Source organism: Hevea brasiliensis, chromosome 4, assembly GCF_030052815.1.
Source record: "Hevea brasiliensis isolate MT/VB/25A 57/8 chromosome 4, ASM3005281v1, whole genome shotgun sequence".
NCBI lineage: Eukaryota > Viridiplantae > Streptophyta > Magnoliopsida > Malpighiales > Euphorbiaceae > Hevea > Hevea brasiliensis.
Genome location: NC_079496.1, coordinates 11,873,276 through 12,015,724, shown reverse-complemented (window position 1 = coordinate 12,015,724; position 142,449 = coordinate 11,873,276). Strand labels below are relative to the sequence as shown.

The 142,449-nt window shown below is 32.1% G+C and overlaps 15 protein-coding genes, 3 non-coding genes and 2 pseudogenes across 29 annotated transcripts; 11 read left to right on the top strand and 9 right to left on the bottom strand.

Moving 5' to 3' along the window:
* Positions 1 to 11,918: 11,918 nt before the first annotated feature.
* LOC110670025 (uncharacterized) lies at positions 11,919 to 17,272 on the bottom strand. 5 transcript variants are annotated; one of them, XM_021831948.2, is made up of 4 exons: positions 16,878 to 17,272; positions 15,346 to 15,503; positions 14,076 to 14,888; positions 11,919 to 13,614 (listed from the first exon to the last, which is right to left on the bottom strand). In XM_021831948.2, exons 1-4 carry the CDS (start codon positions 17,140 to 17,142, stop codon positions 12,055 to 12,057), a joined length of 2,796 nt encoding a protein of 931 aa, XP_021687640.2. In that variant the 5' UTR covers positions 17,143 to 17,272; the 3' UTR covers positions 11,919 to 12,054. The 5 variants fall into 5 exon arrangements, with proteins under 5 accessions (XP_021687640.2, XP_021687641.1, XP_021687646.1 ...); XM_021831949.2 differs by having other exon boundaries at positions 15,681 to 17,245; XM_021831954.2 differs by lacking the exon at positions 16,878 to 17,272 and adding an exon at positions 15,115 to 15,201 and having other exon boundaries at positions 15,346 to 15,404.
* A 4,969-nt stretch (positions 17,273 to 22,241) lies between these two features.
* Positions 22,242 to 22,941, top strand: LOC110669954 (stigma-specific STIG1-like protein 1). The gene has a single exon (XM_021831836.2). The coding sequence runs from the start codon at positions 22,316 to 22,318 to the stop codon at positions 22,805 to 22,807; it is 492 nt and encodes a 163-aa protein (XP_021687528.2). The 5' UTR covers positions 22,242 to 22,315; the 3' UTR covers positions 22,808 to 22,941.
* A 2,876-nt stretch (positions 22,942 to 25,817) lies between these two features.
* Positions 25,818 to 26,279, bottom strand: LOC110669988 (stigma-specific STIG1-like protein 1). The gene has a single exon (XM_021831892.2). It carries the CDS (start codon positions 26,277 to 26,279, stop codon positions 25,818 to 25,820), a length of 462 nt encoding a protein of 153 aa, XP_021687584.2.
* A 1,776-nt stretch (positions 26,280 to 28,055) lies between these two features.
* On the bottom strand, positions 28,056 to 28,451 carry LOC110669990 (stigma-specific STIG1-like protein 1). The gene has a single exon (XM_021831895.2). The coding sequence runs from the start codon at positions 28,449 to 28,451 to the stop codon at positions 28,056 to 28,058; it is 396 nt and encodes a 131-aa protein (XP_021687587.2).
* A 1,845-nt stretch (positions 28,452 to 30,296) lies between these two features.
* Positions 30,297 to 34,717, top strand: LOC110670021 (uncharacterized). 2 transcript variants are annotated; one of them, XM_021831944.2, is made up of 7 exons: positions 30,297 to 30,607; positions 30,703 to 30,769; positions 31,687 to 31,733; positions 32,709 to 32,796; positions 33,405 to 33,505; positions 33,834 to 33,932; positions 34,438 to 34,717. In XM_021831944.2, the coding sequence occupies exons 1-7, from the start codon at positions 30,386 to 30,388 to the stop codon at positions 34,516 to 34,518; spliced, it is 705 nt and encodes a 234-aa protein (XP_021687636.2). In that variant the 5' UTR covers positions 30,297 to 30,385; the 3' UTR covers positions 34,519 to 34,717. The 2 variants fall into 2 exon arrangements, with proteins under 2 accessions (XP_021687636.2, XP_021687635.2); XM_021831943.2 differs by having other exon boundaries at positions 30,301 to 30,607; positions 33,372 to 33,505.
* A 1,909-nt stretch (positions 34,718 to 36,626) lies between these two features.
* On the top strand, positions 36,627 to 46,572 carry LOC110670003 (1,4-alpha-glucan-branching enzyme 3, chloroplastic/amyloplastic). 3 transcript variants are annotated; one of them, XM_021831915.2, is made up of 21 exons: positions 36,627 to 36,986; positions 37,173 to 37,244; positions 37,484 to 37,548; positions 37,827 to 38,510; positions 38,666 to 38,838; positions 38,940 to 39,029; positions 39,642 to 39,717; positions 39,913 to 40,020; positions 40,286 to 40,376; positions 40,557 to 40,658; positions 41,491 to 41,593; positions 43,012 to 43,149; positions 43,304 to 43,375; positions 43,506 to 43,619; positions 43,941 to 44,018; positions 44,158 to 44,268; positions 44,635 to 44,715; positions 45,152 to 45,256; positions 45,613 to 45,698; positions 45,794 to 45,848; positions 46,126 to 46,572. In XM_021831915.2, the coding sequence occupies exons 1-21, from the start codon at positions 36,697 to 36,699 to the stop codon at positions 46,156 to 46,158; spliced, it is 2,727 nt and encodes a 908-aa protein (XP_021687607.2). In that variant the 5' UTR covers positions 36,627 to 36,696; the 3' UTR covers positions 46,159 to 46,572. The 3 variants fall into 3 exon arrangements, with proteins under 3 accessions (XP_021687607.2, XP_021687609.2, XP_021687610.2); XM_021831917.2 differs by lacking the exon at positions 36,627 to 36,986 and having other exon boundaries at positions 37,171 to 37,301; XM_021831918.2 differs by lacking the exon at positions 36,627 to 36,986 and having other exon boundaries at positions 37,178 to 37,267.
* A 1,072-nt stretch (positions 46,573 to 47,644) lies between these two features.
* Positions 47,645 to 53,180, top strand: LOC110670014 (uncharacterized). 2 transcript variants are annotated; one of them, XM_058145344.1, is made up of 9 exons: positions 47,645 to 47,929; positions 49,693 to 49,764; positions 50,372 to 50,461; positions 50,716 to 50,758; positions 50,953 to 51,059; positions 51,363 to 51,458; positions 52,302 to 52,492; positions 52,621 to 52,690; positions 52,798 to 53,180. In XM_058145344.1, the coding sequence occupies exons 1-9, from the start codon at positions 47,750 to 47,752 to the stop codon at positions 52,906 to 52,908; spliced, it is 960 nt and encodes a 319-aa protein (XP_058001327.1). In that variant the 5' UTR covers positions 47,645 to 47,749; the 3' UTR covers positions 52,909 to 53,180. The 2 variants fall into 2 exon arrangements, with proteins under 2 accessions (XP_058001327.1, XP_058001325.1); XM_058145342.1 differs by lacking the exon at positions 49,693 to 49,764 and adding an exon at positions 49,809 to 49,880 and having other exon boundaries at positions 47,646 to 47,929.
* A 15,659-nt stretch (positions 53,181 to 68,839) lies between these two features.
* Positions 68,840 to 74,095, bottom strand: LOC110669991 (condensin complex subunit 2-like; annotated as a pseudogene).
* A 227-nt stretch (positions 74,096 to 74,322) lies between these two features.
* Positions 74,323 to 80,348, bottom strand: LOC110669974 (uncharacterized). 2 transcript variants are annotated; one of them, XM_021831872.2, is made up of 5 exons: positions 79,984 to 80,348; positions 76,833 to 76,989; positions 76,493 to 76,543; positions 75,274 to 75,366; positions 74,323 to 74,668 (listed from the first exon to the last, which is right to left on the bottom strand). In XM_021831872.2, exons 1-5 carry the CDS (start codon positions 80,127 to 80,129, stop codon positions 74,609 to 74,611), a joined length of 507 nt encoding a protein of 168 aa, XP_021687564.2. In that variant the 5' UTR covers positions 80,130 to 80,348; the 3' UTR covers positions 74,323 to 74,608. The 2 variants fall into 2 exon arrangements, with proteins under 2 accessions (XP_021687564.2, XP_058001324.1); XM_058145341.1 differs by having other exon boundaries at positions 76,833 to 76,997; positions 79,984 to 80,127.
* A 7,579-nt stretch (positions 80,349 to 87,927) lies between these two features.
* On the top strand, positions 87,928 to 91,159 carry LOC110669975 (GDP-L-galactose phosphorylase 2). Its single transcript, XM_021831873.2, has 7 exons — positions 87,928 to 88,895; positions 88,977 to 89,098; positions 89,210 to 89,269; positions 89,402 to 89,644; positions 89,749 to 89,934; positions 90,140 to 90,388; positions 90,487 to 91,159. The coding sequence occupies exons 1-7, from the start codon at positions 88,760 to 88,762 to the stop codon at positions 90,850 to 90,852; spliced, it is 1,362 nt and encodes a 453-aa protein (XP_021687565.2). The 5' UTR covers positions 87,928 to 88,759; the 3' UTR covers positions 90,853 to 91,159.
* A 9,561-nt stretch (positions 91,160 to 100,720) lies between these two features.
* Positions 100,721 to 109,039, bottom strand: LOC110670001 (adenylyltransferase and sulfurtransferase MOCS3). 3 transcript variants are annotated; one of them, XM_021831910.2, is made up of 11 exons: positions 108,663 to 109,037; positions 108,420 to 108,512; positions 107,770 to 107,825; positions 106,722 to 106,786; positions 106,423 to 106,497; positions 106,239 to 106,317; positions 105,799 to 105,858; positions 105,562 to 105,670; positions 101,858 to 101,976; positions 101,589 to 101,705; positions 100,721 to 101,319 (listed from the first exon to the last, which is right to left on the bottom strand). In XM_021831910.2, exons 1-11 carry the CDS (start codon positions 109,003 to 109,005, stop codon positions 100,927 to 100,929), a joined length of 1,509 nt encoding a protein of 502 aa, XP_021687602.2. In that variant the 5' UTR covers positions 109,006 to 109,037; the 3' UTR covers positions 100,721 to 100,926. The 3 variants fall into 3 exon arrangements, with proteins under 3 accessions (XP_021687602.2, XP_021687603.2, XP_021687604.2); XM_021831911.2 differs by having other exon boundaries at positions 105,799 to 105,837; positions 108,663 to 109,036; XM_021831912.2 differs by lacking the exon at positions 101,589 to 101,705 and having other exon boundaries at positions 108,663 to 109,039.
* A 1,195-nt stretch (positions 109,040 to 110,234) lies between these two features.
* Positions 110,235 to 111,063, top strand: LOC110669958 (uncharacterized). Its single transcript, XM_021831842.2, has 2 exons — positions 110,235 to 110,533; positions 110,604 to 111,063. The coding sequence occupies exons 1-2, from the start codon at positions 110,444 to 110,446 to the stop codon at positions 110,868 to 110,870; spliced, it is 357 nt and encodes a 118-aa protein (XP_021687534.2). The 5' UTR covers positions 110,235 to 110,443; the 3' UTR covers positions 110,871 to 111,063.
* A 2,307-nt stretch (positions 111,064 to 113,370) lies between these two features.
* Positions 113,371 to 114,647, bottom strand: LOC110669969 (putative F-box protein At5g55150). Its single transcript, XM_058146214.1, has 2 exons — positions 114,501 to 114,647; positions 113,371 to 114,432 (listed from the first exon to the last, which is right to left on the bottom strand). Exons 1-2 carry the CDS (start codon positions 114,645 to 114,647, stop codon positions 113,545 to 113,547), a joined length of 1,035 nt encoding a protein of 344 aa, XP_058002197.1. The 3' UTR covers positions 113,371 to 113,544.
* A 696-nt stretch (positions 114,648 to 115,343) lies between these two features.
* On the bottom strand, positions 115,344 to 118,030 carry LOC110669970 (small ubiquitin-related modifier 1). Its single transcript, XM_021831868.2, has 3 exons — positions 117,864 to 118,030; positions 115,740 to 115,889; positions 115,344 to 115,641 (listed from the first exon to the last, which is right to left on the bottom strand). The coding sequence occupies exons 1-3, from the start codon at positions 117,942 to 117,944 to the stop codon at positions 115,576 to 115,578; spliced, it is 297 nt and encodes a 98-aa protein (XP_021687560.1). The 5' UTR covers positions 117,945 to 118,030; the 3' UTR covers positions 115,344 to 115,575.
* Positions 118,031 to 120,771: 2,741 nt separating this feature from the next.
* LOC110669971 (small ubiquitin-related modifier 1) lies at positions 120,772 to 123,734 on the bottom strand. Its single transcript, XM_021831869.2, has 3 exons — positions 123,540 to 123,734; positions 121,135 to 121,284; positions 120,772 to 121,050 (listed from the first exon to the last, which is right to left on the bottom strand). The coding sequence occupies exons 1-3, from the start codon at positions 123,618 to 123,620 to the stop codon at positions 120,985 to 120,987; spliced, it is 297 nt and encodes a 98-aa protein (XP_021687561.1). The 5' UTR covers positions 123,621 to 123,734; the 3' UTR covers positions 120,772 to 120,984.
* Positions 123,735 to 125,607: 1,873 nt separating this feature from the next.
* TRNAL-CAA (transfer RNA leucine (anticodon CAA)) lies at positions 125,608 to 125,691 on the top strand. The gene has a single exon. It is a non-coding gene; the product is annotated as a tRNA-Leu (tRNA).
* Positions 125,692 to 131,499: 5,808 nt separating this feature from the next.
* Positions 131,500 to 132,609, top strand: LOC110669972 (ethylene-responsive transcription factor 3). Its single transcript, XM_021831870.2, has one exon. The coding sequence runs from the start codon at positions 131,842 to 131,844 to the stop codon at positions 132,562 to 132,564; it is 723 nt and encodes a 240-aa protein (XP_021687562.2). The 5' UTR covers positions 131,500 to 131,841; the 3' UTR covers positions 132,565 to 132,609.
* A 1,910-nt stretch (positions 132,610 to 134,519) lies between these two features.
* Positions 134,520 to 134,592, top strand: TRNAF-GAA (transfer RNA phenylalanine (anticodon GAA)). Its single transcript has one exon. It is a non-coding gene; the product is annotated as a tRNA-Phe (tRNA).
* Positions 134,593 to 135,188: 596 nt separating this feature from the next.
* Positions 135,189 to 140,566, top strand: LOC110669973 (EH domain-containing protein 1-like; annotated as a pseudogene).
* Positions 140,567 to 141,870: 1,304 nt separating this feature from the next.
* Positions 141,871 to 141,952, top strand: TRNAS-GCU (transfer RNA serine (anticodon GCU)). Its single transcript has one exon. It is a non-coding gene; the product is annotated as a tRNA-Ser (tRNA).
* Positions 141,953 to 142,449: the final 497 nt, after the last annotated feature.

The following is a 142,449-nucleotide window of genomic DNA, read 5'->3' as shown; positions in this document are numbered from 1 at the left end:
TTCCTTTTCGGTGATCAAATCTTGACCTTCAATCTTAGTGTACCCATCCCCTATAAATACCCCAAGCGTCACTATTGCAAGGGATCCTTTTTTTTTTTGCTGAGGAGAGCATAGTGCAATATTGAGAACAAGAGGCTTTAGAAACATCAGTTTTCTAGAGAATCTGTTATTGTGATCACGTCCAAAATCTAGTTTTTTTTTTCCTTTGTTCTAATATTTTCTTTTCATTGTTCTGTCGTTCCCATCCTCATCACATCACAGCCATTTTGTTGTTCATAAAGCTCCGGGTACACTGCTCCTTACTAGGATTGCTGCAGGTAAAATTTTCAAAAAATGCCTACTCCATGATTTGATCATATTATGATTCCACACGCACACAAAATCACCCTTTAGTTTTCGTTGTACAGTACATAGGGAAACAATGGGTTTGGAACATTAGATGCTTAGGATAAATGGGATTAGTGTTTGGAAAAATCGCATGCTATTATGAGGAATTTTCTTTTTATCATTCATCAATTTATTTAGTTTTGAAATAAAAATCACAAACCATGAGTTCGGAATCATCTAGAGATCAGACTCAAGATCCAAAGCTTGGGCAAATATAGGGTTCAGTCTCGGAATCATCAAGAATTCGGAGCTCGGGAGTAGGGCTCGGCCCTGGAATCACCTAGTGTTCGGAGCTTAGGAATTTGAGGCTCTGAGCTACATAGAGTTCAGATATAGAAGAGTAAAAATAAAGAGCACTATTCCGAGCAAAAGGGAACATATTGGTTCATAGACAGTAAAGCGAGCTCGGAATAGGAATAGAATAATGAATTTCAGGATGTATTTAAATGTTTCTTGAAATGATGGCCATTTTTAAGAATAATGGAATCCCATTTACAAAATCATTGTTCATTTTGGTAAAGGTCCTGGAGAGGGTCTTTCTTGTGGCCTTTTCCTAAATTGCATCAATGAAAATCGTATTTTTCTTGAATCGGAAAGGAAAGCTTCTCCCGTGAGATGTTCTGAACGTGCATCATAATTTTCTTGAAAAAAAATTAAAATTACTTTATAATGTTATACAAAAGTTTTTAGCCAATAGGAGAGTCCTCCTTTGGTATTCAAAATTTCTTTTTGCACTTAAAATTAAAAAGGAGAGTTCTCCTTTAAACAATAACCCCTTTTTTAAATTAAATACACGTTTATATTCAAGAGAGGGTTCTTTCTTGAAATTCTTCTTAGGGAAAGTCTTCCCTTAATATTATTGATATCTAAAATTTATTATTAGTTTGTGAATATTTTAACAAAATGTATACTCTGGCCACTAGGGGAGTTTATACCAAATAATTCATTAAGCCAATATTTAAGAATATGGAAATGAATATTGATTAAACCACCAAAAGGAATTTTATTCAAATGAGAGTTCTCAATATAGATCGAATTCTTCAGGTGATGATTGATATATAACTATGAAATAAGGCCTTGACAAAATAAAGAGAAAAATCATTCAGGTGATGATTGATATATAACCATGAAATAAGGCCTTGACAAAATAAAGAGAAAAATCCAAACATATCTTTAATTACATAAAACATTTATAATTTTTCATGTTACTCGAATACCGATGATGAGATTGATGGTTAGTAAACTGAGGATTCTCATTACCTACTGTAAATCCCCAGGATTCGAATAATGCCCTTTTTAAGGTTAGAGTCCTAATTTTGAAAGGGGGAAAGACATAATAAAATGGAGTCAAAATTCACCATTATGGTAATACCACTTATTATGTATAATTGGTCTACCTTAGCCGTGAGATATAAAATGGTTTCAAATAATATGCGAGAAACCAATATCCAAAACAAAACCTCATAACAATTAGATTAGCATGAACACATCTTTAAATTCACCTTCCCTTTTGGGGACGATGTGAGGTGCTTAACACCTTTTCCCACCGGTGCTCGGACCCTGAACCCTGAATCTCGATATAAGAAGTGGAATAAATAATTTTAAAAATAAACACTTCAGATTTCAATAAGTAAAAGGGTTTCTTTAATTTACCCAAAAAAAATTAAAGTGGCGACTCCTCACTTTCGACTTCGATGAAAATCGTCTGACGACCGTAAAACGTATGCGACAATATAAAAATTTTTTTTTAAAACATATAAAATAAAATAATAAAATATTATTAACAATTTTAAATATAATATTAATATATTATAATTAGAATAAAAAAAATCTAATACCCTAAAACTATTTAAAAAAATATATTATTAATGCAATCAAATTTTAAAAGTAAATAAACTTTTGAATGCATAACATACTTTTTTATTTCAATTAATTTTGAATTTTACAAAAAAAAATCAATAATTAAATTTATGAAGGGTGTGTATATATATAAAAAGAACATTTAACAAAAAAGAGGGGTCAAACGACCTCCCATTTATCCCTTTGGATCTATCACTTATAAGAATAACAAGTATACAATGAGAAAAAATTTCTTGTTTAAATCTAATTTATCATAAATTTAAAATATAAATATGTAAGATTTATATATTTAATAGATAAGTCTCATTATATATTTTATATTTTAAATTCACACTGAATCAAGTTTAGAAAAAAAAAAAATTAATTAGAGTAGAGAGAAAGGAAAGTAGTGATAAACTATACATGTGCGTCATTACTCATAAATTTATAATGATAATACCTTTTAAAAAAAAATTATTTAAATTTAATTTATTATAGATTAAGAGGTGGAACTGATAGGCAGACTTCATACCAGTTCTAACGCAAGTTGTGTCTGATAATTTCCCGGGTAGGGTTGGTGAAGGAAAAGGAGGTTTGACTGGTTGAACGACATGAGCTGTCCCGATTGGCTCGGCGGATTACACGTGAGGGGTAAACGGCACACATAGTCAACCGAGACACAGACGGCCGATGCTCACTGATGACTACATTTGGGCCCCAGTCTTCATTTTACTCTTAACGTTTTGGATCATTTACGTGTCATACTTACTGCACTCTCGTACACTGATACGCATAGTAGCATACCATTACCAACATCATTCAATATTTAAATTACAATTTTCTTTTTCTCTTATTTATTAAAAAATTATTTAATTTAATTTAGTCTAAATTGATTCGTAATTCGTATTAATTCGTATAAATTTAAAATTATTCAAATTAAAATTATATATAAAATTGAACTAATTTTGTTAAATTTTTTCGTAATTTTTTTAATATATTTGAATTTAAAAAAATTGAATTCATTTTACTCAAACAATTTGCCATCTTGAATGGTTGTTCTATATATATATATATATATATATATATATATATATATATATATATATATATATATAATTTTCCTAATTTGCCAATAAAATAATATGCTGCTATACGTAAAAGTGAATGGGGTCAATTATTGAGATTATAATGCTTAAGTGTAAGTGATTAATTAAGGCCACTGTAACAAAGTGGAAGACTTAAGTTTTATTTGCTTTATGAAAAATGATTTATATATAAAAAATATTTTTTATAAAATTTATATTTTAAAAAAATATTTTTTTAATAATATTTTTTTATTTAATTATAATATTAAATTAATAATATATATTTATTTTATATATATATAAATATTTTTATATTTTAATAAAATTATTAAAATTAAAAAATAAAAAAATAATTTTCTCTTTAAAAAAAATTACCTTATTTAAAAATAATTTAATTTTTCCTTTAATTTAAAAAATATTTTATATTCACTAATTTTTTTAAGCATTCTAAATACTAAAAAATATGAAAAATATTTTTAAAATATTTTCCTTTAATCGAACAGAACCTTAATTAAGATTCAACTTATATCTCTATACCCTAATATAATGTTCTTTTTTAATCGTTAAAAAAAAAAAAAATCTACACTACACTTCTATAAGCTAGAACTTCATCAATCAAACTTAGGGGCTGCCAAGTCTACGACGAGAATAAAGTGTGGGGCTATACAAATTGACTATTTATTTATTTTCATATTCCTCAAAGAAGATGGAAATTAATATGGCTGGTTATATATATATGAATCTTATCCATGAAGATTAAATTGATGAGAATATTTTGGTATTATATATTTATTTACTATTTTAATCAATTATGATAATATTTGATAATTCCCCTCTAATTAATAGCACAATTTGTTGTTTTGTCTAATTTTTTTAATGATAATTTTAAATATTATTCATTAAATAGTTACCTTATAATTAATAACATCACATAATTCATAAATATTGCCTACAACTAAAAATAAAATTTCATTAAATAATAATAATTATTTTAAATTTAAATACATAAAATAAAAATATATATAGTATCAATCGTCAATAATAGAAAGACAATTTTTCAAAATGAACAATAGAAAGATTGGGTAGTTGAGTGATTGAATGGCTACCTCATAGAGCAGGAAATTGTGATTCAAACCTTAACAATCCTCATTTCTTTGCAAAATTTTAGGTGTCCTGAAAAAATATATAGCAATGAAAAGATATTGAGGTAGTGTATACAAAGTTATTTATATTTTCAAACAAACTAATTAATTATATAATGATATACATGTATATTAAGTATTAACTAAAATTTTTTATTTATTACCACAAAAAACTAAATTAATTTTAATTTTCAAGCTTATAAAAAAATTTTCAATAATAATTAAAAATATTCATCAACAAAAAAAAAATATATATATATATATATATATATATAGAGAGAGAGAGAGAGAGAGAGAGAGAGAGAGAGAGAGAGAGAGATGACTCCCTTATACTGTAATTTTGTTAACCTTCTCATAGTATTTTCATTATAAATAGCTTGTATGTTAGGTAGTAAAAAAATAAAGAATCCCCACATTATTAAAATGCAATAAAGGAAAGAAGTGAAAGAAAGTGAAATATATAAAATTATATATGTTTAAATAAATATATTTTATTATATGATGATATTTGGTACATATATGTGTAAAATAAAATAATTATTTTATTTTAATTTTATAATTAAATTACTAACAAATGTGTTCGTTAACAAGTAGATGTGATGTGTCTATTAAAAAAAAATCTATTATATACAAATAGTTACATTTATCAGAAGAGGTATCAATTTAAAATAAATAGTAGTGTATATTGGAAATAGATAGATGTGTCTGTATAGAAAGATGTCATGACTTTTCATTATCTATAAATATGGATGAGTTATTCAATTCAAAAATACTTCTATTTCTTCTTATTCTTCTATTCTTGTCTCTCTAAATTCAGTTCATAAAAAATTCTTAAGGGAAATCTTTAGAAATTATTGTCTGCAAATTTCTGACTTTGCTATATCTTGGAGGTATATTACTATAATATTACAGCAATTTAGTGGGGCCAATTAATGCCTTCAAGATAGTGATTTATTATGACTCAAAATATATTCTACACTCATTGTCATAACAATTTTAAGGTGTTAATCACAATGGAGTCGAAAGCTATTTCTATGATGAATTAAGAATTCATAAAACTGGATCGTTTTAATGAAACAAATTATGTTATCTGGAAAGCCAAGATGCTACCTTTACTTCTTGCATTGAAGATTTCTAACATACTTGATTTAAGTTTGCCTGCCATTTCGCCATCAATATCAGAAGATTTTGAACAAGTGAAAGCAGATTAAAAAAAACGTAAAAAAGATGAATTGCTGTATAGAGCTCATATTCTGAATAACTTGTCAGATATGATGTATAATCTGTTTATCTCTGTTTAGTCTCCAAAGGAAATCTGAAATTCATTGAAGTTCAAATATAACACAAAAAAACAAGATGTGAATAAATTTCTAATTATGAAATATTTTGAATTCCAAATACTTGATAATGTGCATGTTATGGATCAAGTTATGAGTTACATATATTTGTTTCAAAACTTAAGGATTTGAAAATGGTGGTTCTTGAATTATTGCAAGTAGGAGGAATAATAGCAAATTTTACTTTGGAATAATTTTAGAAAGAAATTACTGCATACCACATAAAACTTTTCTCTTGAACAAATTTAGATGCAACTGCATATTAAAGAAGATTTTGATGTGATAATTTATTTTTATGTCAATGAAATACTTATAATTGAAACAAATATGGAATGTGTGAATAATATAAAATTTTAAAATGAAAGATTTAAAAGAGGTATATACAATCTTAGATATCAAAGTAAAAAAATATAGTGGGAGTTTTGCTCTTTGTCAATCTCATTATATTGAGAGAAGCAAATACTCCATATAATATTTCTTGCAAATTAATATGTGAGACAATTAGTCTCTGATAGTATTATTACCATTATTTATATTAAATCCTGTAATAATCTAGCAAATCTTTTAATAAAAAAGCTCTCGAGATATATGATCAAAAGTACATGTACTGAATAAGGATTAAGAATATTCTATTAAATTTATTAGTAATGAGAACCACCCTACTATACGGTATTATTACTAAATAAAGTTTAAAGGATAATAACAAGTCATTAAATAAATGTTATAATTAAGTACTTAGCGTACTAAGTTAATAGAATGAGAATGAGTCTTTATATTCTTAGTGAAGTTTAATATCGTTACAAATGAAACTTCACTTATATGAATATAGAAAGTAGTGCCACTTCAACAAAAAGTTAAAATAACATTTGTAAACGTTCATAAAAATAGGAGGTAGCACAATATCAATTTAGTGCTGAAATTTTGATAAACTTTTGATTCAAACTAATTGGATCATATGTGTAGTATTTTATGTTCTATTTAATAAGAATATAGGTTTAAGTTAAGGTTACTGTGATTTTTTATAACTTTGAGATACTTACACTAAAAAAAAGTTTAAATCGAAAGATCTTTTTCATTATACATAAAATAATGAGATCTAATATTACAAGCTAAATGGAGGATTGTTATAAAACAATGAGATATAATATTACAAGCTAAATGGAGGATTGTTATAAATAGTTTGTACGTTAGATAGTAGAAAAAAAAAAAAAAGAATTCTCATATTTTTAAAATATAAGAAAGGAAAGAAGTGAAAAAAAAAAAGTGAAATATATAAAATTATATTTGTTTAAATAAATATATATTATTCTATGATGATACTTGGTACATATGCATGTGAAATAAAATAATTATTTTATTTTAATTTAATAATTAAATTACTAACAGATGTATTTATTAACAAATAGATGTGTCTGTTAATAAACAGACATGTCAATTATATATAAATAGTCATAATTATTTGAAAAGGTACCATAACAAATATGTTTGTTATAAAAAAACATATCTATTATACATAAACAATCACATTTGTTAGAAAATATGCTTATTAAAATAAACAATCGTGTCTGTCAGAAATAAACAGATGTGTCTATCTAAGAATGTGCTATGACTTTTTATTATCTATAAATATGGATGAATTATTCAATTCAAATATAATTTTATTTCTTAACCATAAAACAATTTAGTAAAAGCAATTAATACCTTAAAAATAATAATTTATCACGATTCAAAAATTATTCTACACCCACTGTCATAACAGTTTCGTTAAATCCTCCAACTAGGTTAAATGGGTGAAAGCGTGATGATTGGGAAAATATTATTTATCTAATTTTATTAGCATTTGATATAATTAAAATTATTAATATAATATTAAAATAATAAAATACTACAAATATTTCTTAATAAATAACTAATTGTGTAAATAAATTTAATTAATAAATAATTGAATATAAATATAATTAAATAAAAGAAATTAGAAACAGAAATAATTAAATATGACCATATATAAATTATCATTAATAATAAATATAATTTAATAATTTACAATTACATAAATCAATATAAAATATAATTAAATAATCTATAAATATATTCAATAATTTAATTTATATTTATTTTTATATTATTATATATATATATATATATATATATATTTATGTAATATTCTATTTATAATATACACATTAAATAACTAATATTTTGGAATTTGGGAAAATATTTGAGCATGCGAGATTACTTTAATTTATTACTACTTTGTACGCGTTTTTAGTTCTGTAAGAAGAATTGCTTGCTTGCTTGCTTTTATATTGCTATTAAAAATAATATATATGTTGAATTGAATATAATATCAACCACCGACTTTATTCTATGTAATTAATCTAAAATTATTTTGAAATTTTATTTTAGTTTTGTCTGTCTGTATGTGATTTTGTTATATTTTTTTTTTGAATATATTTTTTATACTATTATTATAAATATGAATTACTTTTTATATATTATTTATCAAAATATAATGTTTTTATTATATATATCAAACTGTTAAATAATATTATTTATTCTCATTAATAATCTAATGAAAAGATGTTATATTTAGAATTAAAATAATTTAAATATTAAAATTAATAATATTTTAAAAGTCTTAATAAGTTTATGTTATATAATTTTAAAAAACATATAATTTTACAAATTAATTTTACGATTCTGTTTTATATACCATTTATTAATTTTAGATTAAAAAATAAATTTAATTATCTTAATTGAATTTAATCACCAAATCCATAACCTTTTTTATAAAAAAAAATATTAAATAATTAAAATCCAGAGAAAATTCAACACAGAAACATCCCATATAGACCTGATCATCCCGATACATCTCATATCATGTCATGACTTAGACTAGGTCACCAGATGTGCGTTTTCACACACCAATAATTAAATCAAGGATAAATTTTATAGTTTGTATCTGAATTTCGCCTCATATTTTAATTTTTTCTTTTTATTTTAATTTATTATTAAAAATTATATTTAAATTTTAAATTTATTTTATAAATAGTCTCTCTAATATGCAATAATAGATTTTCAGATTAAAAATTTCCTTTAATCTATAGTATAACGTTTACGAATATAATTTCAATACTTTCAATGAAAGGTAAATCGTCTATCTTTTCAAGAAGTAAATTATTGTAATAGCATTAATATTTTTGTATTAAGTTTAAATAGTTGTTGAAATGATTAGTATATTTTGAATGACAGATAAAAAGAAATTAAAACTTAAAAAGTAATTTGATTATTTTTTTAGTTTGCAAAGAGATTTTTGTAAAATAAAAATAAAATTTAGAGATTTTTTTTATAATAAATTAAAATTAAAAGATAAAAATAAAAAATAAAATTTCAGGAGGATTATAAAAATTATATATATTTATATATAAAAAGACTCAAATCTTAAAGCTAAATAATTTATTGACAGTTGCACACATAGAATTATGAGATTGTGTTGACAAAATGTGGCCATTTTTGTGACAACTCAAAATGTAGAAAATTAGTGCCAAAGTCTAAATAGAAATGTGGGTGGGTTGAATTAAGAAAGGTGGTGGACTTTGAAAAGTGGCAATCTGTGTACAAATTGTAAGATCTTTTTTTTTTTTTAATTATTATGGGAAATTAAAATCTAGTTGAAATTGGATAAGACAAAACTTGTTCTGAATCATCAAGAAAAAGAAAGATAATAACTTTGAAAGTGAAATGTTAATGGGGTGGCTTAATTAGGGCTTTTTCATCAAGGTTTTGGCTCTGAATTATTGGACATAGTCTGTATAAGGAGAAATTATATGGTAATACCGACATTTTATTTAAGATGAATAAATAAAATGATAAAATAATAATAATTATTTAATATATAAATAAATACAGTTATTAAAAAAATAATTGCTTGGCAATTTTTTATTTATTTTGGGGTTTATATTATAAGAAATATACTTTTTTTCATATGATAAATTGTAAAATATATTTAAATCACTTTGTTTTATTATCTTATTTCTTTTGTTAAAAAAAATTAAATCATTTCCTCTCTTCATTGATTGATCGAATTTTTAAATTTAATTTATTCGATTTTTTTATTTTCAATTTTTCCAAACCTAGCAAAATTGCTCTCTTCAATTCCCACGTTTCTTTCTCAATTATATATCACTTTTCTCTGCTTTCACATTATATAAAATATTAAATTAATGTAGACTATCAATGCATTCACATTTTACAATAGAAAGTTAAAATCAAATCATTTAATGTATAAATATTATGGCCTTTATTAATATAGTTGGAAATTCTGTCCCACTTGTTGAAATCTATATTTTATTTTTGTCCAATTACTCGTTTGGTGAGATATTATAATTGAATAAAATAATTTTTTTTCTATTCAAGATTTCTTAATTAAAAAATTGTCCTGAATGTGTCAATGGAGTCTTAGTGGGTAAGGCAGCTATATGTTTCACGAAACAATGTTTGAACTTTGAGGCTGGTAGAGATTTGGAGAGTTTAAAGGGTTTGAGGAGAATTATTGGGATGGTTTTTGTGAAAAAAATACACTTATAAACTTATATTATATTCAACTAAAACTTTAAGGTGATAATATACGAGCAAGAGAAGAGAAGGCTCTTATAAATTAATTACATGATTTTCTTTTATAAGTATATCAATGTATCATGAAAATATTATTGAAAAAGTAATTTAACAAATTCATTTTATAATAAATGACAAATAAAAACGAAGACTTCAAACATGTTGTAAAAAAGGATGACATCAATGATGCTATGAGCCTATGAATGAGGGAAAAAGATTTATCTTATGTCCCTCTATTTGATTACTTAGCTCGATAATCGATATGGTTGCTTAGGATGTTAAGAATTATATTATTTATTTATTTATAGAATACTCATTAGAGTGAGTAGAATTCGATTTAAATAAAAAAAATTAATTAAATTAATTAATTTTAATTTTTTTTCAATTTAATTTTATAAATAATTGATTTAATTTGATTTTTATTTATAAATTTTTCAGTTATATCAATTTAATTCAGTTTTTAAAGATAAAAACAAACCGAATCTAATTTGCCAAATATATATGTTATGAAACTAAATAGCAGTGTAGAGGTTAGCTTGACGTCTGCTTATACGTTGGTGGTTTAACTCTCATTAACAACTAATATTTTGCTCTCTTTTTTACGGATTTAAACAATCCTGACCGTTCCCTTTCATTATCTCAGCCGTCCATTATGTGTGTGTAACCTCATTTCTTTAGTCTACTCGTTCACACCAAACATTGCCTTCCTTTTGCTTCATTTCATCCCTCTCTCTCTCTCTCAATCTGCTTTAAAATTCAAACAAAATGTGTTCAACTAACTACATAAAGGAAAATCAAGACCTGAAATATTCAGATTCGTTTTAAGTGTTTTGTCTATTTCCGCTCCTATCCTTCCTTCAAGTAACAGTTTTGTTTCAAGTATTTTGTCTCTTCTTCTCCTCCTTTTTACACGAGAATGCGCTGCTGCTTGCATGGCTTTTCTTCTCGATGCTAGCCACAAGTCTGGTTTTTTGCTTTTTTTCGGGAGCCTTGTACAACTTAGTTAACACTTTGTTCACAGGATATTTTTATTGTTTATTGATTGCCATTTGAGAATTATCCCAAATAATTGATTGGATTTAAGAATTGAGAATAATCCCAAATAATTGTCATTTGAGAATTTCAATTTAATTGATTTCTATTTGAGAATTGAGATTAAGATTGAAAATTGAAAATTGAGGAAGAACTGTTTCTTGGACACACGCATGGATTTGATCACTCTAAAGCCGGGCATTATTCAAAATCGAATTATCAAACTAAACTGAACCCAAATAATTTAATTCAATTCAATTCAATTTATAATAAAATCAGTTTCAGTTCAATTTTATATTTTATAAGATTTAGTCTATTCGATTTGGTCAGTTCAATGCGGTCATGAACCGAACTGACCAATTGCTCAACTGTTAGGCTCCAAATTAGGGTGAACGCCAATAAAGTAGCCAGAACTCTTGACCAACGTCGGTTATAGGTTTAATACAGAAACACGAACACAGAATCGTTACTGGCAAAGAAAGTGTTCAGAGAAAATTTTCAACATTACGTTGTTAAACATCATAAATCTGAAACACATTTCTACAAGAATTGACCTGGAGAATTGATAAGGATACAATCGCTGTAAAGCAATAAACTTGAGATATATGTTGTGGCTACTTACAGGGTTGCCATCAACATGGCTCGAATTTTTGCTCTAAGATCATTAGAAACTTCAGTGGACTCAGAATGCTGAGATGAGGCCCTCACCTCTTGGTATGATTTTGATATATCCACAGAAGCTTCCCTACTAGCGCCATCACCACCCTCACTAACTTTCGACTGATCTGATTTTGTAATGATCTCTCCTTCCTCCAAGTCTGTTTCTCTTTCTGTGCGAGAGCTCTTTCTATGTTTTACAGATCTGGATCGACGCTGACTCTCATCATTGGAGGAGCTAGCATGCTTATGCTGATGTCGACAGTTCTGATGCTCATCATCAGAATCATGCCTCTGACCATGTCGGGAGTATGTATACTCATCAGATGAGCTATCGTGCTTGCGCCTGCGTCGAGAGCGTCTGTACTCATCATCAGGGGAGCTGTCATGCCCATGCTTCCTTCTAGAGTGTCTATGCTCATCATCTGAGGAACTGTCATGCCCATGCTTCCTTCTAGAGTGTCTATGCTCATCATCTGATGAGCTATCATGCTTGTGCTTATGTCTAGATCGCCTATACCCATCTTCAGAAGAGCTGTCTTGCTTGTGCTGATGTTCATCCAAGGAGCTACTGCTCTTGTGTTGATGTTGAGATTCTCCATCCTGAGAAGAGGAATGTCTTTTCCTGCGCTTATGTCTGTCCCTGCTGCGATGGGAAGAGCGATGAGAACGCCTCTTTTTCCTTGAATGCTTGTGATCCCTGTTATCCTTCAATTCCTCCTCTTCTTCATCTTCATCTTCAGCCCTTTTAGACCTAGAACGATAGCTCCTCTTTGATCGCCGTTCATTATATTCATCAGCAGATTTCTCAATTCTATTATGAGTATCAATTTCCAATGGAATTTTACTTTCCCTTTCTTGGGCTGTAGGATGTAAAGCATGAGAATCAGAACCTGATAACCCAGATTCAGATGGCTCTACTGATAACCCTCGCAATGGTTCACTTTTTAAAGGTGCAGCACCACCTTTTATCATGGCTGCAAACATCTTTGCTCGTTTCAGTCTCTCAGCCTTCAACTTCTGCTCTCTGGTCAACCTCGCTTCCGAGGAATCAGCCTCACTTGCTGCTGCAACAGCCATTGTCTTTGCAATGGCTTTAGCTACAGGGATAGAAACACCATGCTCCCAAATCTTGTCTGACTTCTGGTTGGAACTTTGAGGACAAGATGAAAGGAGGCTATCTCCAGCTTCACTGCTAGGACCATGACCAATACCACTTATGGTCTTAGATAGCATTTCCAGGTTGGGATTCTTAATGCCTTTTGTGGCAGCCTGAAGAATAGCAGCAGCAGCATCCACACTAACTCCAACTTGTGGCTGGGTGATTTTTGAAGGTGGGTCCTGTCCATCCTTCTTTGACTTTCCAATTACCATTTTAAACTTTTCTTTCCTGTCAGACTCATATGGTATATCAGATGCCAAGGACAGGGCATCACTTTCTTTGGTTCCAGTTTTCCTGTCCATCCCATGCCCTAGTGAATCAAGTTTCTCTGAAATGAAGCTCTTGCCAGCTAACTTCGACTGTAACCAAAGAACCAAAAGTCATCATTAGGAAGCTACTGCATATATATTAACTATGGTATTACAGCATGTGAAAAATTAAATTGTATGACAAATGTTCACAACAAATTTGGTCAGGCCAATACAAGTAATTCTAGATATAAAAACAACATTAACCAATAAAGAAGTTCAAAAGTCTGGTCAACACATAAGATCTGCTCTGTCCATAATGGGGCTGCTAGAGTTTAATTAAAAGTTAGACTAAAAAGAACTTTCCACTCTATAAGATTGCCATGAAAAGATCTAGACTAAAACCGATAATACTTCAAGATGTCATTACAATTATTTAATTTGGGGTAGATTCACAGTACACATGGTTTGTATGGGCAAAAAAAAGTGCAATTTATAATGCTCCCTGTAAACACGAATCTAATGCAAATAACCCAAAATTAGAAAAATAAAAGGATTTTGGAAAGACATACCTCTTGAGCCTTTTGGAGAGCTTTTAGATAATAAGGATGATATTGGTTGGTTGGCAGAAGGAATGGGAATCTCCCATGTTTAGTGTCCTGCTGAACCAGAACAGACTCAAATTCTTTTCCGTTTCGCAGTATGAACTCAACTATCTTATCAACGACTCTCTTCAAATCAGCTGGAGGCTCCAAAATAGAAGGCTCAACCTTGGACAGGCTATGGGAGATGAAAGGCTGCAACTTATCCACAGCAGAGGAAACTGAAGTTGTGGAATCACCATCTCTCTTTACCCCAGTAGTGGTTCCCACCTTGACTGTACTGATGGAACGATTTCTCTTTACGACATGAGACCTTTCTTTCAAAGAAGAAAATGGAGGCTTGGAAACCGAATCATCTTTCCCAGCTGCATTTAAAGAAGGATTGTTTTGTTCTGATCCATGAGAAATGGTTGCATTATCAGCAGCATTAACAGATTCTTCAAAATCATTTTTGGTAAATGCTGGGGCATCTTCATGTGCCCCTTCTTCATCTTCTCCAGACCCATATACAGAACCAAGCAATGACAATGCACCACCCATCTGATCACCACTCTCAATTTTGTTCTCATCTTCTATAGATTTGCCATCAATGTCAGACTTCAGAAGTTCTTGGTGATCAACAAGAAATCTGAAGTAAGGATGAAGATTATGATCAGGCATCAAGAATCCAAATGTCGGGTTGTCCCCCTGCTTAACTCTCAAAATAATTTCCGACTGCCCACCATGTTTGCTAACAAACATGGCAGTCCTTGCAATAATTTGGTGCACCTTCTCTGTTGGAGGCTGAAAAAAAAGGGGGGAAAATCTCTTAACAATGGGAAATTTAAGAAAAGCAGAATGCCAGGAAAAAGACATCTTACTAAATTGTCCCAAGAAAAATCACCGATTTTCATACACATATATTTAGATAACCATTAAGATAAAGAAACTGAACTCTACAAAGATATCTATCCTCCAATCTCCAGAGGATGCCTGATAAAGTATTGAATTTCTATCATCCTAATCCCACCTGTGCGGCCCCTTGTCAAGACATCAAAAGAAGACAAGGTGCCTGTGAATGGCAACCTTGAAGAACTCCCATCCCTGCTCCGAGCATCTGAAACTTAGACATGGTAAGCCTTAGAAAAACACATGCACCTTAGACATCTATCAAGTTGGCTCACTAGATAAGCACCAAACAAACAACATCAGGACAAATACAAAACGCAAAAAGTAAACAGCAAGAAGGGCATCTACCTACCAGGTTTTGCATTAACTGTTCAGGTACTGAGAAGGGTGGCTGAAAACTAGACTCAGTATCTGTATTCTTCTGGTCAGTTGATTCACTAGAGGCTCCATATGAAAAGGCAACCATATGATAGCCATCAGCATCATTCCTTTCCGCTTCATTTCCTAAATCTGAAAAGGACAAAAAATTAAAAAAAAAAATAATAAATTAGAATCAAACAAATATAAGACAATCTGCCAGTGATGATAGTGCCAGTATATAAAAATGGCAGAAGAACATGAACACTGAGAACAGAAGAAGGTAAAAGGGAAAAGGGAAACACAAGAATGAGGAAAGGAAATTCTTACTTGGCACCCTGAAAGATGAAACTTTAGTAAACAAAATCTGATCCTGCAACTTAGAAAAGCAATCCAGAATGTAGAACATTCACACAAACCCCACAAGGAAAAAAAAAATTCCAGCGTTCAGCTGAATACTATCTTTCAGAAAAATCCATTTTAAAAATGTGCATAAACTGGTTAGATGTATGACTGGATTCAATGATAACTGCACATGGTAGTATAGCACCCAACTACAAATTAAATCTCAGATATAGCGGCACAATAATCCATCCATGAGGAAACTATATATGGCATCCACTTAAAACATTTTTCCTTGAATCTTCATACGAGTAGAAGCAATAAAAGTAACTAAATTGCACACTAAAATCCATTTGGATTGAAAGAGAAGTAGAAAGAACAAGCAAATTGGACAGGCAATGAATAATTTCCATTATTTTGGATATTTAAATGAGAAGAGAATGAGAACCATATGTTATCATCCTGATCCTTCTTTTCTCCCAAAGAAAGCAGGATATTTTGAGAAAAATAAAACTGGTAATAACTTACTCATTGTTCGGATATTTACATAAGATGAGAAAATGGAGAAGAAGAGAATAAGAACTATAGGTTGTCATCCCACTATTTCTTTTCTATCAAAAAAGCAGGAGATTGTTTCGAAAGAGGGACCTCTTCTTAAATCCACAACATTTCTAAGCTTATCATTGCTTTTTGATTCTTTCTATGATCCATACTAGCATGGATTGGAGAAATTAAAGCTCTCCTCATTTCCCTCCACTTCCCTTTGAACATACCCTCATGGTTATCTAGTAATTTAAATTTCCAACTCACAAGGAATAGCCATCAGAATAATACATATCCACAGCACACAATATGATGAGAAGAACAAAAACTGAGTAACCGAGTTGAAAGGCACTACAGCTCCCTTAAAACCTAAAAGACCAAAGACACACCAGCAAGACGACAGGTGTAATCTCTAGCTTATCCAGCACAACTTCCACTAAATTAAAGCATTATCCTTTATCCATAAACAAATTTGTTATAAACTAAAGCTATAGCTTAGTATTTGCAATAATGGTCTAATAATTTTAAATTCTCTAATAATAAATCTAATCAAGTGCTTTCAACATATTCATCATTTGTACACAACATAAAAAATAAATACCAAATGCAAATTAATATAATTAAAATGGAAAATTTTATTACCTTGCTTATCGGATGCTGAGGGTAGATCGAGGTAGCGCTCGTAGTCGAGCTCAGATTCGAGAGAATCGTCAAGATTCGGAGACGGAGAACGTTGCTGGCGGCGGCGATTTCGCGGTGGAGGAGGAGAGGGCAGTAGGTGACGCACGTCGTAGCGGTCTATAGAGAGAGAGTTCCAATCTACAAGCGCGGCAGCGGAGTTAACGAAAGCCGCCATGGCGTCGTCGTCGAAGAGCAGTGCGTGGCGGCCCACTACCTCGAGATCCATTTCGGATCTTTGGATGGAGAGGTTAGAGAGAGAGAGGGAGATAGAAAGCGCGAGAGAATGGAAGAAACCCTAGAAATTACGGAGGGAGAAGAAACAGGTGATGTATGCCTAATTGCCCAAGCACGCGGACGTGGTATTTCTATGCGGGTTCCTGTAAAAAATTATTAAACAATTATTTAAAAAGTTTTTAACAGATATTTCGAAATTTTATATTTTTAATTTTATTTGATATTCTAATAAAATTAGGTCTGCTTGTATAAAATATGATATTTTCTAAATAATAATTTTATGAAAAAAAAAACATGTATTAAAAAATTATATAAAAGAAATATATATTTTTATTATTGATATTTTAAAAAACTATATCAAATTTATTTTTAAATAAATTTAAACAATATCATCCTATTTCTATTCAAAATATAAATCCCTCCCAATTATTTTCTTCTCTCAATAAATATATATATATATATATATATATATATATATATATATATATATATATATATATATATATATTCGTCTGCAAGTAGAGCCTAAGGCCAACTAAGTAAAGCCTAAGTCCACACTTCGGCCCATATAAAATTTCAACTGTAAGCAAATCATCCCAAAGAGCACAATGGGAAGTTATTATATTCACATCCAAATTCATGTCATTTCATGAACCAAACAAAACTTATAAGGAGAATCTTAAAAAAATTTATCAATTGGGCAATATATATATATATATAAACAAAAATTTACATTTTTATTTTCTTTGTGTGCTTTGTTTTATTTGTCTAGAAATGTTGTGTTTTGTATCTTTGTATGTGAAAAGATGCCAAGAGATGAGTAAAAGGAGGAGATTTTCTTTTATTTTTTTTTTAAATGCTGACCCATTAAATTTAAATTTTTATTTAAATTACAATTAAAACACACATAAATCATACTAATACTCTTTAAAAAAAAAATTTTGATGTTAATATGTGCCTATAACATGTGCAATCATCGCTTAGTTCAGTCCAAGGAAACTGAAGGAACAATCTAGGCCTAGTTCAGCCGGCCCAATCATTGTTTTGTTGAGCACGTGCGAGTTCTATTTTAATTTTATTTAAAATAATTTCTATTTTTATTAAAAAATATTTATCTACCCTCAGAATAAAAAAATAACGTATAATATTTAAAATATATAAAAATATTTATTTGCTTTCTTTTTATAATAGGATAAAAAATATTTACGCTATTGATATAGCATGGCAAAAAGTCCGAACTAATCTTTAGTGGGTCGGATTCATTTGAACCGGTATACAAGATTAGATTCAACAGGAAAGTCAAAATAACCGATTAAATGAACTATCTTGAATAGTATCACGACCCAACCTATGGGCCGGACCAGCACTAGGGCCTGAGCTAGTCTAAAACCCCCGAGGCCCGTAGTAAGCCTAATTATTCATTAACCTAATTCTAAGGCCCATTTGGGCCAAATTTCAAGAATTCAACTGGACAGATTCTAGCCATAAAATGGACCTTTCAATTGGGAGTTTTTGACTCACCGACCTGTAAACAAAATAAATACTCAATTGGAGAGCTCAGCTCACCCTCCACATACTCATATCAACATAAAAGTAAATGGGAGCTCAGCTCCCTCATTCAGTCCATCAAACATGCATGTGATAATAATTTTACAGGTCTAAAATAACAATTTATATTACAGACCCAAATCAATTAAATATTTCTAACACATGTGGAAATTCTAGAAGTTTACAGAATTACACAAACATGAATAGACGACCTGCGATGAAGAAAAGTAGGTTAACCACAATAAAATCCTCCTGTAGCCTAAAAAAAATATTGAACAGGAGTGAGCGTTCGACTCAGAGAGTAAAATATCAATTTTAACCATAATCTCTATAACTATCTAAAACTAATGCACCTGTAGAGTGAAATACAACATCAACAATATTTTCACATCATAGCAGCAAAAAGGTAATTTGGAGCACTCACACACCCAGTAATATCAATCATAATATATGGGAGCTGATCCCCTATACAGCTCTCTTAAATCCAACCTGTGCCAGCGAAGAACTCAGCTCCTACTTCCACTTAATAACCAAATCGGGGTTCCAGCGAAGAACTCAAGCCGTGTCTACCCCGAAGGACCGGGTCCCAGCGAAGATCTCAAGCTGTGTCTACCCGTCCTATCCATAGTCCACACCACATCACATGCACGCACGCACACTGCTCCAAATTACCACAACAACATACATGGCACTTTCACAGTTATGAATGCAACATAAACCGTGCCTAGAGTTTATCTACATAGATATATGTATATAAGTGATGCATGGACATGCTTAAACATATAATAATATCGAAATTACAATTAAAATTAATATTTTACTCACATACTTGACAACGATCACTGTGATGGCTGGGCGGAGAAAGAAGGCTGTCCCGGCTCACCTGATAATTACATTACAATTATTTAATACAATTGACTCAATACAAATCAAGAAAAGACCAAATACGTCCTAAGTCCTGCCGAAAATCCGGCAGAGTCTCCTCTATACCTAGGACCTACCCAACCTGCAAAATGGCTCAAAATACACTTCTATATTCGCAACTCATATATCCACAATTCAATCACATCGCACAGCCCCTCCTAGGCCCATCCAAACAGTCATTCATCACAATATGTAAAATTTCAATTTAGTCCTTATTATTGATCATTTTTACAAAAACTGTCCAAATAAGCTCTAAAAATTCTAAAACTTTGCCCCGCGGTCCTTAGTAATATTACTAGGCTATTGCAAAAAGAATCATAATTTTCTAAACTACCACAAATATTTTATGGATTTTTAATCCTATTAAGCACTAGAAAATTACAAAAAAGTAAGGTTCGGGTTTACCTTTGCCGAACACTAGGTTGCGTTCCGGCGTTCCAAGAGGCGGCCGGTGGGCTGGGGACTCTGGGGATGGCGGCAAAGTCAGGGTGGCGAGGGCGGAGCAGGGAGGAGGAGAGAGGGAGAGAGAGAGAGAGAGAGGAGAGAGGAGGAGGAGGAGGAGAAAAGAAGAAAAAGAAAAAAAAAAGAAAAAAAAAATGATCGGTCATTTCGATTCCGATTCGACGAGCTTTTAACATATCAAAGGTGGGGTATTTTCAAAAAATCGAATCCGATTTTTAAAATCCGAAAAATCTCAAATAATTTTCTTAAAATTTAAATAAAATTAAAATAACAATATCACTCATAAAATAATAAATTTAAAATTTTTAGGGTGTTACAAATAGAAATCGAAAAGAGCTCAAACTAAAAGCGAGTTCGGTATAAACCACTGAGAATAAGCACAGAAGATCACCACCTATAATCACGCTAATATGATATAATCCCATAACGTACAGCGTAATATAGCTCAGCATTTATCAACAGAATTTTGCGAATCACATCAGGGCATCTCCTGCCATCCTATAAATAGGCTCTAAACACTTATTTAGGTATATTTTTTCATTCTACATCTTTTTTTCATTGTTATATCGAAAATCACAATCACTCTCTAACTTAAGCGTTGGAATGTCCATCATTAAGCTGCCAAATTTTTTTTTTTTTTTTTTTTTTTTTTTTTCATCTATCTAGTTAAGTATTATTAGAGAACAAGACACAAACACAAAAAAAAAAAAAAAAAAAAAAAAAATTATATTTTTTTATTTATATAATTTTAATTAATAGTAAATAGTAAAAAAAGCAATAATAAATAATAAATATAATATATAATATATATAATAATTTATGCTGCATGTGCATGCATGCATTGATTCATTCATTGCTGTTCATTGGCTTGACCTCAAATTTAATATATACAAGTTCTTTTCTATTGTAAGTTATTTACAATGACTTATCATTATGGTGGTTTCAAATGTAAGTCTTAATTAAGACAAGTAATCATTATGGTATCGCTAAGCAATTATTTATTAAATATTAATTTTTCTCTCACTTTTTTTTTAACCGTTTAGTATAACTGACCCAAAATCCTTAATTATGAAAATATTATATTAATATTTGAAAATTATGGTAATATTAAATTAAAAAAACAATAGAGGAAAACAAGGTCAACCTCTCTCCTATATTGACACTTGAAGCTATTCCATTCAATTATTAGTATAATAATATTAATGCGTTACTGATACTCCATATTTTTTCTAAATAAAATTGAAGCAATAAGTTGGGGTATTATTATAGACTAATTTTGGCATATAGGTAAGGTATGTATTGAATATAAGGTTAGATAATTAATTGAATATAAATGTTTATTGTAATATTTGATCATGTCATTAGTAATTAATATTTGATTTAGTTAAAGAAATAATTTTCTTATATTATGATTATAAAATTAAAATATCAATAAACAAAGAAAAAAAAAGATGAAAAACAAAATTATTTATCAACTCCTCAAGGTTATAGGGTTTTTTTTTAAATTATTTTTTAGATATATATAACGAAATCTTGAATGCTACTTTACTTGCATTCCTTTCAGAGGAATGAAATTTAGGGATGATTAATTGCACAAAGACCCAGCTTTGTATTTAAGTAATGGGTTGGCTAAGCAAGATGTTGTGGGGACTGTTTTTGCTCTAATCGTGAGGTTAATTTCTTAATTAATTCCCAAATGACACCTCCACTTTGCTTTCTCCTTACAGCATGCCGGAAGAAATTCTTCAGGTCAGCATTTTGGACAACGTGCGTGGTGCCTTGGAATTTCTTCTGCGATTAGCTTTTAATTAATAAATTATTATATGATTAGACATGATGTCAACTTTGCAAATCAATTTTTTAATTAAAGTAAACATATAGAACGTCCTATTGAAATTTTCTTTAAAGTCCTTTGGTATTAAGGCAGGAATGTCATTTAGTGATCACGGGCAGGCCAAATGTGAATGAGCAAATATTAAAAACGAGTGCAAAAACAAATGTTTGACGACTAAACTACAAAATTAAACCACACTCTTCGTGGCACAAACCCTAAAGAGCACCAACTTGTCCACTTTTCCCGCGTCAACCCTCTCCTACATTCTCAATATAAACCCAAAGTCCCAACATCCCATCTCCCCCAGCACCTTCTCCCAAGCATCCAACATCTCTCTCTCTCTCTCTCTCTCTCTCTCTCTCTCTTATACAAACACAGAGATTCTAAACTCATACCCATGGAACTAACGAAGATAATCTTCTTCATAGCCATAACAATGGCTATATCCATCACTCTCACCGTGAGAAGCATTGGGGAAGTCGAAGAGAAACTACCGTCTCCTCGTAGCATCGATGACGCTTCATCTTCAACCACATTGTCAAAAGGGCTTACAATGGAAGAAGAAAAGCTAATAATGCCTTCTAAAAGACTAAGCCGCTTCCTCGCTGAAGATAAGAGAAACCCTAGAGCAGCTGACCACTGCCACAAAGACAACGAAATATGCAAATTTTTGGGAGGAAAAAACCAGACCTGCTGCAACAACAAGTGCGTGGACTTGTCCGAAGATAAAAATAACTGCGGTGCCTGCAAGAACAAGTGCCATTTCTCACTAACCTGTTGCAGAGGGCAGTGTGTAAACCTAGCTTACGATAAGAGACATTGCGGGAGCTGCAACAACCGGTGCAAGAAAGGAAAATATTGCGTTTATGGCATGTGTCAGTACGCTTAATGATTAAGTCCTTTTAGATGACCATGTATTGATCAGAGGTTCGTCATTTATTAATCTTAATTAATTACAATAAGAAAACCACATTTGATTGGTTTCTCAAATGATCTTAATTACTTAATTATACAATTAATTATTACCCATTTACAGTTAATCCTCGAGGATTTATCTTACATGTATTAATGTTACTACAGAGAAATTTAAGTGTATTATTGTTGTTATATACAAATTTTTTTTAGTTGGAGAGAAATATATATGGATCCACTAAAAAAATGGAAATATATATAATTTTCTTTTTGGTACATATGAAATTCTTATAAGGGAGGGCTATCAAAATTTAAAAATCATATTTTTTTGCACTTAATCAAAGGAAAAAAAGTATTATCAATTATTATGATTAAACTATTATATGTACAATGATTGTAATGAATAAAAATTCCTTCAAAATGAAAAATTACACAATAAAATTGATATATATATATATATATATAATAGTCTCGTTATAATCATTAATTATAATTAATCTCATGTGAATTAGATCATAATTAATTATTATAATTAAATTATTATATATATAACAATTGCAATAAATAAAAATTTCAGAACAATAGATCTATAGTGGACGAAAGAAGAAACTCTCGTTGCATGCAATTTGCAAAACTTAAATCGAAGAATGAAAATAATGCATAGATGGCGCCGCTTTGTGCGTAATATGCATGTGTTGGATCAATGCTTCTCACATCATCACAGACCTGTTCTAAAGCCAACAGCTTTTCACGGGTTTTAATCATTTTGATTTTATTTTATATATATTAGCATTGTTTTAAAGCCAATTAGACTAATTGAACATAATACAATTTTTTTTCAAATATATAATGGGATTTATGTATTAAAATATGAATCTCATATATTTATATCTTGTATTCGTAATAAATTATATTTAAATAAAAATTTCCTTATATATAATACGAACATCTGATATAATATTAATTTTTTATATGGAGTTTTAAATTTAGTTGGAATATAGCTACATCCTTAACCGACACTCTGAAAATAAAAGAAGAAGTTTATTGAAAAATGAAATATTATATTTATCAAATTTATTAGACACTTGGAAATTTTGGTTATATTATTATTTAATAATAAATTTAATTATGTTTTGCAAAAAAAAAATAAATTTAACAATGCTAAGTCAATGTTAAAAATTCAAGTTCATTAAGGACAAAATGTGAAAATAATATATATATATATATATATATATATATATATATATATATATATATTTAATTTTGATTAAAATATTAAATAATATCTTAAAAGTTATAAAAAGTAACGTAATCTATTATCTCAATTTCTAAAAACTTACATTCTCAAGTAACATAAATAAAAGACAAAAATATTCTAATTATAATTAAAATATTTAACATAATTTTAAAAATTGTTGTTAAACAAAATCTATAAATAGATGTTTTCCTTTTATTTTTCTGCGATTTGTGAGAGTTGACCGATTTAGGTGGCAGTGGTACACAGAAATTTGTGATTTTTTTTTCAAAGGATTTATGAAAAAATAATTAATATTTACAATTATTTTTTAATAATAAATTTATTTTAAAGTAGATTTATATCGAACTATTTTAAATTTTTATATTTTGATAATTTTCGAAACAGTCAATTTTTATTGTCATATGATAATATTGTAGTTGAATTATGGACTACACATATAAGCTCAGCTGTGTGTGTCTATATATATATATATATATATATATATATATATACTACTTTTTAACGGATGTAAAGGGGCATAATTAAAAGAAAACAGAATATGATAACAATGCTAATTAAATTAATAATTTAATAATTATAATTATAATTATATAATTGCTAATTAATGATTATTTTAATTGTTAATTATTAAAAAAATATTTAATAATTATGTATAATTTTTTAATTAAAAATTTTTATTATTTTAAGCTAGACACGACCCATTGCCTTATTTAGGCCCAAGCATGACCTGTGCTACGCAGGCCTATTGAAGACATCTTGATTAATTAAATTGAACGAACGTTACATTAGCAAACACAAAAATGTATCTTCCGTCAACAATATTGCATTTTATGGCAAAGCCAATTCTTAGGTTCTTTAAGGCATAAACTATCGAAAACTAAAAAATAAAATAAAAAAATTATATAAAAACATAATGATTATATATTCCAAGTTGATCAATACAACATTGTTTATTAAAGTTTTGTTCATTAAAACTAAACTTATATTATTATCATTTGAGTTCAACTAATTTTAGTTAGGATATGAATACTTTCATGAGTGAGTCCAATTCACACATTCAATTAATTTTCAATAATCCTTTTAATTGATAATAATTTAATATATGCTTCAAATCACATGTCATATAAGTTATATGCCAATCAGGAATAATTTAATTGATTTTTTTAACAAGGTCTCGAGTTCGAATATATTCTTTTACCTATTATAAGATTATTCACCTTTATTATCAGAAAGAGATATGACTATCTTTCTTTTTGTATTTTTTTTTTCGACGAGAGATATATCTCAGCTGTTAGCCAACCAGACTAATTACCCTCTAGGCTCTGTAATAGCCTGGAAACCAAGGAAGCTAGGAAATGAACTGTAAGATCCCAGGTCAAATGGTACACTTACAACCCCCAGGCTTGAACCTAGGATGTCTCATAAGTTTACCTCATCATTAATTATTACGCCAATGAATCATTAGTTCCTTTTTGTACTTGACTCATTGTAAATTGAGGTTTTATATTGGAATTAATTACTTATCAGTAAAGGTAAAAATAGTGTTACACTAAAAAAAATAAATTAACGTTAATATATAGAATGTGTACTCTATTGATACTCAATTCACAAACAAGGATGAAAATGAGACTGAAGTTGCCTAACATTAGTAAATAAAATGGTCATAATAACAAATTCAAATAAGAACAAAGCATTTATTTTCCTCTTTTTTTTACCAACTTCATAATTCCTAAGCATAATTGCAGAGACCAAAAGCACAAAAGCTTCCATTTTTGCACCTATTGTTGCAACCCCCACAGTGTCTCCTATTGAAGGAAGGGTTCACACATTTGCCATTGCAGCATATCTGATTGTATTTGCACTTCTTCCCACAGGCTCCACAGTTAAAGCGATCAGTCAAAACATTAACGCACTTCTTCTTGCAACAATAAGGCCCTGGACTTCCCTTAGCATGGCAAATCCTAGGAAACTTGTTACAAGTCATACGACGAGTTTTTCTTTTCTTTTGAGCAAGAATGCAACCAAATCCATGTTCAGAACTAATATCGGTTGTTTCATCAGATCGTTCGATCAGTTCATAATCCATATCGTCATCTTCTTGTTCTTGCTCTTCTTTGAGTGGCAATGCAGCAATGCTAATAACTAGAGCCATGACAACAACTAGAATCAAGAAAACCTTTGGTAACTTCATTTTGTGTGAGTAATGAGAGGCTGGGAGAGAAACACAGAGAGCTTGAATATTCTTGGTTCTTGGATAGAAATAAGTGAATGAAAGGAAGAGATTATTGTGGGTGATGGCGAGAGGGCAGGGAGGAGTGAAGTCTTTATATAGATAATATTTTGGAGAGGAAAATTAGATAGCTTTACCATGTGTTCTTGCACTAAGTTGTGCAGTCCATATTCAACAGCAAATGAGCAATAAAAAATACAAAAGTAGAAAGATTTTATTCTTTGATTCAATAAAGTAGTGAGAAAGGTGGAATCATAGTAGTGGGGAAAGAGAGAGAATTAATTAGAAAATCAGATACAAATTAAGAGGTCAACAAGTGTAAATGAACTAATTAAAATATATTTCTCATAATTGTTAGTGGGCATGCACTTAATGGATCACTAGCTAGCTAGCTTAAGCTTGTTGCTGCTGGTCCTAACATCCTGCGTCTTGTTCTCTTAAAGTGAAGGATTCTTAGTATAATTAAGAACATGAGTCTATGTTTCTATAATTACAGAATTCATGTGATTAAAATGCGAGTCTTTTCACATTATCTTAATAACAACTAAAATCATAATGCTATTATACATTTGTCCTTTTGATGAAATTATAATATACAAGGCCTTAGTTGAATCTTGCATTATTGTTTGTTAACTATATAGTACAGAATGTGATTGAATTCCACTTGTCATCTTCATGATTGCATCGATTTGTATCTGACCAATTAGAAGGCACCACTTCAACATTTGCCTATGTATTTAGCCCGGTCATATTTGCTAATTGGGTTGAGCACTATGGGAGATTTTTTTTTTTTGGAATAATAATTATTTTAATTAAAAAATATCATAAAAAATTTAACAAAAGTCCAACTAAATAGTAATCGATAGATTAGCTCCATACACCTGTAATATATATATATATATATATAACCTTATTGAGGAACGTCATAATTAAACAAAGAAAGAAGGGAGCTTGAAGGCTCCTTCCAATGAAAAGGACTAACGTATAACAAGGCTATTCAAGAGAGTGAGCAACCATATTAGTCGTCCATGAATTCACTTAGCGGAGAAACTAAGTCTTGAGTGAAAAGAAATTTACAATCTGTAATAATCTAATCAAATTCAGACCGATCTTTAGTGATAGAGGACACAGCTTGAGCTACTTCTAAGGCAATCTGTTTCCACTTCCATATTACTCTAATGGCGCTGCAAGGCCAGGAAAGAGCTTCCCAAATGCCTGTTGCCTCCGCCAGCCTTGTAGGAAGAAGACAGTATTATACGGTGTAAAATAAGGATTAACCCCTCTTCTTATAAAAATATTCTTTGTATATGTATTTATATAGATTTTAATCCCATAAATTTATTTATTAAATTCTATTTTTAATAAAATTAAAATTTAATTGAAATTAAAAAAAAATATTGTGCATTCCAAGTTATCTATTTTTAACATTCTACCGTAGCTTTTATTAAAAATAAATTTTATCAAAGTAAAATAAAATAATTATACCCGCGATAAATTGATAAATAATTATTAATTAAATTTTTAATAATATTTTATTATTTAAATCTTGGCACATATGTACTGCTAAAATGGTTTCATTTTTTATAAATAAATCCAACGATCAATCTGTAAAAATAATAATAAAAATATTAGAAATTCAAATATGAATAAAGAATAAAGAATATTTCTTTCTTCTTTTTACTTGAAAACTCCTACGCATAATTGCAAAGACCAAAAGCACCATTTTTACACATATTGTTACACCACCCCACAGTGTTTCCTATTAAAGGAAGGGTTTACACACTTGCCATTGCAGAATATCTGATTGTACTTGCATTTCTTCCCACAGGCTTCGCAGTTAAATCGATCAGTCAAAACATTTACACACTTCTTCTGACAGCAGTAAGGCCCTGGACTTCCCCTAGAATGGCAAATCCTGGGGAACTTGTTACAGGTCATGCGATGAGCTTTCCTTTTCTTTTGCGCAAGAATGCGACCAAATTCACGTTCAGAACTAAATTCGACTGTTCCGTCAGATTGTTTTGTCAATTCATAATCCTTATCAGCATCTTCTTGTTCTTGTGGAAATGCAGTAATGCTGAGGACTAGAGCCATGACAACATCAAGAATCAAGAAAACCTTTGATAGCTTCATTGGGTGTGAGAGAGAGAAAAAGGAGAGAGCTCGGGGTCTTGGTTCTGGGATGGAAATGAGAGAATAGAAAGGAGGAGCTCAGTTGTTGGCGGAGAAGACAGGCAGAGTGAGGTTTATAGGAATAACTACTTGATAAAATCATGACAATTTTAACAAGATTATTGTTCTCATATAAGTCACATGCATAAACTGTTCACAACAAATATGATATTTGGAAGACATACTCAACTCACGGATTTCAATCAGTTCCACATTAAAATACTCAGCCTAACTTTTTTTTTTTCACTCAAGGCCATACTTTCTTAGTGACGAGAATAAACGTTTGTTAAAACTTTAATAATTTTCATAAGATTCTTATTTCTATATAAGCCGCTCGCTCTTGAACTTAGTTGGGTGGTCCATATTCAACAGCAAATGAACAATAGAAAAATCAGAAGTAGAAAGATTTTCAATAAATAGTGCAAGATGGAATGGGCAAAAGAGAGAGCTAGTAAACAATGTATAAACTAAGGGTTGATGGTGTAACTGAAACAGCTTTATTTAATATCTAATGTTTTTTTAATAGAATTAGACAATGTGATAAACTCTGGACATAATATTAACAAGCACAAGTCAAACTCTGCACCCTTCGGATTCGGACTTGAAAAGTCAATCTTATGTCATTTTTAAAAGAAATTATTGACTTGGCTTACATTGCGGTTTGGTGAAAATAAAAAGTTAAAGAGTTTAAGATTTAAGTGAGGTTGAATTAAAATTAATTTAATCTATAAAATATTAAATAAATATTAATTATATAATAAAATTAATAATATTATAAATAATATATTATTATTATTATTAATTTGATATATTTTATAAATAATTTCTAAAATAATTAAAATTAGTTAAATTTTAATTTGTAAATTTAAAAAAATATATATTTCAAAATTTTTAATTGAAATTTTAGATTTTAAATAATAATATTTTACATATTATAAAAAATTAAAATAAAATGTTCACAATAATAAATTAATTTATTAAATAAATTAATATATTAAAAATTTATAATAAAAAAATAATAAATTTATTTAAGTTAACACACTAACATAATAAATTATTGATATCATTAATCAAAGCGATCACAATTTGATGATCAAAGTGTGTTGTAGTTTTACTGGCAATAAACTTCAAGATGTATCACTAATCAAGTCCAAGGTTTAAGTCCTTTTGCAAGCAAGTTCTCATTTTTTCAGTAAAATGATCCACCTATTTCTTAACTCCGATTAGCTCAACCAATAATTGCAGCTGCGATTCTGAGAGTCCAATCGAAAGCTGAATGCATGCACGTTTAAAAAAATAAAAAAGGGCAATATTCCTATCAAGAAATGAAGGACTAGTAGTAGGCTAGCATTATTCGATTTAATTTAAATAAATTAAATTAAATTATTTTAATTTAATAATTTTATTTTATTTTATATTAAAAAAATTTTAATTATTTTAATTTAATTTAATTTTAAAAGAAAAAAATAATTAAATCAAATTAAATAATTTTATTAATTTTTAATTTAATTTATTTTTATAAAAAATTTATAAATTATATATAATTATATGTATAAATTATTTAATTTAATCGATTAATAGCTATTAAATTTAATTTAAAATTAAAATTAAATTTAATAACTTAAAAATTAAATTTAAATTAAAAAATTAATAAAATCAAAACTAATTGCTTTCAACTAAATCAAAATAGAATTATTCAATTTAATTTTTAAAATTTAATTCGAATTTGTTGGATTCAGTTGGAGCCGCACACCTCCATTTGATATTGTAAAAATTACCGGCTGAGAAAAAAATCAATAAAAACCACAAATATGCTTAAAAAAAAAAAAGGGAAATCAACCATTTTATCAGAACAATAATAATAAGTTGAATTAATAAAAAAGCGTGAAAAAATAATGGCTGCTCCGGCCATTGAGGGCGCAGCCGTCACGGCTCTCCGTTCGGTCATGTTCCGGGTCCGCCAATCTGCGGAGCGAGCTGGAACACGACCAGAACTAGTACGGGTCGTGGCCGTTTCCAAAACCAAACCCGTTTCCCTAATCCGGCAAGTCTACGACGCTGGACACCGTTGCTTCGGCGAAAATTACGTCCAAGAAATCGTCGATAAAGTCCCCCAGGTTTCTCTATACACCCGCATATAAATGTACATATTCCGTATTTATGCATCTCATATTATTTATTTTTATGATTGAATTGCGTGGCGTGTGTGCAGCTGCCAGAGGATATAGAGTGGCATTTTATTGGGCATTTGCAGAGCAACAAAGTTAAAACCCTACTGGGTATTTCTTTATTTTTGTTGGTTTGTTTTGATTCATTTTGTCCAAGAGAAACTGAATGGGCAGGCACGGTAGCTAAGTGGTTGTATGTAATTTTCACTTTCTTTTCAGCTCAATTGTGCACTTTAATTTTCCTGGAACAAGCTTGAATTCCATTTTTCCAGATTGGATTCACTTTTTTATTTGTAATTCATGAAATAGAATTGAATTCTGTGGATTGAAGCAGCAAAATATGGGTTTTTGCATAGGTATGGTGATTATAAGAGTTACTGTGTGCTATTGAATTTGTAATTTCTTGGTTGATGAATTTTAGTATACCAAACACAACCCCCCCCCACACCCCCCCTCCTCCCCTCCCCGCCCCCCACAAAACCCCAACCACCCCGCCCCCCCCTCCCCTCTAGCCCTTGGGTTATAAAAGGTTTGATAATATAACCCGTCACTGAGGCAACTGCTGTTTCTGGCAAAGTTAATCCATAAGCTTAAAAATCCGACTGATGAAAGGCTAATGCCATTTGATGGTGTCCATGGCTCCATGCACCACTTCTTTATATTTTCCCCCTTATTTTCTTTTGCTTGATTTGTTAATTTCCTATACGAACTCTAAAACTCTCCTATGGTTGACCCCATTTGGCTGACAAAGATATGTGCAAATTAACTTAGAAACCTTGTCTATTCATGCACTTTGAATATACTGAAAATTGTTTCAGCCATATGTCAGGGTTAAGAGGAGGGAGAATGTGCACATTTGATTAAATTTATCTGCGTTTCCTCGGAGAGATTTAGATTTTTTTGGTGCTCGTATGATTTTAATTTAACTTCCTAAAAGAGTGATCGTGATGTTAGACATGTATTGTCTTGCTGTAAGATTTCTAGTACATGATACTGCACTATTTTAACAGTTTTATTTCTATATGCAGCTGGGGTTCCAAATCTTGCCATGGTAGAGGGTGTAGATAATGAGAAGGTAAATACTTTATTTGGTAACTGTTTTAATCATGGGAGCAATGCAAGAGCCTTTTAGTTAAATTTGTTAATATGAAGGAAGCTTAGATATTGTTCTGATAGATGAGACACGAGAAGGAGTCAATAGGAAGCTAGAACTTTGGAGAAGTACTCTAGAGTCAAAGGGTTTTAAGTTAAGTAGAATACATGCATTGCAAGTTCGTGATAGGGAATGAGTTAGTTTGAATGGAGTCCAAAGTAATCACTTTAAATATCTAGGCTCACCTTCAAGTAGATGGGGATGTGAGGAGGATGTTAGTCATAGGATTAAAGCCGGATGGTTGAAGTGGAGAGAGTTTTATGTGATCGTAAGATTCCAAATAAATTAAAAGGAAAATTTTACATGCTATATGGTAGTGAGTGTTGGGCCTTTAAAGAGTCCTATCTAAGATAAGAGTTGCAGAGATGAGAATGTTAAGGTGGATGAGTGGCCATACTAGACTAGATAAAGTCCGTAATGAAAGTATTAGAGAAAAGGTAGGAGTGGTGCCAATTGAAGATAAGTTGAGAGAAGGGAGATTGAGGTGGTTTGGTCATGTGAGACAAGTAGAGCACATTAGGCTAGAGGATAGAAAGAAAAAAAGGGGTAGATCTAAATTGACTTGGAGGAGAGTAGTACAGCATGACTTAGAAGCATTACACATTTCTGAGGATTTAACCCAAAATCGTTCAGAGTGGAAAAAGCGAATTCATATAGCCGACCCCAAATTTTTGGGATAAAGGTTTAGTTGAGTTGAGTTGAAGGAAGCTTAGATATGTGCTGCTGAGGAGACCTTTATTTAGTTTAAATTAATTATTCACTTGTGCTTTTTAAGATGTTCTTGTTTAAATTTTATCACATTGTCATTTATGATCTCTTTAAAACAGCTTAAGTTACAATTAATAAAGTTAGTAAACTCACTCTAGAAATATGTTGACATATCTTTGTATTCTACAGGTTGCAAATATTCTTGACCGAGTAGTTTCAAGCCTTGGAAGAAACCCTTTGAATGTCCTTGTCCAAGTGAATACCAGTGGAGAAGCATGTGGGTAAACTAATTAAGCGTTACCTATTCTTGTAATAATTCCATTAGTAGTTTATATACCCATGATGTCAGTAGCATTTGAATTGCTCAAAACATCTTGTTTTCTGTGTTCAACTCTTCTATCACCTTTTGCTCCCAAAATACAGTATTCAGAAGTCAGCAAAATGCTCATCTTCAATGAAACTTTAGGAGTTTCTATTGCAACCATCAAATGACAGCTTAACTATTCTTGTCATCTGTTTGTTGCATTTTAGTCTGTGAAACTTTAACTCTCTATCAGACAACGGCATGTATCAATCCCATTGGTGCAATTTTTTTTTCCCTATTACCAATTTCTCTTGCATCTGCATTTCTTATAATTGAAATTAAGCCATGAAGTCACTAAAACATCAAGCTGTTTGGAATCTGGATTAATGGCACTGTCACAAGTGTAAAATGGCCCCTCCTTTTTTATTTGGTTCAAGTAGTGCTTTTTAGCTTTTCTTTTTTGGAGAAATTTAGAACAGAATGTATTTGTTCCACTTATTTAATTTGCTGGATTGATCTGCTGATTGAATTTTGTGACACTGTTTCAGCAAAGTCTGGAATTGATCCTTCAGGTTGTGCAGCCCTTGCAGAATATGTTAAATTGCACTGCCCAAATTTGGTATTTTCTGGCTTAATGACAATAGGGATGCCGGACTATACATCAACTCCAGAGAACTTTAGGGTGATGCTTTGCCCTTATCACATAAAACATTACACAAATATGACTTCATCATATGGGCTTGAAATAATTCAAAAGTTTGGTGTTATCTCACATCATCTAATCATTTTATCTGCTTCTTTATTGCATATGCTTAATTTAACTTGTTCTGCTTATTAGATGGTCTTTTTGCCTTACAAAATATTTTTTCTGATATCCATGTGATATGGGAAGCCTCTTTGTTATACACAATTAAACAAATAATCGATTTATATGTGGTTCCTCTTTTTTCTGTGTTTTTTGTTGTTAGGGAATATCTGTACATATCATCTTATTAACTTTCATGCAACAGACACTATTGAACTGTAGACTTGAGGTTTGCAAGGCACTTGGAATGGCTGAGGACCAGTGTGAGCTATCAATGGGCATGTCTGGTGATTTTGAGCAAGCGGTAAGATTATTTTCTTGTGGTGAAATAGGACTGAGCTTCCATTGACTCCTGATGCTATGGTGACAGCGTCAAGTATAACTTTCTCACATCTCAAAGTACCACAATTTCACAAAACTGAAATGTGGAACCTTGTTTTGAACTAGATCATAGTTTCTTGAAAGTCGAAAGACTTGGAACCCATGTCTTCCCAAAATAGGGAACATTTTCACTGAGAAATGGTTTTATAAGTTTCGCAAAGAAGTTTCTGGACTTTATGGGGGCGACATTTTAGAAATATTGCGATCGTACCCTGGAACTTTTTAGAACAGTGTCCTTGATCTGTTAGGGAATTCTGCAAGTTTCTAAGGTTCTAATAGTCACGAGTGAATATGAATTCCTTTTACGCATCTCTTGTAAAGATAAATTGAACATCTTCAGGGGTTCCCTTCTTTTCTGATTTACTGAAAATCTCTGATTTGCTGTTTATTCATAGCAGCTAATGAACATCACTTTGTGAACCACGCAGATTGAAATGGGCAGTACTAACGTGAGAGTTGGATCAACCATATTTGGACCCAGGGAATATACAAAGAAGCAACCAAACTAGTAGCTTCAAGGTCTTGGCCTAGTAATCTGTATATTCATGTTATAACAGTAAACATTGATCATACTTGTAATTAGGTATGTATGCATCGATTTGTTTTGTAAAGGATGTCAAATTAGAGAAAATATTGATACCATCTCATTGTAATTGAACTCTATTTAAATTTGAATAACTATGGATGTCACTAACCTCTTTAAGGGATCATAGTGGAGTTCAGAAATTGCATATAAAGAGGGATGGTTGGTAAGACTTGAACTCTCAAACTAATGGAAGCACTAAACGAGTCTTATCAATTAAATCAATCCTAGTACGCACAACACTCAAAGCTTAAGTTTAATTGTGTTGGTCTATTAGATAACATTAAAAATTTTTTACCAGTATAGAAGCGCGTCCGAGGCATGCTGTACGTGTTTATGTCCTAAATTTTTTTTATGTTCACTTGAAATAAATATTAAAGATTGAAAATTGATTAATAAAATTAAAAATACCTATAAATATTCAAATTTTTAGCCATTAAACTTAAAAGCAAATGGAGTTTGACTATTTTTAAAATTTAACTTGTTTATTGGAAAAGTTCTAATACTAAGTTAACTTGTTCTTGAAAATAGAGTTATCCTATTGGGAAAATAGGGCTAGTATTAAAAAAAAAAAACTTAATAAATATATGATAATAATCAAGAATTAGAAAACAAGTGAGTAGTTTTAAACCTTTTTTATTTTAATTGAAAAGTAAACGCTTTTCTACCTAAATAGAAACATAATATAACCAGAGGAGATGTAACTATTGAACTACAAATTGTTTACCAACGATGTAATTTACTGGGCAAATCATAAGTTAATTTATTAATAACCACGTATTAATAAATTTAAATACTTTGATTATAATTAGTTTTTTTTTTATTTTAATGATAAGTATGAGATTATTTATAAATACACGAGTGTCTGAATTTAATTGTTACGAATTCAGTGAAAATAATATTTTAATTAATAATTATATATAATATAATATAATTTAAATTAATTAAGAGAAATGTAAAAAAACGTATAAGATCATGGTATTTTTGAAATTACAATTAATTTTAAAGTCAAAATGATAATAAAGTTAAGTAAATATATTCAATTTTATGAGTATTTTTTTATAAAAGTTATTGAAATTTAATTTTTTCATAAAATTTATTAAATTTTTATTTAATTTAATAAAAATTATTATGATAAAAAATTATTATTAATTATCTTATATTATTAGTTTCTTAAAAAAAAAAAGATGCGTAAAATATATTAAGCTATCCCATCACCATCAAACCTTTCCCATTTTCTGCTTTTTTTTTTCTTTCCCATTTCTGCTTTTTTTTTTCTCTCCCAATAATCACTAGTTAAATAATTTAATTTGTAAAATAATTAATAAATTAACTATTTTAATATAATTTTAGGCACAATAAAATCAAAATAAAATTTAATAATTTTTATAAAAAAAATACTGGTAAAGTTAAATAACCACGTGTAATAATTATCTAATTAAGTTCAACTCTTTATGACATAAATTATACAATTTTCTTAAAAATTATACATGTTTTGGATCGGTATTAAAAAAAAATTAAATTAAAATGTAAAAAAAATTAAATCAAAATAGTGAAGAATTGAATGATAATCGAACTAAACTATATGGTTTAATTTTAATTTTTAGAAAGAAAGAGGAAGGGCCTATTATATGTACAACAAAAATACTCTAATTCGTTTTTTATGATGGACATATAATAATTATATTTTTGCAAAACAGGAGCAATGCTTAACAATGGTTTAAGTATAATTAAAAAAAAACAATGGTTTAAGTGTAATTTGAATATAATGATTGATTTATTAATATAATTAAATTTGAGGAATTGAATTATTCTAAATTATTAAAAAGAATACTTGGCCTATAACTTTAGATAAATTTAAAGGATTACCTTATAATCCACTCCAAGTTATTTGCTATTAAAAAAAATTTATTTTATATAAAAAGAAATTTCACGAAAAAAAAAAGAGCGACTTGGTTTGAGTTGACTCGGGGTGACTCGAACGTCTCCCTTCTCTCCGAGTCGACTCTAAAACCTCAAAAACAACTCGCTACCCGCCTTCTTATCTAAAACCCCCACTCTACAGTCTGCGCTTGCACTCTCCCTCTCTCTCTCTCTCTCAGAGATGATTTCACTTCTCTCAACCAAATCCTCTTTTTCTATCTATCCAAACAGCCCCTCTTTACATTTTCGCTCCCAAACCAAAGCTCAAAGCATCAATTTTTTTCCCTGCAAAATCCGATTAAAAATAACATGCACAGCCACAAACCAACCACCAACACCATCAAAACAACAAAAGCACTCCAATAAGAGCAAGAAAAGTGAAACTGAAGGCGAGAAAGGAATTGACCCCGTCGGGTTCCTCACCAGACTCGGCATTTCCCATAAACAATTCGCTCAGTTTCTCCGTGAAAGGTACAAAATTTGAGGCATTGAGCTTGAAGATTTTCATTTTATGGCTGCTGAGACGCGATAATGATCTGTAAAGTTTGTGTGTGTGTAGAGAATTTCTCTGAAATGTGCTTTTTTTTTTTGAAAAATTATTTTAATGGGTGTTTATAAACAGTGATTTGAATTTTGATTGATTGCTAAATTTTGCAGACATAAAGCGTTGAAGGACCTCAAAGAAGAACTTTTCAACCGAAACCTTATGATCAAGGACATTGCTTATGGGTTCGTTCAATTAAAGCCACTTTGTGCGTGTGTTTAAAGAAGCGAAAATTCCGAGTGGTTAGCTTGAATATTTACTGCCGTAGGGTAGAGTCGTTTCATAAATTATAATCTTCTATATCAATAAATTTGTAAAGTTTTGCTGCTATTGATGATCTAGTTTTATTTTAGCAGTTCTTTACCTGATACTAAGTTGGTGAGACTGATGTTGAGTTTTCATCATTGTTGGTGTTCTTATCTAGGTTTGAGTTGATGGGTCTGCATCGTCATCCAGAGCATCGGATGGATCATATGGAATGGGCACCAGGTATGCTTCTTGGACACAATTTAGGTCTGAATTCAACTTTTTCTCTACAGCAAACTTCTGAACAAATGTTGTTTAGTTGTACCTAATTCTGAAATCAGATATTTCTGAAGCAAATGTTTTGTGCGTTGAACTCTTTGGTAGTAGTTATTAAATTATTCTTCTTTTCAGTAAATGTTACTATGAGTGGCCATTATTATCACTTCTCAACTTTCCCATATGCCGGCTTACTTCATATGTCTATTTTGGTGAATCGCTTATGAATGTTAAGGTGGATACAGGTGCTCGCTATTGTGCTCTAGTTGGTGACTTTAATGGGTGGTCACCAACAGAAAATTTTGCAAGAGAGGGTCACTTAGGCCATGATGACTATGGTTATTGGTTTATCATTCTTGAAGATAAACTAAGGGAGGGAGAAAAACCAGATGAGCTTTATTTCCAACAGTATAACTATGTGGATGACTATGATAAAGGTGACAGCGGTGTTAGCATTGAAGAAATCTTCAACAAAGCAAATGATGAATACTGGGAACCTGGTGAAGATGAGTATATTAAAAACCGGTTTAAAGTTCCAGCAAAGTTGTATGAGCAATGGTTTGGCCCTAATGGACCTGAAACGATAGAAGAATTGGATGCAATACCACTACCAGATGCAGAAACGAGATATAAAGCCTGGAAAGAGCAGCATAAAGATGATCCACCTAGTAACTTACCTCCGTGTGATGTGATTGATAAAGGAAAAGAATATGACATATTTAATGTCATAAGTGATCCTGCATGGCTAGAGAAAATCCGTGCTAAGCAGCCTCCCCTGCCTTATTGGTTTGAGACACGGAAAGGAAGGCAAGCATGGTTGAAAAAGTATACTCCTACTATTCCTCATGAAAGCAAATATAGGGTCTACTTTAACACTCCCAATGGGCCACTGGAACGTGTGCCTGCTTGGGCTACTTATGTACAACCAGGTAAACTGACTTCTGCTGAATGCAATTTGTTGCTTTTCTGGCATTTTTGTTGACCATTATATCCTGCCTGACCACTTTCCCCCTCTAATTATGGTTATTATATTTTTTATTACTATTCATACTTATTTCATCTGAATTTTGATCATCATTGCCAGGCACAGATGGGAAACAACCTTTTGCCATCCACTGGGAACCACCCCCAGATCGTGCTTACAAATGGAAAAACACTCACCCAAAAGTGCCAAAGTCATTGCGTATATATGAGTGCCATGTTGGAATTAGTGGCTCAGAGCCAAAAATATCTTCATTCAATGATTTCACAGAGAAGGTAGCTCTCTGCTTATGGCTTTATTGACCTATTTCTTTACATATTATAACATGTGACCATTTTCTTCCATCCTGCACTACATTTTTTGGTTTTCATAACAGGTCCTTCCACATGTGAAGGAAGCGGGATACAATGCAATCCAGCTGATTGGAGTTGTTGAGCACAAAGATTATTTTACTGTTGGTTATAGGGTGTGTTGAACATTATTCTCCTTTCTGTATCTTATTTAACATTGAATATTCTGATAAATTTAGGGTTCCCTGAATTGCAGAAATCCATAGTTTGCATTGTTGATTTGATGGTGATGACTAGAAATCTTGGTTCTAAGGAATCGCTAGGTTCTAGATTAACAGGAGACTCTACATCTGAAAATTTCTCATTCTACTTGCAATGTTTTATGGCTGATTCTAATCCCTGCTTGGCGTTTAGATTTGAGAGTCAAAGTTGCAGTGGAAAAACTGAAATTGTGATAATAATTAATTGTAGAAGTGATGTTGAAATTTTTTATTTTTAATCAAAGTTGAAACTGATTGTGAGCAAGGGCTGCTCAATATTAATTGATATGGCAAGTTCTAGTTATTTTAATTCTCTTGCTATCACTATTGATATACCTGAAATATGTCCCAGGCACACTATGTTTGATTTATTACTGACCTGCTCATGCTTCGTCTGCCTTTTTTTTTTTTAAACCTAATTCATAACCTTGATTCACATTTCCTTGTTCCTGAAACCAGGTTTTAATTCCATTAGGTGCATTTTTCTTTAACAAGTTAATGTGAGCGAGCATCTCTGTGGCAATGCAGGTTACCAATTTGTATGCTGTTAGCAGCCGATATGGCACTCCTGATGACTTCAAACGCTTGGTTGATGAAGCACATGGTTGTTTTTCATCTAATTGTATTCATTTGGTTCATTAACACGAAAGATTTCATTTATGCTATGGAAGGGGCCAAAGTTATTTAGTCATTTTATATTTCATATATGAGAACTATGTCCACTCACAATTTTGTTTTTTTAAGTATTCATTTGTTGATTTCAATTTATGGAGTCCGAGTTGGATTTCTTATTTTACAGGATTAGAATTACTAGTGTTCTTGGACATTGTCCATTCCTACTCAGCTGCTGATGAGATGGTTGGACTCTCACTTTTCGATGGGTCAAATGATTGCTACTTTCACACTGGTAATTCATTCATACATCAGGAAATTTAACTGAATGTACTTCTCGCTATCTGCTTGCTCCTTAAACAGCTCGTGTGTGATGTAAAGTATGTTTCACTTGTAGGTGTATCATATTCTGATTCCATAATACTTCGGAGTCTTAGAATGCTTACTAAAACACACCCGAAAATTGCATTGCACCATTTGACCTTACAAAGTGCTCAATGAACCATTCTTGTTTATATTAATATTCTACATTCCTTGTCTTTCTTTCCCTGTGTAAATAGGTAAACGTGGGTATCACAAATATTGGGGTACAAGGATGTTCAAGTATGGGGACCATGAAGTACTGCATTATCTACTCTCAAATCTTAACTGGTAATTCTGAAGCATGAACAATGTATCAATTTTCTAAGTCATAATATTACATGTTTTTAACCCAACTGTGAGCCCTACTTTCTTTATGTTATTAGCCATTGGCTGATCTCTTGGGCAATAATATGTGTCCTCTTTGGGTAGATTTTCTTGGCATTGCTTACATAGATGATCTTTGAGCAGGTGGGTTGTGGAGTATCAAATAGACGGTTTCCAATTTCATTCACTCTCATCAATGCTGTACACACACAATGGTTTTGCTTCTTTTACTGGCGACTTGGAAGAGTAAGGCATCTGTTGTGTCATTCTTTATTTCCTACTTTTAATTCCTTGTTCATAGATTTATATGAACTATTCTCATAAATTCTTGGGCTCGAGGAAAGTATTTTAATGTCTCAGTATGACTAAATTAAATGAAATAGCAACCATATGCGCATTTGCACCCTTTGAATAGCTGAGCTAAATACTTGTTTTTCGCGTTGTATGATAAATGCCATCCACACTCAGACGAATGAGGGTAAATGAAAAGCAAAGAGAGAAAGCAAGACTGAATTTTACTCAGTTTGACAAGATGCATATGTTTGTGGAGCCACTTAAAAAAATACAGCTTCAAATTACAAATGATTCTAGAGTCTCTTATACGTCTTTATATGAGTAGTAGAAATCCATAAATATCCAAATTACACCCAGTCATATAAATTTTGACCCCAGGCTCAAAATTGTAGCATATACTATACATACCTGGAGCTTTAAGTATACAGTACATCATTTTCCCATCTCTAAATATGAACCATAATCTCAACATACAACTGAATAGGATGATTGAATAGCACTGTTACATGTTGAAATGCTTAAAACAGTGCAATGGCATGTTGTAATAGGAAACTAATATGACATCTAGGCCTTGTTTTACTGGTATACATGTAAGCTCTTCTAATATTAAAGGAAAAAAATCTTTATGCGAAACTTATCAGAGCAGGCTTTGTTGGGTTATTTGGTGCGCCCTAGCATGTTTTACCTCTGTACTCAACCTCACAATATCCCTCATTTTTGTCACACTACACAATTGATTATGGTTGCAAGAATTTATTTGAAAATAATTTCTATTTGATTTCAGGTACTGCAATCAATATGTTGACAAAGATGCATTATTGTATCTCATATTGGCAAATGAGCTATTACATACTCTTCATCCTAATATAATAACGATTGCTGAAGATGTAAGTAACTATCACTTGTAACTCTCAATATTTTCTTTGGAAATGTACTTCTCATTTAATTCAATAGTCCCTCTTTTCAGTTATGTTATGATTGACTGCATATGAAACATGCTGCATGTAATAACTTGAAGTCAGCTCCTCAATACTGTAGGACGCCATCTTTATGCAGCAAAATTCAGTTTATGATCTCCATACCTGATTGCATCCTTTATTTTTCAATATGTATGGTCTAGAGCATTTGGTGCTTTGACACTGTGGAGAAAAAGGATTTTTTTTTTTTTTTTTTTTTTTTTTTTTTTTTTTTTATCATAGTGATCTATTGACATTTTAGTACCATTTTGACTGATGTCATTAAATTTATATGCCATGTAGCCCTCAGGCCATCTATATAGTCATCGTTGTTGAGTTATGGCTCCCATTAGTTAGAGGGATTTACTATTCATTAAGGCCTCTGGGGAGCTCTGTGATGAGGGAGAATGTTGTGTCTTGATTGTATGGGGCATTTTTTATTATTGGGGGTGTTTATTTAAATCCTATTTGTATTAGCAATCCTGAATGCGCAAGGATTAGGTTATCATAAATAGGCCTGTGGTATTCTCCTTTGAATAATGGAGAAGGCAGGAGGCTGTCCATGGATGTAGGCACACTTGCTGAATCACATAAAATTCTTGTGTTTGCTTTTCTCTCTCTAATTTTCTAATCTCTATGTGTGTGTTTGTGGGTATTTTAGGTAACAATTGTACGGATAATGAACAAGTTTAATTGTAATTTTATGTCACATGGGTGCCATATGAGTATGAATCTAGTGTATTAGCAAAATATGGTGTTCAAGTGTTCATGAATTAAGCATCCTCAAATGAGCAAAATTCCATGCGCAAAAATTCCATGCGTCCCTTATATTTCAAAGCATCAAACCACATGTTTTTTCTCTACTTTTCCTAGTTTTTACTTTACTTTCATTGTCAATCTGAATTCTGATAGAATTCTAGCCGGTATCAATGCAACATTGCACATTCTTTACCCCAATCATTTCTGAATTTATCAAGATTGCTGTTGTACAGATTATTCATGCCTTTTCAGTGCGTGAAGGAGTCTATTTTGCACTGGATAGAGTGAAATGGCCCTAAAGAGTTCTTATAGCTGACCCACTTTGTTAGGTATATAGCTAGTTGAGCTGTGTGCTTGGAGCAATGCAAACTATTGGGTGTTGCATCACTATGCCAATCCTTGTGGCTGCTTTCTTACCAATGTTATGTCCAGCTTAAACTAAATCTTTCATGTTATTTATTCCATACCATTTAGTAATTTTGTCTCTATGCCTTCGTTTTCTTCTAGCAAAATAGTTAGCCTGGTTAACTATACTGGTCCATGGGATAATTATGTGGCTTTTAATAAAGTTTTATTTTTTTATTACTTAGGCAACATTTTATCCTGGACTCTGCGAACCAACTTCACAAGGGGGATTGGGATTTGATTATTATGTCAATATTTCTGCATCAGAGATGTGGTCCTCTTTTCTCAAGGATGTTCCATATGATGAGTGGAGCATGACCAAGGTTGTATTGTCGATTTCACAAACCCCCTCATCATGGGATTTTGTTGTTTCATTATTAATAACTATTTACCAACAAATATTTTATTTTCTCATAAAAATGAAAATTTTTATATAATATTTTTCCTATGGTAACAGTATTTACTTTCATACTGCAGATTGTCAGTACATTAATGGGCAACAAACAATATGCAGGAAAGATGCTTTTATATGCTGAAAATCACAACCAAGTAATTGTCCACTTGAATCTCTTTACGATAAAAAACACTTTGCACTATCATAGAAAAAACTTTTGTTTGAGACTTCATTGTTTACATGTTTACTTATGACTGCATCCTGCCAATACATTTTCCATTCCAGTCTATCTCTGGAGGGCAGTCATTTGCAGAGATAATGTTTGGTGAATATAAGAACCGTTCTCCTGAATCTCCTGCCTCTAAGGAATCACTGCTTATGGGATGTGCCCTACACAAAGTAAGCATTGTTCGCTCTCATTTCTTTTGTCTTTCCCTCGTGTTTTTGATGCATTTCTGAAAATTAAGCTGCTCTTTTATTTCTCTGGCATTGAAAAGTAGAATAACCCAATTTTGCATGTCACTCAGAGGGTTTTCCCTGAATCAACTTCCACTCTCCTTTTGAAATCTTCATGAGCACTTTCTCTTTCTCTCTATCAAGTATACACAAGTTTTTAAGTTAGACTGCGTGAAGAATCTTATTCATCATTCTTTTTTTTTAAAGTCTCCATTGATTTTTTGCATTATTGTTTCTAACTTATGGTCTTTCTTCTTGAGCCAGATGATCAGAATGATTACCTTTACAATTGGTGGTGATGCTTACCTCAATTTCATGGGCAATGAATTTGGGCATCCGAACGTAAGTTTCCCTTTCTTTTCAATTTTCTCCTTTTTTAAATCTTTTCTATGGGTAAGGTAAGGTTACTATAGCTTTCATATCCTTCAGTTTTTTTTTTTTTTTTAATAATTTCTTGTGGCTAATACTCTTCTTATGTTAGAGGGTAGAGTTCCCAATGCCTAGCAACAACTTCTCATATTCGCTTGCTAAACGTAGTTGGGATCTGCTGGCAAATGAAGACGTGCATCGCAATTTGTTCTCCTTTGATAAGGTTGTCACTTAATATCACATTCTTATTGTCAATGCATGTACATGCATTAGGATCTGGATCTAATCCTTCTGGAAGTGATTTGGAAAACTGTCGCACTTCTAGAAAATGCTGGAAATATCTAGTGTTTATGCAATTTGATTATAATAATATAGTTTGCACATAGTTAATGCTGTATATTCACAATCAACGTAGAACTGCTGTAAGCTTGCATTTGGAAGGTTATATTTCCTCATTGTTTTGCACTCTGCATGTTTTAATCTTGATAGTAAACAAGATCATTTTCTTGAATTTCTATAATTGTATTGGCTATTGAACAACAATACTTTGATTTCTTTGGTTGGAAATTAACTTTTTCTAATATTCCAGGATCTGATGAATTTGGATGAAAATCAAAGGGTGCTTTCTCGGGGTTTGCCAAGCATTCACCATGTGAATGATACTTCCATGGTATTGAATACATCCTTTGCATTTAATTACTTTGAAAGACAGATGCTAGTCACTTTAAAAGTACTTGGCGTATTCATTTAGGTTTTAGTTTTCCAAACTTAGCAAAAACACTGATGTGGCCTTTTTTGCTCAGTCAAAATTGATTATGTAAAAATCAATGAAGATAGGCTATATAATTCTTGGAAGATGCATCCTTACATCCTTGCATGTTTTTAATTCTGGGAAAATTTTTAAAAGCTTTTAAAAATGATGTTTTTTCAAATTGGTGCATCCTCTCTCTCTCTCTCTCTTTCTCTCTGAATATGCAACTGCCATTGACGTGGCTGTTATACTCTGTACAGATAATTAGAGGTCACTTTGATTGTTAGAGGTATTCTTCTACATTAGTTTTTCATGGATGGTAATGTCAACAATAAAGATACTTTTTGCTATTCAGGTAATATCTTACACAAGAGGTCCTCTTCTCTTTGTATTCAATTTTCATCCAACCAATGCATATGAAAGATACAGTGTAGGTGTAGAAGAAGCAGGAGAGTATCAAGTAAGTCATAGTTTGATTCCTTGTCTTTTACTGCATTTAATGGTAAGAATATAGTGCCCATTTGGCAGCAAGGTTCACAAAAGCTAAGATATCAAAATGGCACTTCTTAAGAAAGCTTTCAGCTTTTGTGAAAAGTAATCCCACCTTCCTGCCATATGGGTCAATAGAGTTTTTATTTAGTGGCGTAGACTGTTCAAGCTTATGTGATTTAGACTGGTCATGCCATATATATGCAGTTCTCTTTGCATTTTAATTTGATCATCTATGTTTGCGAGGAGATTACTGATCCTAGAAGAGGCTTGTCCTCCTATCTCACATCCTGCAGTTAAATTTAAGCGTTATTTATGATGGCACAGATCATACTAAACACTGATGAGAAGAAGTATGGAGGTCACGGGCTTATAAAGGTTGATCAGTATCTTCAAAGAACCATTAACAAAAGGCAGTATCTTTCCCCACATAGAAACTTGTTTTCTGTATTATATATTTGCTAATTTTCTTTATTGTTATCTGGATCTCACCTATCTGTCTCCGCAGAGTTGATGGCCTCCGAAACTGCTTGGAAGTGTCCCTGCCTTGTAGGACTGCCCAGGTCAGTAATTTAATTTCCAATGTTCTATGCAGTGGGCATCTTTCTAGCTGATTACGTCTTGAGAGCTGTAGTGCTTTTGCATCATTGAATGCTGTTCTCTGGACCCTATGTTTTTGAAGCCTATGTTGTTGGCTTGTTACGTCCTAAGATCATCTAGGACTAGTACCAAAATTCCTCGTCAGCTATCCTCCATTGTAACAAAATTTCCACTTTTGTTTCCTTAATCACAATGTTCATGAAATTTCTATGTTTGACCAAGCTGTTTCATTTTTTTCAGGTTTACAAATTGACACGCATATTACGAATATGAGCCATTTTCATCATTTTGGTTTCTGAAGAAACTTGCAGGCTAGAATTTCAAAAGATCAAAACTAATACTTCTAGGCAAATGTTTTGTTTTGGAGGCAAGTTGCATGGTCTGTGAACAAAATAGATATGAGATGGGAAGAAGCATCCGCCAACTCTCCATAGTCTTATGACTACCTTTGCAAGTGCAGGATAGTTATACGATCTAGGCAGCTTTAATTTCTACATTTTTATGCGCTGCATTCAAACTAGAACCCCATATTTAGCTTGGGGTTTTACTAAGTACAGACTGCACAATCCCAAGTTCCCAACCCTCTATAGTTGTGTATCCCTTGTACTTCACATGATGAAACCCACATATAAGAACTCTCTTTTCATCTCTGTATAATAATAAATAAAATCTTTGCGGATTTCAGCATTTGTCACCCTTAATTTAATTCAACTTTTTCAGCATTATACACAAAACACTAACAGATTTTCTATTTCCCTTTCCAATTAGGTACTCAAGTGAGAAAAAATGCGTGAATTCTATGACATGAGGACAGAGAAGGCCCATTCCATCAATTTTTCATAATCCCTTCAATTCCAGTAACCAGATTCCAAATTTAATTTTCCTGATGAAAACGTTAAACTTCTATTAACTTCGAATCTTTGAAGAGACATGGCATAGGTTAGTTTGCCTGTGGATTAGACTGACGTTAACTAAATGCCCGTCCAACTCCAAAATTCATCTTTTTCTCCTTCTGAATGACAAAAGATCTTATTACAATGAATACCCAAATCCCCCGATTCTGCTGGTAGCCTTCTTGCTATATATCAATAATACAAATTTACAACTATTCATGGCCAAAAACTCCAAACAATTATACTTTCAAGCAAACTAGAAGAAACTGAAGTAGCAAATTGATATAATGAAACAATTATGAATATTTAAATTCATGAAAAATTTTACTTTAATTTTTTTTAGTGAAACTAAAAAATGTATTATCTTGTTTAAAAATCATAAGTAAAAATTGTTTAAAAATCATAAGTAAAAATCAAATATTTACAATTTATAAGTAAAAATTGTTTAAAAATCATGTAGGATTTAAATACAAAAAATTAAAAATAAATATATTTTTTTATAATTTTATTAAGATTAGTGCGCTCCAAATCTACTAAATGCACTCTACTCTATTACTTTTATTTGATTAAATTATCTGTATTTCTTAATAAATCATATTAGTATGTTAATAATTTTACCATTTTATTTATTAAATGGAATGCATATAAGAAATTTAAAATGTGAACAAACACACCCATTAGTTAAATTTATTACATATGCGTATGATTAATTTTATCTTACTTCAATAGTTGTCATTAAAAGTATCATTTTGGAGGGGCCAAGGAATACGGAACGCATTGTCGTTTTGGCTCAGATTAAACCCCCACGAGCATGTTAAGCACGTGTCCAGTGTTTAACAAAATAAACCGAAACTTTGCTGCACAAAAGTCAAATCTCTCTTCCTTGTAAAAAGAAACCGAAAAAAAGACAGAACTGTGAAATAACAAACTGCGAGAAACTGAAGGAAACTCGAGACACTTTCGCTTCGCGTATGGCGAATCTTCCCCAATCGCTCTCCATGAATTCACCTTTTGGTGCCCCCAGCATCTCCTCTCCGACCGTAGCCGGTGCTCCTCCTAACAAGGACCGGAAGATGGCTTCAGCAGAGCACTTGGTGCTTGACCTAAGTAATCCAGATCTTCGTGAAAACGCCCTTCTCGAGCTCTCTAAGGTAAAATTAACCATATCATTTCTTCGATTGTATCGCTTTTTATATTTAGATTCGAATTTTTAGCTTTTAGAATGGAGGATGGATGTGGAGCTGTGAAAATACATTTTAGTTTGTTATGTAACGGAGTAGGGGGAAAAGAATGAAAATTTGTGAGAGGGAAATGAAATGAAAAGAAAAGAAATTGAATTGCTGATTGATTGTGTTTGGATAAATGGAAAGAAAGCTAAAATTTATAGTATTATACCCTTTGAAGGAAGATTATTATCTATATTGATAGAAGGTTAGCTATGGAAGTTGAAAATTTGAAGCATAGAAAATTCTTTTTTCTTCATTTCTCTCCGTTGTGGGAGGAAAGGTTATCTGGGTGATTTTATTTCCCATCCGTTCATTTTATTTCTCCTGTTTTCCCTTCCTCATCTCAACATCATTTCCCTCTATTTCCCTCTATACAAAAAACGCTTTTTTATTTAATTTTCAATGCGCTGTTGGAATTCAGTTTCCAACGTTCATTCATTTATGAATTTGTCATGGTGATACAATGTGATAAATTTTTCTAGTCGCAACTCGCAAGGTGGATTTGTGGATTTGGCTTCTTGTTCTTACAACACCACTGGCTTACTAATTTTCTGGCATATTTTAGTCTTGAAGACCGCTCATGTGTTGGTGTTCTTATTAAGTAGCTTTGTTTTAAGTGGACTGGTTTTAGCATCCAAAATAGGTAGAAGGCGGCAGCTTTGAAGGAAACATCCTTAGTCTCCATGCTTCTCCTGTACGGCACTGCAATAGACAGCAGCGCTTACTGCTTATTCATCTCATCTTAGCCGTTTATGCAATGCATGTGCATGTCCACTGCATGAACGGCTGGGTGGGTCTGCACATGAGTGTCAGTTTCTCCTTTTTGTCCATTCAGCTGCTAAAATTTTGTTTTTGGATGCCTTTGCTCTTTTTTTGGGATTGAGGTGTTCATGCTACATTAAGGAGGGATGTTAAACATAGACAATGCATATCCGGATTGGCAGTATTTAAACCATGTTGCTAGATCAGGTGCTATTCCTTTCAAAAGATTGATCAGTCAGGAAGAAACATGTATGACAAGTTTAGTGTCCTTTTCTGCTAACTTAGGGCTGTGTTGCTTAACAACTTTTTTCTTTTGTTTCCCTGATGTCTCAAGACTTCCAGTGGCGCATAAACCATTTTCATTGTAGAATCCTAATCATGAAACTGTTAAGACCTCCAGAAGTTCAATCAGAACTCAATTTAATCATCTTCGGAGACGTATTTTTTATGATTGCTGGAATATATGGATCAATGAGAGAATAGTTGTAGAGGATTGTAAAGTGAAAACTTTTCACAAGTTAAAACTTGTATACTGGCAAGGCTTAACATTTCTTTTTAGGTTTCTACTATCCAAAGAAGAACCCTATTATTCTTCTTATATTGTAAGTGGATGCAATCATGTATAAATTATGATAACAAGTGGGCATAGGCTGTCCACTAATTTGATTTTTGGTGCCTTTTGTTTTAGCTAGCTATATGCACAAGGGACAAATATGAATTTGATATAAATTTCGTTTCTTTTTCCCCCATTATTCTTAAAAAGAAGTAGAATCATGGTTGAAGTGCTTTACATTTCTTCATAACTACATTAGCAATATTCATGTATGGATTTTAGCAATGTTTTCTCTTTAAATGGATGCAATTTGCTGCTGGACATTGTGTGCTATAATTATAAACTGGTGTCTGCCTTTGCTTTCATTTTTTAGAACAAGGAATTATTTCAAGATTTGGCTCCTTTCGTGTGGAATTCTTTTGGTACTATTGCTGCACTCTTACAGGTATGCCTAATAAACTTGTGTTTGTTTTGGTTTTTATTTTTTAGAAGAGAGAATTATTTCAAGATCTGGCTCCATTGTTGTGGAATTCTTTTGGTACTATTGCTGCACTGTTACAGGTATGCCATTTGAAGTTGTTATTTCATCTTGTTTCTTTGTTTTGCTTACTTTTTTCATTTTCATGTTGGAAATAAAGTCAGCCATCTTGTTATCCAATTTATTGGAGCAGAACTTCCTTGAAACCTTCTAACTTCTCTTCTCAAATTGATATATGGAATTGCTTACTGTGCTGTGAAGACAAAATCATAGATTTGTTGTTATGAAATCCTTAACCACTCAACAGAATGGAAGGAATGTGGTGCTTGGGAGTGCATTTCTTTTGTGGGTTTTTTAAATTAATTTTTCAGAATGTCAGTTGCACATATGATAATGTGTGATTCATAGGTTATATTTAGAGCTTAATAAGCAAATACTGGCACATTTTATGTAGTGAGCTCTTCACATGATACCTTTGTTTGTTAGGAAGTGAATATGGTTTAAACTTTTTAACCATCAGTTTTCTTTGTACCTGGTATTTCCATAATGCTTGAATTTTATTTCTTTCTTGCAGGAGATAGTGTCAATATATCCTGTTTTATCACCACCAAACCTCTCTCCCGCACAATCAAACCGAGTTTGCAATGCTCTTGCTCTTCTACAGGTCAAAAATTTCTTTTTCTATTCTTTTTTATAAATAGCTTTTAAATCGTCAATTTATATGTTATAAATTGAAGCTGTAGTTTGCTTTAGTTGGAAGTTTGTTCTATCCCTTTATTGTAATGCTTGTTTTCATTTTATAGCCAGCTGCTTGTTCACTTCTCTTGCTTTGAAAATCACCCGCTCATATATTATGGGCTGAAACTTTAGTCTTCTGAGTTGCGTATAGTTCTGTGATCTTTTTTTGTTTTCTCACAGTGTGTAGCGTCTCATCCAGACACGCGGATGTTGTTCCTGAATGGTAATGTTCTTGATCTCATTCTCTCACTAGGCTTACCAGCATAGCATTTTCTTATTCTTATTTGCATCTTTTCCATTTGGAGTGAACAAATTTCATTGATGGGAAGGATAGTTTTTCCACCAGCTCCATGGAGATGATATAGTCCAAATACTAAGATATTAATAATTATTCAACTGATGCTTTTCCCTTTTCAGCTCATATACCTTTGTATCTTTACCCATTCCTTAATACAACTAGCAAGTCAAGGCCTTTTGAGTACTTGAGACTTACCAGCTTAGGTGTCATTGGTGCCCTGGTGAAGGTACATCCTTGCTGATGTTCTGTTGCTCAAGATCATTTTTATTCATTTATCTATCTATCTATCTATGCGTTTAAATTAGATAGTGCAATATCTACACACATTATGTTTTTATCCGTCATACCTTGACAAGATGTTTGTGTTTGGGACACATTCTCTCACATTCAAACTTATCCACTTGAAAGAATGTTGCATATTCACTATCCAGCTTAATTAGCGCATTAATCTCTATCCTATGGTTGACATGTTTTATTAGTTCATTTCTGATCTTAGATATTTTGTAATTTTGATCATATTTCTCAACAGGTTGATGACACCGAAGTCATTAGTTTCCTTCTCTCAACTGAAATAATTCCTTTGTGTCTGCGTACCATGGAGATGGGCAGCGAATTATCAAAAACAGTTGGGTGTTGATTTACATAATTTGTTTTTCCAATTAGCTAGAAACTACTGCTAACTCTGTTGCACCATTTATTCCTTTTGAATTGGAAAATGTATTATTCTTTACCTAATTAAATTCATGCACATGCTCATAATGAATTTTGTTCAATTTGGTTCCTTCAAGTAATTTTTTTCAGTCATTAGAAGAATGCCTTTAAATTTCTCAGTTCAATTTCTTAAAATCTTACGTTCTTAGTGTAGAGAATGTTGTGATTCACTTTTTATGATGTTTAAGTTTGTTTCCTTGTATTCCTATTCCAACCTGAGTTATTGAAATCAGTACTTTACTTGGATGATACTTTTGTTTCTTGGATTGCAATGGCTTTTTATTAGAGGCCAGTTGTAGCAGAGGGTATCACTTAACTATTGTCTGCTAATATATGTTGTCTTTGACAATGTAGATCTCAAGGGGGCGAACCTTACAAAATTTTGCTTAATATTTCTACATATTAGATGACTGTCATCTTCAGATGTCCTTTTTGAATGAAAAATACGGAATTCCTATTGTTTTTGCAAATGCATTGTCGCTTCTAGTAATAATGATGTGATTACTAATTCAAATCTCTTGAGAAGTTTTCTGTTGTATCTTTGTTTCTTACCAATTATTTTATCTAAGCTGGGCTAATAATAAAATGTTTTCCTATTAAAATTGCATAAGTTGATTGTTTAAGAATCCTGAAACAACAATGGGAAGCAATTTCTGAAAATGCAAAGTTGGAGACATGTAAACAGTTCTTGTTTTGGTATTTACAGCTGCTAGCTTACTCCAATAAATGCTTTAGAAAATTATTTTTTCCATGGCAGGTTGCTACATTTATAGTGCAGAAGATTTTGTTGGATGATGTGGGCTTGGATTATATTTGCACTACAGCAGAACGATTTTTTGCAGTTGGCCGAGTTTTGGGGAACATGGTTGCAGCACTTGCTGAACAACCCTCATCTCGGTTGTTAAAACACATTATTCGATGTTACCTTCGACTGTCAGATAATCCAAGGTAGTAATGGCAAATCAATTGTGATCCCAAGAAATCTGCTGTCACACTTTTTTTCTTTATCAGCTGTTATCAGACATTCATTTCAATTTATGTTTACATTTTTCTATACTCATGTTCTTGAAAATTAGGGCATGTGATGCATTAAGAAGTTGCCTGCCGGACATGCTTAGAGATGCTACCTTCAGTAGTTGCCTTCGTGTAAGTGCGAAATTTGCTATGGTGAAACATAGAACTTCCTAATTTTTGACTAACTTAGTGTCTTTTAAGGTTCATACTTATATTTGTGGTCTTTCTAATGCTTCCAGGAAGATCCAACAACAAGACGGTGGCTGCAGCAGTTGCTTCACAACGTTGGAGTGAATCGGGTTCCAGGGCTGCAGCCTGGTGGAGGCTTTGACCATATGCTGGTGAACTAAATTAAATTTCGCAGCCTTCTTCTGATGCTGTGTTTTTTGCAATCTGATTTCAAAAGCAGATGGCTCGTCATCTTTTAATTTTTTTAAGTGAATTAGCATCATTAGATTAATGTAATTAACGGTTTGTGTTAAAAGAGAGGCATGAAAAAAGGAAAAATGAGAAAAGGCAAAGTCGAATTGTGGCTTGTCTCTATGCCAATTGCTGTCTGTAATGGAAAGAATGCTGTTGTTCATGTTTATTCAGCGGTGCCTCCAACTCTCAGTTTCTTGTCTCTCCTTTTGTTTTTTTAATTTATATCTAACGGCCGATAGCTATTAAAACAGTCAATGTCATTTAATATTTCAATGTACGGCATATGAAGAAAGTAATTTCAGAAGATGTTGTATAAGTATTTACTAATTAACTACTAAATCAATGCATTATTAATTTATATTTTATGATTCAAACTCACATTAATAAGTTATGTTTATGTTGTGCTATTATTATTTTCATGGGAAAATTTTTGCTAGCACTTGGTGTATTATATCAAGTTAATGGCCGAAGGGTCCAAAAACCCACCCTTAATGTTTAGGCCGATAGTTATGTTGGCTTTTAATATTTAAGTTGAGTGAATCGAAACTCTAAAGTTTTAATTTTCATTCAAATTGTATGTCTCGTTCGTATGATATCCATTAAAGACAAAGCATTAAAAACTTCAAATTTAATTATATAATCAATTTATCTCTTAATATTCAATTCGGAGCAATTTGTGAGCCTAACAACGCCAATTTTTAACATAATTGTATTATTTTTAACAACGCCAATTTTTAGAAATTAATAGAAAAACAATAAAATTAATAATTCTATGGCATATAAAATAGATTTGCAATCTGGAATAGGGGGGAGAGAGAGAGAGAGAGAGAGAGAGAGAGAGTTCATTTACTGTGGAGGTGTGCAGTTAGTGGACCAGTAGACTTGGATCAAGATTTGGTGGCCTTGGCCCACGATCTATTGCTTCAAAACTATAATATCCACAATGCGTTAAAAAATCCATGTACCCAATTCAGCTATCAGCTCAACCAAATCAACCAGACAATGAATTCTTATTAGCAAGTATAAAATTCTTATTTATTAGGAATTGATGCTTGAGATATGTTGTGGGGTTGAAACCATTCAAGCATGTGCAAGAATCTGAGAAAGGAAGATAGCAAATCCTATTACACTAATAATTAGGTAAATGTGGGTCCATTATAAATGCTCACCGTGTATTGTAAAAGAGCAGAAGATCCAGAAAAAAAAAATTCAAATCAAATCATTGCATGCATATACTCTCAACTTTACAGCAAGAGGAAAAACCAGGTATAATACAAAACGAATATATATATATATAGTCAATCATTTTCTTACTTAAATTTAATTTATTATAGTTATAAGATGTAAAATATATGATAAAATCCTTTTATTAAATATAATTTTATATATTTATAGCTTGAGTACATACTGAAATTGAAGGGAATCAGGATATATGCAAGCAGCCTCACCAAAATGGACCATTCCCTCTTTGGTCACAGAGAAATGGAATTTCATTAGAGTTTAAAGGAAAAGAAAAGAAAAGAATGTCCTCTTATTGTTGTTATTATTTCTCAACTCACCATCACAGAGTGAGAGATATAATGTGAAATAGGGAAAAGGAATTAAACTTTCTAACAAAAGGAGAGAAACAAAGAAAAAGTTGATATCCCTTCGAAAACAAACACTTTAAGAACATTCCTGGAAACTTACCTCACGCAGCTGCTAATTGGAAAATCCTTCTTTAGAGAAAGATCATCCTACCTCACCTTACTTCACATTACTTTACTTTACTACATGTTAGGTGGTGACCTTTCATTTTCCTTTTATGAGAAATTAAAACTATCCAAAATATTTAACCAAAATTTATGCAATGTTTAGTGTATTATTGAAGGGAAATTTCAGCTGTGTCGAGGACGTAAATTTAGCATAAAACACATTTATTTACTTTAAAAAAGTGAATTGTGATACTATCTTAAATTGTGTGGGATCGCCCTTGGGAGATGCAAGATCATTACCAGCAGACAAGTTAGCTAATATGACTGTGGATTCGGACTTGAGAAGACAAGGTCTGCATAATCCTCATGGATCTCTTGAATGCTTACTTGCAAGGGGTTGTTTATATTCAAATAATGCCTTTTCAAAAATTAAAGTTTCATTGAGTAGTTTCGCATGCATCAGTGTGTATACATATTTCTTGAAGTAAAGAAATCAATTTACATATACATGTTATATGTTCTATGATCAATATATAAGAGAGACTTAAGCACCTTTACAGTTTTGAAATAATATCACAATCATCAATTTGAAAATTTTTTTTTTTCTAATAAATTAAAGAAATACAATAAAACCAGAAATAACACCATACTAGCTTACATCTAATAATATTAATGAAGTATACAAGCCAATTTGCATTCAATATTCATGACATCCAATACATCAAATATTGTTCAAGTGTCATGAGTATTACAGACTATTGATTAGTCTCCTCTCTCTCTCTCTCTCTCTCTCTCTCTCTCTCTCTCTCTATATATATATATATATAAGAACAGGATTGGTGTATATGATTATAGCAACAGCAACTGTATACAGTAGAAAACTAAAATATGTACAAAACCCAACAGAAAGATGAACTACGAATGAAATGCTGGGATTGCCCTCTCTCTGCCTAACCATGATTAACACCCACAAAATCAATGATTATAGAAATATAAATATAGAACGATTAATCCTTAAAAGGCTTTCTGATAAAACCCATGAATCCTCTTCCAAGACTCTTCCCTTTGCATCTTCAACTGCTTGTAGAAGTTGCCAATGAATGTTTCTGCTTTAGTGAACAGTTCTTGCCCACTAAGCCCACCAACTTCCTCTTCTTTTTCTTCTTCTTGTTCTTCATTAGCTACATCTTCTACTTCTGTCTCTCCACCTCCTATGAAGAAAAGGCTTGGAGAGGATGGGCATTCCTTCACTTTCTCCACCTTCGCAGAGCTAACAATCTTCTCAGACGCTGATTTTTCAACAACCGTAGCTTTCTTCTCACTGCATGCAGGACCACCTTCTTTTGCCCCAGGAGAGGAGGAGGCTTCCGACGCTGTTACCTGAGGTTTTATTGAAACAGGAACAGCATGCTTTTTGTCCTCTAAAGGGTTGGAGAATACTGCAGAGAGAAGGCCAGCTTCGGCTCCAAGAGCTATAATAAGAAGATTAATGATAAAGTAAAGGTATTTAGGCCTTAATGAAGAAGATAAAAGGGGTGTTACAAAGAGAAGTGCAACTAAGAGCGAAAGCATTACAATTTGAGACTTCTTGAACTTGCTCATAGCTTTTGTTTTCCAGGTAAACAAGATTTTGAAGAGATAGTGGAGTTGATACGGAAGGATAAGAGCAGAGGAGGAGCTTGTGGTAGTAGAGTCCAGGTACGGGCTTAACGACATATATATAGAAGCAGGCAAGACTACACAGAGATAATGGATGGAACTTGTCTTTTGGCAAAGATAGACAAGACATATATGTTCATTATTAATTATCAGTCCAAAAAAGAAGTGCAAAAAGAAATCTATGAAATGGAAGCACTGCATCTAATTTAAATATAATGAGAGAAAGAGGGGGGAGAACTTAAGTGTCCATTTGACATTTAGTTGAAGGACTAAAATTATTGTTTTAAGAAAAAAATTAGATATTATTAATAATTAGTTGCTATAATTTTAATCAATTTTCTATAGTTTTAATTAATGACTAATTAATAATTGACAATGACATTTTCAATATAGTGGGTTTCATTTTCAATCAAATCCTAAATTAGGTAAGCCTATTTTAAATATAGGGTTTAGATTTCTGTATTCATTCTATAAATGATCATTTTCTTATTATTCCCTTGAATCCAAAACAGTGGATTAGCATTGAGTAGGAATAGCTCCGTAGGTCAGTATTTTGTTCAAATCTTTTTGATCCATGGGGCTTAGATTACTATGCTATAAGGGCTGAAGTTGTTCTTCTGCAAACAACTTAAGCTTTTGGTACGGTAGTAAGTGTCCGATCATACAATTAGTATCAAAGCCGAGGTCATAGATTTAAATTCGTGGCAGGTGTTGGGGGATTGTTGACATTGAGTAGGCCAATATTCTACTTAGATTCTTTTAGCTTATGACACTTGAGTTATTTACGTTATAAGGAATTGAAATAAAAAGACTAAATTATTAGTGATAACTACTCAATTCTACAAATTGGTAACCCAGGGCAAATGGTTACCAATTTACGAAGAGCCTTATATGGTTAAGAAGGCATTTTCCGGCGGTGTACTAATTTTAACTCACATGGATGGGGAGGAATCACCAAGGCCAGTAAATGCAAACGCTATGAAAAGATATTACGCATGAAAAAAAAAGTGTAGGAGTGAAAACTCGAAAGGCCGCTCCTAGCAAAATGTGAGAAAGAATATGAAAACCCGTAAGGGCACTTTCTGCAAAATAAGCGAAGGGTGAAAACCCGGAAGGCATCTTGAAATAGGGAGCTAAAAAAAAAAGAAAAAAAAATCTATGAGTGAAAACCTGAAATGGCGCTTCTAGTTGGAGATAACGAAGAAATAAGATAGCTCAAAAAGTCAAGGGGGCAATAAGTTACCATAGCACAAAAACTCTTCAGAGGGTTATTTGAAACGCTGGCAAGTAAGAGACTTCAAAATTACCTAAGAGGAATTTGTAAGATTTATTCATGTACTATTTTCTTTTAAAATTGTATATTTATTCCTTTGTTCACTAAATCATAGTACAAATATCTCCCTATTCCATACACAATTCATTTCTAGTCCGTTTACTTTGGTTTATGCGTTAAAGAAGACCTGAGATCAAAGTTAAGGTCATTAATTAGGAGCAATAAAGTTTTTCAACCTTAAAAATCATCCAAAGAATTTCTAAAAAATAAAATAAAAATTTAGGTGTGATAATATATATAATTGACTTCTACAAACCATTTTACTACCAATGTGCTAATATACGTGCGTAATGAATGTTTACATCAAAATATTAAATTTAAAAATTATTTAAATAAATTTTATTTTATTAATTTGATTAATTAATTACTTAAAATAATTATTAAATAAACGTTTGAAAAGTTATCTTATGATTAATTAAGATAAAGGGGTGGAATAATAACTATTAACAACTGCAGAATGTAAAGGTGAATTTTTTCGAATCTTCAAGTAACTGCAAAGAGAACTATAAATATAAGATGTGCAGCACCGTAAATTTGCCCTTTACATTTATTATCAATATCAATTTTAAATAATTTTTAATTTCTAAACAGTTGTATTTTACTTTTTAAGAGTTTTACAATTTTTTTCAACAATTAATATAGTTTTATTTTTTAATTCTAATTATCATTCACATTCACATTATATTTAAAGATAAAATTACATTCAGTTTAATTGATTCTCATAATAGCTTAATTTAGAAATTAAAAAGCGCAAACTCACGATATAACCAAAATTTGTACTCTCGTATTTAAGTTATTTATCCGCTAATTTTTTTTATAGTAACTAATTATTATAATACTTATCAGTTTTAGATGTGATTAAATATTTAAATTTCAAATATTAAAAATTCCCATATCATTATTTTAGCAGTTGCAGGTAGGAAAAGCATATTCGGGCAGCGAGCAAGAAGGCTAGGGACAACAGAACATGCAGAGGGAGGACAGTGGAACGTAATTGGACAAGGGCTGATAAGGTCGGTGAAAACATATTCCTAAGCCCTACCTTTCTTTCCCTCACTTTTCTTTTGCCGTTTTGTTTAATCTGTGAACAAAGACCCACGACAGCTACTGGTCTATTCCCACAAACTTGAGGTGCTTGGCTCCCAGGAGTGGGTCCCATATCATGACATCTGGTGTGCGTCCTACGACTTGTGAATCTCATTTCTAAAACCCTCAAGAATATTCTCCCCAGCGGAACCCAACCCCAGTGACCCCTTGCAGTGGTGCGAAAGTGGTCCATTTCGAGGGCCTCTGCCTCTCTAAGAGGCTCATATGGGTCAGAATATCTGATCTTCTGCCTCAATATGGCCCAAAATGTCAAGGGGCATAACTCAATTTTCTGTGGAATAATTTGCAACCAAACGAACTTATTATTTGATATCTATATTTGACATGCATCTCTTCTAATTTCCCTTTAGATAGGTTCAAGGTTCATAATTGCTGACGTAAGTGATCCACCTCAATTCATAGCTCAATCTCTCTCCCTTGGATTTGGTTCTTCTTTTTCATTACGGGTCGCAATGAAAGTGGGTCAATAAATAAATAAACGTAAGCAAGTTTGTCTTTGCACTTTTTATGCTGCTCTGTGGTCTAGTGTAAGATATGAAAACCCTCTTGTAATTTCAAGTTTATCCATAATGTGTCGCTTTTTCCCTTAGCGTAGTAGATAATCTAATGATCAATCATATCCATTGACAATACCAGCAAAGTCCATCATAGTGTTTATTAGCGACCGACAAATAATGGGGGCCACGTTGGTATTGGTATCTTCTAAAATGGAGGCAAGATCAAGCAGATAATTAAGAACCATAAGCTGAAGGAGCTAGAGATTCCTGTAATCTTTCTTTTGCCTAAGAAAATCTCACCACTCTTTCCCTCTATGAAGGCTAAAGTATTCGCTCTTACCCTTGAAAAATGTTTCAAGTTTTGAAATGGCAATCTCTATCAAAAAAAGCCATCATCTTCATGCAATGCACTAAATATTTTTCCTTTCTTTTGAGCAAATAACTTCAAAAGAAAAAGAAAGTGGTAAAATACATTTGATCTTTATTATCCTGTGAACTAAATTAGGATTTACGTCTGTCTCTAGAAGATAAGTAAACAGTGGATTATGGATGGTAAAAGATTAAGAGAGCTAATATCAGAAAAACTACATTATTTCTCATACTTGAAACTATAATCATCCACACATTAGTACAATATTACTATATTACTACATTTTGTCATGACATCAACACGTTTATGTCAAAATATATTTGTTTCCCCTTTTTCGGTTTTGGGTCATTTTCATTTGAGCAAGTAGATGTAGAGCTCAGTCTCATCCAAGAACCAATTATTCTGATCTACAACGCTAGTGTATGGTAGCTTGCCAAAGACTAGAACAGGGGACACATCACTCAAGTAGATATCAATTGCCCATGGCTGTAACTCACTAAATCACCTTGCCAAGACAATCCTTGGTTTATCCTGCAGACCCCATGCCCTAGTGCTTTTACCACTACGAGACAAACTAGAAAGGTTGCTTGCAGTTCCAGGTAAAGCTTCAAATGGCAAACTTAATCCCTACAATACCTCATTTCACTAATATGTTAAAGAATTTTTAGGGTCTCAATCTGCAACATATAGAGGAGGATTTATTCAATTACATAATTTGAGCTCCTAGAATATGATGCCTTTCAGGTTTTCAATTTGATTGCATTGAAAGACCCAATGAATTGGGATTTTCTGATTAAGGTAAGTTCTTTCAAGGCAAGCAATCATTAATAATGAACAGGATGAACTTCAAGAAAATGATTAGGAGTTCTTGTACAATGGAACTATACAGTACCAAATACGAGATTGATCTTTTCGTGGAGAACATATAAAAAAAATATGCATATCAAAAATAAATATTTTTCAAATTAATTTCAACTATTAAGAGTTTAATATCTAAAAATTTAGTAAAATAAAATTAGTCAATAACCAACATGTAAAAAGAAGAGAAAAAACTATCACATTTAAGCAAGTCATAACAATAAGTAATTTATTTTAATGTAATTAAATTTATGAGAGGCATTTTAAACAGGTATATTATGTGTGGGTTTATGTGAAATATTATAATAAAAAAGGAATCAATTGACCCTTATTTTTTAAAATAAATCTGCCACCGTAGAGAAATATTAAGGGATTCCAATTCAATAATGCTTGACCGCATAAGCATACACACGAATTTTCATTCAATGAATGGAAACTTCTGAACTCTTACCAACAAAAGTTTCAATTCAACAATCAAGATCTTACATCAATCAGGCTTGCTTCCTAAATCATTTCCATCAAGTAAATATCTCAATATAGTTAACTATAACGATGGGTGACACTAATAATTTAAACTTCAGTAATAAAATGTGGAAGGCACTAAGTTCAAGTTTTAACACCCTCTCTATCAATTAAAATTGCATTGATAAAATGGAAAACTAGCTTATAATTTGAACATCAATAATACTACACGTGTTTCCAACATAATTTTTATCAACCAAAAAAGAGCATAACCGAGGACTGAACGAAACACAAATTTAGTTTAACAAGCTATCAAAAGGAAATAATATAGTTCATAACACCAAATTAACGTTAAGACGTCAAATAGAACGCAAACAGATATCACATTGGAATATCCAATTCAGATGATACGAAAATGTTAAGCAGCAATGCCTTTATATACAAAAAACAGTGGAACACAACCCCCTGCCTCCCCTCCACCCAAAAGAAAGTGAATATTTATGTACATATGGTATCCTTACATTTTTCTGGTGTTGAATGGCCCAAAATTATCCAATGAATGAGAAGTGGTATATTCTAACTATACATTTTGGAACTTGGAAGGATATTTGACTATGATGAAAACTGCACCACCCCATCCATATTCTGGCACAAAGGAGGAAGATGTACACTGAGATCATCCAAACTGGGGCAGTCCTTGATGCCTAACGCATATGTTACATGGCAAAATCTCAGAACACCATAACACCAGAATTAGAAGAAGAAGAAAAAGAAGAAGAAGAGAGAGAGAGAGAGAGAGAGAGAGAGAGAGAAAGAGAACAATTAGAGAGAGGAAATAACTGTTGTATTGTTGATTTGATGATTCCTATCAATTACAATGCAAAGAGCTATTTATATCATTCACTAACTACTTAGTCATAACATTCCCCACCTCTTGAAATCATTCTTGTCCTCAAGAATGAAGAAAGGAACTATAATCAGCAAAAACATATTGCAATTATAAACCACCTGCTACAATTTTAAGTTCTCTAATGAATTGTAATGTTCAAAACTAATATACTGAAATTGTACTTTCTTTCCTCATATTTCCTTTTCTTTCTCTGCCTTCTCCATCTTTCAAATTCATCTTCTTTAAGAATTACAAATGCAGCTCCCTTCAAGATTAATTTCTTCTTCAGCCTTCTTGATTTCTCCCATTTATCCTCCATGGAAATTAAGAATACACAAGAATAGAACTTATAATCTTGGTCCTTTTGATTTGGTAAGATCAATTCATCCCCATTGCACCAAGAAATTGCATTTTCCAGCAAAATTTTCGTGTGACAAGCGCAAATTTTCTGAGCTGAAAAAGGCAATTCGATAGCATCCCACTCCATTTCTCGAACTCCAGCAACAAGAACCTCATTTTGGTTGGTTAACACATGCTGAAGGCCATGACGGAAATTTTGGACTTCCTTCACAACACAATGCTCAAGAAATTCTGAATTTCTTTCTTCAAAATTCTATTCATGAACATCTTTAATCCCAAAATCAATGTAAATTGCTTCTTGGATTTGAGAAAACATTCCACAATCATCCTCAAGAAATTCCTCTGTTTCTTTCTCTATTTTTTGCTTAAATTTTCCTTGGTGATCTATCATGTCTTCATCAGCTCCAAGGGTTATGGATTCTGCACTCAAAAATTCTACAACAATAGCAATATTATCAATATTGCTTTGATCGTTCATTTGTGGATTATTGGAAATATTAGCAAACCACTACTTTCGGCTCCCCTAACTCCAATACCCTCAGTAGAGACCTCCTTGCCTTTTTCCCTTACAAATTTACTCACAAAAGATCTCAAATCCTCCCTCAGTGCATTGTTGTCAACATAGACTCGATCCAATTTATCCATGGTAGGGACCTTCTCTTTCTCCTTTATGAATGTAATCATGAAAGATCTCAAATCCTCCCTCAATGCATTGTTATCAACAGAAAATCGGTCCAATTTCCCTTTCAGCACATTAAATCTTTCCTCTATTGAATTAAATTTCCCATCTACATTCTCCTGCATAACCCTAATTCTTTCTTCCAATTCAGCAACCCTAACAACTCGGAACTAACCACCATAGACCCCATATATTAGTCTTTATTGAGACAGTAATGCAGTAAAACCCAAGAACTTCAAGAACGGGGTTTCAGTATGATATGGAGTTTCAAGAATTTCAAGAAAAAAAGAAATCAAGAAAGAACATAGATCTAATTCTCTGAAAGCAGAAATTTTGAGGAAGAAAGAAGATTTCAAGAAATTGAAGAAAATATGAATTCCCACCAAAACCCTAACTTTAGGGTTTGTACCTAGAAAGAGATGAAAAGAGATGATTCTTATTGATTTCAATTAATCTATACATGGGTATATATATACAATTGATTCTTATAATTGTGTTCTACTAATTAGGAAGAAATCCTAAATAGGAATACAGAATATACAGAGAAATAATATAGTGATTGGCTTTCCATAACATAGTGATTGACTTTCCATAACACTCCCCCTCAAGTTGGAGCATAGATGTTAATCATGCCCAACTTGTTACAAATGTAGTCAATCCTAGCTCCATTCAGAGCTTTTGTGAAAATATCTCCTAACTGCTCTCCAGTTTTGATGTGTCCTGTTGAGATGATCTGTTGTTGAATTTTTTCACGAATAAAGTGACAATCAATCTCAATATGTTTGGTCCGCTCATGAAATACCGGATTAGAAGCAATATGAAGAGCAGCTTGATTATCACACCACAATTTCGCAGGCAGAGAGGTCTTAAAACCTGTCTCATCTAGTAATTGAAGTATCCACATTACCTCACATATTAATTGTGCCATGGCTCTGTATTCGGATTCAGCACTAGATCGAGAAACTACACTCTGCTTTTTGCTTCTCCAAGACACCAAATTTCCTCCAATAAAAACGCAATATCCAGTAGTTGACCTCTTGTCAACCTTAGATCCAGCCCAGTCGGCATCTGAAAAACATTCAACATTCAAATGTCCATGATTACCGTATAGCAAACCTCTTCCTGGAGCGCCCTTCAGATAACACAAGATTTGTTCCAAGGCTTCCCAATGAGCAACAGTTGGGGAAGACATAAACTGACTTACCACACTAACGGCATAAGCAATGTCAGGACGAGTGACTGTAAGGTAGTTCAATTTTCCTACTAATCTTCTCAGATTCTCTGGATCTTCAAACAACTCACTATCCCCGCTAATGATTTGTAAAGTTGAAGTCATTGGTGCGCTACAAGGCTTAGCACCTAATTTTCCTGTCTCTGTCAATAGATCGAGGACATATTTTCTTTGAGACAAGAAAATGCCCTTCTTACTTCTCATAACTTTGATACCCAAGAAATACTTTAACAATCCCAAGTCTTTGGTCTGAAACTGAGTTTGGATGAAGGTTTTAAGAGATGAAATACCTGCAGAGTCACTCCCAGTGATGACAATGTCATCCACATAGACTACTAAGAGAATTAGACCAGCCTCAGATTGCCTATAAAATACTGAGTGATCACTTACTCTTTTGCATACCAAATTCCTGTACTGCTTCACTGAATCTCCCAAACCATGCCCTAGGACTTTGTTTCAAGCCATAAAGAGACTTTCGAAGCCTACAAACTTTACCCAACTCCCCCTGAGCAACAAACCCAGGTGGTTACTCCATATACACCTCCTCCTGAAGATCACCATGAAGGAAAGCATTCTTGATATCTAATTGATGCAGGGGCCAATCATATGTAGCTGCTAAAGAGATAAACAAGCGAATAGAAGTAAGTTTAGCTACAGGAGAAAAAGTATCAGAGTAATCAACCCCATATGTCTGAGCATATCCTTTTGCTACAAAGCGTGCTTTTAACCTAACCACAGAACCATCAGGATTTACCTTTACTGTAAATACCCATTTGCAACCAATAGCTTTTTTACCAGTGGGCAAAGGCAATAGTTCCCATGTACCATTAGCATCTAAAGCCTCCATTTCCTCTTTCATAGCATCACACCAGCCAAGATGAGACAGTGCCTCATCAACAGTATTAGGGATAGGAACAGAGTCTAAAGAAGTAACAAAACACCGAGAACAAGAAGACAATTGATTATAAAAAACAAAAGAAGAGATAGGGTAAGTACATGAACGTTTACCTTTACGAAGAGCAATGGGTAAGTCTAGATCAGAATCATGATCAGTATGAGGTACAGGATCTCCCAACGAAGTAGCTGGTGGAGGATCTGAGTCAGGAATCTCCAATCTCCTGGAATAAACATAAACAACGGGAGGTCGAGTAGGTCTAGAGACAAAAGGAATAGGCTGTGGGAGATAACTAGACATTAGTTGGGCAGTATATATTAAGAGATCATCCTCCTCCCCCTGACTCTCATTCACAGATGATGGAGGAAAAAATGGAGTAGACTCAAAAAATGTGACATCGGCAGAAACAAGATAACGATTAAGAGTAGGAGAAAAACAACGGTACCCTTTTTGGAGCCGAGAGTACCCAAGGAAGACACATTTGAGAGATTTTGGATCCAATTTAGTAACCTGTGGACGAACATTACGCACAAAACAGGTACAACAAAAAATACGTGGTTCAATAGGGAATAAAGATTTTGTAGGAAACAAAATAGTATAAGGAATATCCCCATTAAGAACAGAAGACGGCATACGATTGATCAAAAAACATGCCATAGAAACTGCATCCGCCCAAAAGTGTTTAGGTACTTTCATCTGAAAAAGAAGAGCACGAGTTACCTCAAGAAGATGCCGATTTTTTCTTACGGCCACGCCATTTTGGGATGGTGTATCCACACAGGAAGACTGATGAAGAATGCCATTTTGTGTCATATAAGGCTGAAATTGTGCTGAAAAGTATTCTTTGGCATTGTCACTTCTTAATATGCGCACAGAAATATTAAATTGAGTTTTGATTTCATTACAAAAGGCACAAAAAATAGAAAACAACTGAGAACGATTCTTTATTAAATATAACCAGGTAACACGAGAGTAATCATCAACAAAAGTAACAAAATAACGAAATCCAGTTTTAGATGTAACAGAACAAGGACCCCAAACATCAGAATGGACTAACTCAAAAGGAGATGAAGCCCGTTTATTGACTCTAGACATAGAAGGCAAACGATGATGTTTTGCAAACTGACATGACTCACATTCTAGTACTGATAAAGACTGAAATTGAGGACACAGCTTCTTCATGATAGACAAAGAAGGATGACCCAATCTACAATGAGCTTCAAGAGGTGTTAAGGTACTGGAGCAAACAAGTGACCGCGGTACATAATTTTCCAGAATGTAGAGACCACCTGACTCGCGTCCTCTACCAATAATCTGCTTCGTCGTAAGATCCTGAAACAAACACTGGTCAGGAAAAAAGAAAACAGAACAATTTAAGGTACGAGTAAGTTTATAACAGAAAGCAGATTAAAAGAGAAGTTTGGTAGACACAAAACAGAAGACAAAGAAATTGACGAAGTCGGGTTCGCCGTTCCAGAACCCATGACACAAGAAGTAGAACCATCAGCTAAAGTAACAGTAGAAGAAGTGAGATTAGACTGAAAAGCAGATAGAAGACTAGAATTACCTGTCATGTGATCTGTCGCACCAGAATCAATAACCCATTTGGATGAAGAAGACACAAGGCATGTAGTGGATTTACCTGACTCGTGATCGCGAATAGGAACTGGTAGGCTTTAGAGATGCCTGATACCGGGAAAATTGTGCAAAATCCTCTGCAGATACCAAAATAGTTTTCTCAGAGGAAGATACTGTAGAATTTTCTGCTGCCATATTTGCCATCTGTGATCGCTGATTTTTCCTCTGAAGTTGCGGATAATTATATTTTGTATGGCCAGGCTCATGGCAATAATAACAAATGACTCATCTTGAGTCCTGATTAGAACTAGCCTCTCCATTACGCTGATTACTTCTGTTGCCTGTAATTCCTCCTCTACTTCCTCTTCTATTACTCTGTTGTCCATTTGGATTACGGCTAATAAGAGCACTACTGGCAGGCTATGAAGATTGAGTACTCTCTGTACGAAGGACCCGTGTGAACGTTTCATGTAAAGAGGAAATCTCAGAACTGGAGAGAATCTGAGATTTAGCAGTCTCATACTCTGAAGGAAGGCCTGCAAGAAAACTCATAACAGCCGGTTGCTCCCGTTGGGCCTGCTGAACTTTCACATCAGGACTAAAAGGCAACAATACATTAAGTTCCTAATATACCCGTTTAAAATCCATAAAATAAGCCGTGAGAGACTTATCCTCTTTCTCAGCACGATAAAATGCCTTACAAACATCATAAATACGGGAGATATTCCCTTTACCAGAATACAGAAAATCTAAGTAATCCATCAATTCCTTAACAAATTCACAGTGATTAATTAAACTAATTACCTCACTATGAATCGAGTTCCGAAGCTGCAAAAACAACCGAGCATCCTCCCTTAGCCAAGTTTGTCGTGTATCGTCAGTGGGTGGATCTTTAGTAAGGTGATCATCCTTATCAATGCTACACAAATAGACCCTAACAGTCTTACTCCACTCCAAGTAATTCGAACCATTAAGTTTGTGTTCCGTGATCTTAGTCATCACCGGAATCACATCAGAAATAACATTCTTATTGTCTGCCATTTGTTGAGACAAAGAAAACTAACCGAAACGCTAATACAAAGTGCTTATAGCAGCAAAATAACCCAAAATCACAAATCAAGCAAATACCAAAATAGGATCTGAGAGCCAAACCTCATAAGTCCTTTAATGGTATACTGGATCAGGCAACAGCACACAGTGGCGGAATGAGGGGGTTGAGGCAACGCCGGTGATGTTGATCGGGGTCGAAACGGCCGGTCGGCGGCCAAGGTCTCTCCTGAGCTGGGTAGTGAGAACAAATAGTCACCCTAGATTGATGACCTACTCTGATACCATGTAGAAAGAGATGAAAAGAGATGATTCTCATTGATTTCAATTAATCTGTACATGGGTATATATATACAATTGATTCCTATAATTGTGTTCTACTAATTAGGAAGAAATCCTAAATAAGAAATCCTAAATAGGAATACAGAATACAGAATATACAGAGAAATAATATAGTGATTGGCTTTCCATAACATAGTGATTGACTTTCCATAACAAAAAGAACTGACAAGAAGAATAAAGAAGGAAGAAGAAATAAAGGGAAGAAAGGGAAGAAATTTTAGGGAAGAAGGAAGAAGAAATAGAGGAAGAAGAAGAAGAAGAAGAAGAAGAATATAGAGAAGACAAAGATCTCAGAGAAGAAGGAGAATTGGAGGAAAGAAGAGAGGAAGAGAGAAGAATAGAAGGAACCTGGTATTTGGGAAGAGTAATTTGCCATAAATGTTGTTCATTGATCTAACAGCTCTGATACCAGTTTGTTACATAGCAACAAACTAGTTTGTACCTTAAAGAAAAGAACTGACAGGAAGAATAAAGAAGGAAAAAGAAATAAGGGGAAGAAAGGGAAGAAATTTTAGGGAAGAAGGAAGAAGAAATAGAGGAAGAAGAAGAAGAATAGAGAGAAGACAAAGATCTTAGAGAAGAAGGAGAATTGGAGGAAAGAAGAGAGGAAGAGAGAAGAATAGAAGGAACCTGGTATTTGGGAAGAGTAATCTGCCATAAATGTTGTCCATTGATCTAACAGCTCTGATACCAGTTTGTTACATAGCAAAATCTCAGAACACCATAACACCAGAATTAGAAGAAGAAGAAGAGAGAGAGAGAGAGAGAGAGAGAGAGAGAGAACAATTAGAGAGAGGAAATAACTGTTGTATTGTTGATTTGATGATTCCTATCAATTACAATGCAAAGAGATTCACTAACTACTTAGTCATAACACCATACTCATTAGCTAAATGTAAAAGGTAGATGAAGCACAAGCAGGGTGAAATATCCTTTACAGCTGCAGCTTGATAATCAATAGGAAACGACCAAGATATGTCTAAAAGACACTACATCTTTGCAAACCTTATATGAAGGGGAAAAATATATTCATATACATTCTCAATATGTATTCATAGAGTTTGAAATTTCATAGTACAAAAATATTTAACATGTCAATTTGTAATGTCAAAAGAGGAAGAAAGTGAGAACCTTAAATATATGAATTAACTAATTAATAATTAAAACAGAAGCAACATGAGAATTCTAATTGTACAAGATAGGATAGGATTTAAAAGTGTCCATTCCATGAGCTATAAACCAGGGCTGCGACTATGATCTGCATCAAGTTTAATATAGCTTATCTAAAATTTCAAACTGAGATATGCAGCAAGTAGACTTAAAATAATAATGATCACATTGTCATTATGCAACATCAAACATGTATCAATCTTGATCCAGCAACTAAAGGAATGTTCATTTATAAAAAAACTATGGTAGTTCTTTTAATAAAGTATTCCAAGAAAATTGGAAAACAAAATTTCCTATTCGCATGTGCCAAATTTCCAAATGAAAAACTAAAAAACTAGCTATTCACTTTTCAAAATTAACTAAGATTTGGAAAATAACCTTCCATTGTTTTCCTTTATAATAAAAGTTTTGTTTTCTAACTATTTTCTCAATCGAAAACAATGACTTTTTGTAACCAAAATTATAATATAATTTTTCCATAACTAAAATTGAATAATTATTTAGAAAAATATATATTTATAATACAACTCAACTCAACTCAACTAAGCCTTTATCCTAAAAATTTGGGATCGGCTATATGGATTCGCTTTCTCCACTCTAAATGATTTTGGGTTAAATCTTCATAAATGTGTAATGCTTCTAGGTCATATTGTACTATTCTCCTCCAAGTCAATTTAGGTCTACCCTTTTTTTTCTTTCTATCCTCTAACCTAATGTGCTCAACCTAATGTGCTCTGCTTGTCTAACTGGAGCCTCCATATGTCTACACTTCATATGACCAAACCACCTCAATCTCCCTTCTCTCAATTTATCATCAATTGGCACCACTCCTACTTTTTCTCTAATACTCTCATTATGGACTTTATCTAGTCTAGTATGGCCACTCATCCACCTTAACATTCTCATCTCTGCAACTCTTATCTTAGACGCATACGACTCCTTCAGTGCCCAACACTCACTACCATATAACATAGCCGATGGTATGGCTGTATGGTAAAATTTTTCTTTCAACTTATTGAGAATCTTGCGATCACATGAAAGTCCCATGGCACGTCTACACTTCAACCATCCGATTTTAATCCTATGACTAACAATCTCCTCACATCCCCCATCTACTTGAAGGACTGATCAAATAACATTTGGAAGTGTTAGAATCTTCCACAGTAAAAGAAGTGAATTTACTAAATTGATTATAAGATCAAGGACCTTAGCTGTGCATTCATTAATTTATAGGAGTAATCCATCCAAATTAAAGCAGTTATAAAAGACTGAAATTATGAGGTAGCAACACCACATTTTATTTTGTGTGGTTTAGGTCACTTGCACTCCATGTCACCATAACTGATATGGTACAATAAAATTTACCATCAAATATTTAAAGTCAACTAATGTTGGAGTTTTTGCTAACTCAGTACTGTGAATGCTGGACTGAATGCTACAGATTGAGATCAAGATGACCTAGACAGCCTATTGACCAAATTTTTAGCTTCTCATATTTTTGGCAAGACATAATAAATTTAAAAGCTATTATGTAGAACCTTATATTACTGTAACATTAGGAAGAAGAAACAACTTCACAAGATTCTCAGGTTGATATTGGCAATCTTCTGGAAGTGTGCTGCTACATGGTGCTTGTTTTGCAGGTAGTAGTAAAGACTTCAGACTTTTAGGCGGAGCAAAGATATCAACTCTTTTCCTGTTCAATGATTTAATGAAATCAATGTCATCCTCTGCTTGATATTTGCTCTTGTGTCTCTTAGTTGTGCAAGATTCCTAATAAGTTGAAAGGAAAATTTTACCGTACAACCATACGACCGGCTATGTTATATAGTAGTGAGTGTTGGGCACTGAAGGAGTCGTATGCGTCTAAGATAAGAGTTACAGAGATGAGAATGTTAAGGTGGATGAGTGGCCATACTAGATTAGATAAAGTCCGTAATGAGAGTATTAGAGAAAAGGTAGGAGTGGTGCCAATTGAGGATAAGTTGAGAGAAGGGAGATTGAGATGGTTTGGTCATGTGAAGTGTAGACATACGGAGGCTCAAGTTAGACAAGTAGAGCATATTAGGTTAGAGGATAGAAAAAAAAAAAAGGGGTAGACCTAAATTGACTTGGAGAAGAGTAGTACAACATGACCTAGAAGCATTACATATTTCTGAGGATTTAACCCAAAATCGTTTAGAGTGGAGAAAGCGAATCCATATAGCCGACCCCAAATTTTTGGGATAAAGGCTTAGTTGAGTTGAGTCTCTTAGTTGTGCAACCACTTTCAGCAAAAGAAACATTCTCTTGACCTACAAAAAGGATACCAGATTAAGTAGCAGGAAAAAATGGATATGCAAGACACAAAATGCAAGCCAAGACAGCTTTTCCTTTGTCCTTGCTGATACTTACACCTATACTTCTGAAATTTCCAGTGATCAGGACCTGCCCACATATTTCGTCCTGAAGTAATTCCCAACCCTTCAAACAAAAACATGGTAACATTCTCAAAACTTTGATCTACATCAGGTTTGAAAGACATACAGAGATCATTCTCCTACAAAATTACACCAAGTTTGTCTAAGTACCCTTTATTACCTCTTTTCTCTTCAGTAAAGTACAAAACGAAGGATGCATTAGATGAGCAATGAGAAAACTAGGACTTAAACTACAGTAGAAAATAGCATGAAAAAGACACCTGATGATCACTGTGAAGAGCAGAATCATTAGGAAAGCTCTCATTGAAAATGCTAGACTCATTGTCATTATTATAAGCCCAGGGTTCAAAGTTGCCAAATGAATTATTATCCTTATTGACTTCACTAGTGCCAGACACATTAGCTCTCGCATCAAACTTCTGGCCTACACCAAAGGTTTCAGATGATCTTTGATTGTCTTCATCAAAATGACAGATGATGTCCCCAAGAGTAGGAGAAATTTCATTCTTTGCCAGAATGTTCTTCTCCATCTGTTCAATAGATTCTGTAAAGATAACAAGCAAATGAATTTTACAGAAAAAAAGGAACTAGCATTCAGTCATGGATTTTCAGAAAAATAAATGAAACATAACAATGTCCTTGTTAGCAATGTCACACCTTTAGCAAATGAGATATCAATCATATCTAGATTATCATTTTTCTGCAAACATGATTTGCACTTCCCTGGCACTTCAAAAGAATCAAAAAGCACCTGGCATCCTCCATATACTCCAAGATTATTCAATAGGAGACCCTTGGCTCCTCCTTCATCAAATTGTGCAGATGTCTGATGATACAGAGGAAAACCAAGAAATCAAATTACAAGCAAGATAGGGACAAGAAAACAAAAGTCGCAAATGAAATGTAGGATTTGCACTTACCATCAAAACTTTTCACATTTAGGGCTTCAAATGAGGATTCCAATGTTGACAATGGTAAATCTGCATAACTCAATTGCATGACTTTGCTGTATATGTATCTGTGCTTATAATTCACCAAGAGAATATATCATGTTACTGTTTACCTTCTTCCCAGAATTTTTCTTAAAATGACTCCTATCTTGCCACACCTTGACATTATCACTCTTTGTCACAGAAGTCTCCGGCACCAAAACTCAAACAAACCTCTTATTTTTCACCAGGTAAGACAAAACAGAAATAAACATCAGAATAGATTCAATTAATTCACAATTTCAGGGATAAAAGAATAATCTCAACCAAAAAATTCGTTCACAACGTAATGACCAACTTCTAGATACGAGTCATTCCAAGGCACTCCAACACCATGTATACCATAATGAGCATAGCATAAATAAATATATGTTCCTGGAGCATGGTCATCTTAAAGCTCTATATATAAAACCAAGGTCTTCTCACAAATGTACAATAACCCGATAGGAGTCCCACTCGCGGTACTGAAACCCACACAAATGTGAAAGAAAGTAATAACCGAATTCCCGATACCTGGTTCACCTTCTAGACTGGCTCGACCGAGCCCATCAAGAACCTTATATGCCTCAGAGAGCACTGCATCCACCCTCACAGAGTAGATTTTCACTCCTGCTTCCAAAGTGTAACTTGCCTGCCTACTCAACACTAATCAACAAGCTAACACGAAAACATAACAACGCAATTTCTCCAAGCAATTAATTTTTCACATACCTTTTGGAAATCAGTCTCAGTATCAGCTTCAGATGCGACTTTAATAATATCACCAAGATGGTCTATAAGCTTCAGCTCCCAAGTGTTCTTCTGATCTATTTTCTACGTTACGAGGGAAGAAAGAAAGAAAACCACATTCAGGCAATGCACCTCAAAAATTTTTCATTTGTTCAATCGCGAAAGAAAAGCAGTTTTCGACTAACATTATTCTATTTCGAAGCATACACGTTAGAGAGGAGTATATATACTGAAATTTTCGCTAGCGAGCTTGATGCAGTTCTAAAACAACTCGATGATCTGTTGTTTGCTAAGACAAGGATCAGGAGGAGAAGGAGCGGCAAAAGTGGTGGCTTTAAGGCGAGTGGCGGGTACACGTGCAGCTCGTACTTGAGCGCGCTCTAGCTGGTCGTTGTTTGAGGCCAGGAAGAAGGAATTAATCGGTGATTGAAGACGATACGCCATGGTAGTTCTCTGCCTGGGACTCGCTGCTTCGCCCATCGAACCGAGCAGTTTTTCAGAATCTGAGAGGGAAAGGTTTCATCTTCGTTTTGAATTTGGTTATTTACGGCAAATGGGAATTCGAAGCGATTTATGAGCTTACAAGCAAAACGCCGAGTGCAGGTAAAATAAACGACGTCAGATTTCTAGTAGCGCCCTTGCGAATATTTGGTTATTTAGTTAAAAATATTTTTTGAAAAAAAAAAATAATTCTACACCCACTGTAATAGGATTTTTTTTTATATAAAATTCAACATTTTTTTTAAATATTTTATCAAATTTGATTAAATTTATAAATACACCTGCCAAATATAGAATAAGCCTAGCTTTTCCAGAAAAAGTAACGATTGACATGTATTTAAATTTTAAACTAAATATTATAACTTTTGAGTATCTCCATGGAGACGAGAATCATTGTGAATGAGGCAAATAGTTATCCTTATTCCTCGTCCGCTAGGATGAGCTTCTGCAAAACCGAAAAGAAACCCCACCAAACGAGGGAGAAGAAAAGAGGGGTGGACTACATTTCTCTCGTACTCATCAAGACAATAATATGCAACTAAATTTATACACATAGTTGTCTCAAGTTCGAGTTTCAATAAAAAAAAATATATATATATATATACACAAACACACACACACACCCACACGCATCACTCGGTCAAGTTATCGTACATGCCAACAGAAGACCCCCATCCATTAACATTGAGTACGGCCCCACGAAGCAGAAAGTTTTGATTCTTCCATGAGGGAGCAAATATGCTTGCAGAGTGTGAGCCTGTTGAGTGTTCCGTGAATTGGTCAAAGAATCACCATTGGACATAAGAGAGATCATCCGCTAGTTGGAACTTCTCATGAGAAATGCTACAATGCTCCCCAGCACAGCACCAGCAGCAACCTGAGGCAGTATGGCAAATTTAATCAAACAAAATTAATTCAGTTAATAGCTTTACTGGAATTTCCATGCATCTAGATTCAAAACAATTTTTTTTTCTGGAACAGAATAGAATCATGGCAATGCAACTCTGAGAACATTGTTGCATTAGTTCAACTTTAAAAATGCACAATTGGAACTTTTACACTGAACTGTTTAGCATTGTTTCATGGATTTCCTGCTATCTATGTGTACTAAGTGCAATCTCATTAGGTTAAATATTAGACACAATAGGCTAGTTGGATCCGACCAAAATGGCAGTGGTAAAAGTGAATCATTCACGCTAACCTATTCTCAATAGAATAAACATCTAATGCTGCCAATTGAAGAGCCAAGAAGAAGAGAAGTTATTGTTGGTCACTTGCTTGACCTAGGAGTCCATTTGATGTCTATAGACACGGTACAAGAGTTGGCATCTACCACTAAAGATGATCTATTGCTGAGGTATTCATCATCCCACAGAAATAATCCTTTTTTTCTGTAGAATATGCCTTAATCCAGTTAACTGAGGGGGGAAAAGATAATTTAACTTCAGTATATATAAAAATGTAAGTGCAATTGCCACTTACCTGGAGAGGAGTGTGACCTAGCGAATCTCGAAGAGGTCTGACGTTGGAGACAGGGTGGTCAGGAGGTAGCTCACATACAATTTGATTTAGTAACTGCAAAATGCGAAAGGATACAAGTTAGAAAGAAAAATATAAACATGCACAGGTAAAGCATTCTACACTACAACCACAAAGATTGGGTAGGCATAGAGCAAATAGTACCATGATGATGAATGTAATTGTTAGCAGCAAATAAATGTTCAACTTCATGGCAAAGAAAAAATTGCTATAGAATGAACACAACCAAGCAAAAATTCAAGGAAGAATTTATGGTAACCATGAAACCCGTAAGATTTGAAGCACTTACATGCCAGGTATACCCCAATCCCAATGATGATAAAATGCATGTGTTTTCCCTTCCTCAGAATATCATGGAGCAGTTTGCATGTGCAAGTACATTTTTTCATAAATATTTTGTTAAAATAAAAATATTATCAACAATTTAAGCTCTTTATTTACTGTTTGACACCAGTGTTTGCATCCTAAACATAATGTCCTTTGTTTAATGATTGTTCACAGGACAAAGTATGTCCAGTACAAATGGAAAAACCAGAAGAGCTACCAATTCACAAACTAGTTAGATTGACAAAATATAAATCAAACCAAAATCAACAATCGGCAAATTACTGCAGCATAATGTCATCCTACTTGATCTATTTTACTTTAGAAGCTTATCAATTATAAGAACCATATGAATGTTCACAGAAAAACTGCATCCAAAGTCTTGTATGTTGTATTAATTGTTAAACACTAAACAGGTTATATTTCAATAACATTATTATAGCTGCCTTAAAATCAAAGACTGTCAAGATCAATAAAGGTTTCTAACAATCAAATTAACAGAATGACAACATCAAACATCAAAAAAATCTATGAAAATGCATTTTCATCCTATTTAGTATACACAGGATGAAATTTAGGGGGAAGTTATCATTTCACATTTATTTTAAAAAAATATTGAACAGAAGAAAGAAATATTTCAACATTGAGCCACAGATAGTAGACATTGCAAATACAATCTACCAAGCTGACGCTGTTAGTTTAAATTAGATAGGGCCTGGAAAATTTTTCAAATTATCCATGCTTTATTAGAGAACTTCACCAGATTCCACAACGAATTTGATTAATTCAGTTGAACAAATATGCATATGATAAAGTATAATGCAGTAAATGATCTCACTTCAGCTTGGCGACCAGCATGAAGTCTGACACCAGTAGCATCATACATAACCTGCAAAAAGTCACACGTTATATGAGAAGCTTTAACTGCGAATGAATTGTGGAGATCTCTAATTATCTAAATGAGTATGGAAGTTGGCAAAATAACTAATGCACCATAAATCACAATATGACTATGCAGCAGCATAACTATGGGGGGAAAAGCAATATTTTTCTGCAAGAATAGATCATTTGAGAGAACAGGATATGAAGGTGGGAGCAGAGGAAAAAATCTGTTCTCTTCAGCATAATCAAGCATGTCAACACAAAAAATGAACAACACCTGGTTAACAAATACATACAACACATGCCAAAACCAGTGCAATAGCAAATGTTGGAGCTCCAGTTCCTTCTTGTAGACCAATGGCTACTGCAAGAGCAGTCACAGTTGCTGTATGTGATGAGGGCATTCCACCAGATCCAAGCATCCTTCTAGAATCCCATCTCTTCTCTTTGAACCTGCACATCTAGGATGATATATTGGAAAAAAAACCAAGGGAAATAGGGGCATAAGGAAATGGTTATTAAACAAGATTTTCCTTTCACTAAATTTCGTGTTACTCTAATCATACAAATGAGTGAAAATACAGGCCAGGTTACTTTGAATCAATAACATCAGCTATTATTCTTAAACAAACAAACTCATTGTAAAATAGTCCACAGGTCCCCACACACATATAATTATGATTTACTAGTACTCCAAAGCAAGAAGAATAAAAAAATGTTATGAGTAAGGAGTAGAGTAATAGGGGGTTAGTCCAATAGTTAAATTAGGAGATTCTATTGTACTAGTCTATTATAATTACTATCCAGTTAGTTGTAACTGTAGAGAGTAGTTATAGGATGCAAAGAAATATAAATAGGAGCTTACTTCTAAAGAGGAGACTATCCAAGATCATTAATAATCAAAGATATCTCTCATGTCTGAAATATTCTCTTTCTCTTCTCATCCAATCTATTTCTCTTCTCATCTACTCTCTCTTCTCTTTTCTCGTCTACTCTCTCTTCTCTTTTCTCGTCTACTTTTATTCTTTTCTCGTCTATTTCTATCTCTTTCTCTCCCTATTCCTCTATTTTAGTAAGTGTGCAAGCTGATATGCAACAAATTGGTATCAGAGCTTGGTTCTGAGGTGGGATTGCTTCCAAACTTTCTTACTGAAGTTGCAATTATTTGCACTCCTCAATTACAGGTTTTTCCCTCTATTCTTTCTTTCTATCTTGAAATTCTTGTATCAAATTTCTTTGTTCTTCTGCTGATTTCCGGTTTGTTCTTCTATTTTTCTTCTTTAATTTTTCACTTCCCACATTTCAAGAAACTTGTTCATGGAACTTCCTGAAATTCTCCTTTCTTCTATTTTCTCTTTCCTTTCCTCTATTCAGTTTTCTTTTCTGTTCTTCTTCCTTTTCCAATATCCCACTCAGCCTCTACAAGAGGATCACAAAAGATCAATCTTGGGAACAAAAGTTAGGTAATAGGATTATGGAAATTGTCGACATAGTATTAAAAAGGCAGGAAGAATTGCTGTTACAAAAATTAGAGAAATATGAGGTCATTTCAAGAGAGAATGGAGAAGTAGGTTGAAGCAATTCAAGTGGCAAAGGAGAATGTTGTAGTCTTTAATAATGAGGATCCAATTCTTGAAAAGTCAAGTGAAGAAGAAGTTGTCCTTGATGAAACTTCCAATAAGTAAGATAAGTGCCCTGATATTGAGAAGGAGCAGGATTTTGTTTCTAATTTGTCTAGTGCAAGAAAGGAATATGAGGAAGAGGAAGATGAAGATGGTGATGATAGGAAATTAGAATTTGCTATGGGAAATGCAGAAGCTAAAACTGAAATTCTTGCCGCAGAAACTTTTGGGGATGTTCTTGAAAACAGGAAAGATAAAGAAGCTACAAAAAGTGTGGGGTACTATAAGCAAGTGGCAGAATTGTAGGCGCCAAGATGGTAAGTTCAGTTGTTGTAATCCTATAAGTCTCATGAAAGATGAATGGGAAATATCAAGAAGGAAAAGGAAGAAAGTTAAGCCATCAAATGGCATTGTAACCTTGAAGGAACAAGCACAGGAAATTTGGAGAAAAAAAAAAAAAAGAAAAAATAATAATTCTTTGTTCATTAATGGTTCATACTATTACCTGCAACTTTTAGCCAAATTTATGGGACATTTCAACTAAACATATGATGAAGTTAATATTTGGAATTCCAAAATTCAGAGAATTAACTGCCCCGCAGAAGATGCTATGGGAGATTCCCACATTATGTCAGCTGATGAGAAGGCAACACATGAAATTCATTTCATTTCCAGCATTTTCTTCATTCTTGAGAACAAGAATGATTTTAAGGAATGGGGAATGTTATGAGTAAGGAGTAAAGCAATAAGAGGTTAGTAAAGCAGTTAAATAGGGAGATTCTAATGTACTAGTCTATTGTAATTACTCTCCAATCAGTTGTAATTGTAGAGAGCGGTTATAGGATCCAAAAAAGTATAAATAGGAGCTTACTTGTAAAGTGGTTACAATCCAAGATCATTAATAATCAAAGATATCTCTCATCTTTGAAATATTCTCTCTCTTCTCATCCAATCTATTTCTCTTCTCATCTACTCTCTCTTCTATTTTCTCATCTACTTCTATCTTTTCTCATCTATTTCTATGTCTTTCTCTCCCTATTCCTCTATTTTAGTAAGTGCGCAAGCTGATATATAACGAAAAATTAGATACATACAATGTTCAGTATTCCACTTTCCCAACATTGCTCAACCTCTTCTAAGTGATGGAAACCTAAGCACCATCTTGCTTCTTTACTAAAGCTCTTTACTTTATTAATGCAAAGGGCTCAGAAAAACTCATATAATCTTTAATCCCATAGTAACTGAGGTCATCTACGTGAATTCTTTCCCTCCCTTCAGCTCTCTTGAGTCATACTTTGAGAGATGTTATTGAGAAATCAAATACTTGCTTATAACTTTTATCCCTGGTCTTCTACGGCGAATTTTTTCCCCTTTCTATCGTCTCTACTTGTATGCAGCGCTCTTTATCACTGGCACACCTAAATGTGTGGTTTAATTTGAAGTGCAACAAAATAAAAATAGCAACAATTTGTAACTACTTGCAGAAATATAATTAACATTTTAACTTAGGTTTTTTATATAGACAACATGCACAAGCTTTCAAACTTCAAATTCATTGACTTTCTTGGCCCATTAATGCTATTCAAGAAGAACATTATATCCTTATAATAGCTAAAACATAGAATGGGCACAGAATTTCCTAACATTGCTCACACGGGGAGTAAGGGCATACATAAATAAGAGCAACACCCATTAAATCAACCCAAAAATAAAGACCCAATAGCATTATTTTATCAAGTACACCACTAATCGAAGAATCCAGTAAAACCAAGCAAACGAAAATTTTACAGGACAATAAATATAAAGGACAGAAAAAGAGAGGTACCAGGTGGTGAAGAGCTTAAGAAACTGAGCGAGAGCGAAGGCAAGGAAAGCAGAGAGGAGAGGGGTGTTGGAGGGAAAAACGGAGGGCTGAGATGATGTTGATCGAAAGCTTGATGATGCGTCAGAGCCCGTCATGACCTCGTCCATCGAAAGCAAATGCGTAGGGAGAGAGAAGAAGAAGAAGAAGCTTTAGAGGCTTACCCTTATGCAAGAAGAGGAAGGTATTGGAGAAGATAGTTGCGTCACGAGCAGGGAAATTGGGTGCGTATGGGAATTCGTATTCTGATTCTGTACAGGAGGAGGAGGTTTTTCTCAGCCATTGCCATCCCACTGATGACTCCACATTCAACGGTCGCAATTATCGACGGTATTGCAAGCTATTTTATCTACTGGGTAGACCCGGCACTGAAATCGAACCGGTCTAGTTTGAAACTAACCTCACGGGTAACCATAGAATCTTCCTTTTATTAACCATCCCTAACTTTTGAGATTAACACCTTAATGCCCATATTTGCAAGTAAATTTATTAATTTTTTTAGTATTTTAATTTTAAATATAAAATATTAATAAAATAATTATTTAGTATAAAATTTATATTAATATTTTAAATAATTATAAAAAATATATAAATAAAAAGTAAAATAAAATAAAAAAATACTTTAATTTGAAAAATTAAAATCTTTTCATTTTAAATATGATACTATCAATTAATACATTTCATTATTTTTTATTTACATATTTAAAGTTAATTTTAAAAATTTTTAGAGTTAAATAAGTAATTAAATAATTTTTTTAGTGAAATAATATGAAATTATTTAAATAATATTATATTAAATAAGATTAATAAAGGATATTTAAGAAAATAATATTTAATAATTATGCAAAATTCTCTTCCAAATTTAATGCATTTTTGTAATGATATATATATATATATATATAAATTGAAGATGTGTCTTTATAATGTATATTAATATAAAAGTTATCAAAATAAATAAATTAAAGTAAATTAAAATTTGTTAATGCATAAAAAAGAGAAAGTGAGCAAACATTTTTAAATACTCTATATGTCACCCTCTTTAAATGCCATATTGCCTAGAAATCTCTACACAATTCACAACAGATTAATTAAATTTTATTTAATGGTAATAAATAATATATAAATAATAATTTATTAATAAATAAAATAAAATAATTAATTTAATTATAAAAGTTAAAGAGCAAAAAAGCAGTGAAGAGGATTAAATTATCATTTTATTTCTAAAACAGATAGATAAAAAGAAAATAACTTCATATTTTTAACTTATTGCAGGTTAGGTTAGGGAGATTTTTATGAAATAAATTAAAATTTTAAAAAAATTTTTATAATAAATTAAGAACAAGGGATGAAAGTGAAATAAATTTTAAAATTAAGAGAATCAATAAAAATTACCTCTAAAATTAAGTAAAAATAAAATAATTATAATATGCTTTGAAGTAAAACGAAATTAATAGGTTTAATTTTTAATTAAAATTTATTTTTATTTTTTGAAAATTTATTTAAAAAAAAAAAAGATAAACCTTCAATTAGGTTTGAAGGAATTGATGCGGATGCAGACTTGTGCATCATTTTGGGCTGAAGGGCCCAATGGCACCATGGCTTGGTGTGGGCCGCTTTCAAGAAGCCAGCTCAACTTCTTTAAAACTAAATTTCATTATCTCTTTTAATTTAAATAAAATTTTTAATTTGACTTTTATATCCAAAGTCCAAATCCAATAGTCCATTGACACGAAAACAAATGTGTTGATGCCGTAATCCCTACAGTTATGGCACTGCTGGAACACATTATACACGCATTTAGGCTTGAAAGCATGTTACCAGTTAGGCCACTCCTCTCGGTATCATTTACCTATAATAATAACCTTTGAAAATTTGTGGCTGGTGACGTCTCAATTACTACTTTTCTGATTGGGATATTACGCTCCAAAATTCCCAATTTCTTTTTATTAAAACGAGATAAGGATAATTGCATTAATAGAGTAAATGATACAAAACCCTTAAAGCCCATAACATTGAAACTTACAACAAGCATAAGAAAACAGTTTAGCATGATATGAGCTTCTCAATCTCGCATGACTCCTCAAGCAAGATGATCCCATATTGTTGGTGAATATTTGGACAAATAGTACTAGTTGTCCCCATCCTGAAAGACGTAGAGTGATTGTTTTATCTTGAAATGTAAGCTTTCCATCAGGAAATTTCCTCTGCCTCTTCGTGTCTTCTTTCATTGTGCCAGTGTGAACGCTAGAAATTGGAGTATTCATTCGTAACTTGTTTATTTTTATTTTATTTTTAAAAAAATGGAATCACGACTTCCACTCGCAACACGAATCTCTTACGCGCGTGGGAGTGGGAGTAGTCTTTTGAGCAATGGAAAGAAGGAAAGGTGTTGATGATTGAGGAACTAAATCAATCAGCGGAAACAGGACACCCACCATGCGCACATTTTAGAGAAGTATGCGCATGAGATATACAGAATGATCCCCTCTACTTTACTGATGCAGAATCTGAACGGGTTTGACGCAATTTTGCCTGATGAGTCGTTGAAATAAACCGTAGATGATAAGGTAAGCGTCTGGCAGAGTGCAGGGTGGAAGGAATCTAGAGTTTAATTATCAAAACAGCCCACGTGATTGCTTTGCAGGCATCGAGTATCATCTTTACCAACCTCAGTTCCAACATGTCAACGTGGTTGTACGAACGTGGCTATCGGATTCATAAGAAATTTTATCATCTTTCATTCTTTGCTAAAATAGAAGGGAAGTGAAATTTTACTTTTAATAAAATTATTTAATTATCATCAATTATAATTTTATTATTACACGACGTTAAGAATATATAAATAATTTTAATATAAATAATATTTAATAAAATAAATTTAAAAAATTATATTTATATAAAAGAAGAGGAGCAACCATAGAATAATTTCTCCAAAGTATGCGCTTTGCACAAATTATAGAAAGGTTCATATTTTTGTGAGTGCAAGTAACAATAAATTTAGTATTAAATAAAGTCACATGTCGAATTAATATTGGATACTTATGACCGTTTGACAAATTAGTGCTTATCGGTTTTCTAATAAATTATTAAATAACTATTCCTTTTGTTAGTCAGGACTTATCTGAATACAAGTTTAAAAGCGTAACAAATTGGCTTGTAGTTGCTTCTACGAGCTTAGCTCTATTTTGTGTAATGATGCTTGTCAGGCATTGTAACACGAGATGCCTTTGCAGTTAAAAAAACACAGAAAAAGGCCTCTGGCCACTGATCAACTCATAAGATTATTGTAAGGATAGGAATCTCTTGGGGATCTACCCGTGTCCGTGACGACAAAATTTAAGATAAGCATCGCTGTTACTACCGTCAGTCCTAAAATTATTACAATTTATATTTTATAAATATATATATATATATATATATATATATATATATATATATTCCAAACTGCTCGTATTAAAAATAAGTTTCATATATTTATTACTTAATTTATTATTTAATTTCAAAATTTTATTAATATTATGATATTTTACTTATATTTTAGTTAAAATTAAAATTTTTTTATTTAATATTGTAATTAGTTGCTCTTTATTTAATTAAAAAAAATTTATCATTTAATCTTTAATTTTTAATTTATATTATGATTTTATTTATGTATTTTTAAAATTAAATAATTTAATCTCTTATTTATATTTTAATCAAAATTAAAAATATTTTTATTTAATATTATCACTAATTTAAGTAAAAAAAATCTTTATCAAATTGAGAAATTGATATTATTTAATTTTTGAATTTTGATTGATATATAACTTGTTCCTTATATTTTAAAAATTAAATAATTTAACCCTTATATTTATAACAACTGAAATTATTAAAAAAATTTTATTCCTTTAACTTTGTTCTTATTGTAATATTTTTAAAATATATAGACTAATTTATAATACCAATTAAAACTCAAACATCAAATAGTAGAATATTATGTTTTTTTTATTTTAAACACTAAGCAAATATTTATTAACACTCGAGTCGAGAGTAGTATTGACTCTAAGATTTAAACTCCTAATCTTATAAATAAAGTTCATTTGAGAATCAACTTCACACTGAATGAACGGAAGCGTGAAAAACACAAGTTTATATCATTGAATTCAAAAATTTTCACCTAGGGTCACATACATCATGCAAGATTTATTTTTATCTATTTGATTTCAATGATAAACAACATATTAAAACTCTTTTAATATGTTTTTGAATCTGTATTTGCCATTTGAGATTTTAAAATTAATCAGATTAATTTTAGAACCCTATATTAAATCAAGAGCGATTACACTAACATTTTGATGCACTGCAACGTGTCTGCGCCTTTGAGATTCGTCTTCAGAACACTAGATGTTGTCCCTCTAGCTTGTCCACACCAAGAACACCTATGGCAGCCCTTGAACAGCTTCTAAAGCTTTTTCTATTAATTAGAAATTCAAGTTCTATCTTTTAAAATATTAGAGATGTAAACAGGACACTAGAAACAATTTCTAGTGTTCTTAATTCAAGAGATTGATGGCTAATATCTTTGAATTGATAAGAGATGAAGAAGAATAGATGAAAAGCCTCAAAGTGGCGTGACAAAGGAGAGGAGTGGCTGCTGGTTATTTTTCTTTTAATAACAATACTTAAATAGCTAGGTTAAAACATTAAACCCTTGCCACACGTCACCCTTTGATTAGCTCTAGGTTTAAATGACCCAATTACATTGTGCCAAGTGTCAAACCTATATTTAATATTGATTTTAATCATCTTACATGATTAAAAAACATTTGGTAAGCTTATGTGTAATCCCATGTGTCACCATCTGATGGTGCCACGTGTCACACTGTGAAATGACCAAAATGTCTCTGTGTCTTAATTTTGAATTCTCAACCCAAAATAATTATTTATCTTCTTCTAATTAATTTATATCAAATATAAATTAATTAATTAATCTCTATTAATTAATTTATCATTAATTAAATTCATATTTAAACACTTTAAATATAAATTTAACTTATATTATACATCCAATAATCTATATTTGGTTTCAAGTCATGCTAGGGACTTTGCAATTTAATTACAAACCAAACCTATTTAATTAATCAATTAAACTCTTTAATTAATTAATTAAATCATATTTAAATAGGTGATAACTTGTGTATGTGTGTGACTTACTAGGCTTATCACTAATTGGCAATGAGACATGATATCAACTCTTAATATCATCAGAACTCTTTCTTACCATAAATGATTTCTCTAAATCATTTTATGAACCTCATAGACCATGGTTAACACCTGGCATAGCATGCCATGGCCACCCAATTAGTAATAAGGTTTACCTTAAATGAACCTATAATCATATGTTACCATGCACTAGAATCTCTCTGTTACAAAATCCCAACTCAAGCTGGAGTCATGGTTTATGTCAAACTCCATTTGCTATGAATATTATGTTCTCTTTTAATTTCAGTTCTTGATTAAAAATATTTTTTCATCAGAAACTATTTTCTGAATAAATCTATCTGTCCTGGCCAGGAACTTGAAACATCGAGAACAATCAAATGAACATAGGATTTTATCTCTATTTACTTTGAGGAACAGATTCCATATTGATCAACACCTACCTCCATAAATAACTAGTAGGAGCCAACAAATGCCCATATACCCATACACAGTACAAGTATGAAAGCAGTATCAAACTCAAACTACCTATATACAAGATAACTGTGCTATCTCAAGTCTAAAGATTATATGCACTGATATGATTTATGACAAAACATTGACAAGAGTAAACTCTATGTGCTTATCATAAGTGTCACTGGTTCGGCTTACTTATCATTTATAAGTGCCTATCATGTTTGTTATATGGCATGAGACTCACAATTCCATCTTATTTATATCTCATATAAATAACTTGGAAACAAATATGAATACAATCTTTCTGGATAAGTCATGTCCTTATTATGAAGTATCCTCGATTGTGAACCTATTTATGATACTTTGTACTAGAAATATTGTCACTCATATTCTTAACAATTTAAGAATAATATTTCTAACAAAATATCAATGGACATTTTCTATTACACATAAATATATTATGTAAACGGAAAAGTGGAAATGCCTTTTATTAATAAAAATATGTACAAGATATATACTAAATGATATACTCTAGGGCATACTACTAACATACACCACTAATCTAACAACTTATTGATAATCAAATTTCATATCATATAATTGAAAATGAAAACTTAAATATCATTAATTTAAAATAAAGTAATATATATATATATTAATTTTATAAAAATATTTCTTTAATAATACGAGTAAATTATATAAATCTCTTTCAACTTATATAATTATTTTATTTAAATCATTTAATTTTAATTTATTAAAATAAAATCATTTTACTTTAGTTTCATTTAAAAAAAAAGTCACATAATCTGTAATAAAATTATATTTTTTAATTTCTTTTATTTTTATAATTAAATTAATTAATTATTATTATTATTAATAAAATTATTTTATTTTAATTAAATTATTAATTATATATTATTTATTATTAATTAAAATTTAATTTGCAATAACTTAGAAAAAAAAAAATAATAATAATAATAAATTTCATATTTAAAATATTTTATTAATGTTTGATATTTTATTAATATTTTAGTTTTTATATAAAATTAATAAATAATAATTTATTAATTTATTTTGATTAATTATCAATTTAGTATTAATTAAAAAATAAAATGAAGTTAAAAAACTGTTAGAGATTTTTTCTAAATAAAACTAAAATTAAAACTTTTTTTTTAGAAAGATGATTTGGAGAGTCAGGGGAAAGGCATCTAGGTAATTTCCGTCTTCATGATAACATGCGAGAATAAATAAGTTTTTTTTTTTCTTTAACTCAAATTAAAATGAATAAAATTATTGCAATAAATTAAACTTAACGACAAAAATGAAACTAACCCTTAAATTGAGGAATGATGAGAAAAAAAAAAAAAAAAAGCTTGGAAAGCCAATTGGGTGAGGGACCAATGAATGATTGGAAAATGGAAATATTAAAAAGAGGCGTGAAGAGAAGGATTCCAGGCAAGTTCAAAAATCACGAGAAAAGTTTTGGCAAGTTTGATTGACATATGCTGACATCAGGATGGAGATATTGGGAGCAAGCCAGGCCAATTGTCAGGGAGGAGTGGTACGTGGTTTAACTACATGGCTCCACTCTTTCCTCTCGCAAATATTTCTTTTGATTTGCTTCCATTCCTTGTGCAATTATCAACCACCAATTAATGAAATTTCCTCCGCTGGACTTTTCCTATCATTGTCACACCTCACCACCTTTCCATCGATTTTAACGTTTCCTAGTATATTTATTTTAACACAAAGAATTCTTCATGTATATATTTTTTTAAATTTGACTAAGTCCGACTTTACCGTGGGAGATTTGTAAAGGGTTTTAATCATAGTTTGGTATTGATCCGTAATTATGGGAAAATTCATTATGCACAGGTTTCCTAATTATTTGATTATCAATTATAAAAAAGCCGTTTTCAGCCAGAATTTTTTAAAATTATGTATTTAAAAATATATTAGGAAAGTAAGTGGTAATAAAAAATAATAAAAATATAAAAAAATTAGTAAGTTGAATATTCTCTAAATTCGAAAATAATTTAATCTTTTTCTTTGTAAAAACCTAGGCGGCATTACTATATATTTAATAAAAATTAGGTGGAAATTTTACAAAACAAAAACAGTCTTCCACGTGGAACACGCAGTTCCCCTCTTCGGAGGGCGCGTGAGAATGCATCTTGCTTGTAATCTCGCTTTTCCAATTAATTGGGATTAAGAAATAAGACTACAGAAGCTTTTGATTAGCGGCCTCAAGTTAAAAAAAAAAAAAAAAACGTAGGGAATAAGGCCAAGCAAGAGGGTGCCTATCGGTACGTCCTTCGTGGTCCCTCTGCGGCCAACCCTATAGGGCTTACCGGCCGAACCAGAAGGCTCGACACATTGTACCCCCTCTCTCTCTTAAAATCATTTTCAAGTTTCAATATTTGCATCACTACCTTTACGACAAACCTTAACGGCAATTACAGCCACAACTACCACCTTCCTCTTATCTATATAACAACTCTTCCTCTCCTCCACTCATCTCCCATCGCTCAAATTTTACTCCAATTGTGCCTATACCCACATCTTCAGTTCCCTTCCTTCTTCCTGCAATCTAATACCCACATCAGATTTTTGAGAAAACAGAGATTAGTGACTGGAATTCTTCGTTTCAGGCCTTATTTTTCTCCTTTTTAGGGACCCAAGTGTACTATTGGTGTTTTGGTGTTAAGGGTGGAGTTTTGTTTTTGTAAAGAGAGGTTTCTTGGGGTAATACCCAGGGTAGACAAGTTGTAGACATCACGGCTATATACGGAGTAACTCGGCCTCTAATACATGTCCGGGCTGTACGACGCAAGGGTTGTGTGATCGAGAGCAACCCTTCGCCGCACGGTGGACGTGGTGCTTTGCCTTCCGAAGGCGGTAGCCCTTCCGATCTCCTCTTTCTCGCTGGTGGCGGTTCCCTCCTTTCCTTTGTCTATTAGGTTTAGGATATATTTACATAAGATTAAGTTGTAAGCTGTAAGCCAAATAAGAGTCTTTTAGAAGTATTAGATCTCGATTAAGCAAGTTTATTGGGATTTAATTGTGTTGGGAATTTTAAGTAAAGATGAGTGAAAGCTTGATGTTAAGGATCAAGAGGGTTCCTACTGTTGTGTCGAATTTCCAGAAAGAGGAGGCGGAAGAGGGTGCTCGCCGGAGTGGGGGCTGTGGCCGAAATTGCCTTCAGAAGTGTTGCATTCAAGGTACTTGTTGAAACGCTCGCTCTTGTTGTTTATGTGTGATTCTGATGGACTTTTATTTATTGAGAATTCTTTTGTAAATAGGGGCAAAGCTCCCTTTGTTCGCTTTCAAGAAACTGAACAAGATTGTTAGCGAGAAGGAGGTGCTTGGAAATGAGAACAACGAGCCTCCTGTTGCATTCCTTGACTCTCTGCTTCTTGGGGAGGTATAATTATTTAAGAAAATGGAGAATTATGAACTATAATTCATGTTTTCTTTCTCTGTTATAGTTGAAGTCACGATTTCAGTTAAAATTTTGGGTTGCTTGGATTTTTAGTGGGAGGACCGTATGCAGAGAGGGCTATTTCGTTATGATGTTACTGCCTGTGAAACCAAGGTCCGTTCTTCTATTTATGAATTTTCTTTTCTAGTTTGGCTTGTAATTGGGAACTCATAGACTCTGCAACATAGTGTTTTCTGAGCTGGGGATACGAGATTTATATCAAATTCTTCGATTATATTGGTTTAGGTGATTCCTGGAGAGTATGGTTTCATTGCCCAGCTGAATGAGGGCCGCCACTTAAAGAAGAGGCCAACTGAATTCCGTGTTGACGAGGTTCTTCAGCCCTTTGATGTGAACAAATTCAACTTCACTAAAGTTGGCCAAGAAGAGGTCCTTTTCCAGTTTGAATCGAGTGAAGATGGTGATGTTCAGTTCTTCCCAAGTGCCCCAATTGATGTTGATAATTCTCCAAGTGTGGTTGCCATTAATGTAGGTTAATGGCTCTCGTACTAGACAATTAACGTTCTTTTATTTATTTGGACATTATGATTGTAGGAAGTTGGTTTATGCCTTTTGTTTCGTTGACATTACAGGTTAGCCCTATTGAGTATGGGCATGTGCTTTTGATCCCTCGCATTCTGGAGTGTTTGCCACAGAGGATTGACCGTGAGAGCTTCTTGCTTGCTCTTTACATGGCCATTGAAGCTGGGAATCCATGGTTCCGTTTGGGTTACAACAGCTTGGGTGCATTTGCCACCATCAACCACCTTCACTTCCAGGTTTGCACCCTCCTAGCATCGACTTAAATGAACTTAAATAATATCCTTGACAAGTAGGGTATCGATGATTAGGGGGGAAAAACAATTTGATCATATTTAGATAGATGGAGATATGTACTATTTAGGAATATCAATTTGATCATATTTAGATAGATGGAGATATGTACTATTTAGGAATACCAATTTGATCATTTCCATGGAACAGGCTTACTACTTGGCTGTGCAATTTCCCATTGAGAAGGCACCCACTAAGAAGATAACCACTTTGGACAGTGGAGTGAAAATCTATGAGCTAGTGAATTACCCTGTCAGAGGTCTTCTATTTGAGGGGGGCAATACAGTGCAAGACTTATCCAACACCGTCTCAGATGCTTGCATTTCTCTTCAAGATAACAACATACCTTACAATGTGCTCATATCTGATTGTGGAAAGCGCATCTTTCTTTTGCCACAGGTAATGAACTTGGAAACATGGTTGTGGTGACTCTCTGCTCCGTGATATGATAATAATAGATTTACTCATATTCTTAGTTTTATCAAATGAATTAACAGTGTTACGCTGAGAAGCAAGCTCTTGGGGAAGTGAGTCCTGAACTTCTTGATACCCAAGTGAACCCAGCTGTGTGGGAAATCAGTGGCCATATGGTGTTAAAGAGGAAGAAGGACTATGAGGAGGCATCTGAGGAGAATGCTTGGAGGCTGCTTGCTGAGGTTTCTCTTTCTGAAGCAAGATTTGAGGAAGTGAAGGCTCTCATCTTTGAAGCCATTTCCTGCAGGGATAAAGGCAGTGAGAACGATGCTCAGGACTTGCTTGAGGATGCAAATGCCAACAACTCTCTTGAGGAAGTGGATGCTATTAACAAGGGCTCTCACTGTGCCATGGTGAGTGGAAATCAAGAATGCCTAGTTCGGCAGTAAAGGACTAAAGGTTTGGCTTTGATGAGCAGACCAGCAATGTCTCATAAAATATGTTAGTGTGGCATATGAAGTATTGAATATTATTAGTACTTGAGTGAATTCAGGCAGTAGCCTAAATAAGCAAGCTAGGCTTGAGTTGTCAACCTAGTTTTGCCGCCTTGTAGTACCCATTCAAGTTTGTGTATTCAGCACTGTTTTTGTGTTGTTTGTTCAGCAATGCTGTATTCGTATAAACTAAGATTGTATAATATGATATGGAATGTTTGCTGTTATGAATCAGCTTATGTAAAGAATGTCTGTTTCTTGATCTCTTCACTCATATGGTTTGCCAAATCCAGGTGAGACATAAATCATAGGGCCGTGGTGTTCAATGGTTTTGTTAAAGTTCATGGTGCTATGTTTATGGATTGATTATAAAATTTGACCTCAAGAATCCACAAATTGTTTGAACGTTTGTGTTGGAATTGCAATTGTGCATTATCTATAGGGAAGTTCTTAATTTATTTTATTTTTTATTAATATATTTTGTGATCACTTACTGAAATGTTAACTTATATTAATGGATTAGAACTTGAATTCTTTGTTTTGTTCTTTTGGTCAATAGAAAGAATGCAATAGTAGGTGAGTAAAAGTTTAAGATCATATTTTAATGAAAGATAAATATAATTATGTCACAATCTCAAAATTATTGTTGCAAATACTTTTACTAATATGAAATGGTTTGATGCTCTTGGGAAAAAAAAATGGTTGGACGATCAATGATGGGTATTATATGCTTAATTGAAAAAAAGAAGTTAGCATCAAGTGAAGGTGATATCTTTCAACGCAAGCAGCCGTTGGCATGTAGGGAATCATTGCAGAACCTTTTCCAAAATGCTGCCATAAAATAATAATAATTGACTGACTTTTGATTCCCATCAATAATTTGAACGCTCCGTATCGGACAAGTGAAGAAAATATCACCAATTACTTAAATAAATCCCGATAAACTATAGTTTAATCTTTAAAAATTAGTTAAATAAATTTAAATAAGGATATTTTGTTTATAATATAAAATCTTAAAAATTAAATTATTTTAATTAAAAAAATATAAAATTAAAGATATTTTGATTATTTTTACTATTGTTAATGATTAATTAAATGAAAATTAGATATAAAAATTAAATTATAGAGTTTAATAAATTTCAGAAATTAAATTACTTAATTTTAAAAATATAAAAATTAAATTATAAATTTTACTAAATTTTAAAGATTAATTATAATTTATCTAATAAAATAATTAATCATATATCTAATTACTAATTTTCTATGTTTGATTAGCCACCCCCTACCTAACTACACTCACCTGCTCAAACGATATCTTATCTTGGTTATTGCGTATATTTTTTAAATAACATTTTAATTAAATAGATCCTTAGTCTCATTAAATATTCAGTATTGATCCATGCCTTGATTCAGCATGATGTATAAATGTGATTAATGTAATTAATATTCATTATTATAATTTAAAATAATTTCTCTGTTTTTTTATTACTATCAAATTATTTACAAATTTTTTAATAATAAAATATCGTCAATCAATGAATTTGATTGAATGATGTTAGTTATTTATGAAATTATGAATATAAACTCATCTTTAAGTAAATGGGTTGGGTTTCCATATAGTGTCTATTTGACATTGTCTTTGGAGATCTAAAATTATTTTTTTATAATAAAAATATTATTTTAAATATTATTGAAAAAAATAATTTAAAAATATTATTTTAATATTTTAATATTTTTATAATTAAAATTTATTAAATTTAATTTTAAATTATTTTTAATACTCTTTAAATATTATATTTAAAAAAATAATTTTCTAGATAATAATTTTAATGACGGCTATCACTGTTATCATTTCGGAGTCTCGGCCCAGAATTTTCTGTGCAGCTATCTCATTGTTGCAGTAGCTGTCTTCTGTTCTTAACCTCTATGCATCGTTTAGGGCAAAACAAATTATGAAAATTTCTCATTTCAGGTGATTTTAGATTATTATTCAGTTTTGTTCTGATTTTTATTGGATGCGAAATAGCTTTGATTTTCATTAATTGTTGGCTGTCATAAATGTTGTTAGTTTCTTGTTTTAATAGCGTTTGTTGCCTAAATAAATTTCTTTTTAATGTGGGTTTGAATGAATTTTTGTTTGAGTTCCAGTTGCATTGAGCTCTGTTTGCCTTATCTTGTTTGATAAATTTATTACTTTTTATGGGATTTGTATCTTGTGATATTTATTTTTATTTTTATTTTTTTTTAAAACTTTCATAATGATCTTTGAGCTAAATATTTAGTGTTCTGTATTATGGTTTATATATACCTAATGGTGTTTGCTTGGTTGCCAATTGGGATTAGCTTAAATTGGCAGACCTTCAAGTAATTGCAGGTGGGGGTAATGGGTTTAATGCCCAAGTTCTTCAAATGGGAAAAAGCACTGTCCTGGTTTAGATGACATAATAATGTTGGATTAACATATTTGGTAAATTGATTATTATTTTTAAATAATTTACTTATGTTTCTTTTGAATGCTATTTGAGTGTAGTTTATAAAATTTATGATTTTGCATTCAGATTTTATTGACCCCTCCATGATCCTAGTTGAAAAAGCAATTATTGATAGCTGTTAATTTTGCGTTTTTCAATATTATGTTATTATTGCAACTAATGAATGTTTTTACAATATTATTTTAATAAATGGAATTCCATTTATGTCTGGCTCCATCAAAATTACTGTTGTTGGAATTGCAGGTTCTTCCAAAATGAATAAAGTATTCACCCTCAGATGCAGATGATATCCTCTGCGACCCAGAGTGGCAGATTGATGCACATTATGATGACAAAAATTCACCATGTTGGTAAAGCCTACCACTTCAGGGCAAGACGACAAATGGCTGAAAGTTTAGGACAGATTGCCAAGTTTAAGCATCGCTATGGACAAGAAGATGTTGAAGAAACTGCAAAATGACTCATTGTAAAAGCAAAAGACGAGCGTCACATTGGTGCTCAAGTTTTCTCATGCATTTTAGTTTAGAAGGTCACAACAAACCCAGTGAGTTCTCTGAATTGTAGTAAATTTTATTGTCTATGGATATTTGAAGTTATAGAACAATTCAATTTTCACCAGTTTAGTTAATATTGATTTCACTTCCCTATTAAAATTATTACAACTTGCTTGAGTTTGCAAAATTCAAAACATTAGGGCAACTCTGTGTTTTATGAATTTGTATCCTAGTAGTCGTGATTATGCAGCAGTTCTAGATTTCTCATGTGGAGAATTTTTTTTTTTTCTTTTCAATATTACTTAAAAAAAAGTATGTTGTTTATGATTAGTTTTAGTTTTGAGTCTTTATCATTGGATATTTTGTTTTAGGTTGCAAAGGTTGCTTCTTATTTTTGGTATAATTTTAGGATTGTCTTTGTAATGAACTTATGTCCATTTGTGAAGGCACTGATATTTGTTAGATTCATTAGCAACTCAACTCAATTAAGCCTTGTTTCCAAACTAGTTGGGGTTTGCTGTATGATCCATTTTCTTAGTTCTTACTCAATTTACAGCTATATATTGGGAAAGATCTCATCAGTGTTTTGTGGAAGATGGTAGTGATGGTGACAATCAGAAAACAAAGAAGAATGGCTTAATTTCACACACTGGAGAATAATAGAAGAGCCTTAAGATGCATTCAGCCTTTCTAATATGAAATTTAAAGGGGCTTTTACCAAAAGGGTGTAATAAAAAAAAATTATACAAAAAAAGGTGAGTTTGAGAGTAATTATTAAAAGTGGATAAATTATGCTGAATTAGACAAATTGAGTGCGAGACGCTAACTGTAATAGCGTTTTTAAGGTCCGAACGCTGTTTATAATAGCGTACGTATTAAAAATTTTAAAGCAAAGTTGGATGCTATTTATAATAGCATCAAGCTTTTCTTTAAATAATAAATAATAATTAAAAAAAAAATTAAAAGTTAGACGCTACTTATTTTAATTTTTTTAAAAGTTAAAAAAAATTTTAATTTTTTTTAACTTTTAAATTTAAATTTAATTTTAAATAAAAAATAATATTTATAATAAAAATATTATAATATATAATATTAAATATTATAATTTTATTTATTAAAATAATATTTATATTTTATTTAAAATATAAAATAAAATAATTAAAAATAAAAAAAATGATAGTACCGTTCAACTTTTTTTTAACTTTTCTAATTAGTTATTTTTTTAATTTTTTATTTTATTAAATTTAAATTTAATTTTAAATAAAAAATAATATTTATAATAAAAATATTATAATATATAATATTAAATATTATGATTTTATTTATTAAAATAATATTTATATTTTATTTAAAATATAAAATAAAATAATTAAAAATTTAAAGAAAAGTGAATAGTAGCGTTTAACTTTTTTTTAATTTTTCTAATTATTTATTTTTTTAATTTTTAATTTTATTAAATTTTAATTTAATTTTAAATTAAAAAATATTATTTATAATAAAAATATTATAATATATAATATTAAATATTGTAATTTTATTTATTAAAATAATATTTATATTTTATTTAAAATATAAAATAAAATAATTAAAAATTTAAAGAAAAGTGAATAAACTTTTTTTAAATTATTATTTATTATTTAAAGAAAAATTATACGCTATTCATAACAGCGTCTAGCTTTCCTTTAAATTTTTAATGTGTACGCAATTATAAATAGCGTACGGACCTTTAAAAACGTTATTGTAGTTAGTATCTCGCACTCATCTCGTTCTATCAAACATAATTCATCATTTTTTTGGTAATTACTCTCAAACTTACTTTTTTTTGGTATAATTTTTTTTTTTATTACACCTTTTGGTAAAAATCCCAAATTTAAAACTGTTTAACTTGTTGAGTTACCGTGTTGTTCATCTGTAGTTTAAGCAGAGGTCACTGAATGCATATGCGATTTGCATTTATATATTGGTTGGACAACTTTTTGAGCCCTTTCAATCATTGTAGGAGTCCATTTGATGGACATAACTTGAGCAGTGAAGCCTTGGCTTCTGATGTGGATGTGTACTATCTATGCACATAGGCATTTATAATTAAGAATTGCATGGAATGGGGATGGACCTATCTCTCTCTCTCTCTCTCTCATCTCATGTACACCAAGTGGGACCAGAAGCCCCAAGAAAAAGGTCCTTTCACCTCGCTTTTTCAAGCAAAAACAATGGCCCTTTCTTTCTTGAAATAGCATAGAAAAACAGTTTGCTCACACTAGTTGCACCTAAACAATAGGATTTGTAAAAATTAAAGATCACTTGTGTGGGCACAAAGCAAAAAGAAGCATCCTCTACCTAATCACGTAGTTGGTGATTACCACTCCCTATAACATGCGTCCTTTGTTGTCCTACCATGTAAGAAAAACATGAATTTCCCAACCCCTTCAAGCTTCTCAAGACAGCATGCAAGAACATTATTGAATGCAACAAACTAACTTTTTTCCCCTTCTTTATACACACACAAACACACATTTCATATATATATATATATATATATATATATATATATATATATATATATATACATATATCTTTTGTCTTCCGTTAGTTCTTGTGCAGCTAAATAATGCGGCTATCCATTGTTTTAATTGCTATCTTTCTTATATTGGTACTCTGTTTTTTTTCAAGAGGATATTCTGCAGTGGAACAAAATTTCACCGTTGGTAACTCATCATTGTCGCCATGGCTCAAGAGAGCAATCAAAAACCAGCAGCATATAAACCATCACTACACACACTCACTTACTTACCAACATCCTCATCCTCGCCCTCACATTCGCCCTCGCCCTCGCCCTCGCCCTCACAGTCGCCCTCGCCCTCACCCACACACTCACCCTCAACCTCGCCCTCACCCACACCCACACCCTCACCCTCACCCTCACCCTCGCCCACACCCACGACCGCCAGCTGGGTGCAGGAGCCAGCCTTGGATATGCAGAGAGAGAAACCTTCAGCCTACGGCTCAAATGCAGTGTTGCGGAAACAAGTGTGTTGATGTTTCTTCAAACGTTAATAACTGTGGTTTTTGTGGAGTTAGATGCCCCTTTAGTTGGCTATGCTGCCATGGATTTTGTGTCGATGTCAATATTAGCCATTTCAACTGTGGCAAATGTGGGAACATATGCCCCTGGGGAGTCCACTGTATTTATGGGATGTGTGGATATTCTGAGCCTGAACCTGAACCCAAGCCCTTGCCTCCATGGCGCCCTAGCCATCGCCCTCGTCCTTGATTTCCATTTCCTCCTAAACTGCCCAAGGCCATGGCCACGGCCACGGCCACGCCACCCTCCTAAAGGTGATAACAAACTGCCAGCAAATGCAAAGAATCCAAGTTCTTGATCTTGTTTTAACATGTTTCTTGCTGAAGTGGAACTAATCCTCTTGTTCTATATGATAGCGTATCTCTTCTTGTTTTATGTTTAAGGATATATTAAAAAAAAAATGTTGGCTTGTGGTGTTTTCTTATATAATCTTGACCTATCTCCTCAATTATATTATTAAAAATAACAATAATAATAATAATAAACTAGTGGTGTTTCAATTTTACATTTTGTGAGATATATATATAATTTTGCAAAATTTATAATTTTGCAAAATTTATAATTTGGCAAAATTTATAATTTTGTAAAATTTATAATTTTGCAAAATTTATAATTTTGTAAAATTTCTGCTCTCATATGTAATTATGATTAAATTTCTAACTCATGGGTGCAATAAAATTAGAAATTTTTTTAGTTAATTCGGTCTATAATAGATGCAAGATATAGAATATATATAATGGAGTTTATCTATTAAATATGTGAGTTTTACATATTTATATTTTAAATCTATGGTAAATTAAGTTTAAACAATAATTTTCCATAAAATCCAGAATTTCCAATCAAATTAAGTAATGATTATATAATTAAGATGAAAGATGAATTTCAAAAATTGAGTTGTAAAATCATTTTATTATAAAAAAAGTTAATATAGGGCTTTCGAACGATTACATTAGCATCCTATTGATGATCAACAAAATGCTTGAAACTACCAAATTATCTTAAGCATACTTTAGAACTTTGTTAATTTCAATTTCCCATGATATTATTAATCCATTAAAGGCAAGCAAAGAAGCAACTTAAATACAACGAAACAAAGGAGCATACATTGATGTTACATAAAAATTCCTCTTAAGTGTGTGTGTGTACATTTATTATATAAACATGTGTTTTACATAGAAATGTAATTTTTTTTTTTAGTAAGATAGAAAATATTGTTTAATCACTATAAAAAGTAATAAAAATGAGCTCTTAATGACCTATATTTGGAAATTAAATTTTATAAATGAATAGAGTTAGTAGGTAGAGGGAAATAGAAGAAAATATTAAAAAAATATATATATATATATATATATATATATATATATATATATATATATATATATGATAATCACATTACAAATGTTAAACTTATTGTCTATTTCATCACTATTTCACTAAAAATTTACACATTAATTGATGACATGTAATTATATATAAATATTAATAAATCTATAAGGCATTTAATAAAAAAAATACAATAATAATTATAATTTAATTAATATTAAAAAATTAATGATCATAATTATAAATTATATAATCAAAACAACCGTTTTATTTTCTACTATAATTATAAAATTAAGTACTTAATTTTATATAATAAAAAACATTTATGACAATAATTATAATTTAATTAATATTAAAAAAATTAAAAGTCAGTTATAAACTATATAAATTAATATTACAAATTAAAAATCAAATTGATCACCTTTTAATATAAATAGAAGATATAATGTAATAAAAAAATTTTCTCAAACCTACCAAATAATATTTTAATAATCAAAGCATTAGAAAAAAGATGATTAATAATTTGCAAAAATATTACAAAGATAATATTCATCTTATAAGAATTTATTTATATATGTTTATTGGTATCTTAATATTATTATTATAATTTTTTGGGTAAAAAATTAAAGGGATGGGACTCGAACTTAAGCCTATCAGGTGAATAATATGCGTTAAGCTACTAGATTAAATCAAGTTAAGTATCTTATTATTTATTCTTTATATTCTTTTTTAATTTTTATTTATTTTTCGTATCTATTTTCTTTATATTTTCACAAACTCTTTACAAGCTAATCTTAAAGCATTTAAATAACTGAAATACAAATATATAGGAAAAGCTATATAGTTATATTTGTATTCAGTTAAATAATATATCAATAATAATCATATCTACACAACGCACTAACAAAAATCTAGTATTAAAAAAAAATTACAAGTTAGCTTCTCAAATTTATATATATATAAAAAATACCATTAATCTCTTTTTTTTTTTTTTCAATTTGAAACAATCACATTTTAAATTTTTTATATTTGTTAATAAAATAGTAATCGCATTTATATTTTACTTAATTTATCGTTAGTTATAAATTAAATAACCAAGAAAGAGATTCAAAGGTTTTTTCTGTTTTACATGACACTGTTTTACTGGTAGTTTTTGCTGGTTATGTTTGGAGCTTGATTAGCAGATACTATTACAACTATTGAATTCAGACATTATTGTCACAAGTCATTTTGAAAGCGGTACTGCAAGAACAGCTGCAGCTACTGCTAACATTCCTATTGTTAATGCAGGGAATGGTCTTGGACAGCATCCCACTCAGGCGGCTGAAATTTCTTTCAATTGCTATTTTCTTATTTTAAAGAAGTAACAAAGTTAACGGAAGGATTAGGCATTACTGTTGAAACTGCTATCGAGAAAATTATTTTTTTCAAATATACTAATTAGAAAGTATTAAGACATAATTTAAAATTAAATTTATAAATTTTAATTATAAAAATATTAAAATAATATTTTTTTTAAATTATTTTTTCTAACAACATATAAAATAGTATTTTTATTCAGAAAAGCAGTTTAAACGCTCAAAATTTAATACCAAACAGACGTTAAAAGAAAAAAAAGAAAGGGTTGTCATCATTAGATGATATATAAGTTATTTATTTGATATGAAAAATAAGTAAGCAATTGCTTGTGGAATAACAACTCTTGACAGAACGGTTAACAATATTGTAGTAATTTTTGTTTTGACTTCATTAAATCATAAATTTACCATCAGAATAGTAATCAAGGGTAATATCTCGCTAATGGGAGGACCTATTTTGTATTTCCTGATGTTGTAAAAATGAAAGTAATGGAACTTATTTCCAATAAAGACAGATAAGCTTCTTTTTGCGGTTGTGACAAATCAAGAAAGGATCCCTTTAACTTTGAACTTGTTGCAGATAATCCCAAATCGTGTTTAGCATTCTTCTAATTTGTTTCCTTCTATAACGTAGGGCATCTGAGCAGATAACTGGCTGCTTTCTTTCAACCCATAAAGGCAACGTCCTCAACAAATTGCAGCTTAATCCATGTGCCCTTTGAAGCTTGAACAATAATAAAGATCAAGGCAGTTTGAAACTGTGAGTGCTACGACGCTAAAAAGGGGCCAACATTTTCAGGCAGCAAATGCTGAAATCTCTCAACCCTCGAAAACATCCAAATAAGTTGTTTGGCATTGTTTTTAAAAAAACCGTTAAAAAAATCATTTTTTTAAGTATACTAGCTAAATAGCATTAAAAAATAATTAAAAATTAAATTTAATAAATTTTAACAATAAAAACACTAAAATAATAAAATAACTTTTTTCAAACTGCTTTTTTTTAATAGCATTTAAAATGATACTTCTATTCAAAAAAACAATTTGAACTCTCCAAACTCAATGCCAAACAGACACTTAGTACCCACAAGCAGGCTATTGTCATTATCAAATATCTATACATTATGTACCTTAATGGTTATGCCATCTAATTATGTAATACATTGTGAAAACAGAGATGAATGCTTCAACAGATCTCCTTTTCTTATATCATAACTGGAACAAAACTGGCACAATAATAAAATGGATCTCCTTCTGTAAAGCTACTTGAAAATTTTCAACTTCTAATATGTTGGGAAATTTGGATCTACGTCATTGGCCCAGGCCTCCAAGCCCCCAATGATATCCCTGGCTGAACTAAAGCCCTTCTCGTGTAATAATTGAACAGCCCTCTGTGAATCATTACCTCTTCTACAGACAACATATAGGCTCACACCCGACTCTGTTTCAATACCCCTGCGCTCTCCCTCTCCCTTCAAAGCTGATGAGATTTCAGGCAACCTAGCCTCCAAACTTGATAGCGGGATGTTCAAGGCATTGGGAAGAGAAACAATCTTAAAGTGGTGGGCAGGGCGTACATCTACCAACACATGTGCTTCCCCTTTAACAAGTTTCTCCTTGAACTCTCTACTGTTTATTCTGGAATCTGCTGGAAGCAGGTTCAATTTCAATGGAGCCTGCAAACCACCAAAAAGATATACAAGAGAGAGGATGAGAGAAGAGTAAAGTTGCTAATGAAGAGCAACATCTGCAAATTTTTTTAGCTTTGGATGTATAGATGCAATAGGACAAAAACAACACAGAATGCTTTAACATGACACGGTAAAAATACACACAAATCAGCATAATTTCAGTTCAACTTTCTTTTGGAAATACAATGAATTGATTTTGATCAGAACATAATTTGCAGATGGAAACAAAAGGCAAGTGAATAAAGCAATAATACCGTTGCCAAAGGAGACTGTGTGAAGTTCTCATAATCAAAATCTTTAAATTGCTTTTGGGTGAACACTAAATTTTCTCCACAAACTTCACATTGTAATGACCTGCCTCTAATTTTGACCTAAACAATATTCAACAAGTTGATCTCAGATAAATCTAATATTTGTAGCTTAAAGACAACCCAAACAATAAAGTGAATCAACTGCTTAATTGAGTATACTTGCAAGACAACCAAGGGAAAGAAATTTTAAACATATGAAAGATGGAACATACAATACGAATTCGTGCTGACAATGCATCAAATAGAAGCATCCGTCCTGACAGTGGTTCACCTACAGCACTTGCAATTTTAATGGCCTCAAGTGCTTGGAGACAACCAATGATACCAGGCACTGCAATACAAATTAATCAATAGAGAGAAGTACAGATGTTCAATTGTGTGGCACAGTATGGTTATCTTCAGCAGTTCAATCAACAGAACAGTATAGAACATGAGAAAGCAAGAAAATGAAAAATGCATAGATCTCTAACACATACAGAATTTCCCAATCATAAAAGTAGGCACATATGCATAGTACAACTCAACTCAACTCAACTAAGCCTTTATCCCAAAAATTTGGGGTCGGCTATATGGATTCGCTTTTTCCACTCTGAACGATTTTGGGTTAAATCCTCAGAAATGTGTAAGACTTCTAAGTCATGTTATACTACTCTCCTCCAAGTCAATTTAAGTCTACCCATTTTTTTCTTTCTATCCTCTAACCTAATGTGCTCTACTTGTCTAACTGGAGCCTCCGTATGTCTACGCTTCACATGACCAAATCACCTTAATCTCCCTTCTCTCAACTTATCTTCAATTGGCACCACTCTTACCTTTTCTCTAATACTTTCATTACGGACTTTATCTAGTCTAGTATGGCCACTCATCCACCTTAACATTCTCATCTCTGCAACTCTTAACTTAGATGCATACGACTCTTTCAGTGCCCAACACTCACTACCATATAACATACCCGTGGCACATCTCCACTTCAACCATCCGGCTTTAATCCTATGACTAACATCCTCCTCACATCCCCCATCTACTTGAAGGACTGAGCCTAGATATTTAAAGTGATTACTTTGGAACAATACTACTCCATTCAAACTAACTCCTTCCCTATCACCAGTTTGGCCTTCACTGAACTTGCAATGCATGTATTCTGTCTTCGTTCTACTTAACTTAAAACCCTTTGACTCTAGAGTACTTCTCCAAAGTTCTAGCTTCCTATTGACTCCTTCTCGTGTCTCATCTATCAGAACAATATCATCCGCAAACATCATGCACCAAGGAATACTCTCTTGTATATGTTTCGTCAATTCATCTAAAACTAATGTAAAAAGGTAAGGGCTTATAGCTAATCCTTGGTGTAATCCAATTGAGATCGGAAAATCTCTTGAGTCCCCTCCCACTGTGCGCACAATAGTAGTTGCTCCTTCATACATATCTTTCAATACTTGTATGTACCTAATAGATACCCTCTTTTGTTCTAACACATTCCATAAGACCTTTCTTGGAACACTATCATAAGCCTTCTCCAAATCAATAAAAATCATGTGTAGATCTTTCTTCACATCTCTATATTTCTCCATCAAGCTTCTAATGAGAAAAATCGCTTCCATAGTTGAACGACCGGGCATGAAACCAAATTGATTAAGAGAGATAGAAGTATCATGACGTAGTCGATACTCCACAACTCTCTCCCACAACTTCATAGTATGGCTCATGAGTTTAATTCCCCTATAGTTTGAGCAACTCTGTATGTCTCCCTTATTTTTAAAAATAGGTACTAAAATACTCTTCCTCCATTCATCAGGCATTTTCTTTGAGTTTAGAATCTTATTAAATAATTTAGTTAACCATGCCAATCCCATATCTCCCAAATACTTTCACACTTCAATTGGTATTTCATCGGGTCCACAGGCTTTACCCACTTTCATTCTCTTAAGTGCTTCCTTTACTTCTAAAGATCTAATCCTTCTAGTATAATTTACATTCTTTTCTATTGTTCTATAATCTATATTCACGCTATTTCCATTTTGACTATTATTAAAGAGATCATTAAAATAATTTCTCCGTCTTTCTTTAATGTCCTCATCTTTCACCAACATTTTTCCTTCTTTATCCTTAATGCACCTAACTTGATTGAGATCTTGACATTTCCTTTCTCTACTCCTTGCTAATCTATAAATATCTTTCTCCCCTTCTTTAGTTCCAAGTTTCTCATATAACTTTTCAAAGGCCTGTGCTCTTGCTTGACTAACTGCCTTTTTTGCCTCTTTCTTTACTATCTTGTACTGTTCATATGCCTCATTATTATCACATTTAGGTAATTTCTTATACCATTCCCTTTTTCTCTTCACTGCCTTTTGTACTACCTCATTCCACCACCATCTCTCTTTTGAGGGTGGTCCATGTCCTTTAAACTCTCCAAGTACTTTTCTAGCTACTTCTCTAATCTTTGATGCCATCTGTATCCACATATCATTGGCCTCCATATCTAACTTCCATACTTCGGACTCGAGAAGCTCATTTTTGAACTTCACTTGCTTTACTCCTTTGAACTCCCACCACTTTGTTCGAGCTACACTATTTCTTCTGACCTTACTTGAATTATTCCTAAACTTGACATCCAAGACCACCAACCTATGTTGACTTGTTAAAGCCTCTCCTGGAATGACCTTGCAATCCTTGCATAGAGCTCTATTTGTCTTCCTGGTTAAGAGGAAGTCGATTTGGCTTCTATGTTGCCCACTTTTGAAAGTCACTAAATGTGACTCTCTTTTTATAAACTAGGTATTTGCTAGTATTAGGTTGTATGCCATAGCAAAATCCAGGATGTTTTTTCCCTCCTCATTTCGACTGCCAAAACCAAAACCTCCATGAACATTCTCATAACCTTGCCTATCACTTCCTACATGTCCATTCAAATCTCCACCTATGAAAACATTCTCTTCATTCGGTATGCTTTGCATTAAATCATCCATATCTTCCCAAAACCTTTGTTTACTCTCACTGTCTAGTCCTATTTGTGGGGCATAAGCACTAACTATATTTATTGTTTCTGCTTCTAGTACTAGCTTTACTAGTATAATTCTATCTCCTACTCTTTTCACAGCTACTACTGCGTCTTTCAATATTCTGTCTATGATTATACCCACTCCGTTCTTGTTTCTCTCCTTTCCGGTAAACCACAGTTTGTACCCTAAATTACCCACTTCCTTACTTTTCTCTCCTACCCATTTAGTCTCCTGAATGCAAGCAATATTCACCCTTCTCCTTTCCAAGGTATCCACAAGCTCCATTAATTTTCCTGTAAGTGATCCAACATTCCAAGTACCAACCCTAATCCTCCTCCTATCCTGCTCTTTCCTAATTGGTTTCCTTCTATGATATCTTCTATTATTTTCTATGTCTATCTTGCGTTCTGTTCCACTATTTGTTCTACTATCTGTCCTATGGACTAACTTCTTTACCCACACCCGTCCATGATGTGGGAACCCTTGCTCACTTAACACCACACCCAGGCGCCGGCATGGCGCGTCGCTTTCAGTGAACGCCCTACACCCTTGCATATTTATCACTACACCCGGGCTCCGATGTAGCGCGTCGTTAGTAGAGGACGTCCCAACGTTTATATCTTTTGAATCCATATCATAGGGTGTGACGAAATTTTTACGCTGGTTGTCACCTACCGCAACCCTCCTCCTTTATCCGGGCTTGGGACCGGTTAAGTGCAAACTACTTAGGCGGAGTTCACATATGCATAGTAACGCACTAAAAATTGAAAAGAAACCTTTCAGATTGCTCTTTGTCAAACTTGGATAGCAATCAAAATTAAGATTTCCTTCAAAACTAGCACTCATAATTTGTACAAAGATGTAATATTATGCAAGTAATCAGAAACTGGCTAAGTCACAGGACTTTGTTGACGTACCAACTCCAAGAACTCCACTGTCAGCACATCTTTGGCATGCCGTTGTAGGAGGTGGGGTTGGAAAAAGGCATCGATAGCATGGACCTCCTTTGTAATTGTAGACAGTGAGCTAGGCAATAAATTCGATAGAATTAGAACTAGAGTTTGCACAGCATATTAAGATGCAGAAGAATGTATAAGTGAATCCTCAAAGGTTTCCTATGTGCCCCAGTAAACAGAACATGAAAGATGGCATACCTGCCCTTCCAACCCCAATGCAGCACCTGATACAAGAGGCTGCATGTACATGAGTAGGAACTGATTAATAATTGAAACAAAAAAAAAAAAAATGCACCAATATTACAATCTCCTTTCAAGCTAAGTTGTCAACAAACATGAGTCAGAACTTAGAATAAAATCTCGTGCAGTGTTAACTCTCTGTAATGCACGAAAACTGGCAACATAAATACAAACAAGTAGAACACCATTAAGCCTCATTATCACTCACAATTGACATTCAGTTATGATTGTTAACTGTCCACTAAGGGAATTACAGAGACTGAAAAACAACATTAACACGAGTTAAAAATAAATGAATCAAGTCCACATTATTCCTGGTATTTATAAGATTATCTTTACATTAAGTTCAACTGGTACTTGCAGATCATTTAAACAATAACTTTAAGGTAACAATTTACCTTCCTCAACAGCACACAACAATCACTGATCATGTAACGGCTTGGAGCATTATCTGTTGCATCTACAATTATGTCGTATCTTATAAAAGTTGGCAGTTACAGAAACCACAAAGGTTGTCCTGACGCTCAAGGAAAGAGGGAGGAAAAACAAAAAGATAACTTTGATTAGTCATTTTAAGGATACTGGCTAAAAATTTCTAAGGCATTGTACGTACGTAGAGCTTCTTGGTGTTCCACAACCAGAATGGAGGAGTTGATCCTGGATCATAAATAAGTCATAAGAGTAGAATAGAAACTTTCAAGACCAAAATAAATAACAAAACAAGTGATTTCATCCTTCACAGCATAAATATCCAATCCCTCAACTTAAAACTTATCATCCATTGGATTTTGATGCAACATGCAGCTTGGTCAAACATTTGAAATGCATCTGGGAATAAAAAATTTTAATAGCAGTAAATATAATCAGGAATAAGCACATACGAACGACAGGCAGCAGCAGCGGATTTTACTTTTGGCTGACCAATAAATGCTTCAGTATGTATAACCTGAAGTGCAAACAAGAAGAATAAAAATAAATTAGTTACATGGCATGAGATGTGATGTGACATGATGCAACTGAAAACAACAAATCACAAAAGGAAAATACATATATCTAAGATTACTAAATAGGAAAGTTTCAAGCTCCAAGATGATGGTTCAACAACAAAATACATATTTGCACACAATGAAACCAGTGTTGTTAAAAGCGCTAGGTGCCCTTAAGGTGAGAAGGTCCTTCGTTGCCCAATGCGCTAGGCGCTCACTCAAGCGAAGTGAGACATTAATTTATTCTAAAATAATAAATAATTAAATATACAATGTAAAAAAGTCTTAATTATTACACAATCAATAAATTGTCAAATTTCACATTCATATTTCATAATATATTATATGTTTTAAACTTTAAGATCAAAAGTATTTCTCTAATAACACAAAATGTTAAAGCAAAAACTATAAAACACATAATATAATTTAAAATTCTAGATCATTATCAATTTCATTCATTATGTCATGCAAACTCAAAATCCTAATTCTCTCGTCATCGTGTATATACCAAAAGGTAAAAACAAATCAGGTTAGCTTTTCTCTTTCTCAACTTTTTTTTTTTTAACTTCTCGCCTAGGGGCACCTGATGACGTTTTGCTTGGGCACCTAGGCAGCGCCTCACCTGGAGGCTTCCCAGGCAAGGTGCCTAGATTTCATCTCAGCCGGAAACCTAGGCAGGCACCCAAGCGCCTCTTGACAACACTAAATGAAACCCAATGTCAGTCATATAGTTGTTGTAAGCAGACAAATATAATAATTGGCGCAACAGGCATAAAAAAATAAAGAATATCACACATCTTTGCCCACAGACACCAATTAGTCATGTAAAAAGAAATGTAGATTGAATTTTGCTCATTACCCTCTGATATTATTACTGTATTACTATAATTACTAAATCAACAACAATAATGCTCTCCAGAGCAAAGTGTTCCAAACTTCATACCTGCCTGTGCATATTATTTAACTCAACGACATCATGGTCAACAATACCCAATCGGCCTGCAAGGTAAACTCAATAACTTTAAAAGAAAAAAAAAATGTAGTTTTATCTGGCAGTTACCATTTTGAATTCCAGTGGAATCATCTCTAGACAATTATCAGTAACCTTTAATGCACAATAGACATTCCTCTTCCTCCTCTCTTCATGGCAACAAGATGGACTTCCAACATATTGTGCCCTCTCTTTACTTTAAATAAAAAGTCTTTTTTTTTAAAACACTATAAATTGTATAAAGGCATAAATCAGTTTATTCACTATCTCTGGTAAGATGCTTGGACAGTGCATTAGTCCTTCCACTCAATTGCCAATATGTTTTATATATTTTTGGTGCTTTTAGCCATGAGTGTAATAATAATAATAATAATAATAATTCATCAATACATTTAATAGACTTTATCATGCTCCCTGTATGAGAACTAAAATTATACGAAGAAATATGCTAATTTGAACATATATTTTACTATGGTATACTATGCATATTTCACTTTCGATCAACGTGCTATACGAATGTCAATGCATATGCCGATATTACTAAATAATTTTACTTCGAAACCAAGAACATATCTCAGGCCTCATGAAAAAGCAAGTCTTACCAACACCACAAGCCGCCAGATATAACAGAGCAGGCGAGCCCAACCCACCAGCTCCAACAACTAAAATAGAAGACTTCAAGAGATTCGACTGCCCTACAATTCATATAACAAAAGGAATTAACACACTAACCACAATATCAAATAGAAAGAAATTTTCTTTGAACCCTAAAACCCAACAGTGATCAAATCACTGTAGTTGAAGTCTAGACATAAATGTATTTTGTTTCATGATTAAAAGAGAACCTTGAACTCCAAAAGAAGGGAGCAAGAGATGACGACTGTAACGGTAAATCGTATCAGGAGATAAACCGTGGCCGAAACCAGTATCAGGGTTGGAAATTGAAGGACAAGAACCGTTAGAGGAAATGGTGTCGTGACGGAGATTGAAGAGACGAAGCTGAGCTTCGAGAGCCGCAATTCGATTATCTAAGTCGGTCTTTGAAGCCTTCAAAGTTTGAATTTCGGCGAGGATTCGTGCAGCGTCATCTCCATTTGACTCCATTTGAAACGGTTGCTTGGGTTTGTTTTTGCAGAGAGAATGAAGCTTAGCAGTAGTAAAGAGAATAACAAGGAAGGCCAAGGGCATAGAAACCCTACTTAGTGGCTGCCCCTGCCACGCCCCTGTTCTCCGTAAAAATATATTAAATTTATTTTAAATTAATTTTAATACTCTTTAATTAATATTTTAAAAATTTAACAACAATATTATATTTTTGCATAAAACATTTTTAAAAGAAAAAAGTTTTCTATATAATTAAAAGAAAAGTGCAGCTATGAAAATAAATTTTTTTAAGATTCCTGGAAAATTAATATTTAATTTTTATATTTTAATAAAATTAATTATTTAATTTTAATATTTTATTTTTATTAAATTATTTAATTTTTTTATTAAATTTTTCATTATTAATAATTTAAATTATTATTTAATTTATTTATTCTTAAAAAATTATTATTTAATTTTTATATTTCAATAAAACTAATTAATTCATCAATTTAAAAAATATATTATTTGATAAAAATAAAAATTTTATTATGTCAAAAATTAAATCTGAATTTATATTTTTTTAAAATTTTTAATCTCTTAGATATCATTTTTTTATTTTTCTATGTAGAAGAAATTTTGAATTTTTAATATTATTTTGAAAAGTATATTATTAGATAAAAATAAAAATTTTTTCTCTATGAAAATTAAATCTAAATTTATATTTTTTTAATTTTTTAATTTATTAGGTATTATTTTGGATTAAAGAGAAATATTGATGGAGAAAAATAAGAAAAGATAAAAGAGAAATAAAGTAAAAAATTATAATAATTTATATATAAAAAGTAATTATATAATTAAATATTTGATTGAGTAAAATTAAGGAAATTAATTAATATAGTTTTTTAAAATATATACGTTAATTAATTAATTTTATTAAAATAAAAAAAATAATTAATAATTTAATTATATTAATTAATAAAAATAAAATATATAAATTAAATAATATATTATTTAAAATATAAAATTAAATAATTAATTTTGTTATAATATAATAATTAAATAATAATAATTTATCTAAAAATTATTTTATTAATATATGATAATAACTTTAATAATTGTTGTGTCAAATACTTATATTTAAATTTATTTATTATATTTATTTAAATTAATTTTATTTAATTTTAATATAAATATTTAATTTAATAATTATAAATTTTATTAAATTATTTAATAATTATTAATAAAATAAATTTATTTTATAAAATAATATAAAATTGGAATATAAACCGGCTATTTATTGTTGTTTTGGGGTGTGGATGTACCCTTTCTTTTACCAGAGTGGATGTACCTTACACAAATTACAGAAAATCATTGCATGCCTGGCAAACCCAAATAGTGCTACGTGCCGACAGAGCTGCTGCCACTGGAAGACACGTGCACACTCTCTCATTAGCAGATTACCCTCTTTTTTAATCCTTTGCACACGCAGCTTTTCTGTCCCTTCAATCTCCAAATTTCTTGCAAGACTAATCTTTACCCGATGGGTCGCCGTCTCTTGCTTTTCTGCAACCTTTCGTGGCCGTTAATGCCTGCGAGGCCTTCAAAACCATTTCTCTACAGCCCCATCAAGGTACATATCCTAAGTTCCTTTTTAATTTATAATTTCTCATTTGCTCATATGGATGAGTTTGGCCTTACAGGGATATAATCAGTACAACACACAAAGTCACGGGCAAGGAGTAGAAGAGAGAGCACCTTCGCTAGCTGATGAGTTCAGAAGAGTTGCAGAGGAGAAGGCAAAGGCGCAGGAAACAACCCATGTCGTAGATCAAGGTGGGGCTAGCCAAACTGCGGAAAAGACGTCTGACGGCTTGGAAGAGGCTTCTAGTGGCGATGGAGATATTCAATCGGTGCAGGAGAGGTATAAGGAGCATGAACCAGGTGCTGATTATCGCAGGAGGGGATGATTCTTAGTGAAATACTAATAAACTATATACACTTGTTATTATGCCCATCAAACACCTAGTTTTGTTCAGAAAACAGTGTGTGTATTGAAAAACGGTGTGAATTTCCTGTGTATATATGCTGCAGAATAAAGTTCTGATGAATAAGTGACAAATGAAATGAATCCATGCCTCGTCTGAGGCTAAAGTTAGTTCATGGAATTGCTGAACATGGAATTTTATGGTCCATGTTCAAATTCTTGATGTTTTCTATATTTTTCTTGCAAGGTTTTAATATGGCTTTCTTTCAATTCTCTTCAATCATTTGCTAAGGTTTTCATCATTGAACCTTTTTCCCCCTTCATCTTTCTGGGTGTATACATCTTTAATGATGCAAGCAGGCAATGGGATGAACTTGGAAAATGCTTTACAATCCAAATTCATGCTTTGGTCACAAATTCAAGAATCATGAAAAAACATTTACCAAAAAATTTTCTTAACAAATGTGTGGGGGATTTCAACTAACATATTACAAGAACTATAAATTTGTTTAGTAGGTGAAGTGGGTTAGGTCACCTTCAATCAAATGAGCTACAACCACTTTCTTGAAAACCATAACCAAAACCAAATCTTGCTGTATGTATTTCTTTTATTCTCAATGGAAAAAGAATTTCAAACAAAATTTCTGTTAGCTAGAGCTAGATGCAACTAACAATGGATTAGCAGGCAAATCATCCTCTTTCAATCTATGCAATTTGGCAAAACCCCCAACAAGAGTTGCAGTATTATAAATGCAGGCCTCATTGTGCATATATTCTCACTCATCCCAAAACTCATCAGGCCCACCAGCTATCGCCCTCACAATAATTTTCTCTAAAATTATCTGGAAAGGAAACTTAATTTAATTTTAATGCATAAAAATTAATTAAAATATTTAAATTATTTTAATAAAAATAAATAATTTTAATAATATTAAACTTAAAAAAAAGTCAATTAAGAATAATGATATTCATAGATATTTCCTTTTTAAGATATAAAATTAACATGGGTTAAATTAGTTAAATATTTTATTATCAAATTCATAAGTGGGGAGAAAAAATTTTTCTTGGAGGGGTCAATGCAATAACAAAGTTATCTACTAGTCAATTGATTCACTTAATTTTATAAAAAAAATTTTAAAATATATATAATATATAAAATATTTTTAATAATTTTAATTAAATTTTCATTAAAATTAATAAAAAAATAAATTTGAGTATTTTTATTAAATTAATATATATATATATATAATTGAAATAACTATGTAATTTATTTTTCTTAAAAACTACATAATTTATTTACAAAATTTTGTATTTAATATTTTGAACGATATATGAAAATTTGAGATATACATAAAAATGTTTTACATTTAAATTAGCATAAATAAAAAAATCCTCTTAATTTACAATAATCATTTTAATAAATTAATTTATTAAAATAATTGCAAAAATTCTCTATTAAAATTTATTTGTTAAAATTATTTTTTTTTAATTTTAGAATCGAGTTTTAATTATTAAAATTTAATATATTATGATACACTTAAAAATTGAATAATTAAATAAATGACTCACTAAATAAAATTTTTAGCTCTGTCAATAGGTTTATGTCAAATGTTAAATTAATTTTAAAAATTTTAGTTATACTTAGACTCCATTTATTTCGCAGAAAATGTCTTGTATATAAAAAATATTTTTTATAAAAAATACTTTTTAATATTTTCCATGAAAATATTTTTTATTGTTTGGTTGTAATATTAAATTAATGATATTTATTTATTTTATGTATGTATAAGTGTATTCACATTTTAATAAGATTTTTAAAGTTTAGAAAATAGAAAATAATTATCTCTTTTTGAAAAATAGAAGTTATTTTTCTTAAAAATTACTTAATTTTCTTTTAATTAGAAAAATATTTTTCATTGATTAATTTTCCTAAATACTCTCAAATATTAGAAAATACGAAAAATATTTTTCAGAAAAATATTTTTTATGAAACAAACGGAGCCTTATTATGTATATATTTTGAAAGAATCAATTTTATATATTATACTATTATAATAGAGTATAATTAAATTTAAAAAAAATGTGAGAATATCAATGTTGTAAAACTTTATTAAATATATGATTAAAAATAAAAATTCACATATTTCCCATTATCTATATCATACTAAAATAATAAAAAATTATTAAGGTCAATAATTAAAATTAAAAAAAATTAAAAATATATAGATATATGCATAAGAAATTTTCAAGAAGGTTGGCCCCCCTTATCCTCTCTGCCGCCGAATCTTACACCAGTCATTTAAATAATTTTGAATTTACCAATTGTAAGTATATAAACAATATATAAAAATAATATATTGAATTTTTTTTTATTAAATTTAATTTATAAATTAAAAGTACAAAATATATGAAAAAAATTACTTATTTTATATGTAGATACTAAATATTTATATTATAAAGGAATAAATTATTTGCTCAAGAAATGATCAAATGAAAACCCTCTTTGATTTTTTGCAAAAACAATTGGATTCTAGACATGAAATCTTCAACCACGCAATAGACATGAACAATTGTGTTCTCACCACTTCTAAATATTCTTAAAGATATGGGATATAATATTGGAAAAATTACATGTGATCAGGCATGAACCAATGGAATTAGGAAGTCGAAGTTTCAGAGGTTCGCAGGCGTTTGGTGCTTCTGGATTCTAATTCATAAATGCTTGCATGCTTAAATTCAAAGTCATCATCAGGGTTTACTTCAATGGAATTGTTGATAATGTAGATGCAATTACCTCTTGAAAAAGCCGTTCCAGAATTGCCTGTTGATGCTGATGCTGTTATGCGGCCATTACAGCCAATAAACAGAGCTTCATCACCCAAGTTCTCTAATTTCCTCCACTCTCTTGTACCCAAATCTACCTTGTATACCTCGAATGAGATTGCTATGTAATCTTCCACTTCCACATATTCATCATCATCATCTATCCAGTCCCAGTTTTTGCAGAACATCAGAAAATCTCCTGCCGCGGATTCCACCAAGTAGTTTTGCCTTGTTTGATAAAGTTGGGCTGGAGGCTCAATCGCTATAATAATCTTTGGATTGGGTCCAAGCTCGCAGGTATAAATTTTCCCTCGGATATCTGTGGCGTAAAATTGACCCTCGTAGAACATAATGTCAACAAAAGATAGCTCCACTTGATCTTGTAAAACTTTCCATTCTCCATCTCCTGGTCTGCAGAAGGCTAGTTTTCGTTCTGAATCTATGCCAAAAATTACCAAAACAGTGCAATTTGGGTCTGAAGGACTTAGTGATATAATGCATCTCTTTATGAAACCCTGGATTCTCTGGCACTGGAAAATAGGGAATTTACTTGCTGATGGAAGAAAGATTTCGTTTCTTGATATGAGATTCCAAAGATTTACCTTGTAAGGGAAAGAGAGGCTGCTTATGGTTAGTAGCCACCCATTATTATTAGAATTACAAATCCAGCAGTCTTGAGCCTTTGGAAGATTGATTTGTTGTGCCCCTGTCAAAACATCGCACAATTGCCATCATCTTCTCCTCAGTTGAATATCAACAGCAATGGAATTTTGATATAATTCCTATGTACCTGGGTGGCTACCAATCTCCAAGAAGAACAGACATGGAGGCACCTAAAAATGTCCAAAACGTTGTTTAACCGGTTCAAGATTAGCTCGAGGAGCTCATCTGGTAGACTGGACCAAGAACAGGAAGAATAAGAAGAAGAAACTTCCATTTATGCTAAAAGTTATGTACAAAGGCACCAAGGGTCTTGATCCTATGCTCTAACTTATCAAGACTCGAGCAGAAGGGTTATAACAGATGGAAAGATTCAAAGATTAATCTATCAGAGATGAACAGAGAGGAAACAGAATCAAGGAGGCTTGTATATTAATACTTGCATGCATATTACCAACTAGGTACCTCCTGAAACCCTAAAATTCAAAATCTTTCCTTTCCTCCCCAGCAAGCGGCCCCAGAAATTATTTTTTTCCCTTTCTGGATTCAAACGAGCTACAACCGACCTCTCTTTTTATTTTTTAATTTATTTATTTATATTAAAATTCTAGCCTATATATGCTTATAACTATATAACTTAAAGCCTTTAAATTCTAAATGATGAATTAGTACAGTTAAATTCCCTTTAAAAATAATTAAAATACTAACTTCTGGTCAGAGCAGATGCATTTGCATGTTCTTTAATTTGGAGTATGCAATGTTTTAATAAAATTGTTGCTGCTCAGTTAGGGAAAAAAAAAAAGCACCCAGCAAAAACGCCACCACCATAGCTATCTAACTAAATTCAAGAGAATCAGATTAACTAGCAGGATCTCACTATATGTTTGGATGGCAAATATTGGCAAAGACCGAACCAATTTTCACAAGTAATAGCACAAGCAATAATTTAAACTTTGCAAACACATAAAAGGAATAGCAATTGAAAGGCCCCGTGAAGCAACAAGCTTCATTATCCTTGTAAAATCAGAGATAGTGCCAAGCTCCACACAATATCACAAGTATTAAGATATTTGGTAAACAGAGTTAAGAAAAGATGGGAATGCACAACAGGTGAAAAAGTTCTAGACATTGTTTTACAGAGATCCTAATTCATTCACTACTAATACTTTGCCCCTTTGAAAATTAAGGTTCAACAAACCAACATATTAAGCAATAGCACCGCCTGTTTGATGCAGCATTGCATCTATCTCATCCCCATCTTCCATTTCCAGCTGTAGCAACAAATATTACAACCACATTAGAAATAAGAAACTTAAATTATTATGCCCCACACAGACTGAGAGAGAGAGAGAGAGAGAGAGAGAGAGACCTCATCTGGAGTTTGCTCCCCACGAAGCCGGCGACCATCGAACAGAAATGCAATAGAGTTGAGCTCCACTGACTGTCGATCACAGTAAGCATTCATAAGCTTCTTCAGTTGAGTGCTTCTCTTAATCCTGAAGAATACTTCATTACCATCCTACAACACGAAGCCAAATCAGCTCATAGAACAAAACATAATCCAGCAAGTCCAACTCTATAACATCATCAGATTTGAATTGATCTAAAATACACCTTCAATCCACCATAAGAAAAAAAAAATCATATATCTAATTTGCAAAAGGGAAGTTTTGTAATCAGCTCAAACTTACATAAAAAGGAAACCCAAAAATAAAACAATTATCCAACAAACTAATGGAAATTGAACACTTTTGCTTCAAAAAGATGTTATTATGAATGAGAATTGAGATAAACTATTCCAAGGGTTGAGCTCAAAATAGAGACATCGCATAAAAAGAACTAGGCAACCAAATTATTGGTCCATACCATCACTTGAATAGAATTTAATATTAGTCATTGTAGCCCTCAATCTACATCAAACCTTCACAATCCAAAACAATGTTGCTCAAATATATTAAGGGAAAAAAAAACAGCTGACAGACAATGAACAGGAGAAAAATCCAACAGGATGTACCCTTGGGATGGGGATATCTGTACAGAAAACTCCAATTTTCTGACTTCTGTTTCACTAAATCTTCTATGTTCTAGTCAATAAAAATATAAAATACAAAAGGGTGATTATAAGAATGAAAATACAAAGGTCATCCAAGTGCAAAGTTGTTGAAAGCCTAAGTCATCAGATTTACTATAGAACCAGACTTCATACAAAAGAATATTCACTTTACAAGTAATTCCCATGAAACAGTAAGCATGTCTATAATTCTCATTAGTCATTACTCATTAGATATCTACTTCTATAGTTCTACAACAGTTAGTGGCAAATAATGCAGAGCAAGCAACTGCATTTATTTTCCGCAAGGTGCCATTCTTGGTTACACATAGACCAGGTCTATGCAATTCAAACTAGAAAAGCCAAGCTTATCTGACTGGCAGTGTCTAACTAATAATCTACATTAACCCACCCCACCTAAGAATGAAACATTCAGCAAGTATGTCGATATGAAAACATTAGACAAGCAAATCTGAATTGGTAAAAAACAAAAAAAGAATGGGATTTTTTTCTCAAAGCCAAAATAAAAAAACACTGAATATGAAGAAAAAGAAACCAAATCACTAATGTTGGATTGGGGGATTTGACCCTATGGATGGCCTAAATACATTGTTTGGATATATTTTAAATAAAAATGGATTTGGATTTAATCCAAATCCCATGTATTTACAACAAGCTTAAAAACTAAAGATTTAAAATAACTACTTTTACCTTTTAACCATGTTATTTTAAATTTATCCCATTACAATCAAATGTATCATCTCTACAATATATCACGACATCTAGGTATTTTCATTGAAATTCTTTCTATTAGCCAAACAAAATATTTTCAAATTTATGAATTTCAAATTCTAAATTTTATATTAAACATTTGAAATCCAATTTCAAATCCAAATCCTAGAATCCAGCCGCAACCTAAAAGAAAAAAAAAAATTACATCCCAATAAATACAGTGGTCGAGTCTACACTCATCCCCGTGGTCCAGCGTCTTACAAATAAGGGAGAAATTCCCTTTAAAAATTGCCAATGTTATGTAGCCAAAAAGAGATAATAAAAAGGACCATAGTATAATTTTAAACAGGAACCATCATGGTTCATGCACCAAAAGCTGAGTTTTAGCCATCGTTCAAGTAGCTATAATCCGAGCTTAGATTGGCAATCTCAAAGTCAGTGAGGACGCCTTAAGGCAAAGACATTTAGGAACATCTTGCAATTAAGGACATGATTATCGAAATAAACAGGACTTAATAAACGAAATCAAAAACCCCTACTGAGAATTTCAAGTTAAGCAATCAATTAAAAACCCTAAACACAAAGGAATTCGGGAAAAAAAAAAAACAGAAATTCAGAAATAATTCTGACCCAAACCTAGCAAGAGGTCAATATGAGAAACCCAAGTAGTGCATTTACATATAAGCAGAGTAAAAGAGAAGGAGATCGAACCTGGCCTTTGACCTTGAGGTTGATGTGAGCCGATTGATCGGTGGGCTTCTTGTCCTCCTCTTGATTAGTGACTCCAGACATTTTCTAATATCTTCGCAGCTCGTCGATTTACAGCGGATGAGAATGAGGATGCAACCAGTGTTGACAACTGTGCCTTTCTTTCTCGGCCCACCTACTATTTTAAAATGAAATGAAGAGAAACAGTATTTTCTCATCAAAGGGCACTGACGGCTGCGATCGCTTTTTCGAAAAATATCCAACGGATGGTACAAGTCGTGCAACAAGTCAGCGATGTGGATATTATTTAATTTTTAGGTCATGTTATATTAATAAATATCAATTTATTACAAAAAAAATATTTGTAAACGCATTTAGCCAAGTGGGGTATTGAAAAGCCCATATTTGATTTGAGCTGAATATTAAAAAAAATAAATAAGTTTAGTTTATTTATATTTTATAAATATAATTTATATCATAATTTTAAATAATATTATTTTTAAAAATTTATAAATAAATAATTATATTTACAATATAATAATAAATATTTTACAAACGAGCTTACTTACGAGTCAAATACTATTAAATTTGGTTCATTTATTAAACAATTTTAAAATAAGGTAAACTTTCAACGGCCTGATTTATTTACTTCTTAATTAAATATATTTATTTATTATTAATTTTATATTAAAAATTATCAATATTACATAAAAATATGTAATATTAAATTAAAAATATATAATGTCACATAAAAAATATATGTTATTGATTCAAAATTAATAATAAATAATATATTTAATAAACCTTAATAATTGTAATGTTGCACTCATTAAAAAAAAAGTAATGCATCTAATACAAATTTAATCCCTTGATAAACATTAAATTAAATAATTTATATAAAAATATGTATAGAATTAATTAAAATATATATATTATAAACAGTACAACGGTAGGGAATAACAAAACTACTCATATTATTGTCCCTTGCAGATAATTGGTATTATATTATATTATCTACTTAGTTTTATTATGAAAAAAAAAATTGTCACTAAATTGATTATTAAGAATAATTAAATTTAAAATTCTAATTTTGAATTAATTAAATTAATAAGTAATAAGTTGATAAATTAAGTTATATATATTTAAATAATGGCTGATAAATAATATGTGCGTGAAAGAAATAAAAAATTGTAAAAAAAATTGTTTCTTTAATTTAAAGAGAATAAAATAATAATAAATAAAGAATAATAAAAAGAGAATACATGGATGATATATATATATATATATATATATATATATATATATATATATATATATTTATTTATTTATTTATTTATTTATTTATGGTGTCCAAAAAAAAAATTTACGACTATACTAATTTAATTTTTATTATACTTATTTTAATATGGGATTTGAGTTTATATTAGATACACTCAAATGAAAATGAAATCTCTACACTCTCTCCATTTATAATCAAACTTTCATAACATTTTTCAAATTTTTCACGTTTCAATCACCAAAATATACCCTTCAAGCAAAATTCTTACTTGTGCTTCTTGACCCAAATTAAACCTTTAAATCTTGGTCTCTGCAATAGAGACAGAAAGTTTCTCTTAAGTGGTTTTTAGCTGTCGGTTTTAGCGGTCGCTCCCCACCCTTCCTGGGCGGGGGATGGGCTTCCTTGCCCTGTTCGAACATAGTTTTTCCTTTCCCTTCTCTAAGTGGGGTTGTAAATAGATGTTTTGGGTTGAGTTCTTGCTGACAGGCCAATTGTTTCACAACAAGGGAATCTTGAAACCTACAATAGAGTTATGTTGGTGCTCTGTGTCTCCCAAGATCAATCTTTTTGTGTTGCATGCAAAGGTTAAACTTCACCAGAGAGGAAACTTCCTGCATGTGGTTGGTTTTGCTGCCTAGAGATGCGTCGGGCTCTCTGTTTCTTAGCCTGCAAAAGGGTGCATTTCAGTTTTAGGCTGTAAGGGCAGCCATCCCTAAGGTTCCATAGCCTGCTACTTTATTTGATCATTTGACTCTTGAAAGCATTAAAACTATAAGAGCTCTAGTCGTCGACTCTTCTGCAAATCGTTAGAGTTGGTTGTTCTTTGTCTTCTAGAGGTCTCCTCTGTTTTCTAGAAAGGATGTATCTTGAGTGAAAGCTTATGGGAGCATTCCTTTGTGTAAACTGGAGCATTTTCTTCCAGGCGAAGGGTGAAGGAGTGGGAGACGGTGGCAGGCATGCTAGGCCATCTCTTCTTCTCTTCAAGATAGCTCTAGAGTTTAATTTTGGGCCTGTTTGTATAATAAAGCAACTTTAGGCCCCCTTTTTTAAGCTGTGATTTTAGGCTCTTGTTAGGTTGTTCTTCTAACCTCATGTCTGTGTTAACCCGTTTCCTGTGAATGAAATCTATTATATTGAAAAAAATAATAATAAATAATCTTGGTCTCTGCGCAGACAAAGATGGGAAGACTCTTCTGCTTAAATCAAAGTGGACCTCCACCACATTGGTGCTTTACGCCAATCCATTGATGCATTAGACCGCTGTTAAAGAGAAAGCCGCTGCAGCAGTCTCCATTGCCCATGAGAAGCTCCCTTTTTGACTTGATTCGATCCACGTGTTATTCAATCTATTGATGCATTTGAGTTTCTTCTATTATTTTCACGATTTTACAGAAGAGAAGAGACGGAAAGCTAATTAGATTTGTCTCTATAAAATTAAAGGGCATAATGATAAAACCTAATGTTTATATTTCATTTGCACTTCCGCCCTTTGTTACCACACCTAGGGAGAGAGAAATAATAAATTAATCCTATAGAAGAACTCAAACAGCAGTGTCAAACACTAGTGATAATAGATAAACAAACCAGTTTGTCAAATGTTGCAAACAGATACCAATAGCACATTGAAAGGCCTTAAGAAGAAACAAGCTTCGTTAACATTATAAAACCAGACACTGTGCCGAGTTACACACCATATTACAACTCTAAGCTACTAGGCAAATAAAGTTCAGAAAAGATGTACTGCAGACAGGTGAAACAGTTCTACCCATTGTTTTTAAGAAATACTAATCTGCTTAGTACTAATATTATCTCCCTAATAAATTACCAACTCAACAAACCAATACACTATGCAATAGCACCTCCTGTTTGGTGCAGCATTGCATCTATCTCATCCCCATCCTCCATTTCCAACTGTAGTAACAAAAAAAAAAGAAACACGTTAGAAGCAGGAAACATAAATAATGCACCCTACACAAATTTGAGGGAGAGATAAACCTCATCAGGAGTCTGCTCCCCGCGAAGCCGACGACCATCAAAAAGAAATGCAATAGAATTCATTTCCACAGACTGTCGATCACAGTAAGCATTCATGAGCTTCTTCAGTTGAGTGCTCCTCTTAATCCTGAAGAAAACTTCATTACCATCCTACAAAATGAAGCCAATTAGCACATATAATTTTATGAAATCCAGTATGTCCAGCTCTAGAATACCATCAAACTTGAACTGATCTAAACTATATCTCCAACCCTTCATCAGTAACAAAATCATATATCTAATTTCCCAAGGAAAGTTCTGCAATCAGTTAAAAACTCTTATAAAAATCAAACCAGAAAACAAAATGGTTATCCAACTATGGAATGTGAGTTGAACACTTCCAGTCCAAAAACATTTGTTGTGAATAAGAATCATGATGAACAATTCCCAGGGTGGAGCTAAAAATAAAGACAGCACCATAAAGGCACATATAAACACAGCTAATTTTTATGTCAAACTTAAATTTAGCGGGTCTTCACAGCCAATAGCATCACTTTAAATAGAATTTGAATATTAATCACTCTAATCTGCAAAACATTTAAACCACCATCAAACAATCTACATCAAAATACCCACAATAAAGAACAACGTGGTTTAAATACATTGAAATAAATAAAAAAATAAATACACGCAAAGAGAAAAACATATTGCCTTCTATTCCCCTGCTTCCAAAAACATATTGCTTTGTGTTCCCCTGCTTCCACGATCTTTAATAAGTGTAAACTAGAAAGCTGTTACCATTTATTTGGGAAAAAAAAAAAGACTAATTTGGAAAATTTGAGTAGCAAGCCAAAATATTGGTATTACATAAGTTGAAAATAACCTGTGCGTGCTATGGAGAACACAAACTTTATCTCTACCAAGAACTTCTACAAGAAAGCCACTAATACCAATGCAGATATGTTGATCAGATGACAAAGCTCAGTAACATTGGTAAATTTTTTTTTCTCTTAAAAATAAACAATGTTGGTAAAATTTTTGTACAATAAGAAATTTTCAATTTCATTACCTTCGCCACTGCAACCAGCAGCCACCATGACCACTGACAGCTATCAGTACAATAGTCACTGCTGTTGCCACAACTATAAATTTATCATTATTTGGAAAATGGGTGGATTATGCTGATTTCGGTTAAATGGATATGGGTGCCCGAATAATCTTTGAATGAGTTCCGTAAAATGGATAAGCTGTGTAATTTACAACCTAACCTATAACCACCCAAATCCGCCTGTTTGCCACCACTATTTGACACTCTAGGCCATGGAAAACATAAAATAAGATAATTATAAGAATGACCATGCAAAAGTCACCCGAATGCAAAGTTGCTGAAAGATAATCAACATAATTGCCTATAGGACCAAACTTTATTTTCAAATCATTTTGCCCTGCAAATAATTCCCATGAAATAGTATGCGTGCCTATTTTACTTACAGAGACCTACTTCTAACAAAAGTCCTGATGCTACCAGATGCAAATGATAGGCAGCTAGCAAATGCATTCATTTTGTGGAGGAAAATTCTACAAGGTGCGAATCATTGATAGAACAGGACTATGTAGATCAAATTAGTAAAAGCAAGCATCAAACTCGTTCCATCACTTCAGCTGACAAGGTAAGTCTTGCTAATTATCTACATGTGCCCAGTCCATCAAGATTAAACCTTCAGCAAGGATACAAATTAATAATATTAGACAAGCGCATCCAAAATGACATCAAAATTACGAGAAGGAAGGGGGACCCCGAACCTTAGCATGAAGAAAAGAAGCAAGAGCATTGAAAGAACGAAGTCTGGGGATAGGAAACATTCTAAATTACGATACCAACTAATTTTCTCTTGAAATTCAGGTAAAAGTATGGTGCACAAAATACTACAGAGAATTAGCAGTAAAACAGTGACTAATTGCATAATTGAAAAGTACACCTAGCTGCAAACTATAAACAGTTAAGAACCATAAAGTGTGACGCTATTTACGATTCTAAGCAGAAGCCATCACGGTTCATGCTCCACAAGCCGAGTTCTAAACATCATCAAAGTAGCTATAATCGATGCTTAGCTCAGCCACATCAAAGTCCGTAGGGACGCCTTAAAGCAAAAAAGACCTTTAGGAATATCTAATCATTCTAAGACACACAGATGGACAATTAAGGACATTATTATCGAAACAAACAGGAATTGACAAACGAAATCAAAACCCTAATAAAATTTGAAATTGGGTACTCAATTAAAAACCCTAAACACAAAGAAATTGGGTAATAAAACAGAAACCCAGAAAAAAATTCTTACCCAAACTTAAGAAGAGGTGAATATGAGAAACCCAAGTCGTGCATGCAATGTTTAAGCAGAGAGGAAAAAGGAAGGAGATCGGACCTGGCCTTTGACCTTAAGATTGATGTGAGCAGCTTGTTCAGTGGGCTTCTTGTCCTCCTCTTGATTGGTGACTCCCGACATTCTTAATTTCTTCGAGACTATTCGATTCCTCGCTAATCAGAGATGTACTGCCACTGCCTTTGATGTTCAACCACTCTTCCCCTCCTACTTTCCCCTATTTATAGTAGGTGAAAAGTGGAGAACAGTAACTGGTATGAGGAAAAGGATTAACGGCTGGGATGGTTTAATAGAGATTGATCAACGGAAGGTGGAAGTCGCGCCATGAGTTGTTTAAAATCAAATTTTTAATATTTATTAAATTATATTTGTATTTTAATGACATTTTTAAATTTTATATAAAAATATTTAAATTTTAAATATTATTCTTAAATATTTTTTAAATATTTTTAAGTAATAAATATAAAAATAAATATTTTTAATGGGACAATTTTTTTTGACCTCATGTATTTTACAAATTTTAATTCACTTTACAGGACTTGGGCTTTGATTCATGGCCCATACATCATGAGCCGAATCACTTTTTATTAATTTGAGTTAATGATTCAATTAGTTGGTTTACACCAAACTTTAATTTTTTTTTTCTTTATTCGGTTCAATTGAAAATTCGACCAATTTTAATGTCCATCTTATCAGTTTGTCCAATCAATCCAACCGAGTCAAATTTGATAATATTAGGCAAAATTTGCTTAATAGTAGATAAATTTCATATTTAATATTTTATTTTTAAATACTAAATTAATTTATCATTTTTTATTTTATATTCTACAAAATATAATGAAATTGTATTGAGAAAAATGAAATGAACGTTAAGTGAAACGGTCAAGTAGGTGGCTTCCGTTGGCTACGCAGATGTGTATTGTAGAAGAAGAAGGAAATGGAAGAAGTGGGGATTAAAAAAAAAATAAATAAATAAAAAATAAAAACCAACCTGTCACTGTTTGGTCACTGGTGTTTTCCAATTGCTCTGTCCCGTGGGCTCCACTATCAAATCTTGTATCTAACCTTTAACCCACCCCTATAAAAATCATTAACCACCCACTCAAAATAACCAACCAGTTTCCTCTTGAGCATGTCAATGGAAATGGCATCCTTCACATTCTCAGTCAAGTGTTTTCTTCTGCTTCTTTCTTTGTTTTTACGGGCATTTTCCTCATTCTTTACTGCTTCTCTATATTTTTTTTTTATTGCCGCTAATTTTTGTTAATAAGATTCTGCTATATTTTTGCAGATACAAGGGGGACAATAGGAATTAACTATGGCCGAGTTGCCAATGACTTGCCAACCCCAGAGAAGGCGGTAGAGCTTCTTAAATCACAGGGGATCGACCTAACTCAGCCGTTTTGACAGCACTCGCCAATTCAGGAATTAGCGTTGTCGGCGGAATGCCTAATGAACTCCTGGCCTCCACTGCAGCCGACCAATCATTTGCTGATAACTGGGTCCAATCCATCATCCTTACTACTACCCTAAAAAACAAATTCAAGCCATTGCTGCAGGTAATGATGTTTCTGTTGATCCCCATAACACCACCCCGTTCCTTGTACCCGCCATGAAAAACTTGTACAACTCCCTTGTCAAACTTAACCTTTCTTTCATTAAAATCTCGTCTCCCATAGCCCTCAGTGTTCTGCAGAACTCATATCCAATCATCAGCCGGATCCTTCAAGTCCGACTTGATTGAACCCGTGATGAAACCGGTGTTGGAAATTCTACGTCAATCCGGATCATATATCATGATTAATGCATACTCAATTTTTGCATACTCTGCCACCTCTAAGGAGGTCTCCTTGGACTATGCCTTGGATCATATAAACCACAGCATTATGCCATATTGGATGATGGATAGCAGTTAATATTCAGATGTAGAAGCAGATCCAACTTAAACCAAACTTTAGCTGAACCCAATCCTAAAGTTGGGAAGCAAAAGCCAACCTAAATGGAATGGGCTAATGGGCATGGTCTCTGATCTAGCAAGTTGCTCGATGCTGGAATTAGTTTATTAATATAATCTAGTCTAATAAAAAAACAGGCAACGTGAGACAACTAAGTCAGGATGGCCGAGTGGTCTAAGGCGCCAGACTCAAGTTCTGGTCCTCGTGAGAGGGCGTGGGTTCAAATCCCACTTCTGACAACTTCTATTTGTGTTTCTACATTTTCTCTTTTCCTTATTTTCATTTCATAAAATTCCACAAAATAAATCTGCTTCGTTAAATATCCAATTCATTATTTTATGATAATGTGAAATCTGTGAATTTAGTTGGTAATTTTTTATTATTTAACCGCAGTTGGACATATTTATACGTATAAAAGTAGTAATATTTTTCCGTCAAGCATTAGGGAAATCCAATAGTGTTAATAACAGGGGATCCAGAATTCTATGAAATGATCGGACCAAACTTGGCTGATCCGTACTCCATTGCAAGAGTTGACGATGTTTGATGCCTGATTATTGTTTCTAGTTTTCTTGCTGCTCAGGTGAGCATTCACTTCGAACTGAATTAAATTATAAAAATTAAATTTTAAATTTTAAAAATTAAATCGAATGGAAATGGATGAAAAATCGAATCAAACTGTTATATTTCAGTTCGGTTCAATTTAAACCGATCAATTTTGATTTTTGATTGATTTTTTAATTTATACTTAATTTTCAAGTTATTTGGTTTAATTTTGACTTTGGTTTGAATCTAATAACCATTAATTAATGAAATTAATAATTAATATATATATATAATTAAATATAATTCATAAATTTTTCATAAAAATAAATAAATTCAAAAATCAAATCGGTTCGATTTAGTTCGATTTGAATATATAAATTATTATTCAGTTCGGTTCGATTTAATTGATTTTTTTTTTCTTCAAAATCAAACCAAACTAAAATAACCAAAATTTTTATAATGTAAAACTGAACCGAATTGATTGAATTTTAAAATTGAACCGATTAAATCGAAATAATTCGATTCGATTCGATTTAAACCGAATTATGCTCAGCCCTAGTTCAGTCCTCTGTTTGGTTATGTCTTCCCTTATTTTGCACATACGATTCTACCAATCACTTTTTTTGTTGTTTTGCCAAATTTTTTCTCATTCTTTGTTATTTTCCGAATTTACCAAGATATACTCCATATTCATTTTATGATTGATAAAAAATTAATTGTTTTAGAGTTTATAACTCTCTCGTTAAAGAGAAATTACATAATGAAGCAATATATAATATATCAACACGTTATATAAAATGATAGAATAATAAGAGATGAATAAATATATATAATTATTAAAATTTAAAAAAAACTACATAATGAATATAATTTTTTAAGACTCAATATACATATATCTTTATTTAAAATTAATTTATTATTTCATATATATTCTATATATGGAAAACAAACTTTAATTTACATTCGAAAAATCAGTCAATTTAATTAAAAAAAAAGGCTAATTTCTGATTGGAGACACAAGACCCAATGCCTATGATGTAAAAAGTGGAGCAACCATTTGAAGAACAGTAGGTCAGAGCTTAACCACGTAATTTTCCCGCCAAAGCTCAAACCCAAACCCGACTCCAACTTTTCTTAATAATTTTTAATAAGGAAAAATAAGAAAAGGAGGGCTCTGTTATCGCAACTTCAAAGATTAAAAAATGCAAAAAAAAAAAAAAAAAGCGAGGCATGTTTAAAAATGAAAAAGGCTAGCGTGACAGAGGCCACACTCTCCCACGCATTAACCAACAAGCAGAGAAGCGGAGGGAAACCCCCAAACTGCACGCCGTTGCATTGTTTTTCTTCCGCCTTGCCTGGCGTGCGCATTTCGCAAAACCATTGCAAAAATATCATCCACTGTGCTCAACCCCAACTCAGATAAAGATGGTAAACCAAGTTCCATTATAAAATCTCTTCCACCAAGTTCCATTATAAAATCTCTTCCACCCACCCTTTCATTCCTCCATTCCACACGCAAACATCGAAAATTAACCCTTTTTTTTTTAATAATCACCCGACAACAAGAGAATTATTAACGGCATTCCACGTGTCGGTCCTCCATAGAAAGACTTAGCACACATGTCGCCTGTCGGTCAGAGTGAACTGGAGTCACGAGATCCTGCAACTGCAAGTTTGTCTGTGGATAAATAGCCGGTGAGAGATGACCGGGAAACCGCGTGGTGCCGGTAAAAAAAAGGCAAAATAAAAAAGGAAATCAACAGGAAGACGCAGGTGTGCATTGGATTTCAAAAATTAAAAAAAAGGTAAGAGACGACTGGCAGTCCGGCACGTTCTCTGCCTCTGCCTACGTGGCTATGGGTCCCACACTGCGTGATCAATAAGATCTTGCTCCGTTTTGCCATTTCTGTCCCCATTTCGTAAATTGAGAGAAATTGGAACTGCTTGATTTTATGGATTAAGAAATTTCTGGCTCCTAATGCTATGTTTGGATGGGTGGGAAAGGGGAGGAAGAAAAATAAATAAATAATAATAATTTTGAAAGGAAATATTTTTTTATTTGAATAAGAGAGAAAAAATTGGAGATGGGAGAAAAATAAATTTTATTTTTTTTTTAAATTAGAGAGAAAATATAGGAGAAAAGTATACTTCAACATAAAAATCACAAAAATTATTATTTTCTAATTTTTTTTTAAAATACATAAAATAAAATTGTAAATTTATCATTTTTTTTCAATTTTTATTTTCTTCCATTTCTATCCAAATAATAACAAAGAAAATAATAAAAGAAAAATATTTTTTATTTTCTACTTTTTTTTTTCCTTCTAAAAAATTTCCTAAATAGAGTGTAAATATAGTTACGGTCACTGGTTTAAATCAATCCGGAAATATTATTTCACGATTTATCAAAATAAAACACTTAAATCGATTCTTAGACCCTTTAAAATTTCATTTTTTGTTTTCAATTTTAATTTAATTCAGTGTGATTAAATGTGATTTAAATAACAGTATGATTTAGTTTAAAATTGAATCAAATGATTTTGACTTAAATTTGATCTAATTTATTCACAATTTGAATTAAATATAAATTTGATTAATTTCAGTCTTTGTTAAATCGATTTGATTTTAATATCTAAATGGGGCTACTGGTCATAGAATATACAACCAAAATTTGTACAATTTAATTCCACCGAGGCATCCATGGTGGTTTGGTATAGATAATTATGTTTTATTGGTGATTAAGCCTGCTCTTTTGCCATGTACTTAAAGTAAAGTAAGACTTTATTACCTTTGGCCCAAATCCTTTTCACACAGTCCTCACAAGCCATGATTAGGATGCTGTTAGTGTTATTTATATTTTTTATTATTTTAATTATGTATATCATTATAAATTTTACACGAATTTTTATATAAATTTAATTTAGGAATTACTATATTCGTTGTAATAAAACTAACTAAAATTAAAATCCTAAAACTAAGAAATATTATATTTATGTCCTATTAAAACCAAGTTTAGTTATATTTATATTTATCTAATTATTTTATACTGTAAATATATTTTAATATTCAAATGAATAACAAATCTTGCACTCTTTATTTTCGATTAAAAAATTAAAAAAATAATAATAATAATCATGGCGTGTGATTCCCCACGAGATTTTATAATTTCCAAGTGTTTCTTGAGGAAATGGGTAATGTAAAAAAAAAAAAAATTTCTTTTAATGCTATAATAACTAACCATTATTATTAAAGTTATAATGTATTAATATATATTTATTTCATATACTTATAATTTTATATAATATGTACATATAATTTTATTTTCTTTTTTATTTTTCTTTTGTAAGACCTTTATTTTTTTTTAATAGGACATTTATGAGTGAGGATTCAAATATGATTTTATTACGTGAATAATATATTTTTAATTACTGAATTAAAATTGACGGGGCTAGTATTATATACAAATTTATAATGAGAGATAACTATATATAATAATAAAAATTATGATTATTGATTTAAAATTTCTATATTTTCTATATATGAAAAATCAAACAAAACTAAAATATCAAAAAATATATATATTTTTTAATAATCTGAATATATAATGAAGAGTAATAATTGAGATATAATATTATTTAACTTTATGAAATATATATTTTTTATAATATAAAATATTAAATAAGAAAGTGAAATGTATATAAATACATACGCAAGCAGGGTAAGGTTTGGCTTCTATATATTTGTGAGAAGTCAGAAGTGCGTAGGCCTCTCAAATTCTACACAACCAACCACAGGTACATGAATATGTGGAAATTGCATCCCATCGTCTATTAAATAAAGTTTGTAAAATAATTTATTTATTTTTTAAAAAATATTATCTAAATTTGATCCATCATAAACGCACAATATAAATATGTAATATTTATATATTTAATAAATAAATTTTATCAAATATTTTATACATTAATTTTATGAAAAATTAACATAAATAAAATGAATATTTATTTATTTATTTATTTTCTTTTTTAAAATTTCTTTGTAGTGTGAAGTGAGGGAGAGGGCCAAAGCCGCAACTAATGCGTTCATGGAATTCAGGAGTGATCTTTGCTTTAATTGGATTCACTCATAACATGAGAAAGGGATAAATGTATGTGTATATACAAATTCAGTGAATCTGACATAAATTATATTGAAAATAATTAATAAATAATATATATATTTTATATATATATGTCCACTTCATATAGAAAAAATTCTACATGGACTCACTACTTTATTATAAGAAAATATCTGATGTTTACTGATTTTTTTTTCTCATTTTAAGTGATGTTTAAAAAATATATATATATATATATATTGTCTTGTTTTATTTATTATTTTAAAAAATTAAGAAACTATTAATTATTTTTTTAATTTTATTATTATTTATTTTTACCTTCAATTAATTTATAATTTTCTTATTATTTATCTTAATTTAAATATAATTATTAGAATTTTTCTTTAATTATTGTATTAAATTAAAAAAAAAACTTAAAAAAATGGAATTGAGAGAATATAAAACAACAATCATACATCTATGCTAAAATTTGAAAGTAATAATAATATATAAATATTCAAACCTTCTCTATTTTTCTACCAAAGAAAATTATAAATAAAATTTCTTACAAATTAAATAACGTTTATTTCCCAATAAAAAAAAAACAAATCAATGAGAAATTTGACTAAAAAACCTTTATTTCCCAATAACGTTTACAAATTAAATAACGTTTATTTCCCAATAAACCTTTAATTTCCTGATTTTGTTAATCATAATAAATGATTGATTAAATAGAATTCCCAAGCTCAACTTGTTAATGAATGATTATAAACTAACTAAATCATTTGATTTAATGGTTATTTAATTTTTTTTTATTAATAAAATTGGTTTAATTTATATTAATTAATTTAAATGTATATTTTATTATAAATCTTAAATATTATTTATTTAATAGGAAAACATTAATTTTTTACACTCATTATTATTATTATTATTAAAAAATAGCATATTAAAAATTTAAATATACATTTATAGAATTATAATAACGATCGATAAATATAGTAAAATATATATATACTCTTTCTAAAAAATATAAATATCATCTTTTTAAAATTACAAAAATCTGATTTTTAATTATTTTTTTAATATTTTAGACATATACAGTAATTAATTCCTTTTTAATAATTAAAAAATAAATGAAAAAGCAAAACGCAATGGACAAATGGGAAATATTAATAAATATAAAAGAAATTGAATAGAGAAAAACATAAATATGAAAGATAACGAAGGAGTTGCGCAGCACATGCTACACAATCTAAACCGAATCCAGCATGACCCACAAGAAATGAACACGGCAGCCAACCCTTCATTGCTGGCTATTAAGATAAACAAAAGGATATTTCTGTAATTTCAGCCATTATATTATTTTCAATCAAAATAATCACCAAATATATATAAAATAATAAGAAGATGCAGCAGCAATGCTCCGAGTTGGTTTGTGAGGGCGAGAGAGAGGAGAGAAGGAGGTAGAGAAATCGAGAAAGAAAAGATGCAAAACCCATTTTAGCCCCAGTTGGTTCTTCTAATTCCTCAACCTCATCTCTCTCTCTCTCTCTCTCTCGCTTACGCACAAATTTTCTTATCCCTCTTAAATCCATTTTTACCACCTTTGGTTGCATACTTCAATTTCATACATGAAGATTTTGTTTTGATCAGCCGATTTGGTGGTGCTGATTGTGGGTTTTCTTTTTCATCTTCCTCACAATACACCCCTCCTTTTGTTTTATTTGCCTCTTCAAGAACCCATATGAGGAGAGGAAGAGGAGCCGCAGTCGCCGCCGCCGCAGCTAAACAAGTTGTGGAACCAAATGGATCTGCTCCTCAAAGTATCATAAATGGAAAAGAGGCCAGATACAGAGGAGTCCGGAAAAGACCATGGGGCAGATTCGCTGCCGAGATCAGAGATCCCTGGAAAAAAACGAGGGTCTGGCTTGGCACCTTCGACTCCGCGGAGGAAGCCGCCCGTGCCTACGACGCTGCTGCCCGATCCCTTCGTGGACCCAAGGCCAAAACTAATTTTCTCATTTCCGACTCTCATTTATCTCCTTTCATTTATGAAAATCCCCCTGACCATTTCATGGATCACAGATTATACACAGCAAATGGGTTTCACGAAAATCACGTAAATCCCCAGAGACCTACATCCAGCAGTCAGAGCAGTACGGTGGAGTCTTTCAGCGGTCCCAGGCCGCCGCCCCAGCTGACAACAGCAACGGCAACAAAAAAATCTGGGGTTTTGTTGGCAGCGACAGCACCGAGGAAAAACCATCGCCGCTGTACCCCACCGATGGTGCCGGAAGATTGTCACAGCGATTGTGATTCTTCGTCTTCAGTGGTTGACGATAGAGAAATTGCTTCATCACCGTCCTTGAGCTGCAGAAAGCCCTTACCTTTCGATCTGAATTTTCCACCGTTGGATCAGGTTGACTTTTTTATTGATGATCTCAAGTGTACTGATCTATGCCTTTGATGATGATGATGATGATGACAAAAGAAAAAAAAATATATTTTGAAAGATTATTGTCCTGATTGAAAAAAAAAAAAAAAGAAAGAAAGAAAGAACGCAATTAGTTTAAGATAAACTCGTCTTTATCTTTATGATTATGCACAGATGAGTGTTCTATATATTTTTTTTAACTGCATCCATAGCATTAAAAAGCTGAGGTGGGTTTGCTACAATCCAATTACAAGGAACTTGAATATACAACATTCCAAGCAACTTTCAGAATTTGCAAAAAATGGTACCTTAGATAGACAAGGGATAAGGGCCCTGATGGACCAAATGATATCCCATGAATGTCCTCAGCTGGAGCAGAGTTTGGAGAGAATCTAACTCAAAAACACGATAAGCTCCCTCGCTGACGGCTAGCTGGACTGCTTCAGGACTTCACCAACCGGAGGCCAGAGGGGTGGCTCAGCTTAAACTTTTTGCCGCTCTATCAACCATCTGGCTGGGCATGAGAGTTTTATAACTATTGCTGCAACTCCTGCCTTCGACAAACAATGCTTCCGATAAACGTCTGAATTAAGCATCATAACTCCTTGGCTAATTTTGTGCAAGAGACGAGTTCAATGGAAGTTTTAATATTAATGTTTGAATTCAGCATGTTTAAACATGAGCTAATAAACATGGTATCGTCTCACTGGAGTTCGTTTATACTTGCCTCGTACTCGCCTCATTCAGCTTAGGCATGAGAAGCTGTATGTCAAGTGGGAGAGGGAGAGATAAGAGAGAATGATAATAATGATGGTTGGTTAGGTTAATGGTAAGTTTGAATCTTAGGCCTGTTCTGGTAGACCATTAGTCTTAAAGTTCAAGGTTGAAAGACTTTGAGTAGCTTAGCGGTAAAATTAAATCTTAATCTTTTAAAATTTGAAGGTCCATAGAGAAAGGCAATGAGAGTTAATCGTAAAGGTTTAGTGCTTGAATCCATCAAAAGCAAACTTACCTAGTTTTGATTTATTTAATCCATCTTTGCGTCGAAAGCCCTTGACATTTGATATAAATTATCCACAGTTGAATGAAGTTGACTTTGGCAGTACTGCTCTATGCTGTTGATGATTACAATTAAGACCATGCAATAGATAAGAATATTAATTATATTTTTGCAGTTGTTTCTTGTTATCATGCTGATTAGAAGGAAAAGTGAAAAAGGAGAGAATTTGAGATTAGTTCAAGATAAAATGATCACAATCCAATGCATGTAATTGCAGGTAAGGTGTTCGATGAAAAATCAATTTGTGCTAAGTGTTTGTTAGATGGGTATATGGTTGGTTACTTACTGTTAATTGGATTCTCTTTATCTGGTTAATATTTTATCAGATGAGATGAGATATGGGTAGGCAAAGAAGAGGAAATAAATATGTCGGTTGTTTTAATGTCAGAAAGCAATGAGTTGTGATAATAATAATGCCTTGTTGGTTCTCTCCGATCAATCATTTTCAGCTATGTTGGCCATATGCTGCAGAGGAAGCAACCAGTGGAAGAGCATATTTAGGCTGAAATGATAAAAGATTTCCCTTAGGCCCGTGAAGGAATTTTGGCATGGCGATTGCTGGACAAAGGCTCTTTAATAATTCCCATATACAGTGCCTCAAGCTCAAATCTCCTAAGTCTTAAACTGGGACTGGATCTTATCCTCTGCCAAGTAGATGTGATAATCTCTCGTCACCCCGCTCCGCTGTAATGTCATGTCAGAACCTAGAACAAGCAATTTTGCTGTATATTAACATACCCAAAATGGCTGTTAGTGTTACATTTCAAATTGATAACCTTATTTTCCTTCCTCAAATATAGATAAAAGAGACGCATCTCCTATCTCACCCAGTATTTATCTACTCTTAAGAAATAAAATTCCTTGGTTTAAAAAAAAAAAAATCACTGTTGCTATTAAGAAAAAACGATAGAATAAAAGTTACAAGCATGCGGGGATAGCTCAGTTGGGAGAGCGTCAGACTGAAGATCTGAAGGTCGCGTGTTCGATCCACGCTCATCGCATTTTAGCAAGCCTTAGAGCTTGAATTACAAAAATTCGACTATCATCTCATAAGAAATGAATTTTAAATAAATGGACTATCATCTCACCGCATTTATTTATGTCATTATAACCATTTTGGACTGGATTTTAAATAAAGTGTAAAAGGAATATCATAAATAATTATGCTAATATTAATTAATAAATTCATAATTAAATACAAAACATTTAATTGAAAGAGCTATCAAAATTAGGATTTTTTTTTCTATAAATCTGATTCATAATTAAAAAAATATTTTATATCTATAAGTACTTAAAATATATTTTATAAAATTATTTTCATTCTAAACCATTACACTTGAAAAATAATAATAAAGTTATCTAATTTCAAGCCAATAGTTTATAAAAATATATTTAAAATTTAAACTATATAAAAATAACATAAATAAATCTAATTTCACCAGCGAATGGCCGGCTACTCTACACGAAGGGAAGAGTGATGAACTTTTGATGATTTCCTGACAAAAAGAAAAAAAAAAAAAAGAACATCGCACGAAGAGCAAGAAGGAAATTGTTAACTGCCGCAGAGCATATGAACTAATCCGAATAATCACTTAGTTTGCATAAAAAGCATATATTATTTTATTCTAGCACAATAAAAATTAATTGAAGATAGATGCTGCCGAGCGCTGGTAGATGAATTTCCATTTTCCGCTTCAGTCATTCAATTTTTAAGATACCGTTAACGGTTAGGTCACGCACGCGCCTTGTCCCCAACCAGTGTAAACGACAGTGTTTTCCTCCAAACCCAGAACCTTTGCGAGTATTTCGTCGGCCGAAAGGACTCTATCTCTCTTTTCCCCCCAAAACGCGAGAAACGGAAGAAAGAGTTCCCTGGTTTTTCATGTTCATAATTAAAAAAATTCGATTCAGGAAAAAGGAACTTCAGAATCGTGAGCAAAAAGGTTTGCTTTAACTGATCCTTTGCGATCATGGAAATATCTTCGGGACCAATCGGTTCTTGCTCCAAAGAGAACCAGAAGATTTACCTTGAGTGGTTTAACTTCGCTGATTCAGGTACATTCTACTCCTTCCACATCTCTATGCATGATTTTTTTTTTTTAAATTGCTGATCAATACTGTATTTATGAGTTGTGATTGGTTCAGATGGTGATGGTCGAATCAACGGTAGTGATGCTATAAAATTCTTTGGAATGTCTAATTTATCTCGACAGAATCTCAAGCAGGTTTATTTTTCTGCCTCATTTTGAATTCTGTATTGAGTTCTTGTTTCATATTATTAGGTTTGATTAAAGATTTACTCTTCTCTTTTCCTCATTTCCTGATAGGTGTGGGCGATTGCAGATTCTAAACGACTGGGATATCTTGGCTTCAATGAGTTTATCAGTGCTATGCAGGTTTCAATTAGTACCTTTTCTGGTTATTGCATTAAATTAATTGTTTTTTTGCTGATCCATTGTTTCCTTTGAAGTGTAGTTAGTTTCCCTGGCACAAGCTGGACATGAAATCACAGATGATCTCTTAAATAGCAATGGTAGGCTTTATCATGCTTACTGATTTCATGCTTGGTGTTGTTTTATTTATTTTGTAGTTCTGGCGCTTTGAAGAATATATTTTGTGTGATGCTAAGTTGATATGTTACTATATTGCAGTTAACTACGAAAATTTGAAGCCTCCATCCATGGAAGGTCTGGATGTCCTGATAGCAGTAACAGTAAGTGTTTGCAACTATTTTTGTTTTACTAAGATTTACTTGTGGTCTAGTTTTTAATTATTTAATCTAACTCATAGCAGAATAAAAGGCGCACTTCAAAATTGAGTGACCCTGATATAAATGGTAAGAACTAACTCCTCTTGTCATTGATTTTATTGGTATTTTTTTTTTGTAATCGTTTAAATAATGCTTGTCAATAATGCAGGTACTCCTCCAATGCAAACATCACCTTCAGTGAATTGGTTTTCTTCAAAACCATCAAAAAAGGTTTGTGTTGTAAACTGAAATTGGTACTTAGGTTCTAAACAATTAGTTTTTTTTCTTTTCCTCCTTTGTAGTTTATAATGCAAGCAATCTCTTTTTTCCCCTCATATGCATTCTAACTATGAATTGTCTAAATATGACCTGTAACAATGGTAATTTCTAGAGCTATTTTTGTATATTTGCTACCAAGGCAGTCTTGTCCAGTTAGTTATTTTAAGTTTTTTTTTTTTTTTTTTTTTTTTTTCTGGTGGAAGTTTTTGAAGTTTTTTATGTTTCATTACATGGATTATCATTGCACTGCTGGTGATAATTATAATGGTACTGCCAAATAATACTTGGAGTTTATCTTTTCTTAAAGGCTTCAGATTGCGTAAGAAGTGCTTAATTGGAGATCATCAAGTGTCATACTTGTTGTTATGACTTTTTTAGTGTTTCTTGAACTTGTGTAAAAATTTTACATGGTTCACTTCTGGTGGTACTGTTCATAAATTAGATTGGGGAGCTAAAACTACACAATTTGTGTAGAAGATTTGAATCATCATCCTTAAGAGTTAGTTGATGGTCTGGAGTGGCTAGCTTCACTTTGGAGTAGTCAGATAAGGAATGTGTAGGGCCAAGATGAAATACTTGGTTTTACAACCCAGCATTTTCAAAGTCACTTTCAATTTTATTCAACAATTTCTTTTCTTTTTATTGTGTGTTTTATGCACCTTGGAGTTCTTATTCTATAGAACTGCAAGTGATTTCATTCAGGACTAGCTGAAAATTTTGCAAGTTCGCTTCTTTAGTGTTTTGCTTGCAGATATTCTTGGCCAATCCATTACCATATTACTGGTTGGTTGTAGTTGTCATGCATTTAAAGCTTTTACACTCTAAAACCAGTGATTTATTATAAGATGATATATGTTTACTCCCTCTGTTATGTAACATTAGGTGGCAATACGCTGTAGATATGTTTGCATACCTGGTCTCAGAACATTCCATTACCATACTCAAATGAATTTCTTTCATTATCATAATAAATAAATTTTCTGAACCTGCAAATTTGATTTAATTTCCTTTTAATTTCAGAGGACAAGTTTGCACACTTAATCATTACTCCTTGGCCTGATGATGCTAAGTTCCTTATACATGCACAAGTCTGGTGTTGCATTGTTTTCTTTTATTTGCCTTTTAAGTTATAAGTGCCTTTGTTATTGGTTTCTACTTGAAACCTTTTTACCTTTTTCTGTGCTCAAAATTTATGGTATCTTCTTAGGTACCTCTATCCTCTGTTACATCCATCATTGATGGCTTAAAGAGATTGTACATTCAGAAGCTGAAGCCATTAGAAGTTACTTATCGTTTTAATGATTTTGTATCTCCACTGTTGGTAAGTGAGCAATAGTTTCAGTTTGTGATTCTTTTTACCAGATAATTTATCCAACTATTTGATTTAGTTTCGTATTTCAGGATGTGTGAAAGTTTATTCAATAGTGTTATGCATGCTTTAGTGTAGATTCCATACCATGGTAAAATATGGGCTTATAGGTCTCTGCCTCTCTGGGCACTTGTCCACTGCAGACAAACAGTGATTTTGATGCCAAACCAATGGTCATGCTATTGGGTCAATATTCCACTGGAAAAACAACATTCATCAAACATTTACTTAAAAGTGGCTATCCTGGTGAACTCTCTCTCTCTCCACCCCCACCACACACACCACCTCAATCCTAATCCTATCCTGCCCCCAAAATATAAGTGTGAGTTAAATTCTATTTCCTTCTTCTAATTTCTTTATTTTCTTTTTGGTTTTGCTACAGGAGCTCATATTGGACCTGAGCCAACAACTGACAGATTTGTTGTTGTTATGGTATTTAGAAAATCCACTTACACTTAAAATCTACTGACATATCAGACTCAAGTCAACTAGTTGCACTAGGACAATTAATACATATCGCAGTTGCTATCTCTTCTTTTTTTTTTTTCTTAAACAATCCACTTAGTATCTCATAATCATTCTTGTTATTTTTTAGCAATGGTGTTTACATGCTAGTTGCGCTTTGTACAGACTGGTACTGATGAAAGGAGTATACCAGGCCATACAGTGGCAGTCCAAGCAGATACGCCCTTTAATGGACTCACAACTTTTGGAACTGCATTTTTATCAAAATTTGAATGTTCTCAAATGCCTCATCCTGTGAGTCTTGAAATCTAAATTCAGTAAAGATGTTCATGATATTTAATCTGAAGCATTTGCACATATATATATATATATCCATGTGTATTTTTTGCGCCTGAAGTTGCTAGAGCATATTACATTTGTGGACACTCCTGGAGTTTTATCAGGGGAAAAACAACGAACACAACGAGCTTATGATTTTACTGGAGTAACTTCATGGTTTGCTGCAAAGTGTGATCTCATTCTGCTTCTATTTGATCCTCACAAACTTGATATCAGTGATGAGTTCAAGCGTGTAATTTCATCTTTACGTGGTCATGATGATAAGATTCGGGTGGTTCTCAACAAAGCAGACCAAATTGATACTCAACAAGTAAGAACTCATTCAACATTTTGTTTTTGACACTGATTCACAACAAGCACTCGTATTAGCATTTATGTCTATTTGTGTATGGATTTCTCTCTATTATATTGTTTGTGCAGCATTCTAATACATTTTTATTTTTGGCCCTTTCTCTGCAGCTAATGAGAGTTTATGGTGCACTAATGTGGTCACTTGGGAAAGTTCTAAATACTCCTGAAGTCATGCGTGTTTATATTGGGTAAGTTTTCTATTGATAAATTTGTTCAATAGAATCTGATCTCATTAGGTTTTCAAGGTTTCTTGGATAGGTAAAAAAAAAAAAAGAAAAAAAAAAGAAAAGGTAGTTTGTGATTCTGAGCTTTTTGCTTTAATTTATGTTCCACATTAACAAGAAGCGGAGATCACATGTTGTTGGTGTCTTGTTGTATGTTGATTACGTCATGGAAAATTAATTTCTCATTATTTGGCAGCTCATTCAATGATAAACCAGTAAATGAAGCTGCTGTTGGTCCAATTGGGAAAGAACTTTTTGAGAAAGAACAGGAAGACCTTCTGTCAAATCTAAAAGATATACCAAAGAAGGCTTGTTATCGTCGAGTGAGTTTTTCTTTTTTCTTTCTTTCTGCTAGAAGTTAATATTTTTCATCGATGTTTATAAGTTTGAGAAGCATGAGGATACATGGTATATTGGCATAAATCCATATATCGAGTGTGCACCATGTGCTAGGACAAAACATTGGTTGTGGAATGAAGCTTGAGTTGCATGATGTCCTCCAAATCATTTAACTTGGTCCAACCATCTTCTCCTGAATTGTTTTTCTAGGAAATAAAACTTTCTTGTAAGAGATGGCTGTTGGACGAGACTCTGATTACTTTAGTTTCTTACAGATCAATGAATTTGTGAAACGAGCTAGGGCTGCCAAGATACATGCTTACATTATTAGTCATCTTAAAAAAGGAGATGCCGGCAATGATGGGTAAAGCAAAGGCTCAACAGAGACTTATTGATAATTTGGCAGATGAGTTTGGAAAGGTTTTGCCTCTCTCTCTCTCTCTCTCTCTGATGTATCTGGAAATGCTTGACATTATCTTGCTATAAATATATTTGCGGTATTTTCCTTATTCTTGTTTCTGTAGGTTCAAAGGGAGTTCCACTTGCCTCCAGGCGATTTCCCAAATGTTGAGTACTTCAGAGAGGTTTTGAGAGGTTACAATATTGACAAGTTTGAAAAGTTAAAGCCTAAAATGGTACAAGCCGTTGATGACATGCTTGGTTATGACATTTCAGAGCTCTTGAAGAACTTCAGAAATCCCTACGACTAAGAAATTATAAATTAGCAATTTATAGGGTATGTAATTTAGATCAAAAGTAGATAGAATTTGAATCTGTTACATATTGTAGGAGCATTGCACAGGTTAAAAACAAATTTATGTTCACCATTACATCTAAGTGTATATCGATTTTTTTTTTAATCTGAGGGCTTGAATGCATTGATTTAACTAGAATATATATAATCAATTCAGGTGTTTGATTTATTCATGCTTTAATAATATACTATCTAGTTTTTATTTCATTAACCTTTTCTGTTAGAGGAGCGAAGGGTGCGATGGCTCACTTCTTCTATTGTTTTTTAAAAAGAACAAGAGAATGATGACTGATGAAGATGGGATGGGGTTCCTTATTTGATTTCTTTTGGCTTGGTCACCTAAAATTTCTCCCAATATCTGCAGTGCGAAAAATCAATTAATTAGCTTACGATAAAAATTTACCCGCTGCAGCCACAACCGCTGCCGACACCACCGTCACCACCAAACGCAACAACCTCTAGGGAGTGCTTCACCTGCAGGTGACAATACTAATTTGGAGGACATTGAGGATAAGGCTGGCAATTTTTGATAAGGACTCCTTGGTGATTTCATCAATATCCCTGTTGTCACGCCCTTTTTTTTCCTTTGTTTACCCTGTCCAAGAAACCAAAAAAATGAATTTCACTCCCATTAATAAGACACGAAATTAATTTCAGGAGAACACAAACCCCAATATTTTGTACTTAGAAGTGCCCAAACCCAATGTTGGCAACACCTTAGCTTTGCCAATTTTCTAATGCACGCCATCTTTTAAGCAAATTTCTGAGTTTGGTTTCAAGTGAAAACTCAATTCCTTGAAATGCTGTAATTGCTTTTATCCTCCCTTTCTCCTGCTTGATTATTCCAGCGTAAGTCACATTCTCAAGATTCATTTGCAGCAGCTTTCATTTCCCTCGCTTTGTCTCTTCTACCTCCATAAAGCTGCAGTCGGGCCGATTCTTTTGCTGTACCTCCATCTTTCTTACTGTATGTTCACGCTGCGCCCATATATCACAGAAAATAAATGCTTTGAATTACAAGAAGCAAACGAGAGGAGTCTCTTTTTCTGTCTCTCCTTGCTTGATCTTAATACACAAAACAAAAACCATATTCATTCAATACTCTGGTTTTATGTGCACAGACGTAGTCTAATCACTGGATTGAACCTGTCAAAAACTTCATTATATATATATATTAAGTTCAAAAGTGCGGTGATCCCAGCAACCTTTGATTTGACTTAGTCTATAAACATCACAAGTTTTCTTTACTAAAGGATATCAACATCAGGAGGATCAACTAGCTCCTACACCTTGCACGGCGGTAGTAGCAAGAAGATCAGCCACTTCACCCACACGCTATAAGCGCACCTGCCATGGCTGATTTACTCATTGACTATTAAACAATAAATTATTTCTTGCTGGTCAAATCTCGACGCTTTGGCCGAGTGGTTAAGGCGTGTGCCTGCTAAGTACATGGGGTTTCCCCGCGAGAGTTCGAATCTCTCAGGCGTCGAGCACAAGACGATTTTTTTTTAACTGAATAGGGACGGATTTGATCGGTTATTATTATTATTATTATTATTATTTTTTTTTTTACCATACAGGGGAAGATTCCAACTTAAATTTGTTAGATGGTTTTATACTTTTAATTATTGAATTAAATTAAATTTGACACATTTAATACAAAGTAAAATAGTCTATAAGAGCTAAATAGTTAAAAAGGATTTATATGAGTTTTAATCTTTAAAGAAGTTGAATAACGAAAAAAAATTTATAACCGGTAAATTTTTAATAAATTTTAGAAATTTTTTTAATATATATTTAATTTATTATAAATTAAAATATAAAATATATAATGAGATTTACTGATTCAATATATGAATTTCATATATTTATATTTTAATTTTATAATAAATTAAATTTAAATAAAAATTTCTCTAAATTTTAATTTAATAATTTTAAAATCATCTCTTTTTTTATGAAATCTCAAATTTGAATTTAAAAACAAAT

Bases quoted from the DNA above. Each gene is read 5' to 3' on its own strand.
- LOC110670025 (XM_021831948.2), bottom strand. From the start codon at position 17,142: ATGGATCTCGAGGTAGTGGGCCGCCACGCACTGCTCTTCGACGACGAC. The intron at 14,889-15,345 runs GTAGGTAGATGC...CTTTTTTTTCAG, and splicing joins AACAGTTAATGCAAAACCTG to CCTCCAACAGAGAAGGTGCA. The intron at 13,615-14,075 runs GTATGTCTTTCC...CTTTGGTTACAG, and splicing joins CTCTCCAAAAGGCTCAAGAG to TCGAAGTTAGCTGGCAAGAG.
- LOC110669954 (XM_021831836.2), top strand. From the start codon at position 22,316: ATGGAACTAACGAAGATAATCTTCTTCATAGCCATAACAATGGCTATA.
- LOC110669988 (XM_021831892.2), bottom strand. From the start codon at position 26,279: ATGAAGTTACCAAAGGTTTTCTTGATTCTAGTTGTTGTCATGGCTCTA.
- LOC110669990 (XM_021831895.2), bottom strand. From the start codon at position 28,451: ATGAAGCTATCAAAGGTTTTCTTGATTCTTGATGTTGTCATGGCTCTA.
- LOC110670021 (XM_021831943.2), top strand. From the start codon at position 30,386: ATGGCTGCTCCGGCCATTGAGGGCGCAGCCGTCACGGCTCTCCGTTCG. The intron at 30,770-31,686 runs GTATTTCTTTAT...TTCTATATGCAG, and splicing joins CAAAGTTAAAACCCTACTGG to CTGGGGTTCCAAATCTTGCC. The intron at 33,506-33,833 runs GTGATGCTTTGC...TTCATGCAACAG, and splicing joins CAACTCCAGAGAACTTTAGG to ACACTATTGAACTGTAGACT.
- LOC110670003 (XM_021831915.2), top strand. From the start codon at position 36,697: ATGATTTCACTTCTCTCAACCAAATCCTCTTTTTCTATCTATCCAAAC. The intron at 37,549-37,826 runs GTATGCTTCTTG...AGGTGGATACAG, and splicing joins TCATATGGAATGGGCACCAG to GTGCTCGCTATTGTGCTCTA. The intron at 41,594-43,011 runs GTAAGTAACTAT...TTTATTACTTAG, and splicing joins TAATAACGATTGCTGAAGAT to GCAACATTTTATCCTGGACT.
- LOC110670014 (XM_058145344.1), top strand. From the start codon at position 47,750: ATGGCGAATCTTCCCCAATCGCTCTCCATGAATTCACCTTTTGGTGCC. The intron at 47,930-49,692 runs GTAAAATTAACC...TTCATTTTTTAG, and splicing joins CCCTTCTCGAGCTCTCTAAG to AACAAGGAATTATTTCAAGA. The intron at 51,459-52,301 runs GTTGGGTGTTGA...TTTCCATGGCAG, and splicing joins GCAGCGAATTATCAAAAACA to GTTGCTACATTTATAGTGCA.
- LOC110669974 (XM_021831872.2), bottom strand. From the start codon at position 80,129: ATGGACGAGGTCATGACGGGCTCTGACGCATCATCAAGCTTTCGATCA. The intron at 76,544-76,832 runs GTATGTATTTGT...GACTTTTTGCAG, and splicing joins CACTGGTTTTGGCATGTGTT to GTTATGTATGATGCTACTGG. The intron at 75,367-76,492 runs GTGAGATCATTT...CGCATTTTGCAG, and splicing joins ATGCTGGTCGCCAAGCTGAA to TTACTAAATCAAATTGTATG.
- LOC110669975 (XM_021831873.2), top strand. From the start codon at position 88,760: ATGAGTGAAAGCTTGATGTTAAGGATCAAGAGGGTTCCTACTGTTGTG. The intron at 89,270-89,401 runs GTCCGTTCTTCT...ATATTGGTTTAG, and splicing joins TTACTGCCTGTGAAACCAAG to GTGATTCCTGGAGAGTATGG. The intron at 89,645-89,748 runs GTAGGTTAATGG...TTGACATTACAG, and splicing joins CAAGTGTGGTTGCCATTAAT to GTTAGCCCTATTGAGTATGG.
- LOC110670001 (XM_021831910.2), bottom strand. From the start codon at position 109,005: ATGCCCTTGGCCTTCCTTGTTATTCTCTTTACTACTGCTAAGCTTCAT. The intron at 108,513-108,662 runs GTTCTCTTTTAA...TATGAATTGTAG, and splicing joins CCCTTCTTTTGGAGTTCAAG to GGCAGTCGAATCTCTTGAAG. The intron at 105,859-106,238 runs GTAAATTGTTAC...ATTATTAATCAG, and splicing joins GTTGTGTGCTGTTGAGGAAG to TTCCTACTCATGTACATGCA.
- LOC110669958 (XM_021831842.2), top strand. From the start codon at position 110,444: ATGGGTCGCCGTCTCTTGCTTTTCTGCAACCTTTCGTGGCCGTTAATG. The intron at 110,534-110,603 runs GTACATATCCTA...TTGGCCTTACAG, and splicing joins TTCTCTACAGCCCCATCAAG to GGATATAATCAGTACAACAC.
- LOC110669969 (XM_058146214.1), bottom strand. From the start codon at position 114,647: ATGGAAGTTTCTTCTTCTTATTCTTCCTGTTCTTGGTCCAGTCTACCA. The intron at 114,433-114,500 runs GTACATAGGAAT...TGATGGCAATTG, and splicing joins GGAGATTGGTAGCCACCCAG to TGCGATGTTTTGACAGGGGC.
- LOC110669970 (XM_021831868.2), bottom strand. From the start codon at position 117,944: ATGTCTGGAGTCACTAATCAAGAGGAGGACAAGAAGCCCACCGATCAA. The intron at 115,890-117,863 runs GTTCGATCTCCT...TTCGTGTTGTAG, and splicing joins ACCTCAAGGTCAAAGGCCAG to GATGGTAATGAAGTATTCTT. The intron at 115,642-115,739 runs GTCTCTCTCTCT...TTGTTGCTACAG, and splicing joins GGGAGCAAACTCCAGATGAG to CTGGAAATGGAAGATGGGGA.
- LOC110669971 (XM_021831869.2), bottom strand. From the start codon at position 123,620: ATGTCGGGAGTCACCAATCAAGAGGAGGACAAGAAGCCCACTGAACAA. The intron at 121,285-123,539 runs GTCCGATCTCCT...TTCATTTTGTAG, and splicing joins ATCTTAAGGTCAAAGGCCAG to GATGGTAATGAAGTTTTCTT. The intron at 121,051-121,134 runs GTTTATCTCTCC...TTGTTACTACAG, and splicing joins GGGAGCAGACTCCTGATGAG to TTGGAAATGGAGGATGGGGA.
- LOC110669972 (XM_021831870.2), top strand. From the start codon at position 131,842: ATGAGGAGAGGAAGAGGAGCCGCAGTCGCCGCCGCCGCAGCTAAACAA.